The sequence below is a fragment of the Loxodonta africana genome, chromosome 9 (assembly GCF_030014295.1).
Source record: "Loxodonta africana isolate mLoxAfr1 chromosome 9, mLoxAfr1.hap2, whole genome shotgun sequence".
Classification (NCBI taxonomy): domain Eukaryota; kingdom Metazoa; phylum Chordata; class Mammalia; order Proboscidea; family Elephantidae; genus Loxodonta; species Loxodonta africana.
In genome coordinates this window covers 72,778,782-72,922,960 of record NC_087350.1, presented here as the reverse complement: position 1 = coordinate 72,922,960, position 144,179 = coordinate 72,778,782, and the positions used below count along the sequence as shown (strand labels likewise).

Below are 144,179 nucleotides of genomic sequence, written 5' to 3'. Positions count from 1 at the left end.
ATTGAAGTTGTCAGGGATTTCATTTTACTTGGATCCACAATCAACACCCATGGAAGCAGCAGTCGAGAAATCAAAAGACGCATTCCATTGGGTAAATCTGCTGCAAAGGACCTCTTTAAAGTGCTGAAGAGCAAAGATGTCACCTGGAAGACTAAGGTGCACCTGACCCAAGCCATGGTATTTTCAATCGCATCATATGCATGTGAAAGCTGGACAATGAATAAGGAAGACCAAAGAAGAACTGACGCCTTTGAATTGTGGTGTTGGCGAAGAATATTGAATATACCATGGACTGCCAAAAGAACGAACAAATCTGTCTTAAAAGAAGTACTAATGCTCCTTAGAGGCAAGGATGGCGAGACTGCGTCTTATATTCTTTGGACATATTGTCAGGAGGGATCAGTCCCTGGGGAAGAACATCATGTCTGGCAGAGTACAGGGTCAGCTGAAAAGAGGAAGAACCTCAACAAGGTGAATTGACACAGTGGCTGCAACAATGAGCTCAAGCTAATGATTGTAAGGATGGCTCAGGACCAGGCAGTGTTTCGTTCTGTTGTGCATGGGGTCGCCATGATTCGGAACCAACTTGACGGCATCTTACAACAACAACAACATACATTTTTGCCCCCTATAGTAAGTCCACAAGATATACTAAATGGATGCATTACAGAACTACATAATTTAAGAGACTTTCTGAAAACAGGTTCTGAATACATTTTAATAATAATATAGAATTAAATGGATACATCAACTCAAGATTATATGTAATTCAAGTTCTGTAAAGTATACAGTAAAATGAAAACTGAGTTAACAGCCATGAAAACTTTAACAATTTTTCTTTAAACTCCTAAGTTTCCTAATTTATATTTTTATGCTGTATAAAATGTGGGAATTTTAAAAGGAGGTTTTTGATCATGCTCAATATATAATTTGTGCAGGACCATTATTTTTGGCAATAGAGTTTCTTTTATGGGAGCAAAATAGAGTATATAAATTCAGCATTGCATGCTGGGAGAAAATCAGTATGGCTACACACTTCTCATGCTTCATGGGTTTTTACTGTAATAGAAATCTACAAGAACATAACACCTTCGAACTTCACTGCCTCAAGGTGTCTTAGACATGATGAGAATGCATTCCCATGAGTTTTACTTGCTGAAAGAAGGCACACCTAGTGTTTAGTAGCCAAACAAATGTGCCTACTTTATATACAACTTTAGAAGGTATCTTGTCAGAGAGCTTCAAAACAATAATCTTCATAAACCAGTATGCCCGTTTTAAAAATAAGAAAATTAGAGCAAGTTGAATATACCTGCGGCTATATATGCAGTAAAGCTCAGAGCTAGGATTTGAGTCATATAAGAATGTTTAAAATTTCTCTTATTCAATGTGAGAATATACTCTTCTATGACAATGTAACCCATAATTTCCCTAATTAATCCCTGAGGTGGTTCTTCAGTGTTTACAACATTTGACTGCTATTTTATTTTTTACATGTCACAAGCAATTTTTATTCATGTCAAAAGAAATTTTTATACATGTAAAGAAATACCCATGCTGAATGTGTTATGTATAATATTTAAACTTTTAAAATTACTGTTGTAAAATCTAAAATAGTTCAAAAACTCTGAGAACAATATGGAATAATATAATAAATATCATATATGCAGCACCTGGCTCTGTTGTATCCTCATATTATTCTATATTTGCTTTAGTCATGGTTTCTTTCTATAGAAAGTTCTAAAATCTTCTATACATCCATTACTTTTATCTTCTTAGAGGTAATCTGCTCTCATTAATTCAATGTTTATCATTTAAAGTTAGGTTTTCTAATGTTTCTATATATTTATTTATCAATGAAATAATTTAAAAAAACAACCCACAGCTGTCAAGTCAATTCCAACTCGTAGCAACTGTATAGGACAGAGGAGTCTTGGTTTCCAAGACTGTAAATCTTTACAGAAGCAGATTGCCGCATCTTCCTCCCGCAGAACAGCTGGTGGGTTCGAACCTCCAACCTTTTGGTTAGTAGATGAGTGCTTTAACCACTACACCACCAGGGCTCCTTATTTATCAATAAACATATATATGATTTTTCACTTTATATACATGATATCATATTACAGGTATTACTTTTCAAATTGCTTTGTTTTGTTTGACATTATATTAGTGTCATCCTTATACAATGTGTTGCTCTAGTTTATTTTCACTGCTTTACAGCAGTCTATTATACGACTATATCACATAATTTATTTTTTCTCCTATTGATGAAATTTTTTTTTCCAATTCTTCCTTTTTTCAAACAATGCTCCCATGAACAGTCTTGAACGTACCTACTTTAGTACATGTGGAAGACTTTCTCTACCAGAAAAAAGCTGCTGAGTGGTAAGGAATATACATCTTCAACTTTAGTAGCTATTATCAATTTCCAATTCATTAGCTGTATATGAGAATTCCTTTTCTCTGCAATTTTCTTTCTAAATGAAGTTATGTGCTTTTTTCCGATCATATAATGAAACCAACAATCTATTGTGTTTCCTTTTTCCTCGTGGCTCAGTATAGTACTCAACTGTGGTAACTGCCAGACTCCCTCTTTATCCACATCATGGATTAGTCTGTATATTAGGAAGGAATTGTATTAGCTCTTCCTTGATGGTTTGCAGCAAAGAAGAGGTTTGTTTTCTGGGAAGGTAGAAATCAGGAATGTTGAGAATGGGCACCTCTTTCTGCTCTCATAGTGAGGGAATGTTTGATTACTTAAAGGCCAATGATATCCAAGTAATTCCTCTGCAAATAGACATACAAATCTCACAGGGAAAGGCTCTTGGTATTTTGTAGTCTGGGAGTCACTAGTTAAACATAATCCAAACACAAATTCACTGGCATAGAGTTGATTCCAACTCATAGTAACCCTACAGGACAGGATAGAACTGCCCCATAGGGTTTTTAAGGCTGTACATCTTTAGGGAAGCAGACTGCCACACCTTTCTTCCACAGAGCAGCTGGTGGATTCAAACCACTGACCTTTTGATTAGGAGCTGAGTACTTAACCACTATACCACAGGGCTACTTATCCTCAAAGTTCTATATATTAAGAAGCTTGTCTTCTCTGGGAAGAGACACCTTTGGTCTTTAATGTGTTACGGTCCAGGAGCTAGCAAATTTTGTCCTCTGTTCCTGCACCCCAAAAGTGATACGCTTATTTGTCCCTCATTCTCTGATTTTAATCTTCCACATAGCATTAAGTTTGCCTGATACGGTAGCAAAACATTAACCTCTCCAGTTCCAAGTTGCCTTATTTTTACAGCTGAGGTGACTGGGAATCAGAGAGAGAAAGTATTTTCTCAAAACCAGGATCACACAGCCAGAAAGCAGCAAAGCATGGAATGAAACTCAATCCTCCTGCTTCTTTTTGCAAAATGCTCTTTCTACTATACCATTCTTCCAAAATGATTCTTTTTCGTTTCTCTAGATTTTCCTCTGAGATTGTATTGGTATTTGCTAGACAGAATTGGGTTTTGCAGTGCATTCCTATAATGTTATATAAACATGAACTTTAGCCCCATCATTGCATAGGTCCTCTGTATGTACTATTCTCTCCAGAGAAACACTGGCTTTCACCTGTCAGAAATTACAGCCACAGAATTTCAGGGACCCTCAAAGAGCTGGCTCAACACTCTCAATTTCCAGATGAGACAAAGGTGAAAAATAAAATCTAAAGAGGCTCAATTATTTCCCCAGTGTCACACTGCTAGTAAGTGGCAGAGCCACTATCATATTACTTTTTGTTTTGATTGTAACAGTGAAGAATAAAATAAAAATCAACTACAAAATCCTACCACACACAGATAGGCATAATTAAAATAAAATTCTGCCTGGTTTTGCAGTCTAAGTGCCCAGTAACAGTAGGATAGATCAGTTGTGGTATATTGCTACAATGGAATGCTGTACAACAGTGAAAATAAACAAACTAGAGCAATGCATTATTAATATTCACGAGGGTCACAAATAATGAATTATATTTAAGAATGTATTATGATTGAACAATATATTAGGTGCGTTTTCCAATGTTATCTAATGTTATGAGACATTATGCTTAATAAAGGCATAATATTTTATCATTCAAATGATGCACCTGGCATTAGATTGATTATATATTTATTTGTACACTGCCTGATCCCCCATAGAACGCTCTATGAAAGCATGAAATTTAACTCTTTCACATATAGTTAAGTGCTCAGTAAATATTTTTAAATGAAAATAGAGTGAATGTGGTGTAATTTATTTAACCATTTTTCTATCACTTGAAATTTAGATCGTTTCAAACATTTTGCTCTTAAAAAAATACTTTGAGGAGTATTTCATATGAATTTTTGTGGACATTTTTGCTTTTCCTAAAGTCTGAGAAATTAGTAGATTACAAATTAACATTTTAAGGCTTAGAAACATATTTCCAAAATGCCATCTAGAGACCGCTCAATGTATATCCCTACTAACAGTGAAAAGAGACCATTTCCCCATATCTGCAGTAGTTGTGTGATATGTTTGTGCTCTTAGGAAGAGATGCCCTCCTGCTACACTGCAGACAGGCGGTATGATGTGGAGGTCGAAAGCACAGGTTCTGCAGTCACTCCTCTTGGGTTTAAATTCAACTGGGGCATTGATCAGATGTGTGACCTTGGGCAAATTACTTCTCTTTGTGCCTCAGTTTCCCCATCTGTAAACAGGAAAAACAGTAGGGCTGTTTTGAGGATGAGACGTTATAATACATGAAGAATTGAGAACACTGCCTGCCAAAAGTCACATTATTCTGCCTAAATGAGTGAAAACACAGATTGTGCTTTATTATCACAGTAGATACGTATATTTATATGTATTCTATTCTACCACCTACATACAAAGAGCCCTGGTGGCACAGTGGTTAAGGAAGGGCTCGGCTGCTAACCAAAATGTCGTCAGTTTGAATTTGCAGCCATTCCTTGGAAACCTTATGGGGCAGTTCTACTCTGTCCTATAGGGTCACTATGAGTCGGGATGGACTTGATGGCAACAGGTTTGTTTTTTGTTTTTAATCTATATACATATACAGAAACATATACACATGTATATTCTATTTTATATTTTTAAAATGTGTGCTGTGTAGGAAGAATTTGGTGTTTCTCTCTTCTGGTTAAAAAAGGAATCTATTGAATTAATCAGAAACCCAAGCTATGTAATCAGCACATATAATTTTATATTAAAAAATAGCATCCTGCTGATGACACATAAAAAAAGTAATAATTTTCTGGAAGAGACAATCAGGTCAGTGGAAGCATTTGTTTTTTTAACTTTTTTATTGTACTTTAGATGAAGGTTTATAGAACAAACTAGTTTCTCATCGGTTAGTACACTCATTGTTCTATGACATTGGTTAACAATTCCATGACATGTCAACTCTCCCCTTCTCAACACTGAGTTTCCTATTACCAGCTTTCCTGTTCCTTCTTTGCCTTTTAGTCTCTGCCCCAGGGACTCCTTTAGCCTTCTTTTTTTCCATGGGCCTGTTCAATTTTTGGCTGAAGGGTGGTGAACCTCAGGAGTGACCTCGTTAATGAGCTGAAAGGGTGTTTGGGGGCCATACTCTCAGGGTTTCTCCAGCCTCTGTCAGGCCAGCAAGTCTGGTCTTTCTTTCTGAGTTAGAATTTTGTTCTACATTTTTCTCCAGCTCTGCCTGGGACCTTCTATTGTGATCCCTGTCAGAGCAGTCAGTGGTGGTAGCTGGGCACCATCTAGTTGTACTAGACTCAGTCTGGTAGAGGCTATGGTAGACGTGGTCCATTAGTCCTTTGGACTAATCTTTCCCTTGTGTCTTTAGTTTTCTTCATTCTTCCTTGCTCGTGAAGGGGTGAGACCAGTGGAGCATCGTAGATGGTTGCTCACAGGCTTTTAAAACCCCAGAGCTACTCACCAAAGTATACTGGTGAATATTGGTAAAGTATAAAAAAATTATATTGGTAAAATATGCAGAATATTTTCTTTATAAACTATGTTATGCCAGTTGAACTAGATGTTCCCCGAGACCATGGTACCCACAGCCCTCAGCCTAGCAATTCGGTCCCTCAGGGAGTTTGGATGTGTCTATGGAGCTTCCATGACCTTGCCTTGTACAGGTTGTGCTTGGCTTCCCCAGTATTGTGTACTGTCTTACTCTTCAACAAAGTTACCACTTATATGTTGTCTATTAAGTGTATTTCCATCCCCACCCTTCTCCTCCCTTGTAACCATAAAAGATTGTTTCTTTTTGTATGTAAATCTTTTCATGAGTTTTTACAGTAGTGGTCTCATACAATATTTTTCCTTTTGTGATTGACTTATTTCACTCAGCACAATGCCCTCCAGATTCCTTCATGTTATGAGATGCTTCACAGATTCATCGTTGTTCTTTATCATTGGTTATACTCCATTTGTGTGTACGTACCACAGTTTGTTTATCCATTCATCTGTTGATAGGCATCTACGTTTTGTTTCCATCTTTTTTCTATTGTGAACAATGCTGCGATAAACATGGGTGTGCATATGTCTATTCGTGTGAAGACTCATTTCTCTAGGATATAAACTAGGAGTGGGATTGCTGGATCATATGGTATTTCTATTTCTAGCTTTCTAAGGAAGCGCCATACCATTTTCCAAAATGGTTATATCATTTTGCATTCCCACCAGCAGTACATAAGAGTTCCAATCTCCCTGCAGCCTCTCTAACATTTGTTATTTCCTGTTTTATTGATTTGTGCCAGTAATGCTGGGGTGAGATGGTATCTGTGGTTTTGATGTCCATTTTTCTAATGGCTAGTGATCACGAGCATTTCCTCATATGTTTGTTGGCCACTTGAATGTCTCCTTTGGTAAAGTGTTCATTTCCTTTGCCCATTTTTTAACTGGATTATTTGTCTTTTTGTTGTAGAGGTGTTGGATTTTCTTGTACATTTCAGAGATTAGACCTTTGTCTGATTTGTAATAGCCAATTTTTTTTTTCCCAGTCTGTAGCTTCTCTTTTTACTCTTTTAGTGAAGTTTCGGTGAGCATTAGTGTTCAATTTTTAGAAGATCCCAGTTATCTAGCTTATCCTCTGGAGCTTATGTGTTGTTGGTTGTGTTTTGTATCCTGTTAATTCCATGTATGAGGGCCTCTAGTGTTGATTCTATTTTTTCTTCTATGATCTTTATGGTTTTTGGCTTTATATTTAGGTCTTTGATCCACTTTGAGTTAGTTTTTGTATATGGTGTGAGGTATGGGTCCTGTTTCATTTTTTTTATGGATGGACATCCAGTTTTGCCGGCACCATTTGTTAAAAAAACTGTCTTTTCCCCATTTGATGGACTTTGGGCCCTTGTCAAAGATCAGCTGACCATAGGTGGGTGGATTTAAATCTGGATTCTCAATTCTGTTCCATTGGTCAATGTATCTGTCATTGTACCAGTACCAGGCTTTTTTGACTACCGTAGCTGTATAGTAGGTTCTGAGTCCTCCTACTTTATTCTTCTTCAATATGCTTTACTTATCCCGGGCTCCTTCCCTTTCCATATAAAGTTAATGATAAATTTTTCCATCTCTTTAAAGAATGTTGTTGGTATTTGGATCAATATTGCAGTGTATTTGTAAATCGCTTTGGGTAGAATGGTCATTTTCACAATGTCGAGTCTACCTATCCATGAACATAGTATGTTTTTCCATTTATGTAGCTCTCTTTTGGTTTCTGGCAGTAGTGTTTTGTAGTTTTCTTTGTATAGACCTTTTACATCTCTGGTTACATTTATTCCTAAGTATTTTATTTTTTGTAGGGGCTATTATAAATGGTATTGTTTTCCTGATTTCCTTTTCATCGTTCTCTTTATCAGTGTATAGGGATTAAACTGATTTTTGTATGTTTATCTTGTATCCTGCTAATCTGCTGAATCTATTTAGTTCCAGTAGTTTTCTCATGGAGTCTTTTGAGTTGGATGTCCTTTATTTCTGTTTCTTGCCTTATCGTTCTAGCTAGGACATCCAACACGATGTTAAATAGGAGTGGTGATAAAGGGCATCCTTGTCTTGTTCCCGTTTTCAAGCAGAATGTTTTCAGCCTCTCTCCATTAAGAATGATGCTGGCCTTTAGTTTTGCATAGATGCCCTTTATTATGTTGAGAAATTTCCCTTCTATACCTATCTGATTGAGATTTTTTTTATCAGGAATGGGGTGTTGGACTTTGTCGAATACCTTTGCCGCATCTTTTGAGATGATCATGTGATTCTTTTCTTTCCTTTTTTTTTGTGTGGTGGATTGTGTGGATTGATTTTCTGATGTTGAACCATCCTTGCATACCTGGTATGAGTCCTACTTGGTCATGGTGTATTCTCTTTTTGATATGATGCTGAATTTTATTGGCTAGAATTTTGTTGAGAATTTTTGCATCTATATTCATGAGAGGTATTGGTCTGTAATTTTCTCTTTTTGTGGTGTCTTTGCCCAGTTTTGGTATCAGGATTATGCTGGCTTCACAGAATGAATTGGGAAGTATCACTTCCTTTTCTATGCTCTGAAATAGTTTGAGTAGTGCTGGCATAAGTCTTCTCTGAATGTTTGGTAGAATTCTCCAGGGAAGCCATCTGGGCAAGGCTTTTTTTTTTTTGCTGGGAGATTTTATTTATTTTATTACCTTTTCAATCTCTTTTGTTATGGGTCTGTTCAGATTTTCAACATCATTTTGTGTTAGTTTGGCTAAGTAGTGTGTTTCTAGAAATTTGCCCATTCCCTCTAGATTTTTGAATTTGTTGGAGGACAGTTTTTCATAATACTCTATTATGATCCTTTTTATTTCAGTTGGGTCTGTTGTAATGTCCCTCATTTTAATTCTTATTTGGGTTATTTGCACTCTTTCCTGTTACAGTCAGTTTGGAAAGTGGTTTGTTGATTTTGTTGATCCTTTGACAGAACCAACTTTTGGTTTTGTTGATTCTATTCTTTTTCTATTCTGTTTCATTTATTTCTGCTCTGATCTTTATTATTTCCTTTCTTTCAGTGCCTGTAGGCTTCTTTTGCTGTTGTCTTTCTATTCTAGTTGTGTAGCTAATGTTTTGATTTTGTCCCCTCTTTTTTTATGTGTGCATCTATTGCTATAAATTGACCTCTGAGGACTGCCTTTGCTGTGTCCCAAAGGTTTTGATATGATGTGTTTTCATTCTTGTTTGAGTCTAGGAAGTTTTTGATTCCATCTCTCATTTCTTCTATTATCCAGTGGTTTTTAAGCAGGGTGTTATTTGGTTTCCATGTAAACGATTTTTTTTTTTCCTTACCCTTCCTGTTTTCAATTTCTACTTTGATGGCACTGTGGTCAGAGAAGATAGTTTGCATTTTCTCAACATTTTGGATTTTGCTGAGGGTTGCTCTGTGGCCTAAGATGTGGTCTATTCTGGAGAACATTCCATGTGATTTAGAAAAGAAAGTGTACCTTGCAGGTGTTGGGTGAAGTGTTCGATATATGTCTATGCAGTAAAGTTGGCTGACTGTGTTTTAGCTCTTCTGTATCTTTTTGAGTTTCTAGATATTCTGTCCTTTACTGAAAGTGGTGTGTTGAAATCTCCTACTATTATTGTGGAACTGTCAATTTCTTTTTTCAGTTTTGTTAGAGTTTGTTTTATATATTTTGAAGCCCTGTCATTGGGTAAGTAGATACTTATTATGGTTAAGTCTTCATGATGGATCATGCCTTTAATCATTATATAGTGCCCTTCTTTGTCTTTTATGGTGGGTTTTCTTTTAAAGTCTATTTTATCTGAGATTAGTATTGCCACTCCTGCTCTTTTTTGGTAGTTATTTGCTTATTTTTTTCCATCCTTTGATTTTTAATAAATTTGTCTTTGTTTCCAAAGTGTCTTGTAAACAGCATATTGATGGATCCTATCTTTTTAATCCATTCTGTCATTCTGTGTCTCTTTATGGGTGCATTTAGGCCACTTACATTCAGTGTAATTATTGATAAAAGAAAAACAAACCCATTGGCATCAAGTCGATTCTGACTCACAGCAGCGCTATAGGACAGGGTAGAACTGCCCCATAGTTTCCGAGCACCTGGTGGATTCGAACTGCTCATCTTTTGGTTAGCAAGTATAGCACTTAACCACTACACCATAGGTGTGTTTATTGCTGTCATTTTGTAGTGTTTTTTGTGGTGCTAATCTTTGTCCCTCTTACTGTCCTGCGCTGAGTTCCTTTTGTTTGTGGATTTTTTTTCATTTCTTTTGTTTCTGTAGATTTTGTTTTTATCAGGACTTCATGTTTTTCTTTATTTTGATGAGTAGGTTTGTTTCCTTTCTTTGTGGTTACCTTGAAATTTACCCTTATCTTTCTAGGTTTGAACCAGTCTATTATTACTTGGTATTGCCTTGCCTTCCTCTTCATTAGAAAGTTCTATACCTACCCCGTTTATTCCCTCTTTTATTGTTCTGATGTTGTTGTCATTTACAGGTTAACCTCTCTGGTTCCCTGGTGCAATTCTTTTGGGTTTGGATAGTCCTTGAGAGTTCATTTCCTACATTGGTATCTGGCTGGTACAATCCTGCATACTAGATTCAGACTGTGGTCTGACGTTTGTTCTCAGACCGAAGGACTCCCTTTAATAATTCTTATAAGTTTGGTCTGGCTTTTACATATTCCCTTAATTTCTGCTTATCTGGAAATGTCCTAATTTCACCATCGTATTTGAACAAAAGTTTTACAGGATATATTATTCTTGGTTGGAAGTGTTTTTCTTTCAAGGTTTTATACATGTCATTCCATTGCCTTCTTGCCTGCATGGTTTCTGCTGAGTACTCAGAGCTTAGTCTTATTGCTTCTCCTCTGTATGTGACTTTTTATTTTCTTGAGCTGCTCTCAGGATTTTTTTCTTTGTCTTTGGTTTTAGCGAGTGTGATTATGATATGCCTTGGTGTTTTTCTTTTGGGGTCCATCCTATACGAGGTTCATTGAGCTTCTTGGATGCTCAGCTTTTCATCATTCATGATATTAGGAAAGTTTTCTGTCAGCAATTCTTCAATGATCCTTTCTGTGTTTTCCATTTTCCCTCCATTCTGGAACTCCGATTATTTGCAAATTTTTGCTTTTGATTGTATTCCACATAATTCTCAGGGTTTCTTCATATTTCTTCGTTCTGTTTTCTGATTTTTCCTGAAACAGAGTTGTATCCAAGTGTTTGTCTTCAATTTCACTGATCCTGTCTTCCATCATTTCAAACCTGCTCCTCAGCACTTCCATGACACTGTCCCTTTCTGAAATATTGTTGTTTATCTTTTGGATTTCTAACTGTTTTGTTTTTTTTTTTATGATTCCTAGTTGTGAATTTATTTTGGCACTTTGTTCCTGTATTATTTTTCTGAATTACTCCATTTTCTTGTCTGTATTTTCCATGAATTTGTCTGCTTTTCAATAAATTTGTCTATGTTTTCCTCATTTTTGTCTGCTTTTTGCTTCAACTCTTGGATATCTCTGAATATTAGAGACCTGAATTCCCTGTCAGGTAGTTCTAATGTCTTTTCTTCTACTGGAAAGTCATCTGGTATTTTATTTTGAATGTCTACTGGAACCATCCTCTCCTGTTTTTTATGTTTTGATATTGTCTACCATCTTTGGGAAATTCAGTAGTTATTTTGTTTCTTGATTGTATATTTGTTTTTTTTTCATCCTGTCCTTGCTTTATTTGGTTATGTCTGAGCAGACAGGCTGTGCGTTCTTTGTTGTTTGCTTGTCTGTAGTTGCAATACTTTTCAACTCCTTGTCCAATGGGCAGAGCCAGTCACTCAGCTGTGGTGCAGCAGGGCAGGTCCAGCAGGTGCTCTGTCTCCTGCTGAGAACTTTGTGAAGCTGCTTTCCCATACTTCCTGTCCGCTGATCTCCAATGTGGGCAGGGTGATTCCAAGTGGCATGGACGCTGCACTTCCCGGCCAGCCAAGCCACTGTAGCCACCCAGGAAGCTCAGAGGTAGAGCTGTGGGGAGAGGATGGGGGGTGGGAAAGCATGTATCACTGGTTACGAGGTGCTCTGCCTCCTGCTGGGAGCTCCATGAAGCTGCTTGCCTGTGCTCCCTGACTGCCAATCCCTGACAGGAATCCAAGATGGTGAATCTGTGCTGTGTTAGCTGATAGAGGCCCTCCGCACGTGTTGCTCCTTGCTGACCGTCCTTTGTCAGTTTCTTACTCCATTCAGTGTTTGGCTAAGTTCTTTATCTCTTCATTTGACACCCTGGGTTCCAGGAATGTTTGTCTCTGTTTTACTTAGTTTTTACGGTCTTTGCTGTGGAGGGATGGCATGGTGCTTCTGTCTATGGAGCCATGTTGGCTGGAAGTCTTAGTGGAAGCATCTGAAGAACATATTCAACTACAGCTTAGTCTTGATCACGTAGATTCATACATATATTAAAAAAAAAAACAAAACCTATTGCTGTTGAGTCCATCCTGACTCACAGCAACCCTACAGAACAGAGTAGAACTGCCCCATAGGGCTTCCCAGGAGTGGCTTGTGGATTTGAACTGCCAACCTTTTGGTAGCAGATGAGCACTTAACCACTGCACCACCAGGGCTCCACATATACATTACAGATCAGAAAAAGCATGGTATATAAAATATGATCAGGTATACAAAAGAAATTTGTGTATGAATGTAGAAATGTACACATAATACATAAAATACATTTTAAATTGGGGAAAATATGCTAAAATTTTGTTGCTGCTTTTCTCTGGGAATTTTTTTTTTATGCTCTTCTGTTTTCTGAATTCTCACTATGAATTTTAATATTTTTATAATCAGAAAGTTCATAAAAGAGAAATAAAGGAATGCATGCCTTTTCTCCAGTATAAGTTGTTTCTATCTAAACCTTAATACATTTTCTAATTGGTTACAAAGGCAAACCTTTGGGTGCCCAACTTAGGCAGTTAATATGCTACAATATGTCATAAATTAGGCCACACCTCTGTGCCTTTGCTAATGCTGCTCCAACTGACTGGTATTCCTTTTCTACTTTAATTTCCACCACTCCATTATCACGCTAAAGAAAAACCTAATCATCTTCACACACAACTTGTTTCTCCTCCTGTACTGACTGTATTGATTGAAAAAAGAATTTACCACTCCTACCTTTGTGTCCCTTTATAGCTTGGATATATATCTATCATAAACGCGAAACTTTTTTTTTTTTTGCACTTTTTCAAATATATGCCTGTATCTTGAGATTAGAGGCTCTGTCTAACCCATCTTTTACTTAGGAGAATAGGTGCTCTGTGAATATCTGTTGGAGATAGTTATGGAGTGAGAGGGAAGAAGGTAAGAAAGGAATGGAGGCAGGAGGGAAAGAAAGAAGGAGGGAAAGGAGGAGTAACTGTATTAGAGTTTTTTTTTTTATTGCTATAGGTAACTGCAACAATAATTAAATTATTTTCCTTTTCTTAGTCTCAATTTCCCTATCCCTAATATATGGATAATTTAATTAAAACCTCCTGTATTTATCTCCCAGATTGTTGTGGGAATAACATAATAGATGTAAATTTATTTATACTCTGTAAGAGGCTACAGAAATACAATTTATCATAATTTTCACCATAAATTACCATTACCTTGAAATCAGCTGCACAGAATACTAAAAATGCATGGTCCCTACTCTCAAGGAGCAATGATGTTAACTCTTGGTTCATAATTATTTAGCCTAGCTACATAAAAATTACTGACATTATCTATGAAGGAAAAAAAAAAACAAACAGAAGGGCCTAGAGTGGGAGGAGGGAATTAGAAATTCAAGAAGATTTTTTTTTAAAAATTGTAACATTCTTTTTTCCTTATCTAGCCCTTCTGAACAGTTCAGATCTGAAGGGCATTTCCAAGTAGGTATAATTATAGAAGGCACAACTGTGTCTCTTCAATTTCAAACATGGAAATATTCTCCCCTATTTTTTTTTTATTATATACTATGCTACCAGTCTCTCCAACTAGATATACATGTCTTTAAAGAAACAGTCCACTCTGAGAGTATGGCCCCTGGACACCCTTTTAGCTCAGTGCTGAAGTCACTCCTGAGGTTCGCTCTTCAGCCAAAGATTAGACAGGCAGGCCCACAGGGCCAACGAAAACACACAAGAGGGATGTGCTTCATACTTCAATCATTTATATGAGACTAATGAGCACATCAACCCAAAGCAAAATGAGAAGGCAGGAAAGGGCCAGGAAAACTGAACAAATGGAAATAGGCAACCTGGGGTAGAGAGAGTGTTGACACATTTTGGTGTTGGGAACCAATTTCACAAAACAATTTGTGTATTAACTGTTCAATGAGAAACTAATTTGCTCTGTAAGCTTTCACCTAAATCATAATTAAAAATGTATATATATGTATAACCCAGTGCCCTCAAGTCGATTCCAACTCATAGCGACCCTATAGGATGGAGTAGAACTGCCCCATAGAGTTTCCAAGGAGTTAATATGCTACAATATGTCATAAATTAGGCCATACCTCTGTGCCTTTGCTAATGCTGCTCCAACTGACTGGTATTCCTTTTCTACTTTAACTTCCACCACTCCATTATCACACTAAAGAAAAACCTAATCATCTTCACACACAACTTGTTTCTCCTCCTGTACTGACTGTATTGATTGAAAAAAGAATTTTTCAAAGGATTCGAACTGTCGACCCTTTGGTTATATATATATACATACTTATTTCTTTCTTCTTATATATATATAATATATATATAGAAAGAAAGATGATCAACCTATCATTACCTAGAAATAACAACTGTTTTGATGTATTTTCATCTACAAATGTAAATCTTTGTGCAGATTTCTGCTTATTTTCCTAGGATAGGTTCCTAAAAGAAGCATTAGTGGAATAAAGATATAAACATTTAAAAAAAAAAAAAATGATGGGGTCAATATGCATTCCCAGGAAATTAAAGGTCAGGATGTAAACCATTTGGGAAAAATATGTCAAGATGTAAACAATTTGTTCCTGTTCCCAGAAAAACATGTGTTCATGACTACAATCATGTATAACCAAACTAACTGGTGCCACTCACCTAGGTACTAACTCACTCCTTCCTCACCAAGTGGCCAACCTTTACATTTCAAAGGGCTTCAAGCTGAAGCTGATCTTATCTACAATCATTAACCCTCTACCTTTCCTTTGTTCTCTATGTATACAGACCTCTCTTCCTGCTTGAACTATGAAGGGCTTTGTATTTTCACCCACTGCTGCCCAGCCCAAGTTGTATTCTTCCTCAATAAAACTCCTTAAAAAAACAAAAGAAAGAAACAGTTCAGAGATTCTTCATATTAGTATCCCAAGAGCAACCAACATGGAACTTTGTAAATATAAGGTGCCAGATACATGTGTATAGAATAAATACAAAACCTGAACTATGCAAATGTTTTGAAAGATACTAAAGAGTCAGTGACTATATACCATTTCTTTGTTTTGTTTTGCTTTAATTGAAAATTGAACTGCCAGTTTAACCTGCCTTAAATTTTTTTTTGTTTCTGGGTTCAGAGATTTTTCTCCTACTCTTCATTTGTGCAGAGGAAACCCTGGTGGTGTAGTAGTTAAAAGCTACGGCTGCTAACCAAAAGGTCAACAGTTTGAATCTACCAGGCGCTCCTTGGAAACGCTATGGGGCAGTTCTACTCTGTTCTATAAGGTCACTATGAGTCAGAATCGACCCAACTGCAAGAGGCGCATGCGTGTGTGTGCCAAATATCCAGCCCCTCCCCGCCTCTTCCCGGCACATTTTGAGATATTACTTCCTGAGGCCCTGAGACAAAGCTATGTTGAACTGTGAACGTAGTGATGCATGTCACTTTGGGTAGAATATCTAAGTTATAGTTCTGGACATTCCTAGGGCTCTCCTTCCCTCTAATCTACAAGGTTCTAGGTAGTGGCTGCTCCATTAGCCTAGATTCCTTGGTGACTACGATCCACAGAAATACCCTCTCCCCCCTGTTGATTTATAATGGACTTGTAACATGAATAAATCTTTGTTGCTTTTTCAGCTCTTAAGATTTGGTTGTGTGTGTGTTTTCTTCCCCCACAGCACAACTTCCTGATATAGACTGATGGATAGAGCCCCTGACACTTAGTAACCAGAACCAATTTGAGTTTTTGTTTTCTTTTCTGTCTCCTTGTTCATTCTTGCCTACTCACCTTATGCTTTTTCCTTACGTAAATTAAGCATTGCCTACGTTTTACACTCTGCCGAACTCATGTTTCCAGTTTCTTCAAGGTATTTTATGAAGAGTTCACCCTTCTGATAGCTTTTACATCTTCTAACATATCATTCAGGTCAAAAATTAAACATACATTTCATCTCGTGATTCACAGGGAATGATATATTAATTAAAGCAAAATTGGTTAGGCTAAGGAGGAATTTGAGCTTGGCTCCTGCATTGTTTCCCAGTTCTTCTAACTTAACATTTTCCTTGGCCCACTTCCCAAGCCTCCATTCTAGGAATTCAGTCTGTAGTCTGTTTTCTTCTTAAGAACAGAACTCTACTCTCTTCTTGACAGCTTTTAGCATAATGTCTGGGCTTTGACACCTAACGACAAATTTAATGACAGCCATCTATCTCAACCTGACCCACTTTCAACATTGCTAAAATTTCACACCAGTTGGTCAACTTGTTTTTCTGTTGCCAGCCATGTGGACAGTGAATAGAGCTTACAGTGCATTGAATATGTTCATCATATATTGGATAAGATGCTGTCTACCAGACTGACACTCCTCTGCTAGTTCCCAAAGCTATAACCATTCTGACTCTTTTATGAGTTTGGCAAAACTTGAGAGCAGAAAAATCGCAGCCAGATACAATTTCTCTCCTTTCCAACTCTTTGTCAGTGGAGTATAAATTCAGTAATTCAACACTGAACTTGAGACACCAAATTGTTATCATAGACCACCACGAGCCACTTTCACTAATGACTGAATTATATGTACTCTTTAAGTTTTCCAAACACTGTGTTAAACTATTTTAAAATAGCCTACAATGAAACTTACTGCCATCGAGTCCATTTCAACTCATAGCAACCCTATAGGACACAGTAGAACTGGCCCGTGAGTTTCGAAGGAGTACCTAGTGGATTCGAACTGCAGACCTTTTCAGTTAGCAGCTGTAGCTCTTAGATACTATGCCACCAGGGCTTCCAAAATGTAGTGTCTCAAATTGTATCTGGGTTTGTCCTAGACAGGTTCCCCAGAAAATAGACTCTGAGACAGTGATTTGCATGCAGAAAGTTTACTGGAGAGTGCTATTCAGAATACCAGTGGGAGAGCAAAACATAGAATTGGCCTGAGGGAGAAGCTGAATTGTGTTGCAGTCACAACAACCCATTGCCGTTGAGTTGATTCCAACTCATAGCAACCCTACTGGATAGAGTAGAACTGCCTGATAGAGCTTCCAAGGAACAGCTAGTGGATTTGAACTGCTGACCTTTTGGTTAGCAGCCAAGCTCTTAATGCCACACCACCAGGGATCCAGTCACAACAAAGGCCTCAGCTAATGACATGTACAGCTATGTATACGACCTTTATAGTTGTCCTCGTTGAAAAAAAAAGGGCTGGGGCTTTTGTATTCCTGCATCAACTAGTGATTGGATATGGGTGGTCACAAAACTGTAACGTTCTTCAGCAAGGCAACTGTCCTCAGCAGAGGGGAATGCCTGGTAAAGGGGCTTAACTGTGAGCCCAGCCGTCAGCAGCCAACACTCTGTAAATAGAGGGACTTGTGCCTTTGTCCCGAAGGGGGCTTCTGGGTGGGACAACACAGTAACCACTACAAGAGTATTATAGTATTTTTCAATTAAAATTCTAACACAATCAATGGCAGCCTGCCACCAGTTTATCTCCTATTCAAACCATTACCTCTTAGTTTTTGTCCATAATGATCTGTCCACTTGGACTACTGCTTTCCTACCTCCAACAGTCTAAACCATACTCATCCTTAAGGATTCAGCTCAAATAGTATATAGAAAAATTCTCCTAGACTTTTTTTCTGTTGGTATTCCCTGCCATGATCTTTCCTTTTTGTGACTTTTATGGCACTTTGTACCAAATCCTGTGTTATAAATTTGCCTTGTGTGAGGAAAAGGAGCTCCTCCTCAAACCTGGAGCCTAGAGAAACTAAGATGGAAGACACTGTGTATGCGCACTGGAAAAAGAAGAGGAGTGGATAAGATGAGGGACTAAGACAGGGACGATCCAGTTGCCATTAGTTTTTTTGTTTCTCAAGGGTCGCACATACAACACTAAGCCCGTGAATCCCAGAATGCATGTCATATTGTGTAAACCAGATTCTCCATGCTCTCCTGATTGTTTCCCCATTATTATTCCTGAAACTTTAGCAAAGAATCTTTTAAAATGTTCCAGTCTTGGCTTGCCTTGTTTCAGAAAACAGATCATTTCAATTCCTTCTTAGGCCTTTTGTCCCCATTCCCCACCCAATTCCATCTCCATCCATGGCTGAAGCCTGCATGGTGGTTGTGGTGTTAATTATTGAGGGATTTCTCTAAGGGAGAAGGAAATGTCAGAGAATAAGAGTCTGACCTATCAGGCCAAACTGCTCCTTTCCAATTAGAAATCCTTCCTCTATAATCAACCTGTGATTATCTGTTTTAATTTTTATTTTACAAGGAAATAATTTCTTTATGGTTTCAATTAAAATTATTTGTGCACAAATCTTATTTCCTCATTAGACTTTAAATTACTTGAGATAAAGAGTAAATTTAGGAAAATCACCAGAAGCCTTAATTTTCCCATTTGCAAAATAAATGGCTGTGATTCTTCAAGGGCCCTTCCATTTGCAGAACTTGCTGATTTTATGTGAGTCAGCCTAAAATGATCGGATGCCACAATTCTAGAAATACTGAGAATACCTTATCTACAGTGCCCATATTAGTCTGCTGGCAAATATACTGCCTACGACTTTTTGTTACTGTCAAGTAAAATAACTCTGTGGAACAGAGGGAGAGAATAACACAAAGAAAGTATAACATGGAAATTGCACAACAGCTGTCATCAGGAACTCAGGGGCAATTTGACTTAGTTTGAAATTTTGAAAGAAAAACTTAAGATCTGTTTTCTTGTTTGCTCTCTGTTACCTCTTTGAACAAGCAAACCTATCTCCCCAAAGATTTTCCCCTAAAAAGAAACACATTGCGCAGCTTGAACTGTAATTTAAATCACAATTAGGCTTCCAGTTAGGATGTGTCTTTGTCATAAATCTGCTATAAATCTCTGTGTTCTGTTAAATACCCTTATCCTCTTAAACAGCATGAGCCCAGTTTTATTTTCTCTAAACATAAAATGTTGAATTATAGCTTATTTATGAGTTTCATGAATAAGACTAATTTGATTGCCATTTGCAGAGAAATCCTCACCAGGTTATTACACTCCTAGATCCCATTAACTAATAAAAAATACACAAAATGAAAATTACTCCAAATTAGTTTTCCATGTAGAATTGCTGGCAAGATTTCTATGCATAAGAAGATGTCACTGGTCAGCACTATTAAAGCCATTTCCTCCTGTTGTTCCACTTCTTCCATGTTAAATCTAATCGCCTTTTTACAAACATTTACAAATTTACCTTTCGGACTATTATAGCATTTATCCCTAATGGGGCATGGCTTCTTCGTTAAGAAGGAATGGATGGATTTCAGTCCCAGCTCTGCTCTATGACCAAAGTCTAGCTCCAAGTGCCACTTCTTCATCTATAAAACAGATAATAACAGAATTGTATTACCTGAAGTAATAAAAGCTTAAGTCCTTGAAGAGGAGAAATGTGAAAAACTGTTTTTTAAAAGTGGCAAGCTTTGTTTTTTCTCCTAACATGCGAAGGATTGAGTTAAACTTCTAGGCACAATATCTTTTGTTCTGTAAATTCATCTGAATGGGTATTGAAGTTTATAGAAACCCAGAACAATGACCTTCTGCTGGAATAGAAATTCCTCTTTAAAATCAATTCTTTTTCCTTTCTTTAATCAGAGAGCAGTAAATGAGCCCCCTAATTTTGTGGTTCAGCGGTAGAATTCTCCCCCTCCATGTTGGAGCCAAGGTTAGTTCCCAGCCAAGGCACCTCACGCACAGCTGTCACTCATCTGACCATGGAGGTCTGTGTGTTGCTATGATGTTGGACAGGTTTCAGTGAAGCTTTCAAAACTGAGATGCACTAGGAAGAAAGGCCTGGAATCTACTTCCCAAACCCTATGGATCACAATGATCCAATCAGCAAACCACCATGGGCATGGTGCAGGACTAGGCAGCATTTTGTTCTATCCTGCATCGGTTCACCACGTGCCCGGGGCTGGCTAGACTGCAGCTAACAACAATATTTATACATAGTCAACCAGTATTTATTAAGTGGCTACTTCGTGCTATGTGCTGATTGATGTACAGCACAAAGGTGTAATATAGGTCAGAAGAGATGTTTGGATTAAGGGTTAAGGGATTACAAGAGTGGATCTGATTTGGGTTTTGAAATATAAATAAAAATACAGGTGGGAGAATGTAAAGAGGGGATGAGCATTTTAGATAGAGTTGAGCATGCGCAAAGGCACAGACATGAAGAAAACGTCGCATTTCAGGATGGCACATAAAACACTACAAAATCTGGCATCTGTGCGTCTCTCACCTGAAATCTTGCTCCTTCTTGCCTCATATCCAACCAAATCCACTGTCGGGTTGATTTCGACTCATAGCGACCCCACAGGATTTCCAAAGTTATAAATCTTTCCGGAAGCAGACAGCCACATTTTTCTCCCAAGGGACAGCTGGTGGGTTTGAACTGCTGACCTTTTTAGTTAGCAGCCAAGCACTTTAACCACTGTACCACCAGGGCTCCTCCTCATACTCTTGCCTCATATATTATGCTTATCCTCTATGTACCTGTCTGTGAAATCTACCTTATTTAGACTTGGAAACCCTGGTGGTGTAGTGGTTAAGAGCTAGGGCTGCTAACTAAAAGTTTGGCAGTTTGAACCCATCTGGAATTCCTTGGAAACCCTATGGGGCACTTCTGCTCTGTCCTTAGGGTCACTATGAGTCAGAATAGACTTGAGGGTAATGGTTTTTTTTTTTTTTTTTTCTTTATTACTCTTTTCCTAATGTCTTTATATAGGTCTTCTCTAACTATGGATACCTTGGGGACAGTAGTGAATAAAATAGACATGGTAATTTAAGGAAGGAACAGCCGAAGATGAGTCTAGAAAAGTAGACTGAGAACCTACCAAAAGATTGGAAGTTTGAGTTTACCCAGAGGTGCATCAGAAGAAAGGCCGGGAAATTAACTTCCAGACAAAAAAAATCAGGCACTGAAAACTCTACAGAACAGTTCTATTCTGACACACATGGGGTCTCCATAACTCGGGGTTGAGTTGACAGCAACATTTTTTTTTTTTTTAACTTTGAATATGAAATGGAAAATCTGAAAGCAAGGCTTGGCAAAACAAAGATCACTGATGTTCTTTATGAAAAGTATATGAGGATGCCTCCTCCAACATGGTTGACTACAAAAACCCAAAAACAAAAGAAGGGGAAATTCCTAGTGCCCAGAAAAAAACTGAAGAGCAGAAAGCAGGAACTGACACCATGGGAGCACTGCAACAATTTATATTTGATTATAGGCCTCAGTGGGCCAGGAGCTGGTGTTTTAATGTTCAAGCACAAGGTCTTGAGCTTCTGTGAGGGAGAGAAGCTGAAACTAGGACTTTAAATAAAACCTGGAGCCAGCCACTGGGACTGGAAAAACTCCACCTACTAGTCTAAAGGAAGGGGCAAGGAAGTGTGCTCTTTGCCTGGGGCTTTAGGTGGTGGTGCGGAGGGGACAAAAAGGTACCAGTGAGAAATCAAAACCCCATGCCTGCAACAGACCTAAATTTATAACATCTGCATAATTCAGTAACCACCATCCGAGACATTATCATTTAAAAATGCTCCAGGATCTTTGAGAGCCAAAGAACCCCAGCAGAAGCAAATACATAAATGCTCTGGAGGAACTAGTTCACAACTCAGGGCCTGAGAGACTCCCGTAAACAAAACAACCTCAACGAAGAAGAGCACTATGTGAGGACATAATTCACTATGAGTGGAAGTCGGCAAATGCAGTAATCTGGAGAAGCAGGAACTCTAAAACTAGGAATAATAGAGCTATCTGAAAGAAAAGATAAAATAAAGGTAGCTAAGGTGATTAAAGAGCTAAAGTAACAGAAAGCATAATAAAGAAGGCAGATTTAACAAAGATCCAAGCGCAACATCTAGTATGGAAGATGACATTGTCATTGAATTTAAAATAGGTCTAATCAGATTCTACACATGAATAAATATATTCACCTACTTTTCTCTGCCCCATTTTAAATTATACTCAGCTGTGGTTTTTTCCCAAGTTTGTCAAGACAGATTATACTCAGTGCACCACATTTCAAATAATAAAAAAACAATAAACCAAACCTGTTGCCACTGAGTTGATTCTAACACACAGTGACCTTACAGGACACAGTAGAACTGCCCCATAAGGTTTCCAAGGCTGTAATCTTTATGGAAGTGGATTGCCACATCCTTCTCCCACAGAGCAGCTGGTGGGTTCAAACTGCAGACCTTCCTGTTAGCAGCAGAAAGCTTTACCATTGCACCACCAGGGCTCTTTGTGATCCAATAATACAGTGGTAAGAATATTCAAAATGTGCTGTTCCTCAATAAAATTTTACAAATCATGTCATTACCAATTCATCCCCTTGAACCCAAAATTATCCTCTCAACAAAATGAATCACCCTTTCCTTATTTCTGCAGTGAAGGTAAAGTCCTAGGGGATTCACTCAGATACCTTTCACCTAGGTTCTGCTTTATGGATTTACTTGTTCTCACTGGTGCTGCTGACACCTTCCACGCAAGGACTAAGACACCTCTAACCTGCCTGATTTCTGCTTGATTTAGCCACTGTCTGCCAGTGTCAAGCTTTCAAGAGCTTTTGATCCATGGTGATGAATAAGAACAGTGCTCTATTTACACTACATCTACCTTACCATCTTTGTTTCCAGCCTTCATCTCTCCAAATTAGGGGGTATTTGTGGCTTTAGCCTTGGTCTTTTCCACTTCCCTATGGAGTCTCAGTTTTAAGTCAGCCATTCGTGAACTCCTCAAGTCTATCTGCACTATCCCAGAAACCATATTTAACAGAAATTCCTTAGCGTTTGTGGCATGTACTAAAAATGATATAGGTCTCCCCCTTTATAAGCAATGTTTGTTTTAACAGATTTTAATAGGGAGTAATTAAATGTGTATATGCTTACAACCACCCAGAAGTGTATCCATTAAAGTTTTCATCCATTTGACTTAATTATATTGCTGGTTATTTACTGTTTAAAGTTAGTGTAGGGATAATAATGTCTGTCTTAACACTTATATTTTCAGTCCATGAAACAGTTTACTTCACAACTTGAGCTGTTGGCAAATTAACATGCTTTACTCACAAAGTGGTGAAAGGAGGGGGATATAGCTGAAAGTAAATATATAAGATTCAATAGAATCAATATACATGAATAACTGGAATGCAGGGGGTGCAGGAATCATGGTAGACACAAATGCTTAATTAAATTGATGTTAGGTTACCACCTATGACGAATCTCAAAGAAGGGGGTAGTATATGAGAGTAAATAAACGAATTCTTTCCTAAACAATCAAACCACAAAACTTATTTTACCCTATTAGACAAGTATTTCAAAACATGGGTCCATTCTTGGTAGTTTAAGATTAGTGTGGATGACTGCAAAGCCATTCTGAAATGAAAAAATCAACTTTAAATACATTCCCTAGAAGAACATGCTGGTCACTGAGGTCACCATAACCAATCTGGAGCTAAGCTCCACTCTACTAACCTCTACTAACTCATTGGTATTAACATGCTCAATTGTGAGTAAACTATACTTTTTTTTTTTAAAAAGAACAATACCCATTGAGGTGGAGTCAAGTCCAAGTCATAGTGACCCTACAGGACAGAGAACTGCCCCTACGGTTGCCAAGGCTGTAAATCTTTCTGCAAGCAGACTGACACATTTTTTCCAGGGAGAATCTGGTGGGTTCCAACCATCGACCTTTTTGGTTAGCAGCGCAGCGCTTAACCACTCCGCCGCCAGGGCTCCTTTAAAAAGCAATACTCAAACCAGCTACTGACAGTACTGAATTCTGTACATGTATGTACCCATAACCAAAATCCAGAAAAACATGTGGTCCCGGTCGAATCAATTCCGGCTCATAGAATATTTAAAAGTATGCGCTCAGGAGCCAGACACCCTGGGAAACCCTTTCTTCTCCACTCACTAGTTGGACAAGTTGCTTATACGTTCTGTGACTCAGTTTATCTATTTGTAAAAAGAAATCACTACGACGGATTTTATAAGGTTGCTACGAGAATTTTAAAAAGCATTTGGTATACAGCCTAGCACTCAGAGCTCAATATTTTCCATAGTAAGAGGTTTCCAATATAATTCCCTGAAATCCCCCAAGAAGGTTCTGCCACGGTACATTATAACATTACATACAGCTCTTCAACGCAAGACGAACACCTGCTTGTCAAGCACAGTCCTTTTCTTAACTACTAACGTCAAACACCTACTTGCCCGCCCCACCTTCTCCTCTGGGCCCCAGCACAGCTGTAGGCTGCGAGTATCATCACCTCTTCCGGACGTGAAAACAGAGAATTCACCCCCCCGCCCCGTCAGAAGCCGAGGAGAGGCGGAGCCAGAACGCGCGCGACCCAGAGTCCTCAGAATCCCCTCGCCCACACAGTCCCAACAAAGCGCCTCTTCTGTTTCTGTGGCATCTGGGCCAACCCGGAGATTCTCTGACGCTTCTAATACACAGCGAAGGCACCCAGAGGAAAACCTTCACACCTGCCGGCCTCCCCATCTCTGTGAGCCGACACAGCCGCAGCCCGCCCCACAGCCCGCCCGGTCCTCGAGGAGGCGGAGCTTCCAAGGCGAGGTCCGCGAAGAGGCGGGGCCTGGAGCGGGGCGGGGCTGACGAAGCTCGAGGCCCCAAGGCTGAGGCTTGGGTCTGCCCGAGGTGTGCCGGACGCCCATATCAACATATGCCGCTTACTTTTGGGGTAGCCAGGACGGCGCCGCCGCGTACCCGGAAATGTCATGGCCAGAACTTTCTTTCCCATCTCTCTGTCATTTAGATCCCTAGATTGTAGGGAAAACATGAAACGAGGAAATCAGGCAACTTTTAGGCGCCAACAGAGGAAATAGGCTGTGGAGGCGGGGTCCTTTGCTCGCGCCTAAATTCAAAGGAATAAATAGTTCCGGCACCGGTGCTGGCCGCGGGGCGAGTGTTGTAGCCGGTATGGTGGAGCACACATCCTAGCGCCCGAAGGCGGGCGGATTTCACCCGCACTCCACCCTTGTGGCCTCGCGGAGCCCTCGGGCGTCTCTAGCCCAGGCGGCCTGAGGCAGCGACGAGGTCGGTGCGTGAGCGCGGCTGGTTGGGCCTTGTATTCCCGGCGGTAGGTGGGGGGGGGGGGATGAGTAGCAAGGAGGGTCTCAGTTGGGAATTAAGGCAGGAAGGCTCATTTCTGTGCAGCTTTGGAGTGTGGTGGGGAAGTGTTGGCAGAAGGCTTGGTGAGGCGAGGTAACAAACAGCATGAGTAGAAGCAAGAGTCTGGAGAATATATGCGGTTCGTCTATTTACCGATCCCTCAGACTCAGTCACTATTAGGGGATAGAGCGGTGGATGTAAACGGAAATCTTAGGGGACCTTACATTATAATAGGTGGGGCAGACAAATACGGTCTAGTATCACCCTTAAGTGCAACGAAGGAAAAAGAAAGGGTGAGTAGATGAGCAGAAATGCAACTTTACATGGAGAGGTCAGGAAGAACCTTTGAGAAAAGATGTGAATGCAGTAGAGTGCCACGTGTTATTGTTTTTTTTTTTTTTTCGGGGGGGCGGGGGTTGGCAGTTTACAGGCAAAGGGTGTGAAATAATCAGTTTAGCTAGAATATGATAGAGGTAGAAGGCAGGTCTAGAAAAGTAAATCGGGAAAGTTCTAAGGACTTTGGGTTCCAGGCAGAAGTTTCATTAACTTCTAAATCGTGGTTAACTCTATCATGATTTTAAATAAGGGAAAGATATCTTTACATCAGAGTTAGCTTGGCAAGTGGCTGTTTTATTTCTTTTGGGCTGTCATGCCTATGTTTTAGTCTTTCACATTCAGTATGAGTCCAGTCTTGCCTTCCACTTACATTTTGTTATTTTTGTTTTGTACAGAACTAGTTTGTGACCTGTTTGATCGTAGCAGAGGTTTACCAGTCCAAGGCAATTGTGAAAATGCATATTAAGTCAATAATTCTGGAAGGATTCAAATCCTATGCTCAGAGGACTGAAGTCAATGGTTTTGACCCCCTCTTCAATGCTATCACTGGTTTAAATGGTAGTGGAAAATCCAACATATTGGACTCTATTTGCTTTTTGCTGGGCATCTCTAACCTGTCTCAGGTAAAGTGTAAACTTTCTAATTTGTATGAATTTAAGTTTGGCAAGGAAGTCTTCACTGAGCTTAGAAACTATTGCTACCATTCTTTTTTCCTTTGATATTTAAGTACTGTGTTTTGTACGTTATGTGAATTATCTTAAATCTCACTGCAACTGTTGAAGATGAGTACAATTATCACTCTATTTTTAAATGAGAAAATAGAAACTTTGCGGGTTAAGAAATTTGCCTGAGGTTCATCTTCTTAGGGTATGCTGGAGCAACACTCAAACTCAGACATCCTTACTTTAGGCAGCCTCATCCTGGAGTCTGTATTTTTTCTCCTGCACTGTAATGCCTGTAGAGGACCTACTACTAATGGGCGTGAATGAATAGCAGATTTCTTAGGCACTGTCTTCCCTTAAATCTTTCCGATGGACTTTTGCTAAGAAACAATAGAAAACCAGTTCGGGGTTGATGATGTCCTAGAGAGAAAGGTGCCGTTGTAGTTTGCCTGTTTTCCTTGCCAGTAGATGCCACTACTTATCCTTGGCTACTTAATGGATGCAGCATAGGTGGGCTTTCCAAAAGCAAGAAGTATATTTGCTACTTTGTGCACTATGGGGTTTTATAATTAATAATTTTTCTCCTTCTGTTTTAGGTTCGGGCTTCTAATTTACAAGATTTAGTTTACAAGAATGGGCAGGCAGGTATTACCAAAGCCTCAGTGTCAATCACCTTTGATAATTGTGATAAAAAGCAAAGTCCTTTAGGATTCGAGGTGCATGATGAAATCACAATAACAAGGCAGGTGAGTGACTACTCATATTTGATACCATTTTTAGTAATATGGCTTTACACAAAGTACAGGAGATAAAGAAAAGTCACGAGTAGAATTGACACCTCAAATACTGGCTCATTCTTCAAGAATACTTTTTTTGTGTCAGAATTTTGATCTTGCAAATTCCAGCATTAACTGAGAGAATCGAAAGGGGCCTGAAGTTATCCATTCAGTATAAGTACTCAGCCATACTTGAATCTTAAACCATACTGGAACCTTCTCTGTCTGTGCTAGAATACCTCCAGTACCTGGGATCTTACTGTCCTCTGAGGTAACCCATTCCATTTGGACAGGTGTAATTAAAATAGGGTTTCTATAAATTGGCCAGAGTCTGCTTTTTTGTAGCCTCATACGTTAATCTATATATTTGAGAGCTCCAAGAGCAAATCTTATTTATTCCATATTCCAGCATTTAATTCTTAGCTGTACTCTAAGCTAAAGCTCTCCAGTTCTTTTAATTGATGTTTAATTGTTTTCATTTTCTTCACTTGCGTGACCACTCTAAATATGTTCCAGTTCTTTATAATTTTTTCTGTTTTTAAATGAGTTGTGCCTCAAATCGAGCATATACCAGCATTGGTCTTGTTAGAACAGGATTAAGTCAAATTGTTAACTTCTTTCCTTTTAGGCTTTCTACCTCTGTATTACCCAGTGTGGCATTGGAGGGTTCATAATACCTTACAAATTCGTACTGAATTTACTTAAAACCACTTTTAATTTTTATATGTGCAGTATCACTAAGCTATGTTACTACCATGTTTGTATCTTTTAAGTTACTTTAAACCAACGCAGGACCATACATTTCTCTTTTTAAACTTTTTTCTTATACTCTAACCATGTTATCAGCTTGTCATGGTTTTCTTTTTAATTCTGTTAATGCCCATTTACTTTCTCCCATAGCATGATTTCACTTACAGTTTTTTCCCTCTATTTTAATCAAGGCCAATGTGTTTTTTTTCTTTTTGTGCTTTAAGTGAAAGTGTATAAATCAAGTCAGTCTCTCATACAAAAATTTATATATACCTTGCTATATACTCCCAGTTGCTCTCCCCATAATGAGACAGCATATTCCTCTCCACCCTCTATTTCCCTATCCATTCAGCCAGCTTCTGACCCCCTCTGCTTTCTCATCTACCATCCTAACAGGAGCTGCCCACATAGTCTCATGTGTCTACTCAATCCAAGGAGCTCACTCCTCAGCAGTATCATTTTCTATCCTATAATCCAGTCCAATCCTGTCTGAAAAGTTGGCTTTGGGAATGGTTCCTGTCTTGCGCAAACAGAAGGTCTGCGGACCATAACCTCCGGGGTCCTTCTAGTCTCAGTCCTTCTAGCCTCAGACCATTAAGTCTGGTCTTTTTGCAAGAATTTGAGGTCTGTATCTCATTGCTCTCCTGCTCCCTCAGGGGTTCTCTGTTGTGTTTCTTGTCAGGGAAGTCATCTGTTGTAGCTGGTTATCATCTAGTTCTTCTGGTCTCAGACTTACGTAGTGTCTGGTTTATGTAGCCCTTTGTATCTTTTAGGCTCATAATTATCTTGTATCTTTGGTGTTCTTCATTCTCCTTTGCTCCAGGTGGGTAGAGACCAATTGGCCGCTTGCTGGCATTTAAGACACCAGACGCCACCCTCTGATGTGGAATGCAGAATGTTTCCTTAATAGATTTTATTATGCCAGTTGACCTAGATGTCCCCTGAAACCGTGGTCCCCAGACCCCTCCCCTGCTATGCTCGCGTTGGAAGCATTCAGTTTATTCAGGAAACTTCTTTGCTTTTGGTTAAGTCCAGTTGTGTTGACCTCTCCTGTATTGTGTGTTGCCTTTCCCTTCACCTAAAAGTTTTTATCTACTGTCTAATTAGTGAATACCCCTCTCCCTCCCTCCCTGCTCTCTTAACCATCAAAGAATATTTTCCTCTCTGTTTAAACTATTTCTCAAGTTCTTATCATAGTGGTCTCATACAATATTTGTCCTTTTGCAGCTGACTGATTTCACTCAGCATAATGCCTTCCAGATTCCTCCATGTTGTGAAATGTTTCACGAATTCATCATTGTTATTGATGCATGGTATACCATAATTTATCCATTCATCTGTTGATGAGCACCTTGGTTGCTTCCATCTTTTTGCTGTTGTAAACAGTGCTGCAGTGAACATGGGTGTGCATATACCTGTTCTTCTAAAGGCTCTTATTTCTCTAGGATATATTCCAAGGAGTGGGATTGCTGGATCTTATGGCAGTTTTATTTCTAGCTTTCTAAGGAAGCGCCAAATTGATTTCCAAAGCGGTTGTACCATTTTACATTCCCACCAGCAGTGTATAAGTGTTGCAGTCTCTCCACAACCTCTCCAACATTTATTATTTTGTGTTTTTTGGATTAATGCCAGCCATCTTGGAGTGAGATGGAATCTCATTGTAGTTTTCATTTGCATTTCTCTAATGGCTAATGATCATGAGCATTTCCTCATGTATCTGTTAGCTACCTGAATGTCCTCTTTGGTGAAGTGCCTGTTCATATCCTTTCCCCATTTTTTAATTGGGTTATTTGCCTTTTTGTTGTTGAGTTTTTGCAGTGTCATGTAGATTTTAGATGTCAGTTGCTGATTGGAAATGTCAGAGCTAAAAACTTTTTCCCAGTCTGTAGGTAGTATTTTTACTGTTTTGGTGAAGTCTTTGGAAGACCATAGGTGTTTGATTTTTAGGAGCTCTCAGTTATCTAGTTTCTTTTCTGGTGTTTGTGCATTGTTTGTAATGTTTTGTATACTGTTTATGGCATGTATTAGGGCTCCTAGCTTTATCTCTATTTTTTCTTCCATTATCTTTATTGTTTTAGATTCTATATTTAGGTCTTTGATCCATTTTGAGTTAGTTTTTATGCACGGTATGAGGTATGGGTCTTGTTTCATTTTTTTGCAGATGAACATCCAGTTATGCCAGCACCATTTGTTAGAGACTGTCTTTTCCCCATTTAACAGACTTTGGGCCTTTGTCAAATATCAGCTGCCCATATATGGATGGGTTTATGTCTGGATTCTCAATTCTGTTCCATTGGTCCATCAATCTGTTGTCGTACCAGTACCAGGCTGTTTTGGCTACTGTGGCAGCATAATAGGTTCTAAAATCAGGTAATGTTAGGCCTCCCACTTTGTTCTTCTTATTCAGCAATGTTTTACTTATCCAGGGTCTCTTTCCCTTCCATATGAAGTTGAAATTTGGATTGGAATTGCATTGTATCTATAGATCGCTTTTGGTAGAATAGACATTTTCAAAATGTTAAGTCTTCCTGTCCATGAGCAAGGTATGTTTTTCCACTTATGTAGGTCTCTTTTGGTTTCTTGCAGTAGTGTCTTGTAGTTTTCTTTGTACAAGTCTTTTACCTCTTTGGTAAGATTTATTCCTAAGTAGGTTACATTCTTGGGGGCTACTGTAAATGGTATTGATTTGGTGATTTCCTCTTCGATGTTCTTTTTTGTGGGTGTAGAGGAATCCAACTGATTTTTGTCCGTTTATCTTGTATCCTGATGCTCTGTTGCACTATTAGTTTCAGTAGTTTTCTTGAGGATGCTATAGGGTTTTCTGTGTGTAAGATCATGTCATCTGCAAATAGAGATACTTTCACTTCTTCCTTATCAATCTGGATGCCTTTTATTTCTTCGTCTAGTCTAATTGCTCTGACTAGGACCTCCAGCACAATGTTGAGTAAGAGTGGTGATAGAGGACATCCTTGCCTGGTTCCCTATCTCAAGGAGAATGCTTTCAGACTCTCATTTAGGATTATGTTGGCTGTTGGCTTTATATAAATGCACTTTATTATGTTGAGGAATTTTCCTTCTGTTCTCATTTTGCTGAGAGTTTTTATCACGAATGCGTGTTGAACTTTGTCACATGCCTTTTCTGCATCAATTGGTAAGATCATGTGATTCTTGTCTTTTGTTTTATTTATATGATGGATTACGTTGATTGTTTTTCCAATGTTGAACCATCCCTGAATACCTGGTATGAATCCCACTTGGTCATGGCGAATTATTTTTTTGCTATGTTGTTGAATTATATTGGCTAGAATTTTGCTGAGGATTTTTGCATCTAAGTTCATGAGGGATGTAGGTCTGTAATTTTCTTTTTTTGTGGTGTTTTTACATGGTTTTCGTATCAGGAATATGCTGGTTTCATAGAATGTGTTTGGGAGTATTTCATATTTTTCTATGCTCTGAAATACCTTTGGTAGTAGCGCTGTTAACTCTTCTCTGAAAGTTTGGTAGAACTCTGCAGTGAAGCCCTCTGGGTCAGGCCTTTTTTTTTTTGTTGGGAATTTTTTGGTTACCTTCTCAATCTCTTCATTTTTTATGGGTTTATTTACTTGTTCTATCTCTGTTTGTGTTAGTTTACAGAGGTACTGTGTTTCTAGAAATTCATCCATTTCTGCTAGGTTTTCAAATTTTTTAGAGCACAATTTTTTGTAGTAATCTGATATGATTCTTTTAATTTCAGTTGGGTCTGTTGTGATATCACCCATCTCATTTCTTATTTGGGTTATTTGCTTCCTCTCTTTTTCTTTTGTCAGTTTGGCCAATGGTGTATCAATTTTGTTAATTTTTTCAGAGAACCAGCTTTTGGTCTTGTTAACGTTTTCAATTGTTTTTCTGTTCTCTATTTCATTTAATTCAGCTATAATTTTCGTTATTTGTTTTTTTCTGGTGCCTGAGGGTTTCTTTGTTACTCTCTTTGTATTTGTTCAAATCGTAGGGATAATTCTTTGATTTTGGCCCACTTTTCTTTTTGTATGTGTGCATTTATTGATATAAATTGACCTCTGAGCACTGCTTTCACTCTGTCCCAGAGGTTCTCATAGGAAGTGTTTTCATTCTCACTGGATTTTATGAAGTTCTTTATTCCATCCTTAACGTCTTCTGTAACCCAGTAATTTCTGAGCAGGGTAGTGTTCAGTTTCCAAGAGTTTGATTTCTTTTCCCTGCTTTTTCTGTTACTGATTTCTACTTTTATGGCCATATGATCAGAGAAGATGCTTTGTAATATTTCGATGCTTTGGATTCTTCTAAGGCTTGCTTTATGACCTAATATGTGGCCTATTGTAGAGAATGTTCCCTGTGCGCTAGAAAATAAAGTATACTTAGGTGCTGTTGGGTGGAGTGTTCAGTATATGTCTGTGAGGTCAAGTTGGTTGATTGTGGCATTTAGATCTTCCATGTCTTTATCGAGCTTCTTTCTAGATGTTCTGTCCTTCATTAAAAATGATGTATTGAAGTCTCATACTATAATTGTGGAGCTCTCTATCTCACTTTTCAATACTGTTACAGTTTGTTTTATGTATCTGTCAGCCCTATAATTGGGTGCAAAAATATTTAATATGGTTATATCCCCCTGGTATATTCTCACTTTAATCATTATATATTGTCCTTCCTTATCCTTTTTGCTGGATTTAACCTCAAAGTCTGTTTTGTCAGAGATTAATAATGCCACACTTGATGTTTTTTTTTTATTAACTTTTATTGAACTTCAAGTGAACGTTTACAAATCAAGTCAGACTGTCACATATAAGTTTATATATATCTTACTCCGTACTCCCCCGGCTCTCCCCCTAATGAGTCAGCCCTTCCAGTCTCTCCTTTTGCGACAATTTTGCCAGCTTCCAACTCTCTCTATCCTCCCATCCCTCCTCCAGACAGGAGATGCCTACACAGTCTCAAGTGTCTACCTGATATAATTAGCTCACTCTTCATCAGCATCTCTTTCCTACCCACTGTCCAGTCCCTTTCATGTCTGATGAGTTGTCTTTGGGGATGGTTCCCGTCCTGTGCCAACAGAAGGTTTGGGGACCATGACCGCCGGGATTCCTCTAGTCTCAGTCAGACAATTAAGTATGGTCTTTTTATGAGAATTTGGGGTCTGCATCCCACTGATCTCCTGCTCCCTCAGGGGTTCTCTGTTGTGCTCCCTGTCAGGGTAGTCATCGATTGTGGCCGGGTACCACCTAGTTCTTCTGGTCTCAGGATGATGTAGGTCTCTGGTTCATGTGGCCCTTTCTGTCTCTTGGGCTCTTAGTTGTCGTGTGACCTTGGTGTTCTTCATTCTCCTTTGCTCCAGGTGGGTTGAGACCAATTGATGCATCTTAGATGGCCGCTTGTTAACATTTAAGACCCCAGACGCCACATTTCAAAGTGGGATGCAGGATGTTTTCATAATAGAATTATTTTGCCAATTGACTTAGAAGTCCCCTTAAACCATGGTCCCCAAACCCCCGCCCTTGCTCTGCTGACCTTTGAAGCATTCATTTTATCCCGGAAACTTCTTTGCTTTTGGTCCAGTCCAATTGAGCTGACCTTCCATGTATTGAGTGTTGTCCTTCCCTTCACTTAAAGCAGTTCTTAGTTCTTATCTACTAATTAATCAGTAAAAAACTCTCTCTCTCCCTCCCTCCCTCCCTGCCTCGTAACCACAAAAGTATGTGTTCTTCTCAGTTTATACTATTTCTCAAGATCTTATACTAGTGGTCTTATACAATATTTGTCCTTTTGCCTCTGACTCATTTCGCTCAGCATAATGCCTTCCAGGTTCCTCCATGTTATGAAATGTTTCAGAGATTCGTCACTGTTCTTTATCGATGCGTAGTATTCCATTGTGTGAATATACCACAATTTATTTACCCATTCATCCATTGATGGACACCTTGGTTGCTTCCAGCTTTTTGCTATTGTAAACAGAGCTGCAATAAACATGGGCGTGCATGTATCTGTTTGTGTGAAGGCTGTTGTTTCTCTAGGGTATATTCCGAGGAGTGGGATTTCTGGGTTGTATGGTAGTTCTATTTCTAACTGTATAAGATAACGCCAGATAGATTTCCAAAGTGGTTGTACCATTTTACATTCCCACCAGCAGTGTATAAAAGTTCCAGTCTCTCTGCAGCCTCTCCAACATTTATTATTTTGTGTTTTTGGATTAATGCCAGCCTTGTTGGAGTGAGATGGAATCTCATCATAGTTTTAATTTGCATTTCTCTAATGGCTAATGATCGAGAGCATTTTCTCATGTATCTGTTAGCTGCCTGAATATCTTCTTTAGTGAAGTTTGTGTTCATATCCTTTGCCCACTTCTTGATTGGGTTGTTTATCTTTTTGTGGTTGAGTTTTGACAGAATCATATAGATTTTAGAGATCAGGCGCTGGTCGGAGATGTCATAGCTGAAAATTCTTTCCCAGTCTGTAGGTGGTCTTTTTACTCTTTTGGTGAAGTCTTCAGATGAGCATAGGTGTTTGATTTTTAGGAGCTCCCAGTTATCTGGTTTCTCTTCGTCATTATTGGTAATGTTTTGTATTCTGTTTATGCCTTGTATTAGGGCTCCTAAGGTTGTCCCTGTTTTTTCTTCCATGATCTTTATCGTTTTAGTCTTTATGTTTAGGTCTTTGATCCACTTGGAGTTAGTTTTTGTGCATGGTGTGAGGTATGGGTCCTGTTTCATTTTTTTGCAAATGGATATCCAGTTATGCCAGCACCATTTGTTAAAAAGGCTATCTTTTCCCCAGTTAATTGACACTGGTCCTTTGTCAAATATCAGCTGCTCATATGTGGATGGATTTATATCTGGGTTCTCAGTTCTGTTCCACTGGTCTATGTGCCTGTTGTTGTACCAATACCAGGCTGTTTTGACTACTGTGGCTGTATAATAGGTTCTGAAATCAGGTAGAGTGAGGCCTCCCACTTTCTTCTTCTTTTTCAGTAATGCTTTGCTTATCCGAGGCTTCTTTCCCTTCCATATGAAATTGGTGATTTGTTTCTCTATCCCCTTAAAAAATGACATTGGAATTTGGATCGGAAGTGCATTGTATGTATAGATGGCTTTTGGTAGAATAGACATTTTTACTATGTTAAGTCTTCCTATCCATGAGCAAGGTATGTTTTTCCACTTGAGTATGTCGTTTTTAATTTCTTGTAGTAGAGCTTTGTAGTTTTCTTTGTATAGGTCTTTTACACCCTTGGTAAGATTTATTCCTAAGTATTTCATCTTCTTGGGGGCTACTGTGAATGGTGTTGATTTGGTTATTTCCTCTTCGGTGTTCTTTTTGTTGATGTAGAGGAATCCAAGTGATTTTTGTATGTTTATCTTGTAACCTGAGACTCTGCCAAACTCTTCTATTAGTTTCAGTAGTTTTCTGAAGGATTCCTTAGGGTTTTCTGTGTATAAGATCATGTCATCTGCAAATAGAGATAATTTTACTTCCTCCTTGCCAATCCGGATACCCTTTATTTCTTTGTCTACCCTAATTGCTCTGGGTAGGACCTCTAGCACAATGTTGAATAAGAGCGGTGATAAAGGGCATCCTTGTCTGGTTCCCGTTGTCAAGGGAAATGCTTTCAGGTTCACTCCATTTAGAGTGATGTTGGCTGTTGGCTTTGCATAGATGCCCTTTATTATGTTGAGGAATTTTCCTTCAATTCCTATTTTGGTGAGAGTTTTTATCATAAATGAGTGTTGGACTTTGTCAAATGCCTTTTCTGCATCTATTGATAAGATCATGTGGTTTTTGTCTTTTGTTTTATTTATGTGGTGGATTACATTAATAGTTTTTCTAATATTAAACCAGCCTTGCATACCTGGTATAAATCCCACTTGGTCGTGGTGAATTATTTTTTTGATATGTTGTTGAATTCTGTTGGCTAGAATTTTGTTGAGGATTTTTACATCTATGTTCATGAGGGATATGGGTCTGTAATTTTGTTTCTTTGTAATGTCTTTACCTGGTTTTGGTATCAGGGAGATGGTAGCTTCGTAGAATGAGTTGGGTAGTATTCCGTCATTTTCTATGCTTTGAAATACCTTTAGTAGTAGTGGTATTAACTCTTCTCTGAAAGTTTGGTAGAACTCTGCAGTGAAGCCATCCGGGCCAGGGCTTTTTTTTGTTGGGAGTTTTTTGATTACCGTTTCAATCTCTTTTTTTGTTATGGGTCTATTTAGTTGTTCTACTTCTGAATGTGTTAGTTTAGGTAGGTTGTGTTTTTCCAGGAATTCATCCATTTCTTCTAGGTTTACAAATTTGTTAGAGTACAATTTTTCGTAATAATCTGATATGATTCTTTTAATTTCAGTTGGGTCTGTTGTGATGTGGCCCTTCTCGTTTCTTATTCTGGTTGTTTCCTTTCCTGTATTTCTTTAGTCAGTCTAGCCAATGGTTTATCAATTTTGTTAATTTTTTCAAAGAACCAGCTTTTGGCTTTGTTAATTCTTTCAATTGTTTTTCTGTTCTCTAATTCATTTAGTTCAGCTCTAATTTTTATTGTTTGTTTTCTTCTGGTGCCTGATGGATTCTTTTGTTGCTCACTTTCTATTTGTTCAACTTGTCGGGACAGTTCTCTGCTTTTGGCTCTTTCTCCTTTTTGTATGTGTGCATTTATCGATACAAATTGGGTCTGAGCACTGCTTTTGCTGTGTCCCAGAGGTTTTGATAGGAAGTATTTTCATTCTTGTTGCATTCTATGAATTTCCTTATTCCCTCCTTAATGTCTTCTATAACCCAGTCTTTTTTCAGGAGGGTATTGTTCAGTTTCCAAGTATTTGATTTGTTTTCCCTAGTTTTTCTGTTATTGATTTCTACTTTTATTGCCTTGTGGTCTGAGAAGATGCTTTGTAATATTTCGATGTTTTGGATTCTGCAAAGTTTGTTTTATGACCTAATATGTGGTCTATTCTAGAGAATGTTCCATGTGCTCTAGAAAAAAAAGTATACTTTGCAGCAGTTGGGTGGAGAGTTCTGTATAAATCAATGAGGTCAAGTTGGTTGATTGTTGTAATTAGGTCTTCTGTGTCTCTTTTGAGCTTCTCACTGGATGTCCTGTCCTTCTCCGAAAGTGGTGTGTTGAAGTCTCCTACTATAATTGTGGAGGTGTCTATCTCACTTTTCAGTTCTGTTAAAATTCGATTTATGTATCTTGCAGCCCTGTCATTGGGTGCATAAATATTTAATATGGTTATGTTTTCCTGATCAATTGTCCCTTTTATCATTATATAGTGTCCTTTATCCTTTGTGGTGGATTTAAGTCTAAAGTCTATTTTGTCAGAAATTAGTATTGCTACTCCTCTTCTTTTTTGCTTATTGTTTGCTTGATATATTTTTTTCCATCCTTTGAGTTTTAGTTTGTTTGTGTCTCTAAGTCTAAGGTGTGTCTCTTGTAGGCAGCATATAGACGGATCGTGTTTCTTTATCCAGTCTGTGACTCTCTGTCTCTTTATTGGTGCATTAAGTGCATTTACATTCAGCATAATTATAGATAAGTGTTTAGTGCTGTCATTTTGATGCCTTTTTATGTGTGTTGTTGACAATTTCATTTTTCCACTTACTATTTTGTGCTGAGACGTTTTTCTTAGTAAATTGTGAGATCCTCATTTTCGTAGTGTTTGACTTTATGTTTGTTGAGTCGTTATGTTTTTCTTGGCTTTTATCTTGAGTTATGGAGTTGTTATACCTTTTTGTGGTTACCTTAATATTTACCCGTATTTTTCTAAGTAAAAACCTAACTTGTATTGTTCTATATATCACCTTGTATCACTCTCTGTATGGCAGTTCTGTGCCACCTGTATTTAGTCCCTCTCTTTGATTATTGTGATCTTTTACGTATTGACTTCAATGATTCCCTGTTATGAGCATTTTTTTTTTTTTTTAATTAATCTTAATTTGTTTTTGTGATTTCCCTATTTGAGTTGATATCAGGATGTTCTGTTTTGTGACCTTGTGTTGTGCTGGTATCTGATATTATTGGTTTTCTGACCAAAGAGTATCCTTTAGTATTTCTTGTAGCTTTGGTTTGGTTTTTGCAAATTCTCTAAGCTTGTGTTTTCCTGTAAATATCTTAATTTCGCCTTCATATTTGAGAGAGAGTTTTGCTGGATATATGATCCTTGGCTGGCAGTTTTTCTCCTTCAGTGTTCTGTATATGTCGTCCCATTGCCTTCTTGCCTGCATGGTTTCTGCTGAGTGGTCTGAACTTACTCTTATTGATTCTCCCTTGAAGGAGACCTTTCTTTTCTCCCTGGCTGCTTTTAAAATTTTCTGTTTATCTTTGGTTTTGGCAAGTTTGATGATAATATGTCTTGGTGTTTTTCTTTTTGGATCAATCTTAAATGGGGTTCGATGAGCATCTTGGATAGATATCCTTTCGTCTTTCATGATGTCAGGGAAGTTTTCTGTCAGCAGATATTCAACTATTTTCTCTTTGTTTTCTGTCCTCCCTCCCTGTTCTGGGACTCCAATCACATGCAAGTTATGCTTCTTGATAGAGTCCCACATGATTCTTAGGGTTTCTTCATTTTTTTTAATTCTTTTATCTGATTTTTTTTCATCTATGTTGGTGTTAATTCCCTGGTCCTCCAGATGTCCCAGTCTGCATTCTAATTGCTCGAGTCTGCTCCTCTGACTTCCTATTGCGTTGTCTAATTCTGTAATTTTATTGTTAATCTTTTGGATTTCTACATGCTGTCTCTCCATGGATTCTTGCAACTTATTAATTTTTCCAGTATGTTCTTGAATAATCTTTTTGAGTTTTTCAACTGTTTTATCAGTGTGTTCCTTGGCTTTTTCTGCAGTTTGCCTTATTTTGTTTCTGATGTCTTGAAGCATTCTGTAAATTCGTTTTTTATATTCTGTATCTGATAATTCCAGGATTGTATCTTCATTTGGGAAAGATTTTGATTCTTTTGTTTGGGGGGTTGTAGAAGCTGTCATGGTCTGCTTCTTTATGTGGTTTGATTTCGACTGCTGTCTCTGAGCCATCACTGACTGGGACGCTGGCTCCAGGCTCCGAAAACAGTCGCTGCTTCCCTGTATTTGTTCGTTCTCTGTCTCTAAATCTTTGTTTGTTGTTCAGGGTTCGTAGATTGTTATGTATGTGGTCGATTCACTTGTTTTTCCGAGTCTTTGTTGCAAGAGGAATCTGAGGTAGCGTCTACCTAGTTTGCCATCTTGGCCCTGCCTCCCACACTTGATGTTTTTTGATTGTTGTTTGCTTGATATATGTTTTTCCATCCTTTGAGTTTTAGTTTGTTTGCATCTCTAAGTTTAAGGTGTGTCTCTTGTAGGCAGCTTATAAACGGATCATGTTTTTTTTTTTATCCATTCTGTCACTCTGTCTCTTTACTGGTGCATTTAGTCCACTTACATTCAGGGCGATTAAGGATAGGTATGAGTTCTGTGCAGTCATTTTGATGTCTTTTTTTGTGTGTTGTTGACTGTTTCTTTTCCCCACTTGATTTTTTTTACTGAGTAGTTTATATATTGTCTTTGCTTCTTATTCGTTGTTATTGATTTTATTTCTGTTGAGTCAGTTTTTTTCCTGTATTTTATTTTGATGAGTAGGATTGTTAGTCTCTTTTGTGGTTACCTTAATATTTACTCCTATTTTTCTAAGTTTAAACCTAACTTTTATTTCTTTATATTGCCTTGTCTTCCTTTCTGTATGAATGATCTCTGACTATATTTCTTAGCTCCTCTTTATTGTTTTAGTGTTGTCCTCTTTTACATAATTATATCGCTGTTTCCCAGTTTTGAGCATTTTTTTTGTCTTGATTTATTTTTGTGATTTCTCTATCTGGGTTGAGACCTGATTGTTCTGTCCTGTGTTCTAGTCTTGATATTAATGATTTTCTAACCAGAGAACTCTTTAGTATTTCTTGTAGTTTTGGTTTGTTTTTTACGAATTCCGTAAACTCATGTTTGTCTGGAATTGTCCTAATTTCGCCTTCATATTTGAGAGACAGTTTTGCTGGATATGTGATTCCTGGTTGGCAATTTTTTTCCCTCAGTGCTGTGTATAAGTCTTCCCATTGCTTTCTTCCTGCGTGGTTTCTGCCAAGTAGTCCGAGCTTGTTCTTATTGGCTCTCCTTTGTAGGTGACTTTTTGTTTACCCCTAGCTGCTCTTAAAATTCTCTCTTCATCTTTGGTTTTGGCAAGTTTGATTATAATACGTCTTGGTGACTTTGTTTTGTGATCTACCTTACGTAGAGCTCGATGAGCATCTTTGATAGATATCTTCTTATCTTTCACGATATTGGAAGTTTTCTGCAAACAAATCTTCAACAATTCTCTGTATTTTCTGTTATCCCTCCCTTTTCTGGTACTCCGGTCACTTGCCAGTTATTTCTCTTGATAGGGTCCCACAGGATTCTTAGGGTTTCTTCAGTTTTTTAAATTCTTTTATCTGATTTTTCTTTGAATGTATTCTTGCCCAGTGTTTTATCTTAAGTCTCACTAATTCTGCCTTCCACTTCCTTAATTCTACTCCTCTGACTTCCTGTTGCCTAATTCTGTAATTTTATTGTTAATCTTCTAAATTTCTGATTGGTATCTCTGTAAGGATTCTTGCAGGTTATTAAATTTTTCATTATGTTCTTGAATAACGTTTTTAATTTCTTCAACTGCTTTATCTGTGTGTTCCTTGGTTTGTTCTTTGCTTTGCTTGAGCTCGTTCCTGATGTCTTGAAGTTTTGTATATTAATCCTTTGTATTCTGTTTCTGGTAATTCCAGGAATGCACCTTCATCCAGAAGGTCCCTTGATTCTTGGTTTTGAGAGCTTGTTGAAATGATCATGGTCTGCCTCTTTATGTGATTTGATATTGACTGTTGTCTCCTAGCCATCTGTAAGTTATTGTATTAGTTTATTTTATGTTTCCTTACTGTATCCTAGCTTACTTTATTTTGTTTTGATATAAACCTAAATAGGCTGCGTGAGTATGCTAGCTTGATTATTTTCGCCTTTGTAGCTCTAACATCCTCTCACCAGATGGCTAGAACTGTTACTAGGTATATGAGCCTAAGAGTCCATTCACTTTTCTTGTATGGATTCCACTCAGTTGTCCAGAGAGTTGGTCACCAAGTGTGTGGTACAGGCTCTGTCTTACAGTCTTAGAGGGGTGGGGTGATTGGTGTAGGCATAGGTATCTGGTTGCAGCAGGGGTCACGTTCTGAACAAGGCAGGGGGCTCACAGCTGTTGCCCGAGCGTCTCTGAGGAAAGCGCGTTCCTGTTCCCTAGAGCACCCAGGTGGATGGGTTCTGCAGCTGGACCATGGGTACCCAATGCTTTTGGTTGGAAGGACTGGGAAGTACCACTTATGCTTGGACCCGTGTTGCAGGTGGCTGGGTGACCTGAGTGGAGCCACCAGTCCTTAGGCCCCTGATGTGGGTAGGTGAGGACCCTGTTTAATAGGCATAGCAATATCAAACATCAAACACGCATCTATCCTCAGCACAGCAGAAACAGTTGCTGTCTGCCAACAAGGGCCTATTCTCCTGAAGTAGGCCCAAACAGGTCCATGCAGTGGGGAATGGTATTCAAAGTCTATGTACCATTTATGCCTGGACAGGAGCCACTTTTGTCCTGAGCCCCCCACCTTAGTGGAGCTGGCAGATTATCCTTTCCCCCAATTGTGAATTTATTCTTTCTCCAAGGCTGGGAGAATGGCTCAGAATGCTCAGCAGGCCCTGTCTCAGGCCCAGGGAGATCGACAGCCTCTGAAGCTGGCTTGGGGGCCGGGGCCGTGGTAAAATAGATGCAAGTATTTATCTTTTGCTTAGAGTGCCATGGTTTTCTGGTTCCAGAGGTTTGAGTAGGGTGTGTGGGTGGCTGTCTCTCCCTGAGGAAACCACGGCTGGAATGTTACTGCCAATCCTGCCACGGTCGCTCCAGGAAATGATGCCAAAGGGTTCCCAGCGATTCAGGTCCGGCAACTCCTTGCCGCTTCTTAACTGTCTCCCTCCCTCTTGTCACTCAGGCCGTTTTCTAGCTTTACCTTTGATGTTCAGGGCGCCTAGCTCATTGTAAATATAATCATTTCACTTGTTTTTTTTGGGGGGGGGTCTTTGATGTAAGAGGGATCACCAGAAGAATCTAACTACTCCGCCATCTTGGCCTTGCCTCAAGGCCAATGATTTAAAAAAAAAAATGTTGACTAGGTTGGGACAAGATCCTGCTGTATGTTATCAGGCATCCAGCATTCTTTAGGAATTGTCACTGTGCCTGCTACTAATTTACTTAATTGTTCTTGTCCTCGTTTAGTCTGCATCTCCACCTATATCTTGGCCAAAATTGGATTATGAAGACCATACCAAATTATTTTGCATATACTACAGTCTTTTGTTCACATATGTTGGTACATGAACTACCAGCCTAGTAATCCAGTCAGAAAAAGAAATGAAACCAGGATTTTGCTGTGTATTGGGGATTCTTGAATGCATTGGGATATACAAATAGAAAGAATGAGTAACAGATTTTGCTTTAATAACCTCACAATGTGGTGGGTGAGACAATAATACCCAGTAAATGACAATGTAAGCTATGTAATAGAAGTATGAACAAGCTAGTGTGTGCCATGACTTGTTTTTAATGAATCGACGCTGAAGTTTGGGGATTACTCTTTTTTTGCCTAAGTGGCCACAAGTCATGTCTGTTAATTCCTTTTAGAATCTTGTCCAGGACTGCTATCAAGCCACTTGTCTTTAGTTTTTAATTATTCGATCTCTTTTCCTTTTAAAAATTGAAAAGTGGGGGAAGAAGAGTTAGCTGCAAGTATGGAAAAATTGCAGAAAGCTGGTTACCAGGGATGGAAAATACATTTCATACATACTTGGAAGCATAAAGCTAGAAATGACCTTATACACCAAGTTCAGTGCAGGAGGAGTTGCGGGCTTGTTGTATATGATTATACATCTACTTTGCAGAAATCCCTGGATTAGAAGCCACTAGTCTTGACTCAATGTAGCATTCTTTTTGACCATGCCACACTTCTCCCACTACTTACCTAGGATTGGTTTTCTTTACCATTAGTTAAATGAAAGATGATATACTTGTGAATTTATCACCTTGACACAAGATGTATGTATACATTTATATCTTTTAAAATACTTTTTTTTTAGGTGGTTATTGGTGGCAGAAATAAATATTTAATCAATGGAGTAAATGCAAACAACACCAGAGTACAAGATCTCTTCTGTTCTGTTGGCCTTAATGTTAACAACCCTCACTTCCTCATTATGCAGGTATTTTACCTCTGTTTTATAATGGTTTTGGCATCTTTTATTTTTAAGTCATTGCAGTTGGAGAGGTTATTTCTTTTTTGGACTTTCCCAGTATGCTGATGCCTAAGCCCGTATTAATAAATGTGGTTTATTTATTTGTATTGATGGAATTTTGAGAAATGTCTACAGCTAACTTTCCTTGACTTTTATTTTCTTATTATAAGAACCATAAATGATCCTATTAAAAAATTTTTTTGTAATATTCTCATTCTTTTAAAGTATTGTAAGCATCTTATATATTTCAAGTATGTATTCTTTAGAGACTTAAACATCTTACATTTATCTCACTTGACCCATCCAGCCACCCTTTGAAAAAGTCACCACCCAGTCAGTGGCAGGATGATGGAGAAAACAAAAATATTTTCACTGTATCACAGCTGTAAGGCTAAAATTGTATCTCACATGAATCTAAATTCTAAGTAATATGATTCTTTGAGAGCTCGATGTGCTTTTTTTAGGGGGGCGTGGATAATGAATGAGTTCAGTGCTTTTCTGGCATTGAAGTTAAACATTTTTCTTTTATTTGAGGCCTAGAGATATGTCATGTATTTCTTGGAGGACTATTATTCCAAAAAGTCAAATGTTCAGTAATTACACTTAAATTTATCTGTATGCGTATTTGTAGTTATTTGTATATCTGTTTTATTCTTGGATGCTTCTATGTCATTAATATTAACTGTCTTAAAAATCTGGTCTGAGTTAACTTCGTATTGTTTAATAAATTTATATTGTATTTAATAACTTTGTATCATTTGATTTGCATCACTGTCAGTGAAAAAGTGAATAACAATGCTAAAATTCTAAAATTGTAAGATCTCTTTGTTCTCAAATTCAATAAAATAAACGTCTTTTCATGTAGGTAAGAGAAAGAACTTCCAAAAGATTAGTGTATTAGGATATCGTTGCTATTGCTAGCTGCTGTCAGGTAGGCCCTTGACTCATGACAACCCCACGTACAACAGGATAGGACCCTTGTGGTCCATGTATTAGGATACATATAGCTTTATTGAAGAGAAACATGCAGGCCTGTGTGTTATATTTTATGTAATTTGCAGTCATTGTAATAAGTTCATCATTTTATTTTTAGGGCCGAATTACAAAAGTATTGAATATGAAACCTCCAGAGGTAAGAATCTTATTTATGAGTAGTAAAAATAGTAATTGTAAATATCATTTTAATCTTTTTGTAAATATCATTTTAATCTTTCAGGGAGTCAATTTTATTAACATAATTTCTTTCATTATTAAATTTTTTGGAAACATTATTTAAGAACGATTAATAAGTTTTTTTTATATTTGGCATTGTGCTGTATATTAAAATAAAAGAAACTTGACTGTATAAAGTAGCCATTCTCAACCAGTATTCCATGGGAGAATGAAACACTATAGAAGAAGATTTGAGTGGTTGTTTTAGCAATTTCATCAAAGACTGCACATAGATAGTACCATTCTATATGCATAGACGAGAAAGTATATTAGTTGGTGTAACTATTTCATACAAGAATGAAGGCTTTTTAGTTATTTGGTTCTATTGAAAGAAGTTAATAAAAAGACTAATTGATGATACCAGTTTGGTTTGAATACAGGTCATGCTTATTTTCTTTAGATAACATCTCAGGGGAAAACTTATAAGTTGAGACTTGCCTAATACATAAAAATCAAAGTGGTTTCCAAGATGAAATAATTCCTTTGAGACAGGGATTGATGGTGAGTAGCAGCTTCTGAAACAGGAGTACTGGCAAAATTCTTTCCTACAAAGTTATACAGTAAAATCTGTGAAAGGTGGAAACCTGTTAGAAAAGGAAAACTCAAGTATTTTCCACTAAAACAAGCAATAGAAAAGTTGCAAGACTGTACCGTGTCAAAGGCTGAAAACTTACAAGACACAGAAAAACAAGGCAGTCCCATGAAGTTCCAGCTCTCACAGGTTTCACTGTAGTTAATTAGTGCTTTTCATGTGCATTATTTTGTTTAATTCTCAATAATCCTATGAGATATTGTCAATTCTCTGGATAAGGATACTGAAGCACAGAGAAGATTAAGTTACCTGCCTAAGTTCTTAAAGGATGCACCACGGCTGGGGTGTAAATGCTATGCTGTGCTCCATCTTTATTGGCACAAAAGGGCTGAAACCTGACTTGGATGAATTTTAAGTAGACACTTCCAAAATAAAGCTGAATGGTGCTTACTTTTTTAAGAATCTTTTTATACTTGGAATTGAAGGAAAAGAGGAGAGAGGAATTGTACTTTAATTTTAAAAGAGATGTACTCGGGGAAACTGTAGCAGAAAGTGTGATTTTAGAATTTGGGCTAAGTCCAGAAATGTTTCTTGAATATAAGGGTTATGAGTAAAATGAATTTTTTCTAATTGTTGTGATTCATTTGGACCATTGTTTTGATAAGATGCTTACTAAGGTCAAGGCCATAAATGATGTATTTAGATAATTTAAAAGAGACACATTGTCTTGGATTCTTGAAACATTTATAAAATTGTCATTCCAGATTTTATCTATGATAGAAGAAGCAGCTGGAACCAGGATGTATGAATACAAAAAAATAGCTGCCCAGAAAACTATAGAAAAAAAGGAGGCTAAGCTGAAAGAAATTAAGACGGTAATTAAATTGATAGAAAATGTTTTTGGAGAAGAGTAAAATCTTCCATGCTGTGAAGTGGCAAGGCTTTTTTTTTTTCCTTCAGTTTTTCCATGATCTTCTATGCTACTTGTTATTTTTAATGGTACTTTACATACTGAAAATACTTATTTTTGTTTATTTTCCAGATACTTGAAGAAGAGATTACTCCAACTATTCAAAAATTAAAAGAGGTATGTACTATATATCTGAAGAGAGCCAATAGAATCTCTCTCTAAACTGGTGAAGTATCCTTAGATCATATTCATAGGGATGAAGGATGTACAAATTTGGAGGGATTTTTTTTCTGCAATGAGATAGGAAGTTAGAGTTGGTACTCCATAGCTCAGCCTTCTGCTTACAGAGGATATGTGCTTCATACCTACTAAGTTAAATTGGTTTTGGAGTCTGTTCTGTGTAATCCCACATAATCATATGCCAGATTTTAATACTTTGGTATGGAGAAAGAACTCTGGATTTTCCTGGGCAATAGAATTGACTGGAACAGCATTTCTAAGGACATGGCACTGTTAGTAACTCTGGTTGTTAGGGTGAGTAACTTCTAGTACAGTAAGTGCTGTTACATAATTGTTGCTATAAAAGCATTTTATAAGTGAAAGGGATTGAAACAAAGGCCTGGTTGTTCCCTTTTTTGCAGCTCCTCGACATCATTGAACTTGGCAGTGTTTCTTTAGTGTTTGTTACATAGTGAAAGAATGCATTTATAGTACATTGTTTTAAAAGATAGACATATAAAAATTTATTAAATGCTCATTAAAATTGGTCCTGCTGAGAAATGTTTTCTTAATCCTTAGTAGTAAAGTTGATGTGTTTGGAAAAACTGAAAAATTTTGATCTTAAAGGTATCCCCCTTTGTATGCATCATTTAGTAGAAAATAGGAGCCCTAGTGGTTAAGAGCTGGGCTGATAACCAAAAGATAGGCAGTTTGAATCCACCAACCCCTTTTTGGAAACCGTATGAGGGCAGTTCTGCTCTGTCCTATAGGGTTGCTAAGAGTCAGAATCAACTAGACGGCACGTAACAACAAATAGATCAAAGAGTTTAAACCTAAGTCTCAACCTGAGTTTTGCTGCATTTTTTCTAAATCTGACACCTTGTTCTGTGAAGTAGGGATCTTAATTGTTACTTTGCCACAGCAGGTCCTTATAGGAATCGAGTGTAGTAATGTGTGAAGGAGTACATAGAGTTACATGAATGAGTGTTGGATAGACATCTTGGTAATACTACTACTACAAATTACATTTAATAATGTGTTACTGGTGGGCGTGTAGTTTGGCTTTACAGGCATCGTACTACCAGCAGTCTGTGAACCTTATGTTCACATTTATTTGTTAATCTCAACTGCTTGATTTTATATTAGAAGAAATAGTCACATGGGATTCACTATAACCTGTTGCCGTGTGGTCAGTTCCAACTCATAGTGACCCCCATATGTTACGGGGTATAGAACTGCTCCATAGGATTTTCTTGACTATAATCTTTAGAGATGGAGTTAACCATACCTTTCTTCTGTGGAGCTTCTGGGAGGGTTGAACCACCAACCTTTTGATAACAAACTGTTCACTAGAGATGATTTTTAAGAAACCAGAGTTCTACTGATGTTCTTTAAAGTTTCCTAAAATTTTATAATTTTATGATTATTTAAGATAAAACCTGTTACATCATGGGATGGAAAATTTCATACATATTGTAGTTTGAGGCTTTCTAAATTTGTTAGGAAATTTGAATTTTTGAATAATCCTTTACTGGTGACTTCTCTTTCAGGAACGATCTTCCTACTTGGAGTATCAAAAAGTAATGAGAGAAATAGAACATTTGAGTCGTTTATATATTGCTTATCAGTTTTTGCTGGCTGAAGATACCAAAGAACGCTCAGCTGAGGAGTTAAAAGAAATGCAGGATAAAGTTGTAAAGCTTCAAGAAGAATTGTCTGAGAATGATAAAAAAATAAAAGTACTTAATCACGAAATAGAAGAGTTAGAAAAAAGAAAAGATAAGGTAGGAAACTTCTGTGTAAAAAAAAAAAACTATATTACATACGATAACTATTCAGGATTCACTCAGTGATGTCTTCCTTATTGATTTGTTAACCTAAAGTAGGATAAATAAATAGCTTTAAAAAGTGTAAATATTTCTTATAAAATTACGTAAGAAAATAACATCAACAAATTTTAAGTAATGTGATTGAATTGGGCACATTTGATTACAGGAAACTGGAGGTATACTCCGTTCTTTAGAAGATACTCTTGCAGAGGCTCAGCGAGTTAATACTAAATCTCAAAGTGCCTTTGATCTCAAGAAGAAAAACCTGGGAAGTGAAGTAAACAAACGCAAAGAGCTGGAAAAAAATATGGCAGAGGTAAGCAAACAAGCAGTCTAATTATCACTAGCATACATTTATCCATTCAGTTAATATTTATTGAGTGCCTAGTATGGACCAGGCACAGTTGTTTGTTCTAGGGATATATCAGTGAACAACAAATGGACTCTTACATGGGGAAATGATGACAAAATAAATTAGTAAAATGTATATTGTATAGTGTTAGCTGTTGTGGAGAAAAAAAAGTAGGAGAGGGGAACAGGAAGGGCAAAGGTTACAGTTTTAAACTGGGTCACCATCAAAGGCCTCAGTTGAGAAGGTGATATTTGAATAAGTCTGAAGGAGATCAGAGAATGAAGTGAGCCATATAGATAGATTGGGGGATGAGGGCAGTTTTCTAGACAGAGTAGCCTTTGCCCTGAGTGTCTATAGTGTTGGAGAGACAAGATCATCATGCATGATGAGGACTGAAAGAAGTGTACTAGGAATGCAGAGAGATATCAGAGTGCAGGATCATATAAGGCTTTGCAAGGCTTATGGAAGACTTTGACCTTTATTCTGCATGACATGGGAAGCCACTAGGGTTGGTTGAGCAAAGGAGTGACATGTCTTACGTCTTAATAAGATTATTCTAGTTGTTTTAAGGATAAACTGAAGGGTCAAGAAAAGCAGGGAATCCAGCGAGGAGGCTGTAGTTCAGGTGACAGCCCTTGGATAAAGGTGGCAGAGATGGTAGTAGTGAAATATTGTGGTATTTTATGTGTATTTTAAGGATAGCTCTAACAGGATAGGCTAACAGATGGGTTGTTGGATATGAGAGAAAGAAAAAGTCAAGAATAACTTCCAGATTTTTGTCTTTGACAATTAGGATGGAGTTGCCATTAGCTGAGATGGAGAGGAAGAGGAAGAACAGGTTGGGTGGGGGAAATGAGAAATATAGTGTGAACATAACAGTCTTGACGTGCCTGTTAAACATCTGAGTACAGATGTTGATTAAGTAATTGAATACATGAATATCAAATCCAAGTTAGACATACAAATTTGTGGGTCGTCGGTGTTTATCCATGTTTATGCAGGAGACTGTAGAAGATTATCAAATGTATGAGTGTATCTAAGAAGAGAAGAACCCAAAGGTTTGAACACTGGTATGCTTCAACATTTAGAGGTTAAGGGACTTGAGGATGAACCAGTAAAGAGATTGTGAAGGAGAAGTCAGTAAAATATGAAGAAAATACGTAAGGTGTCCTGGAGGTCAAGTGAAGAAAGTGTCTCAAGAAGTAGCCATGAGATCCTGATTAGAGTTTGTTCAAGGCAGAATGGGAGAAGAAAAATTTGAGAGTGAGTATAGAGAATTCTTTTGAGATGTTTGCTGAAAAGGAGGATATATAGGGAGCTAATTGGAGAAAACCAAAGCTGTTGCTGTCGAGTAGATTCCAACTCATAGTGATCCTGTGGGACAGAGTAGAACTGCCGCATAGGGTTTCCAAGGAGTGGCTGGTGGATTTGAGCTGGTGACCTTTTGCTTAGCAGCCATAGCTCTTAACCGTTATGCCACCAGGGCTGTGTAATTGGAAGGTAATTTAGAATTAAGAAAGGTTTTTTAATTTGTTATTAAGATGTGATAAATACCAGCATGTTTGTATATTGATGGGAATGATCCAGTGGAAATACTCATGGGAATGTTCCAGTGGAAAAGGCAACATTTACGGTTCAGGAGAGAGATGGGAGAACTGCTAGAGCTAGATCCTTCAGGTGAGAGTGTCATAGGATCCTAGTACACAATTAGAGGGGTGAGATTTTGCAGAGGAAAAGTCAACTGAGTAACTTCTCTAAAGTCAGTCACATACAGACAGATGTGTGACAGGAGCTTATGGAACTTTACTTGAGTGTGATTTTATTTTCCCAGTAAAAATATACAGGATTTGTTTTTCGTTGGAAAAGTAAATATTAACCTCATGAAAATAAAGTATTTCTTTATAAGTCCCATTAGTTATTTTTGCACAGAGATACAATTACTGACTTAAGAAACAGGTAAAAATCTAGACAAAATATTACCAAAGTGATATGGATGTGATAGAAAGCGGAGAATACCAGAAGGATGTTTACCTGTGTTTTATTGACGATGCAAAGGCATTCAACTGTGTGGATCATAACAAATTATGTATAACATTGCAAAGAATGGGAATTCCAGAGCACTTAATTGTGCTCATGAGGAACCTTTACCTAGATCAAGAGGCAGTTGTTCAGACAGAACAAGGGGATACTGATTGGTTTAAAGTCAGGAAAGGTGTGCGTCAGGGTTGTATTCTTTCACCATACCTATACAATCTCTATGCTGAGCAAATAATCTGAGAAGCTGGACTATATGAAGAAGAATGGGGCATCCGGATTGGAGGAAGACTCATTAACAACCTGTGTTATGCAGATGACACAACCTTGCTTGCTGAAAGTGAAGAGGACTTGAAGCACTTACTAATGAATATCAAAGACCACAGCCTTCAGTGTGGATTGCACCTCAACATAAAGAAAGCAAAAATCCTCACAACTGGACCGGTGAGCACCATCATGATAGAGAAAAGATTGAAGTTGTCAAGAATTTCATTTTACTTGGATCCACAATCAACGGCCATGGAAGCAATAGTCAAGAAATCTGAAGACGCATTCAGTTGGGTAAATCTGCTGCAAAGGACCTCTTTAAAATGTTGAAGAGCAAAGATGTCACCTTGGAGACTAAGGTGCGCCTGACCTAAGCCATGGTATTTTCAATCACATCATATGCATTTGAAAGCTGGACAATGAATAAGAAGACTGAAGAAGAATTGATGCCCTTGAATTGTGGTGTTGGTGAAGAATATTGAATATACCATGGACTTCCAAAAGGACGAACAAATCTGTCTTAGAAGAAGTACAACCAGAATGCTCCTTAGGAGCAAGGATGGCGAGACTGCATCTTACATACTTTGGACATGTAGTCAGGAGGGATGAGTCCCTGGAGAAGGATATCATGCTTGGCAGAGCTCAGGGTCAGCGGAAAAGAGGAAGACCCTCAGAGACACGAGCTGCAACAATGACCTCGAGCATAACAACGATTGTAAGGATGGCTCAGGACCGGGCAGTGTTCATTCTGTTGTGCATAGGGTTGCTATGAGTCAGAACCAACTCGATGGCACCTAACAACAACAACAACAACATGGATGTGATAGAGCAGTCTCTCTTGGAACACCCAGCACGTGAAACCATTTCCTCAAATGTATCAAGTTTTATAAAGCTCCAGACTTTATGGACCTACTTTGGTTTTGGTTCATTTTTCCTTAATCCTGTCAGGTCCATAAGCTTCACACAGCACATTTAATCTCCTTTTCTAGATTCGCTGACTGCTTAAATGTTGGCATGTCTAAGGGCTAGCCTTCAGACTTCTGTATACACTTAAGTAATCTCATCTAGCTCCATAGCTCTAAATACTCTCTGTATTGCATTAGGAGCTCCCCAAGACCCCCTTCAGGTTTGATGATTCACTAGGAGGACTCACAGCACTCAGCATGTGGTTGTACTCACATTTATTTATTACAGCAAAAAAATGCAGAAGAAAATCAGCAAAGGGAAAAAAGGTGCATGGGGTGAAGTCTGGCTAGGATTACATGGGCCTTCTCCCAGTGAAATCACATAAGATGTACTTAATTCCCCCAGCAATGAGTTATGACAGCAGTTGTGAAGTGTTACCAACCAGGGAAGCTCCATACTTAACTTTTTATTGAGAGGTGATCATCTAAGCACCCCCCACTTTGCACATACCCACATTCCAGACCCCCAGAAGGAAAACAGGCGTTCAGCATAAACCTTACTGTTCGTATAAACAGTTTAGGCACACTAAGCCGCTCTTACCAGTTCTGAGAATGGTAGGACCTTTCCTGAAATCCAAGTTAGCACATTCCAGCAAGGACCAACCTTGTAAGCAGGCCTTTCAAAGGATAGCTTCCAAGTCTGTTAACTGTTTTATATATGTTGATGCCTTTCAGGTGTATAACTTAGCCTGACCCCTTCCCTGAACTGTAGACTTACTTGTCCAGGCACTTAACATTTTTACCTGAATGACTTAACATACCCAAAACAGAACTTTTAAGTGCCCCTAACCCCTAAACCTACTTCTCCCTGAGTTACTGAGTTTTCTTCATCTCACCATTCACCTAATTGCACAGATCAGAAATCCTAGAATCTTCTCTCTTTCTCCACTTTCTGAAATACCACAATCCAATCTGTCAGCTGATTATATTAAAAGTATATCCAGGATACAACCATTTTTTATCACCTCTATCACAATCACCTTAGTGCAAAGACTAACTACTGTAATGGTATCCGTTTTGGTCACCTTGCTTTCATTCTCGCCTGTCTACAGTCTGTTCTCTATGTAGAATCTAAAACATAAGTTGGATAATGCCATTTCTCTGCTTAAAATCCTTCAGTGGCTTCAAAGGCACATCTATAATAAAATCCAGAGTCTTTACCATTGCCTAAAAGGCTTTGCATGATATAACTGCTGGTTCTCTCTTCCACCCTAGAATATAGGCTCCCCAAAGACAGCATCTTAGTTTCTTTAATGTCTAGAACAGTGCCTGGTACCTACTACGCTCCCAGTAAGTATTTGATGAATCATGAATCAACCAAGTGGGCCAAAATTTCTGGCCACTCTAATGCAAACAGGTAGCTAGATTGTTTTTTCACTGTGCTGGCATCTTGCGTACTGTCAGGTATCTGGTTAATATTACTTAAAAGATGTTAAGTAATTGCTGTTACCACAATTATTTAATATTTAAATCATATTGCCTGTAGTAGTTAACAAACTATTTTCATGAACATTTTCTTAATCCTAAAATTTCTACTTTTAAGATTGATTTAGTATGGCTGTTTTTTTTTTTTCAGTTTTCTAAGTTTAGAAACTGATAGTTTTTTTCAAATGGTTTGTTTAAATCTGCACTTATTTTTTGGCTCATTACCTCCTAGATTCAAGTATAGCATATGGAGTGAAACTGTTTCTAATGGGATAAGTGTCAGACTTATCCCCAGAACTGAGTTCAAAATGAGAATTCCATATTTAAAGTTATGAGAATTAAATTATTTTTCTTATTATCATGTCCCCCTCACATTGCTTTGAAATTTGATGACCTAGGGATGTATGTTTATAAGAAAATGGATGATTTTCCTAATAAGTAATGCTTTCCTACCTGAAACTTTTCCTAAAGGACTCTAAAACTTTAGCAGCAAAGGAAAAAGAAGTTAAAAAGATAGCAGATGGACTGAGTGCCCTTCAGGAAGCAAGTAAGAAGGACGCCGAAGCTCTGGCTGCTGCACAGCAGCACTTCAATGCTGTGTCTGCTGGCCTGTCCAGTAATGAAGACGGAGCAGAAGCCACTCTTGCTGGCCAGATGATGGCCTGTAAAAACGACATGAGTAAAGCTGAGACAGAGGCCAAGCAGGTAGGGATGGACATTAAGCTCTGTATGATTGCATTTGTTTTCAGAAGCTGCTTCCCATCATTTGCTGGCAATTGTTTTATGCCACCGTTGAAAATAATCAGTTCAACATGAAGGAACTTGTTTACTTTATTCTTCAGTGTACCTCAAAGAGCAAAATTCACATATGTCAGTTGCTAAATATTGATGATGTTAGTTTACCAGGATGCTATAAAACATAAAACACCTTCATGGGTTAACAGTTTTTAAAAGCAGTAAATACTTCGTTCTGTATGCAATGTGTGGATAATTGGAGTTTAGTCAATTTATTCTCATCTTTTTGACTTTGTTTGCTTTTATTGACATCGTAAAGTTGGAGTCTTAAGCTCTAACAGGAAAGAAAAACTTTCTCTTCTTTTCTATGCCTAGTTCTTGAAATCTTATTTTTGAAACTTTGTGATGCCTTCCTAGGAAGAGTTCCTCCTCCTCATTTGCCCAAGTTCCAGTGTCTCCCTACTCTCCCTTCATAATCTTTTGTGGTGTCTGATCTGTTATGGTAGTTTTCAAATTTGCTTAGGTTGTAGTGCAGCCAAAAATGCTGTGAACACAAGAGTTTTGTTGCAGGGGAAAAAAACTGTGTGTGTATATATATACATATATGCACATGCACACACACACCCTTACACATTTTTTTTTTCTTTTTGATAGACTCAGCTTTAAAAATGTGCACACACAAAGGTGCTTGTGTTTGTTTTTTAATCCTATTCAAGTTTTTCTGTTCATATGTATTTGCTACTTTTTCACTCAGATGATGATCACCAAAAAGTGTAAGAAATCAATAGTAGAAAATCATGAAAGTTTTGTTTTTCTATTACATTTTATGAGAACTAGGAAAAAAAAAAAAAAGCGTCCTAATTTTCAGTTTTAGAGGGAAGATACCCTGATCTAAGTCTTGTATTATTCATGGTTTTAAAAAGAAGCAGTGCTCAATTATATAAACTTCAAACACTGGAAGTTTCAGTAATCCTAGTATTTAAATTTCTCTGTCAGTTTAGCTTCTCTTTCTTGCACAACAGAGCCCTGGTGGCACAGTAGTTAAGAACTTGGCTGCTGACCAAAAAAAGGTCTGCAGTTTGAATCCACCAGCTACTCCTTGGAAACCCTATGAGCCAGTTCTATTCTGTCCTGTAGGGTCGCTGTGAGTCAGAATCGACTCAGTGGCAACTGGTTTGGTTTTTTGGTTTTCCTGTATAGTATTATTTCTCATTGCTCAGTGTACCTTCTCCACCATTGTCAAATAACTCTCTAAAGTATATACAAGTATATGTACCCAAGTAGAAAAGAAGGGAATTGGGGTTGTGATTTCCAACTTTTCATCCTATGTTTAATTTAACCAGTTAGTAACAGTTATTTTTTTTAATAATTTTTATTGTACTTTAAGTGAAAGTTTACAGATCAAGTCAGTCTCTCACACAAAAACCCATATACACCTTGCTAACAGTTATTTTTTAATATAATGTTTGAACTCTATTAATGAGATATTTTATAAATATTAGAAATATGGGCTTTAATTTGATTATTTTTAATGATTTGTTTTAAACCTATATTAGTTTATATTCTGAGTAGTATTTTAAGAAGGAAATCCTAGGAAATGATCTGTTGAAATACTAATCCGGGAGATGAAACAGTTACATTTTCAAGGCTGATGTCTCTTAATTAAATCAATCTGAATCTGTGGCCGTTTAATCGCTAATACTGTTTTATAGTTTGCTGTATTTTCTATTGCAGGCTCAGATGAAGTTGAAACATGCCCAACAAGAATTAAAGGCCAAACAGGCTGAAGTTAAAAAGATGGATGGTGGTTACAGGAAAGATCAAGAAGCTTTAGAGGCTGTGAAGAAACTTAAGGAAAAACTTGAAACTGAAATGAAAAAGCTAAATTATGAAGGTTTGCCTTTAAAGATAGGATATCACATCATTAGGAATTGATGATTCTTGATAGAAATTAAACAAGTAGGAAAAAAGTTAACTCTGTTAATGGGTATTAGTATAAGAAGTGTTTATAAATACATTTAAAAAATGTTATTACAGAATAGTCCTTTGAATTTTTGAGAACTCTATACTGAGAATTTCCTGCTTAAATCATTCTGAAGTGCACTGGAAAACTCAAAAATGTCATTTGTATATTTTAACATTAATAGGCATTCATTTGTATATCATTTCTTGGAATGAAAATTGTGTTATTTGTTGGAATCTATTTGACATATGATAGAAACTTGAATGTTAAACATTTTTATTTCGTACTTACCAGAAATTTGTATTTGCTCCTATGAATGCTTTGAAAATAGTTTATTAATATTTTCCTTAAAACATAATAATGTAAGTTCCTAAAACTTAGTTTCAACTTTTTATTTATTGTTCAGAAAGCAGGGAAGAAAGTCTTTTGGAAAGGCGTAGGCAGCTGTCTCGTGATATTAGTAGATTGAAAGAAACATATGAAGCTCTCTTGGCCAGATTTCCCAATCTTCAATTTGCATACAAGTAAGAGTTTTTGTTTTTGAATAATATTTCATTGTGTTTTCAGTGAAGGTTTACACAGCAGTTTAGGTTCCCATTCAACAATTTCTATACACAAGCTGTTAAGTAACACTTGTTACATTCATCACAGTGTGTGAACATTGTCATTATTTCTGTGCTGGTGGTTTCGTTACAATTAAGAGATTTAAACATTGAATTTTAACATAGTAATAACCAATGCATTTTTTTTTTTTTTTAAATTTGGAGTCCCCGGGTGACACAGTTAATGTGGTTGGCTGCTAACTAAAAGGTTGGAAGTTCAGGTCCGCCCATAGGCTCCTCTGCAGAAAGGCCTGACATCTACTTCCGAAAAATCAGCCATTAAAAACCCTGTGGAGCATGGTTCTCACGTGGGGCCACTGTGAGTCACAGTTGACTCGGTGGCAACTGGTTTTTTTTTTAAAGCTAGGAGACAATTTGTAAAAATTTGTTAACATCAAAATTTTTGCTTGAAAATTTTCCTTAATTGGTATTTTTCTTTAAACATTTTGATAAATGTTGGGAGGGGAAACTTGTGAAAAATGGCTTCTCATGCCATTCGTTTTAAATTAAGACCAAAATGAGGGGTATTTAAACTTAGTTCAAAGTTTCTTTAAATTTATTGTCATTAATGTTAATATCTGTATGTACATTTTACAAATTTGTTTTTCTCGTGGTTTTTTAACAGAACAATTACAGTAATCATATATATTATAAATATTAGAACATGAAAGTTGTTTTATTATATACATATTCTATACTTAAAGTTCTTTTGATTGGTTTAAAAATACATAGGTGACCATTCAGCTGAAGCATTTTTACATTTTCATTTAGTTGAAGCTATATATATATGAAAAAAAAAAATTTTTTTTTTTTTTTTATATACACGTTAAAGCTGTAACTTTTTCGGTTTGCTAATCAAGGATTAATTTTTGTCAACTTTTCTGTTTTAGGGATCCAGAGAAGAACTGGAATAGAAATTGTGTAAAAGGACTTGTAGCTTCTCTGATTAGTGTCAGAGATACTTCTGCAACCACAGCTTTAGAATTGGTGGCCGGGGAACGACTGTACAATGTTGTAGTAGACACAGAGGTAAGTTGATTTTAATTAAAGACAATTTAAAATTGCTCTTTAGCTTGAAAAATTATGTGCTGCTAGAGAATTAAATACTTCCTTGATGTTTTAAGTTTCTCCTAAGATCACTTACCTTTTCCAGGTAAAACTGTTCAGTCAGTAAGTTTTTGATAACTGTATTCCAGAGGAAGTCTCATGTTGACTCAGGAACCCAGAATGTGTATTATTAATCCTAGAAGTTTGATGGTTCATTGATCGTGCATTCTTAAATTAGAACTATTTCCATTTGAATGTTTTCCATTATCTTCAATAAATTTTTTTTTTTAAATTTTAAATGTATAATGTTTTAGGTTACTGGTAAAAAGCTACTAGAAAAGGGGGAATTGAAACGTCGATACACTATAATTCCACTCAATAAAATTTCAGCCAGATGTATTGCTCCAGAAACCCTGAAAGTCGCCCAGAATCTTGTAAGTCTTATTTGTATGTTTAATCTTTTTTTTTTTTTAATTAGAGGACATTAATGAGAACTTCTGGGAACATCACACAATTTTTAATTAGGTTATGATTTGTAAAAAAAAAAAAAATGAAGAAATAGGATTTGTTTTCGTGTGTTTAGATGGCAAGAGAATAGAAATCTATCAGACTGGAACTCCTCTGGTGCTTCAAAGTGTAGTAGTAAAATGTTTAAGCCTTAGGTCAAGTCACATGCCTGTCAGTTGAGAGTAAATACAAAATTTGTCATTTTTAAGTTAGTAGTTAGAATCGAGCTTATGGACAAATATCCAAAATCCTTCAGTAGTTTTCATGTCAGGCACACTTAAACTGCCCACAGTGACAGTCATTGTGATGATATTACAGAGAGGTTCTTCCCTATTAGAGTTTGGCTAGATTGCCGTCCAACATATGGGCATGTATAGCAGGTGACCAGGTACCCATTCAGCCATTGAGTTGGAGCACACGTGGTCATGCCTATGAGTAAGAATACAGATGAGTGCAGGAAGTGCATTTGAAATGTTACCATGGTTGTGTAGTACTAGGTAAAAACATGACAGTAATTATAACATTCAGCAGAGATTTCAGTTTGTTTTTGAGTAGGCAGTCCAAGTGCGTGAGTTATAAAGACAGTTCTACAAAATCTAGATGTACATTTGTAATTAATAACTGCCTATATAGTAAGGCAACATAACGTTATACTTATAGCCTAAAATAGTAAAAGTGGATATAGAATGTCTTCTCTGAAATTGAGAAGCCGTCAATGAGAATGACTCCATTATATAGTTATGTTGATACGTATACTATCGGGGGAAAGAGAGTGAATGCAGAGTAGTTGAAAAGTAGTGTTTTTGTTTGGTACTTGATGTACTTTGAAACAATTACTTTGAGTCTAAAAAGCTTAGAAAGTTACTTCAGCCTTAGGTCAAGCCTCAGTATTAGAAATAAATTGAGATTTCAAGCAACAGCAAAAGTACTTCCACTCATTGCCCTTTGCCAGACCTGTTCAATGGCAGCTTCTGTGTCAAAGGACAATGCTGAACATCTGTTACTTAGAGCTGTCTTTGCTGTGATTTCCGCTTTTACTAGTGAGCCCCGTAAGGGATGTTTAGTTGCTCAAAAAATGGGCATGGTTAGACACTATAAACAAAGGCTGAGGAAAAGAGGCAGGTAGCTCAAAGTAAAGGACTGAGGGATGTTTTTTATCTTTTTTTTTTTTTCTTATTTTTTCAATTATTGGTTGTGCTTTTATTTCTGTAAATGGCAAGTGGCTATGCTAGCATCTTTAAATGAAAAACTATTCACTGTGGAACAACCAAATTACTAATAATTGAAACAAAACATTTTATATAATTGTGTTGATCCAGAAATTGCTGTACTTGAATTAAGAAAGTTGTGTTTAAACAAGTTCATTTTGGATTTAGAAACTTGATATTGGCTCCTGCTTGGTAGAAACTCTCACACTGCCAGGTACTTTAGCTAAATATTTTACTTCACAAACAGATCTTTCAGTGTTTAAATCTGTATATTTTTTCCCAAAAACTTTTAAGTTTTTCATACCTTTTTTGAAAGTTTAAAAAGAATTGTAGTACTAGGTAAGTAATACTTAAATTTCTATTTAGCAGTTCTTACTGGAATGTAAAATAATAATTTGAAAGGAAAAGAAGAAGTACATACTATGGCATATCTGTTGTTTTTTCCACAGGTTGGCCCTAACAATGTTCATGTGGCTCTTTCCCTGGTTGAATACAAACCAGAACTTCAGAAAGCCATGGAATTTGTTTTTGGAACAACATTTGTTTGTGACAATATGGATAATGCCAAAAAAGTGGCCTTCGATAAAAGGATAATGACTAGAACTGTAACTCTAGGGGGTGATGTATTTGATCCCCATGGGACATTGAGTGGAGGTAAGTTTTATATTATTTTGTACTCACAGTTCTGTGTGGTAAAATATGCGATTTTTTTTTTTTTAAATAGGGCATATTGCGGTTGAAATGCATTAACACGGCTGTATTCCTAGCTTTTTGGTTAGAAGCAGAACCAGAATCTAGGTTTTGTGAATCACAGCCTAATTGTTTTTATAGTAGACCATATTATATTTACAGTACTTAAAAACCAAATTTTTAAAGCCTTTGTGTAAATCTGAGAATTGAGTTTAGCTTTTGAATATGCTTGTAATAATACTGAGAAATAATACAATGATTTAGCCCTCAAAGAGCTCAGAGCCCATCTCAAGCAAGTCCATTCCCGTTTGTTTATTCTCTTTTTACCTTATCAGGATATTCAAGTCACTGAGAAACAAAGTCTTTTTATTAAGTAAATTTTTAGCCTAACTACTCACTTCTCCTTCAGGAACCATTAACTTCTAATTTGTATACATTCCATTGCTGTTACTGTTCCTGTCAGAAGTAAAACAAAAATTAAATCTATCCTTGAGATGATGTCTCAAGAAACGAATTCTTAGATAATGACCATATTCTTCTTCTTTTAATATTTGCCACGCTGAGACTCTAGATACGTGTTAAGTGATAATATGATAACACTGAATAGTACTTAGTTTACACCAGGCAGTATTCTAAGATTATGCTATCCAATATTCTAGCCACTGCCCATGTGTGGCTCTTTACATTTAAAATAATTAAAATTAAATAAAAATTAAAAAATAATTTCTTCAGTGCACTGGCCATATTTCCGGTGCTTAATAACCACAAATGGTTAGTAACTGGGTAATGCATATATAGAATATTATCATTCTATGAAGCCCTGTTCTAGAGCCTTTACATAATTTACTCATTTAATCCTTATAACAGCTCTATGAGGTAGGCATATTACTATTTTCCTCAATATACAGTTACATAAACTAAGGTATACTATGGTTAAATAACTTGCTAGGAAGTGGACAAGCTCTGAATTTAAATTCAGGCAGTCTTGTTTGAGTTTATGCTCTTAATCAGTGTGTTTTATACTGCCTCTTAAGATATCAAATGACTTGATATCTTTCTAGATCAAGGAAACAATAGATGAATGAATTCCATGAGCAAGTATCAAGTTTCCCAGTATATAATAAGATTACTAGTATCTAGAATTAGAAGATAAGAAGAGACCAAATATTTTTAAATACCTGAATAGAAGAAACTTTCTAGATTTAATTGACTTGGATGCTGTTGAAGTTTTTACTTCAGGGATAGCAAATATGTAACCCCGTATCATATTAACCCAGCACTCATAATAGCATTGCTAATTGACCTCTGCACTGTTCTACCAAACCTACACAGAGTTTCCTTACCAACATAGTACCACAGGCTACCACTGCCAGATGATTATAGTTGTTTGTAAAATGAAACCGATTTACTCTCTTTGCTTTCTGTATCAGAGCTTAGGCCTCCAAATCTCAGTAACCTACAAGTGTATTCTATAACTGCTAGTCAGTTACCTCTGCTCCACATTATTCTCATTCTGTGACCCAGGTTGAAGATGAAATGCCTGTCTTGACTGTGTGTTTCTCATGGCAACCAAAAAACCAAACCCATTGTCATCATGTCAATTCTGATTCATAGTGACCCTATAGGGCAAAATAGAACTGTCCCATGGAGTTTCCAAGGAGCGGCTGGTGGGTTTGAACTGCAGATCTTTTGTTTAGCAGCCGTAGCTCTTAACCACTATGCCACCAGGGCTCCTCCTCAAGGCGAAGGGAAAGCAAATGGTCAATCATGTACTGCCTCTTAAAGCTTTATTTTCAGAAGAAATGCATTTCACATTTCATTGGCCAGGCCAAGTCACATGACCAAGTCTGATGTTACTGGAGAGGAAAATGAACCTGGGAGGCATGGACCCAGTAAGCAGGGAAATGAATACTTTGAATAAAAAATCATCCACATCTGCTTAGAAGTATTTCTTATCAGTTGTGTCATAAATTCTAAATGATGGGATGAATTCTGTAGTTCCGTAAGTTAATTGTAAAAGATTTTGCTGTTGAATATTTCAAGTATAGTTACCTTAGACAAATATTTTTATTGCTTGCTAAGTATGTAATAGTTTTAATACCCAAGGTCTGTTTCAACTTCCCTCTATCAGGTGCTCGATCCCAGGCAGCTTCTATTTTAACCAAATTTCAGGAACTCAAAGGTATTCAAGATGAACTGAAAATAAAGGAGCGTGAGCTACAGGCTCTAGAAGAGGAATTAGCAGGTCTTAAAAACGTTGCTGAAAAGTAAGAAGTCTGCTGGATTAAACCATATTTTTGTTGTTGTTGTCAATGATTTACATGGTAGAAAATAAAATTTACTTTTATTTAAAGAAATAAAACTTCTAATTAAAAAGAAAATCCTTGGTTTTATTTAAAATATTTAAATGAATTATGAGTTGATAACCTTTTTGTCAGTTATTTTTCTGTTTTTTGTGGTTATAAAAGTATTATCTGTTTTTTATAAGGAAGTACAGAAATCTAACTAAACAAAAATAGTAATGAAAAGATTCAGCCAGATATTCCATTGCCCCCCCCCCCCCCACCAGCTGAGATATGTACTGTTAAGAATTTGCTAAGATTGGTGGGGACTACCCTTAGATATTCTGGAGTCTGAGTTCTTGATTTGGAATAATATGATGCAATATAGCATTGGTGATTAGGTATCTGCATTAAGTTTAACAGCATTATGACTGTCCTTCAGATAATTGAAGGTCACCAAAAGAGGGGGTAAATTCATGTCAGAAAAATCACTGTTAAAATATTTTAACATTCGTCTATGCCAGGAAATTTGGAAGATAGTTCCTGGCCAGCCAACTGGAAGAGATGTGTATTTCTACCCATTCCAAAGAAAGGTGATCCAACAGAATGCAGGAATTACCGAACAATATCATTAATATCACACACAAGTAAAATTTTTCTGAAGGTCAGTGAAAGGTGGTTGTAGCAGAACATCAATAGGGAACTGCCAGAAATTCAAGCCAGATTTAGAAGAGGACATGGAAAAAGGAATTTCATTGCTAATGTCAGATGGATCCTGGCTAAAAGCAGAGAATACCATAAAGATGTTTACCTGTGTTTTATTGACTGTGCAAGGCATTGGACTTTGTAGATCATAACAAATTATGGATAACATTGCAAAGAATGGGAATTCCAGATCACTTAATTGTGCTCATGAGGAACCTGTACTTAGACCAAGTGGCTGTCATTCTAACTGGACAAGGGGATACTGTGTGGTTTAAAGTCAGGAAAGGTGTGCACCAGGGTTGTATTCTTTCACCGTACCTATTCAATCTGTATGCTGAGCAAATATTTGAGAAGCTGGACTATATGAAGAAGAACTCAGCGTCGGGATTGGAGGAAGACTCATTAACAGCCTGCATTATACAGATGACACAACCTTGCCTGCTGAAAGTGAAGAGGATTTGAAGCACTTACTGATGTGAAGGTCAAAGATTATAACCTTCAGTATAGATTACACTTGAACATAAAAACAAAAATCTTCACAACTGGACCAATAAGCAGCGTTGTGATAAATGGAGAAAATACTGAAGTTGTCAAAGATTTCATTTCACTTGGATCCACAATCACCACCCACGGAAGCAGCAGTCAAGAAATTTGGTATTGGGCAAATCTGCTGCAAAAGATGTCTAAATTTTTAAAAATCAAAGATGTCACTTGAAGGACTAAGGTGTGCCTGACCCATGCCATGGGGTTTTCTGCTGCCTCATATGCATGTGAAAGCTGGACAGTAAGTAAGGAAGACTGAAAAAGAATTGATGCCTTTGAATTATGATGTTGGTGGAGAATATTGAATATACCATGGACTGCCAGAAGAACAAACAAACCTGTTTTTGAAGAAGTACAGCCAGGATGCTCATTAGGAGTGAGCATGGCAAGACTTCATCTCACATATTTTGGACATGTTGTCAGAAGGGACCAGTTCCTGGAGAAAGACATCATTCTTGGTAGAGTAGAGGGTCAGTGAAAAAGAGGAAGACCTTCAATGAGATACACTGACACAGTAGCTGCAGCAATGGCGTGAACCATAGCATTGATCATGAAGATGGCACAGGACTGGGCAGTGTTTCATTCTCTTGTACATAGGGTTGCTATGAGTCAGAACTGACTTGACACCACCAAACAACAACATGCGAACGTTCCAGCATTTTTTCTCTTTGTGTATAATATAGGTATATGCAAATTTTTCATTTACTCAAAGTTGGGGTTGTGCTATTTAATGTAACTTTTTTTTTCTCTGTGTTAGTCACTCAGTAAATATTGAATGCCTCCCATGTGCCAAGTGCTCTTTTAGAGCTGTGGATACAGCAATGTATCGAACAGATAAATATCTTTGCCTTTATCAAATTTTCACATAGTTGAGGAAATAGGTAATGAAAAAGATAAGTTGATGAAACATGTTTTGTTAGATAGTGCTAAGAAATAAAACAATGATGGGGTATGAGCTGTGGTAAAGAGGTTTTGAAATTTTAGATTGGTGGCCAAAGAAATCCTCCCTGAGATTGACTGTTGAGTGGACACCTGAGAGATGTGTGTGAAATAAGTATAGAGTTATACAAGAGAAGAAATCTCACTTTCTTTAAAAACTTCGGAAGTATCTATGTTACAAACTTATAAAGAACATCATTTAAGAGTTTAATGAAACCTGTCTGTTGAAAGATTACTTTTAGCATTATTAAGACTTCTATAAATATTTATTAGGGATCTTGGTCATTTAGAGTTTAACTTTGATGACCAAATCAGACTTGAATTTGATTCTTCAGAAATTTGACAGAGTCATCATGACTGTATTTTTTTAACCATTGGCACCTTACCCAAAACCTTATAAGTGGTTAATTTTAGTTAAGAGCCTAGTTTGCATATCTCAAATACCAGAAAAATTATGATCAACTATTTATTACTTCTGTTTTTCTAAGGTATCGCCAACTAAAACAGCAGTGGGAGATGAAAACTGAGGAGGCAGATTTATTGCAAACCAAGCTCCAGCAAAGCTCATATCATAAGCAACAAGAAGAATTAGATGCCCTTAAGAAAATTATTGGTAAGATATAAACATTCTGTGCTTAGTCCTGTTTCCACTGATAGTCTTATCTTAATTTAGGTATTTAGAAGATGGCTGTGCTATCTTTAAGCGCATGTGGAAGTTTGTCTCCAATTTCATGGTTATGAAATGAGATATTGCATTAGCCTTTTAGTTTGCATTTCACTGTTGGTAAAGTGTGGCGTCTATTTTGTATGTTCATTGACTCTTTGGGTTTCCACTTCTGGCATTTCCTGTTCATTTTTTTTCCCATTTTTCTGTTGAGTTGCTTGTCGTTTTTATCCCATTGCTGTCGTACTTGAGTTCTTGTAGCTTATGTGCATTGCAAATGTCTTCTTTGCCTTGTGTGATTTTCTTTTAACTTTATACTATTTTTGTTATACAGACTTTTTTATTGTTTAATGTAATTAAACTTTAGAGCTATCCATTCCTAATATTATGAAACTATCACACTTTTTAATCAGAATTTAATTATACAGGGTAATTTTTATCTTTGCTCAGGACAACATCCACACACCCCTTTCCCCTTTACTGTTTTTATTCTACAGTGAAAAGTAGTATCGGAAGTTGTGCAGACATGGCTTACATGGCTTATGTGCACCTAGGTCATAGCACTAACAGTGTGTGTCACTCGTCATAGTCACATGTCCATTCTGTCTTGCTCTTTAAATTTTTTCTTCTGCAAATGTGGGGGCAAATTTTTCTTGTGATTTATCCTAGACATGTTCTTTCAGTATTTCTCTCCTTTAACAGCACATTTCCTGAATATGTATAAATGGACAAAGAACACAGAGTAAACTTGCTTTTGAAATTAATTGTAAGCTCTCTGACACTCAGAGAAAATACTGAGGTTATACTCACAGTTCTAGTTTTAGGAAGCATGCATGTTTGCTAGATAAAGAGCTATGATCTTTTTAATAAGTTGCTTCAAAACCTTTTTATAAATAGCTAAGTTATAGATAATGTTTATATTAATCAAATTCATACAATTAGAAATAATTTCCTTGCAGATCTTCAGATAATCTGGTCATGGCCTTTAGGTAGGATCTATGTTTCAACATACCATTTTTAGAGTAAGTTTGTGGTGGTGGTGGTAGGTGGTAGGTGGTATCAACTCGTAGCAACCCTGTGTATAATAGAAGAAAACACTGCCCAGTACTGTAGTTAGGAATGGTTATTTAAATTTTTTTTAAACTTCAGCGGCTAACTTTTCAGACCATTTCTTCTATTAAAAGTAGAATTAATAAGCTGTTACCTATAAATGTGTTAATAGGTAGAACACCTAATTTAACCACATTTGCCTACTTTATGATGCAGAGGAAAGTGAGGAAACATTAAAAAACACCAAAGAAATTCAAAAAAAAGCAGAAGAAAAATATGAAGTATTAGAGAATAAAATGAAAAATGCAGAAGCTGAAAGAGAGAGAGAACTGAAGGATGCTCAGAAAAAACTGGATTGTGCGAAAACAAAGGCAGATGCTTCTAACAAAAAGATGAAAGAAAAGCAACAGGTAATAAACGTTCTTGAAATGGAGACAATTTTTAAAGTCAGTGTAGAACTGAATGTGGTAGAACATCTCTGGTTGATCTTACTTGTTAGTATTCATTAGTAAATCCAGAAGCTAGGTTAGCTTTTTTGGGAAATACATTAATCACCTTAAAAGTCAAATATATTCTCATGCAAAACCTGTAATTTGATGTCACATAATTGTGATGGGTTGCACTGATTTGCTAATTTTAGGGAAAGTTCAGTTATCTTTTGGTAAATGCTTCTTTCATTAGTGGACCAAAGCCTAATATCATGAAATAGGGCTATGTCATATCAGACATTCAGTGAGTTGATATTCATATTAGGTAAGTATTTATGTGAAGTTTTACTGAGAAGGATGATATAACACAGAGTATATTATATTTACAAAGTACTCTTGAATTGTAGATTGATGCTACCTTATTATATTTGTCTGATAGCACCAAAGCTGGAATTTAAACCCAGACTTTTCTGTCTCCTAAGATTATTCTTAATCACTGTCCTATACAATTTCACTTAAACCTACTTTTCATCTTTTTTCTTTTTTTTATATTTTTTGTTTGAGAATATACGCAGCAGAACAGATACCAATTCAACAATTTCTACATGTACAATTCAAGGACATTGATTATATCCTTCAAGTTGTGTAATTCGATGGCATTGATTACATTCGCCTTTTCCAAGTTGTTTCTCTCCCCTTAACATAAACTCACTGCCCTCTAAGTTGCCTGTCTAATCTTTCGAGTTGCTGTTGTCAATCTGATCCCACATAGATAGATCTTAAAAGAGCACAATGATCAAGGCAGACATTCTCTACTAGTTAAGCAAACTTTTCGTTGGTTTTAAGAAGACTTAAGGGGATATTTTTTTATTAAGGTTTAAAGATTATCTCAGGGCAATAGTTTCAGGGCTTCAGCCAGCCTCCATGGGCCCAGAAAACCTGGATTCCATCAAAATTTGAAATTCTGTTCTGCATTTCCCCCTTTTGATCAGGATTCTTCTATAGAATGTTTGATCAAAATGTTCAGTAATAGTAGCCAGGCACCATCCAGGTCTTCTGGTCTCATGACAAAGGAAGCAATTGTTAATGGAGGCAATTAGCCACAAATTCCATTTCCTCCTCCTCTGCCTGACTCTCCTCCTTCCTCTGTTGCTTCAGGTGACTAGAGACCAATTGTTGTACCTTAAATGGTTGTTTGCAAGTTTTTAAGACCCCAAGTACTACAACAGCGAACTAGGAGGTAGAACAGAAGCACTGGCCACATTATTAAGCCAGTTAACTGGGATGTCCCATGAAACCATGACCCTAAACCTCCAAACCAAGGAACCAAATCCCATGAGGTATTTGGTTGTACATAAGCAGCCTCAGTATCTACTTTCTACCTTATGACTTTATCATTAAATAGCTGGACAAAATATTTTCTAATGGACTAACGGCTATAATGAGAAAGAAGAAAATTGAGAAACTAACTTTTTACACATTAAATAATTATGGTTAAAAAAAGAATACTTCGCCTCTACTAATTCAAAAGAGTGCTTTATCTTTTCTAATTCATCTGTAGAATTTTGTGTTCATTCTCTATAGGAATAAAAGGATAAAGGAAGTAACGTGTGCAAAGTGCTTTGAACCCATAAAAACATGTGTTTTTGGCAGCTGAATGGTAACAAGGCTGTGGGTCTTATCTGCATGAGAATTCTGTTAATCTTGGAGCATGTATGTATTTATTTTTTAGTAGTTAATAAACTGTATGAATACACAGGTACTGTGTTTCTTATAGGAAGTTGAAGCTATCACTCTGGAGCTGGAAGAGCTCAAGAGAGAGCAAGCATCCTCTAAACAACAGCTTGAAGCTGTGAATGAAGCTATCAAATCCTATGAAGATCAGATTGAAGTAATGGCAGCTGAAGTGGCTAAAAATAAGGCAAGATTTACTTATCAAATTGGAGAAATTATAAATGCTAATTTGTTTATGAAATGTTGGCTCGAAGAAGACATTTGACTTTAGTGTTCTAAATCTCTTCACTATTCTTGTGATAAGAGCTTAAAGCAAAAGTAGTGACTACTGGTTCAGAAAAAGTCCTGAAGTAATATTACTAATTGTTTTAGTTGGGGTCTACTCCACAGACAAACCATTCTGTAATTTGAACAGATGATATATAATGGAAACAATTTTTAACTATAATAGGAGTTTGGAATAATGGGGAATTCTGAGGAATATAGCAATTGCAGACAGGGAACAGCCATTACCCCTAGGGCTTAGGCAGTGCACCCAAGGAAGGAATATACCTGAAAGAGAGCCCTATTGTACCCAGTTGGTCCTGTCTACACTGTATCCAGCAGAAATTCTGTTATTTCCAGCATGGACACTACACCCATCCCTTTTTTGGTAACACAAGTTTTCTCGTTTGTAAATTCATTAAAAAAAAAAAACTTGATGCCATCAAGTCAATTCCAACTCATAGCAACCCTATAGGATGGAGTAGAATTGGCCCCTAGGGTTTCCAAGGAGTGGCTGGTGTATATGAACAGTTGACCTTTTGGTTAGTAGATGAACTCTTAACTGCTGCCACCAGGGCTCCAAAACTAAACTCATTGCTGCTGAGTCGATTTTGACTCATAGTGACCCTACAGGACAGAGTAGAACTGCCCCATAGGGTTTCCAAGGAGCAGCTTGTGGATTTGAACTGCCGACCTTTTGGTTAGCAGCCAAGCTCTTAACCACTGTGCCACCAGGGCTCCAGGTAAACTCATTAGTCATCTTAAATGGGGATATAAAGTGTAGAAGGTTAGGTGACCATCAGCCTGTAATATTGCCATCTATCTGGCAGAACTCTGCAAGGCTACATTTTAATAGACTATTTAAAGTTTTTTTTTTTTTATTTTTTTATCTAAAGTTACTTTACTGTTCTCTTCTAATTGTTTGTTTCAGGAGTCAGTAAATAAAGCTCAAGAAGAGGTGACCAGGCAAAAAGAAGTGATAACAGCCCAGGACAATGTCATTAAAGCAAAATATGCAGAAGTGACAAAACATAAAGAACACAACAATGATTCTCAGCTTAAAATTAAGGAATTAGAACACAACATCAGCAAACATAAGCGGGAAGCTGAAGATGCTGCTGCAAAGGCATGTTTGTGGTGTTCGTTTTTACTCTTAATAATCAAATTTTTGTATCCCAAGTCTTGAGATATTCCAGTAAACTGTTCAGTGAAGGACTCCATGTAAGTCGTGGGACTACTGCCTAACATAATTTTGAGGGTAGAAATGCTTTAAATGATCTTCACTGCTCTTTAGTACAGGTTTTAAATTATTCTTCAGATATTTGTACCCATCTACAAGATTTACCAAATAGCCATAGAAATGACTTTTTTTAATCTCCAGATACTCACAGAACTAATATATTCATCTAATTGTTTACTATTAGTAAAAATAACATGCATTCTTTACCTTATTTCAAATTGAATTTTCAGAACTCTCAGAAATATACTTCTAGTCACCTCCTAAAAGATTTAATTGGCTCCTCGTTATCCATACAGGCATCATAACTGTCAGTTTTTGCAACTTATCTTTTTATCCTACTATTTTTTTTTTAATAACTTTTATTAAGCTTCAAGTGAACGTTTACAAATCCAATCAGTCTGTCACATATAAGTTTACATACATCTCACTCCCTACTCCCACTTGCTCTCCCCCTCTTGAGTCAGCCCTTTCAGTCTCTCCTTTCTTGACAATTTTGCCAGCTTCCCTCTCTCTCTATCCTCCCATCCCCCCTCCAGACAACAGTTGCCAACACAATCTCAAGTGTCCACCTAATATAATTAGCTCACTCTTCATCAACGTCTCTCTCCCACCCGCTGACCAGTCCCTTTCATGTCTGATGAGTTGTCTTCGGGGATGGTTCCTGTCCTGTGTCAACTGAAGGTCTGGGGAGCATGGCCGCCAGGATTCCTCCAGTCTCAGTCAGACCATTAAGTTTGGTCTTTTTATGAGAATTTGGGGTCTGTATCCCACTGATCTCCTGCTCCCTCAGGGGTCCTCTGCTGTGCTCCCTGTCAGGGCAGTCATCAGTTGTGGCCGGGCACCAACTAGTTCTTCTGGTCTCAGGATGATGTAGGTCTCTGGTTCATGTGGCCCTTTCTGTCTCTTGGGCTCTTAGTTGTCGTGTGGCCTTGGTGTTCTTCATTTTCCTTTGCTCCAGGTGGGTTGAGACCAATTGATGCATCTTAGATGGCCGCTTGTTAGCATTTAAGACCCCAGACGCCACATTTCAAAGTGGGATGCAGAATGATTTCATAATAGAATTATTTTGCCAATTGACTTAGAAGTCCCTGCAAACCATGTTCCCCAGACCCCCGCGCTTGCTCCGCTGACCTCTGAAGCATTCATTTTATCCCGGAAACTTCTTTGCTTTTGGTCCAGTCCAATTGAGCTGACCTTCCATGTATTGAGTGTTGTCTTTCCCTTCACCTAAAGCAGTTCTTGTCTACTGATTAATCAATAAAAAACCCTCTCCCACCCTCTCTCCCTCCCCCCCTCGTAACCACAAAAGTATGTGTTCTTCTCAGGTTTACTATTACTCAAGATCTTATAATAGTGGTCTTATACAATATCTGTCCTTTTGCCTCTGACTCATTTCGCTCAGCATAATGCCTTCCAGGTTCCTCCATGTTATGAAATGTTTCAGAGATTCGTCACTGTTCTTTATCGATGCGTAGTATTCCATTGTGTGAATATACCACAATTTATTTACCCATTCATCCGTTGATGGACACCTTGGTTGCTTCCAACTTTTTGCTATTGTAAACAGAGCTGCAATAAACATGGGTGTGCATATATCTGTTTGTATGAAGGCTCTTGTATCTCTAGGGTATATTCCTAGGAGTGGGATTTCTGGGTTGTATGGTAGTTCTATTTCTAACTGTTTAAGATAACGCCAGATAGATTTCCAAAGTGGTTGTACCATTTTACATTCCCACCAGCAGTGTATGAGAGTTCCAATCTTTCCACAGCCTCTCCAACATTTATTATTTTGTGTTTTTTGGATTAATGCCAGCCTTGCTGGTGTGAGATGGAATCTCATCGTAGTTTTAATTTGCATTTCTCTGATGGCTAATGATCGAGAGCATTTTCTCATGTATCTGTTGGCTGCCTGAATCTCTTCTTTAGTGAAATGTGTGTTCATCTCCTTTGCCCACTTCTTGATTGGGTTGTTTGTCTTTTTGTGGTTGAGTTTTGACAGAATCGTGTAGATTTTAGAGATCAGGCGCTGGTCGGAGATGTCATAGCTGAAAATTCTTTCCCAGTCTGTAGGTGGTCTTTTTACTCTTTTGGAGAAGTCTTTAGATGAGCATAGGTGTTTGATTTTTAGGAGCTCCCAGTTATCTGGTTTCTCTTCATCATTTTTGGTAATGTTTTGTATTCTGTTTATACCTTGTATTAGGGCTCCTAGGGTTGTCCCAATTTTTTCTTCCATGATCTTTATCGTTTTAGTCTTTATGTTTAGGTCTTTGATCCACTTGGAGTTAGTTTTTGTGCTTGGTGTGAGGTATGGGTCCTGTTTCATTTTTTTGCAAATGGATATCCAGTTATGCCAGCACCATTTGTTAAAAAGGCTATCTTTTCCCCAGTTAATTGACACTGGTCCTTTGTCAAATATCAGCTGCTCATACGTGGATGGATCTATGTCTGGGTTCTCAATTCTGTTCCATTGGTCTATGTGTCTGTTGTTGTACCAATACCAGGCTGTTTTGACTACTGTGGCTGTATAATAGGTTCTGAAGTCAGGTAAGGTGAGGCCTCCCACTTTCTTCTTCTTTTTCAGTAATGCTTTGCTTATCCGGGGCTTCTTTCCCTTCCATATGAAATTGGTGATTTGTTTCTCTATGCCCTTAAAATATGACATTGGAATTTGGATCGGAAGTGTGTTAAATGTATAGATGGCTTTTGGTAGAATAGACATTTTTACTATGTTAAGTCTTCCTATCCATGAGCAGGGTATGTTTTTCCACTTAAGTATGTCCTTTTGAATTTCTTGTAGTAGAGCTTTGTAGTTTTCTTTGTATAGGTCTTTTACATCCTTGGTAAGATTTATTCCTAAGTATCTTATCTTCTTGGGGGCTACTGTGAATGGTATTGATTTGGTTATTTCCTCTTCGGTGTTCTTTTTGTTGATGTAGAGGAATCCAAGTGATTTTTGTATGTTTATTTTATAACCTGAGACTCTGCCAAACTCTTCTATTAGTTTCAGTAGTTTTCTGGAGGATTCCTTAGGATTTTCTGTGTATATAATCATGTCATCTGCAAATAGTGATAACTTTATTTCTTCCTTGCCAATCCGGATACCTTTTATTTCTTTGTCTAGCCTAATTGCCCTGGCTAAGACTTCCAACACGATGTTGAATAAGAGCGGTGATAAAGGGCATCCTTGTCTGGTTCCCGTTCTCAAGGGAAATGCTTTCAGGTTCTCTCCATTTAGAGTGATATTGGCTGTTGGCTTTGCAGATGCCCTTTATTATGTTGAGGAATTTTCCTTCAATTCCTATTTTGGTAAGAGTTTTTATCATGAATGGGTGTTGGACTTTGTCAAATGCCTTTTCTGCATCAATTGATAAGATCATGTGGTTTTTGTCTTTTGTTTTATTTATGTGATGGATTACATTAATGGTTTTTCTGATATTAAACCAGCCTTGCATACCTGGTATAAATCCCACTTGATCAGGGTGAATTATTTTTTTGATGTGTTGTTGGATTCTATTGGCTAGAATTTTGTTGAGGATTTTTGCATCAATGTTCATGAGGGATATAGGTCTATAATTTTCTTTTTTTGTAATGTCTTTACCTGGTTTTGGTATCAGGGAGATGGTGGCTTCATAGAATGAGTTGGGTAGTATTCCGTCATTTTCTATGCTTTGGAATACCTTTAGTAGTAGTGGTGTTAACTCTTCTCTGAAAGTTTGGTAGAACTCTGCAGTGAAGCCGTCCGGGCCAGGGCTTTTTTTTGTTGGGAGTTTTTTGATTACCGTTTCAATCTCTTTTTTTCTTATGGGTCTATTTAGTTGTTCTACTTCTGAATGTGTTAGTTTAGGTAGGTAGTGTTTTTCCAGGAATTCATCCATTTCCCCTAGGTTTTCAAATTTGTTAGAGTACAATTTTTCATAATAATCTGAAATGATTCTTTTAATTTCATTTGGTTCTGTTGTGATGTGGTCCTTCTCATTTCTTATTCGGGTTATTTGTTTCCTTTCCTGTATTTCTTTAGTCAGTCTAGCCAATGGTTTATCAATTTTGTTAATTTTTTCAAAGAACCAGCTTTTGGCTTTGTTAATTCTTTCAATTGTTTTTCTGTTCTCTAATTCATTTAGTTCAGCTCTAATTTTTATTATTTGTTTTCTTCTGGTGCCTGATGGATTCTTTTGTTGCTCACTTTCTATTTGTTCAAGTTGTAGGGACAGTTCTCTGATTTTGGCTCTTTCTTCTTTTTGTATGTGTGCATTTATTGATATAAATTGGCCTCTGAGCACTGCTTTTGCTGTGTCCCAGAGGTTTTGATAGGAAGTATTTTCATTCTCATTGCTTTCTATGAATTTCCTTATTCCCTCCTTAATGTCTTCTGTAACCCAGTCTTTTTTCAGAAGGGTGTTGTTCATTTTCCAAGTATTTGATTTCTTTTCCCTAGTTTTTCTGTTATTGATCTCTAGTTTCATTGCCCTGTAGTCTGAGAAGATGCTTTGTAATATTTCGATGTTTTGGACTCTGCAAAGGTTTGTTTTATGACCTAATATGTGGTCTATTCTAGAGAATGTTCCATGTGCGCTAGAAAAAAAAGTATATTTTGCAGCAGTCGGGTGGAGAGTTCTGTATAAGTCAATGAGGTCAAGTTGGTTGATTGTTGTAATTAGATCTTCCGTGTCTCTGTTGAGCTTCTTACTGGATGTCCCGTCCTTCTCCGAAAGTGGTGTGTTGAAGTCTCCTACTATAATTGTGGAGGTATCTATCTCGCTTTTCAATTCTGTTAAAATTTGATTTATGTATCTTGCAGCCCTGTCATTGGGTGCATAAATATTTAATATGGTTATGTCTTCCTGATCAATTGTCCCTTTTATCATTATATAGTGTCCTTCTTTATCCTTTGTGGTGGATTTCAGTCTAAAGTCTATTTTGTCAGAAATTAACATTGCTACTCCTCTTCTTTTTTGCTTATTGTTTGCTTGATATACTTTTTTCCATCCTTTGAGTTTTAGTTTGTTTGTGTCTCTAAGTCTAAGGTGTGTCTCTTGTAGGCAGCATATAGATGGATCGTGTTTCTTTATCCAGTCTGTGACTCTCTGTCTCTTTATTGGTGCATTTAGTCCATTTACATTCAGGGTAATTATAGATAAATAAGTTTTTAGTGCTGTCATTTTGATGCCTTTTTATGTGTGTTGTTGACAATTTGATTTTTCCACATACTTTTTTGTGCTGAGGCGTTTTTCTTAGTAAATTGTGAGATCCTCATTTTCATAGTGCTTGACTTTATGTTAGTTGAGTCGTTACGTTTTTCTTGGTTTTTATCTTGAGTTATACAGTTGTTATACCTTTTTGTGGTTACCTTATTGTTTACCCCTATTTTTCTAAGTAAAAACCTAACTTGTATTGTTCTATATCGCCTTGTATCACTCTCCATATGGCAGTTCAATGCCTGCTGTATTTAGTCCCTCTTTTTGATTATTGTGATCTTTTACCTATTGACTTCCATGATTCCCTGTTATGTGTATTTTTTTTTTTTTAATTAATCTTAATTTGTTTTTGTGATTTCCCTATTTGAGTTGATATCAGGACGTTCTGTTTTGTGACCTTGTGTTGTGCTGATATCTGATATTATTGGTTCTCTGACCAAACAATATCCTTTAGTATTTCTTGTAGCTTTGGTTTGGTTTTTGTAAATTCTCTAAACTTGTGTTTGTCTGTAAATATCTTAATTTCGCCTTCATATTTGAGAGAGAGTTTTGCTGGATATATGATCCTTGGCTGGCAGTTTTTCTCCTTCAGTGTTCTGTATATGTCGTCCCATTCCCTTCTTGCCTGCATGGTTTCTGCTGAGTAGTCAGAACATATTCTTATTGATTCTCCCTTGAAGGAAACCTTTCTTTTCTCCCTGGCTGCTTTTAAAATTTTCTGTTTATCTTTGGTTTTGGTGAGTTTGATGATAATATGTCTTGGTGTTTTTCTTTTTGTATCAATCTTAAATGGGGTTCGATGAGCATCTTGGATAGATATCCTTTCGTCTTTCATGATGTCAGGGAAGTTTTGTGTCAGGAGTTCTTCAACTATTTTCTCTGTGTTTTCTGTCCCCCCTCCCTGTTCTGGGACTCCAATCACCCGCAGGTTATCCTTCTTGATAGAGTCCCACATAATTCTTGGGGTTTCTTCATTTTTTTTTAATTCTTTTATCTGATTTTTTTTCAGCTATGTTGGTGTTGATTCCCTGGTCCTCCAGATGTCCCAGTCTGCATTCTAATTGCTCGAGTCTGCTCCTCTGACTTCCTAGTGCGTTGCCTAATTCTGTTATTTTATTGTTAATCTTTTGGATTTCTACATGTTGTCTCTCTGTGGATTCTTGCAACTTATTAATTTTTCCAGTATGTTCTTGAATAATCTTTTTGAGTTCTTCAACAGTTTTATCAGTGTGTTCCTTGGCTTTTTCTGCAGTTATCCTAATTTCATTTGTGATATCATTAAGCATTCTGTAAATTAGTTTTTTATATTCTGTATCTGATAATTCCAAGATTGTATCTTCATTTGGGAAAGATTTTGATTCTTTTGTTTGGGGAGTTGGAGAAGCTGTCATGGTCTGCTTCTTTAAGTGGTTTGATATGGATTGTTGTCTCCGAGCCATCACTGGGAAACTAGTTTTTCCAGAAAATCCGCTAAAAAAAAATGCAGTCAGATCCCTATCAGAGTTCTCCCTCTGGCTCAGGCTATTCAGATGTTAATGAAGCCGCCTGCGTCCAGTCCAAATCCCTGCGGGACGGTTCCTCGGCTCGGACGCTGCTCTTTGTGCTCCAAGACCAGTCACTGCCTCCCAGGGACTTCTCCTACCGGCTGCGTCCCATGCTGCCCGTGGAACCGGCTGGTCCCCCTCCCGGGGTTAGTTCAGGGGGGTGGAGCCGCTTTCTGTGCTTGTGCCGTACGTGACTGGTACGCTGGCTCCAGGCTCTGGAAACAATCGCTGCTTCCCTGTATTAGTTCGTTCTCCGTCTCTAAATCTGTGTTTGTTGTTCAGGGTTCGTAGATTGTTATGTATGTGATCGATTCACTTGTTTTTCCGTGTCTTTGTTGTAAGAGGGATCCGAGGTAGCATCTGCCTAGTCCGCCATCTTGGCTCCGCCCCTTTATCCTACTATTTTTTGGTCAATCTTAAAATTTCTTCCTTTCATATATCACAGTGTCTTGTCTTAAGTTTTTATAGAGAACACAGGCTTTTGCAGAAATTTATTTCTTGGTTGAGAGACTGTATTCATGGGGTCTTAATAATTTTCTTGTCCTACTTTTTCATGGATGTGCGACAGTACTTCTCTGCATTTGTAACGCCTAAGATCTTTTTTTAACACCCTAAAATCATATTTAACTTAAAAAAAAAATTATCAATAACAAAAAGCAATCTCTCTACCCTCTGAAAGAACCATGCATGTCTATTGGAGTTCATTACTTGGTTTAAAAAATAATTTTATGGATAGAAAAAACATTATAATATCTCATTTTACTTGCTACCGTTGGTTCCCCATTAGTGGATTCATTGAGATCTTAAAATGTCAGTAGCACTGCTAACAATTTTTTGGTAATTGAAAATGTAAGTATTGGTGATTGCTAGGAGATTTTACTTACAATTAAAGAGATTTTAAAAAGGGACTTTCAAGTAGAGCTGCTAAAAAGTCAACGATTATTTGAAATTCATAGTTTATCAAATATTTATCGCACACATACTAGGATCAGATAATATGTTAGTACTGAAGATAAGAATGAGTAATACATACATAGAATGCCATTATAGAGCTTACAGATAAAATTGGCAGGGAATATAGACCATTAACAATAATTTTATTTTGGAGCCTAGAGGTGAGACCATACCCATGCAGTCATTAAGGGTAAACATATTGGCAAAGATTGGAATCTACCAGTCTAAACCTTAAACAGTCTTTCTTAACCACTATACTTTGAAATTTTCAATCAGGTGTATTATATAAAGTATTACATTGTGCCTTGCCAAAACAACAGTAGAGATGGTGTTAATGTTTAGGGCAGTTTTTTTTTCCCCCTTATATTGTAGTTCCAAAAGGGAGAATTACTAGATATCAACCAAGATTAAGCTTTCATGATTTTACCAGACCTATAAGAATTTATAACTTTTCACAATAAGTTTTTTGAAGCAATAGATCGAAGTTGGTAAAATCTGAAGGAGGCTCATCTGACTTGTATTTCATTCTGTCAGAGGTGTTTTTTGTATACTTTGTAAAAATTTCTGTGTTGGCGTCTCTTTTAATGCTTAGTAGGAATATCTTATCCTATACAATTTGTTTTTCTAAATGAATTTTACTTTTGGTGCAAATACATAGCTCCCATTCCACAGTTTCTAGGCATAATGATCAGTGACATTGGTTACATTCTTCACATTATGTCAACATTCTCGTTATTTCTGTTTTAGTTGTTTCACCTCCATTTACTTACTTTCCCTGCCTCAGTCTTCTCCTGTATGATTTAAAAATAGCTGTTGACACTTTGGAAACCCTGGTGGCATAGTCGTTAAATGCTATGGCTGCTAACCAAAAGGTCAGCAGTTCGAATCCACCATGCAGTCCTTGGAAACTATGGCACGGTTCTACTCTGTCCTCTAGGGTCTCTGAGTCAGAATCAACTCGACAGCAATGGGTTTGGTGGTGGTTTTATTTTCTTGGTTGACCCTTTGATTGTGTGTGTGTGTGAATACAGATGTTTTTAAACACAGTTCACAAGAGTGACCATCTTTATACTCTTTGGGCTAAACTGTTGCTTAGTTTAAAGGTGACTTCTGGGAATGGTTTCAATTCAAGGTTTGAAGAGCAACTCAGAACCATAGTCTCAGGCACTCCTCCAGCTGCAATAGGTCCAGTAAGTCTCGATTCTTAAATAATTTGAAGTTCTCTTCTACGTATTTCTCCCTTTTTATCAGGATTCATCTATTGTGTTCCTGATCAGAATATTCAGTAGTGGTGGCAGGATACCATCTTGTTCTGGTCTCAAGGTGGAAGAGGCAGTGGTACATGTAAGGCCATCCTTTAGTCCATTTCCTTCTCTGATTCTTGGGTTTTCTTCTTTCTTTTTTGTTCCAAATGAGTAAAGACCAGTAGTTGTATCTTAGATGACCACTCATAAGCTTTTAAGACCCCAGCCACTACTCACCATACCAGGAGGTAAAACATAAAGAACTATATTATGGCAATTGACTGGATTGTCTCGTGAGACCACGGCCCTAAGCCCAAACAAGAGAACTAATCTCATGAGATGATTATGTCTAATTAGCATGACCATTTGTAGCCACCCCCCGCCTTTTTCTTGTTGTTTTTGTTGTTTGTTGCAAACCCATACACAACCTGGCCTTTGTCTATTCATCCCTTTTCCCCATGTACAGCTTATTGATGTCAGTTTATTTCAGTCATGCTGTGCAAACTTCACCCATATTCAGTTCCACCTTTCCCATTTCTATAAAAAAGTGACTACTGCCTAGAGAGTGCTTTCCCCTCTTCCCACACCCCCCATCCCTGGTAACCACTAATGAACATTAGTTTCTGTATAATTACCTATTCACTTTATTTCATAAAAACATACAATGTTTGGGGTTTTTTTTTTTGTGATTGACTTATTTTGCTCAACATAACGATCTCCAGGTTCATCCACGTTGTAAGATGTTGTGGGAACTCATTTTTCATCATTTCTTAGTATTCCATTGTATGTATGCACCACATTTTACTTACTCCTTTGTGTACTGGTTGGTACTTAAGTTGTTTTCATCTTTTTGCTATTTTGTATAGTGCTGCAATGAACATAGGTGTGAAAATATCTGTTCATATCACTTCTATTAGATCCCTAGGATATATACCTAGGAGTGGAATTGCTGGGTCACATGGAAACCCTGGTGGCATAGTGCTTAAGAGCTAAAGCTGCTAACCAAAAGGTTGGCAGTTCAAATCTGCCAGGTGCTCTTTGGAAACAGTATGGGGCAGTTCTACTCTGTCCTGTATGATCACTGTGAGTTCGAATCAACGCGACAGCAGTGGGCATGGCAGCTCTGCCTCTGTTTGCTTAAGGCACTCCCAGATTGTTTTACACAATGGCTGTACCACTTTGCATTCCCACTAGCAATGGATGAGGATTCAGTTTCTCCACATCCCCTCCAACACTAGTTATTTTCCCTTTTTTTATTTTAGCCATTCTAGTGGGAGTGAAGTATCTCATTTTGGTTTTGATTTGCATTTCTCTGATGCCTGGTGATGTTGAGCATGTTTTCATGTGTCTGTTTGCCATTTGAATATCCTCTTTGGTGAAGAGTCTGTTCATGTCTTTTGCCCAGTTTTTGATTGGTTATTTTTTCGTTGTTAGTTGTGGAAGTTTTTTGTTTATTTTAGATATTAGACCCTTGTTGATTACATCATTCTTGAATATTTTTTTCCCAGTCTGTAGGTTATCTCTTTACTTTTTTGATAAAGTCTTTTGATGAACATATCCAGTTATCTATTTGTTTTCTGTTCCTCATGCATACATTATTGTGTTTGGTAATCTATCACTGAAAAAAATGAGATCCCAAAACTTTGCTCCTGTATTTTCTTCCACGAACTTTGTGGTTTTAGATTTAATATTTAAGTTCTTGATCCGTTTTGAATTAGTTTTTGTGTATGTCACAAGGTATGGACCTTTAAGTGTGGAAATTGAGTTTTGTCAGTACAATTTGTTGAAGAGGCTGTTCCTTCCACATTGAATGGATTTGGCTCTTTTGTCAAAAATCAGTTGACCATAGATGTTTGGATTTATTTCTGGATTTTGAGTTCTATTCCCTCCAGGCTGTTGCAATAACAGTAGCTGGGTAATATGTTTTGAAGTCAGGAAGTGTGAGGCCTCCTACTTTGTTCTTAAGAATTGCTTTGGCTATTCAGGTCTCTTGTCTTTCCATGTAATATTGAAAATTAGTTTTTCCATTTCTGTAAACAATGTTGTTGGAATTTTGATCAGGATTGTATCATACGTATAGATAACCTTGCATAGTATTGACATCTTGACTATATTAAGTCTTTCCATCTATTTAGGTTTTCTTTAGACTTTTTCAGCAGTGCTTTATAATTTTTATCATATAGATCTTTTACATCCCTGGGTAAATTTATTCCTAGACATTTTTTTCTCTTAGATACTATTATAGAGTTGTTTTGTTAATCTCCTTTTCAAAATTTTCATTGCTCATGTATAGAAACCCAACTGATTTTTGGGTGTTGACCTTGTATCCTGCAACTTTGCTGAATGTCTCTATTAGTTCTAGAAGCTTTTTGTAGATTCTTTTGTGTATATATATACACACACACATATATGTAGGATCATATACAGTTGGTTGTTTTTGAGCTTTGCTACAGATAAAAAAATACTCATACTTGTTAACAGTAAACCTCATTTTTTGAAATGAGTAACCGTGAAATTTCTCTTCAAGTATTTGATTTTAAATTGACAAATATTTAAGAAACTGGCTTATAAATGCAGATTTGAAGCAGTCATAAATCCTGCTATTTTCATATGTGTTTAGGTATCCAAAATGTTGAAAGATTATGACTGGATTAACTCAGAGAAACACCTCTTTGGCCAACCCAATAGCGCATATGATTTCAAAACTAACAACCCAAAAGAAGCTGGCCAGAGACTTCAGAAGTTACAAGAAATGAAGGAGAAGCTAGGAAGAAATGTCAATATGAGAGCCATGAATGTACTGACAGAAGCTGAAGAACGGGTAAGTCAGTTTCCTAATGATACCTGGCCACTTTGGGACATGACTGGCATTAATGTCTCTATGTGACTCCTGAGGCAGTTACAACAGTCAACTTTTCCTTAATGTCCTTAGTGCCTGTTTTGCTTTCTGTTTTCCTTTTCTTAATTTCTTGATTTTCTTATTCCTTTTTTTTTTCCCCTATCATCAGTTGTTTAGATATTCTGTTTTACCTTGAATGACTATAACTAACTGCTGTCTTCCTTTGACTCTAGTGTATACTAGAACCATTTTGTAAGTGATGACTACAACTATTTTATAAGTAATCATTGTTTTACTAATCTGTAAACCTAGCAGCATCTTCGCAGTTTTAGTGTTCTAACTTAATAATGTTATCCATTGCCCCTGACAAAACTCATAATCTAAGAAGAAAATTTTAATGTCATCTAATGTTGAACTTTGGAGACCATGTTACTACAAAAACCTAGAGAAAAAAGCAGTCCCTACCTTTGAGGGCCACATAGGAAATAGTGGCCTTAGCAATTATATTATGTCCCAACTTTTCTTTAATTCTGCAATGTTATGCCCCATGTATCTTTTTTAATTCTGCAAAATTCTGTTTGAATTTACATATTAGAATAGAGCTAATGAGGGAGCTGCAAAACTGGTAGTACTTAGAAGCTCAATTACTTTTAAGAAATTTTCCTACTGTGGGTTGTTTTTTTTTTGTTTTGTTTTTTTTTTTTTTACTGTCATTGATAGTAGTATACAAAGGATCTGAATTATAGTAGGTACCAAACAGGCTAATAATGCAGGCATTGTGGTCTCTATAAAATCCTATCTCTCGTTTTCGTTTCTATATTAAAGCTTTGCAATATATGACATATTCATGGAAAAAAATCTTTGGTCTGATTTTGAGATGCATGATATTATGAAACTTGTTTGCTTTTACTTGTTTACTTTTATTAGATAATGATAACAGTCTAATTTTTTTTTTTTGATGGAATTTACCAACTCCCCTCTTCTTACCAGCGAGAAAGGATCTATTGTTCATTAGCAAATGGCCTTTTGTTTTCATTGTTTTGTGTCTCTGTCCACATAAGAAACTGTATTTGAGTTATACAAGGAATAAGATAAAACAGCATCTGGGAGGAGTTTTTGGGAGCTTGTCTATAAAGCACAGGGACAGCAAGGAAGAGAGCAGAACTGGCTGAAGTTTTTAAGGAAAAATATCCCTGCTCTTCATGGTATAATATCCCTCTGTGAGTTAAACAACACCACTCTGAACAGATGATGTCTGGGCTAAGACTTGAGTGATGAAGCACCAGTTGTGTTGTACAGAGGAAGAGCATTCCAGGAAGAGAGCACAGTGCATAACAGGCTCATAAGAGAATGAACCTATTATATCAAGGAAAAGAAAAAAGCCCATATGGCAGGAGCATAGGAGGAATCTGATACGATAAAGTCAGAGAGATAAATAAAGGTCAAATTATGTAGGACCTCGTATATCAGGGTGAAGAATTAGAATTTTATTTGTCAGTGCTAAGAGTCCAGAAGACAGCAGGGCTGCTTTTATATGGGTTTACATATGACACATTTACCTTTTTGTTTTGGCTGCTAGGAAGATAAGAGAATGATAGTGGGGTCAAAATATTTCAGAGAGTTGCCTTATTCTCAGTTATAGATGGACATATACAGATGGATGATCTTATTTTCCTCAGAATTTTGGTTTGCATTGTAACACGGCTTTATATCTTTTTGGTAACTAGGAGGGTATGTATTATTTATAAAAATACATGAGAACTCTATTTCTGACTGAATATAAAGAAAATTTAATGTTTTCCTAATTAGATTTTTTTTTTATCTTACTAGTATAATGACTTGATGAAGAAAAAGAGAATTGTAGAAAATGACAAATCTAAAATCCTTGCAACTATAGAAGACCTTGACCAGAAGAAAAACCAAGCCCTAAATATTGCTTGGCAAAAGGTATTTGAACCCCCAAATTTTATTATTTACTCTGTCTGAGATATCTGTTACAGTTACTCAAGTCAACCACTGTAGTGCTAGCAGCCACAGACAATATGTAAATGACTGGAAATGGCCAGATTTGTCCCATTTGCCATAGCTTGTCAACCATTTGCAGTCACCTGAGTTAGAGTACTGTAATAGATAACAAAATGGCACGAGCTGAGCTGCATATTCACTTATCAACATTGGATTCTTCTGGGAACATTTTATGATGTTTATGTCTTTTATCCAGGTGAACAAGGACTTTGGGTCTATTTTTTCTACTCTTCTGCCTGGCGCTAATGCTATGCTTGCACCACCAGAGGGGCAAACTGTTTTGGATGGTCTAGAGTTCAAGGTTGCCTTAGGAAATACCTGGAAAGAAAACCTAACTGAACTTAGTGGTGGTCAGAGGTGAGTAATCCCTTTTTAGTATTATAGATCCTCATTCATCTTTATTATAAGCCATGATCTTACTACCTCCCAATTTTATCTCAGCTTTGCTGTGTTTAACTTTGTTTGCATGTAGAATTTGAGGAGCCTAATTTTTTTTTTTTTTAATACATTTTGGGGCCCTGGTGGCATAGTGATTAAGAACTTGGCTGTTAACCAGTAGATTGGCAGTTCGAATCCACCAGCCACTCCTTGGAAACCTATGGAGCAGTTCTGCTCTGTCCTTTTGGGTTGATATGAGTCAGAATCGACTCAATGGCAACAGGTTTGATTTGATTTTTTTTTTTAGTATACATTTTTTGGTAGAAACGTTTGGTTGAAATGGTAGGCAACAAAGGAGAAACAAAAATAAGCAACTAGAAAATTAGACAAAATACATGAAAAACAACTGTTTTCAGACATTGAAAAATGAGTATCCTAGGACTTTGAGACTCAAGAGGAAGGAACCAAAAAGTGAGCCTTGTGTTCACCTCGTCTGTCTGCCTGGGGTCAATTTCTGGACTGCACAGGCAGGAAATAAACCTAAACAGAACCCAGTAGTGTCACTAAATTAAAGAGACAGAGATTAGAATTTTGGGAGGCTCCAGAGTTGAATCTTGCATTAAGCATGTACTGTTTCCTGAAGTGAAAGCTATTCTAGGCACACCCTAGCAAAGTCGGTAAGCCTTGAAGGGATCAAGATGACCTGCATTTAATTTGTCAGATAAAAGCCCAACACAATAACATAATCATGGTCTCCAGCACATATAAAAATTACTGGATAAAAATCAAGAAAATGTGACTTAAAACCGAAGAAAAAAAAAAGCAGTCAGTAGAAGCAGACCCAGAAATGACAGATGATGAAATTAACAAACAAGATGTTAGAGTTACTGTAACTATTTTCAAGTACTTACTGGAAAACGTGAACATAATGAGAGAAATGAAGCCTGTTAAAAAAAAAATCAAGTGGAACTTCTAGAGAGAAATATACCTGAAATGAGAAGTTCACTGCATGAGATTAACAGCAGATTAGACACTGCCAAAGAAAGATGAGCGAACTTGAAGACATAGTTGTAGAATCTATTCAAGCTAAACTAAGAAATAAAAAAATGAAGAGATTCAGCGGCCTCTGGGACAATATCAAGCAGTCTAACATACTTGTAATTGGAGTTACGGAAGAAAGGATAGTACAGAAAAATACCTAAAGAAATAATGGCCCCAGAATTTCCCAGTTTGATGAGTGCTGCTCTAGCCACAGACCTAAGAGTTCTGTGCACCCCAATCAGGATAAACAAATACACAGTAACACAATAGGACATGTCATGTAAAATTGCTAAAAATCAGTGATTAAGAGAAAATTTTAAAAGCAACCGGAAGAGAAAAGACATATGCAGAACAAAAATAGAAATAAAAGACTTCTCATCAAAAAACTATGCGAGCCAGAGGTCTGGAATAATATTTGTGAAGCACTGAAAGAAAAACGTAACAACCTAATAGACCTCTTTATCTAATAAATATTCTTCAAAGTGAAAGCAATATAAATATTTTTTTAGACAAACAAAAGCTGGAAGAATTTGGTCCCAGTAGAGTTACACTATAAGTTAAAGGAAGTTCTTCAAATGAAAATGATACCAAATGGAAACTTGGATCTACACAAGGGAATGAAGAATGCTAGAGATGGCTTGGTATAGAATTTAGGGATGTCTTTCTTAGCCATTACACGTTGATTCCAAAAGGCCGTATACTGATAGAAACTTAGAATGTCATATTGCCAGACATTCTATCTGTAGACAGCCAAATAATTAAAGCCTCCTGGGAAAATTATAAACATTCATGTAATGAAGAGAGTAATTAACTTAGTGGTGATTTTTTTTTCTAGGATGACAATCAATAGTTCTTGAATTTTTTTCAAATGCCCTATAGAACCCTCATGTAACTCCTCTTATGTAGAGAATACTGAGACCTATTAATTTTTTTTTTATGAAATCCTTTGTCATTTTTTGAGTAGAAGCAGTCCCGTCTGTATTTTTCACAATTAATAAAATGCCTAAATATTTTAAGAGTCTAAAGATGGCTTCTGCCTTACAGAGATGTTAACCAAAATTGAACCCTACAACTTTTTTGCCAGTCTTTAGAAAATGTTTTTGAGGAAACTAGAAAATATATGCTTTTCTTCTTAGTGGAACCTATAAGTTATTTCCATAATGAAGATGAACAGCAGTTTAACTCTTGGCGAAATATCTTCTTAAGTTTAAAGCTCAGTGCCTTAGACGTTTGGCATAGCGGAGGCCAATGGAAAATAATTTTAGGTTGCTTAAATGACCTCAGCTCCCTTCTGTAGAGGTGAGTGTCAGACTCTCTGTGCTTTATTTTTCATTGCACTGTTTCATTCATTTCCTTTTCTAGAGATCTTGGTTTCACATTCTTATACCTCTCCACATGTGCACACATTTCCTTACTGTTTATATTTATGTGCTTCTTAATACCCTGTTGGAATGCTATGAGCATTAGCTTGACCAGTTATTCTAGTGTCGCATATCAGGAGGTATTTGATGTTACAGAATAAATATGTTGCAAATATTGTATTTTTTCCTTAATACTAAGTAACTATAAATATTCTGTATTAAAATAAGCAAGGCTTTTTTATGAAATATACATTTCTTAAGAATTACAACTCCTCATTCCAGATTCAAATGAAAAAAAAAAAGCCGTAATTAAAGATGGTGGTAAGGTAGAAGAGAACTAAAAACAGAGCTATGAAATCTGTGAGTAGGAGTAAATACACATTTTAGATGATTGTTTGAGCTTCCAGCCAACACGTTGAAGTACTTAGGGTAATGGGCCATAATCTATGCAAATTACTCTCAAATACTGCAAAAAAAAAGTATGTGTATATATACATAATAAAAGTTTGAAAGAGTGCACCTAGGCCAGCTATACTATTACAGGAAAACAGCTATTGTCTTAATAAGTTACCATTTAGCCTGGGCATCTAATAAGCAGTTGAGGGAGGAAAGAGAAAAAAATGCTATTAAAACTAAAACAGTCTTTATTTTGGGCAGGTGTTGAAGATAATAAGGCAAAATTAAAATTGCCTTTTGAAAATAGTATGCTTATGCGACACTTAAAGTTTTTATCTTCAACATTACTGGTTTTTCAAAGATTTTCAGATTGAAAAACAATCTAATGAGGTAAAATTGAAGAATTTTTCTTTAGGAATGGGCTTAAGATTCCTGATTATTTGAATGCAAAGAAGAATATAAACCTGTCTTATTCAAAATGGAACTCATTGAAGAGAGGAAAAAACGGAAAGCTAAAATAAAAATCGTATCAATACAACAAAAGAAGTACTGAACTTTGGGTCTTAAGATTCTTTTTATGACATTCAGATTAATCTGCACTATTCACAATAATAACAAGATGGCAGAATTGCTTCACTGTTTTGGTAAAAATGGCTTTTCTTCCACTGGCCTTTTTTTCTTAGGTCTTTAGTGGCACTGTCATTAATATTGTCCATGCTCCTCTTCAAACCTGCTCCAATTTATATCCTGGATGAGGTAGATGCAGCCTTAGATCTTTCTCATACCCAGAACATCGGACAGATGCTACGTACTCATTTCACACATTCTCAGGTAAGAACCAGGAAATACGTTTCAGTAGTAGTTTATTATTTATGGTATTTTTTTTCTTAAAACTATACTTTAGCAGTAGTCAGTATTTTAAGATTTAAGGTTGAGGTATACTAAAGTTATTGTATTTCTATTAAGTATATACTTATTTCAAGTGAGTATAGAATGAAAGAGTTTGGTCTCCTTTTAAAGAAAGAACCTAGCATTAGAATTATTGATTGTAGCATGAGAGAGAATCCAATTTTGTCATAATTTGTCATTGATTTTGAGTTAATGCAGTTACTTTTTCCAGCTAGCTGCCAGAAAGATGTACAATAAACACAAGACTATTTCAGGAATATGCCTAGATGACAGAAAGTCATATGAGGCATAAGGGAAGTCGCATTTCTCCTGCCTAAAAAGTGGAGAAAAGTCCCTTGAAACTAGAACAGTTTGTTTTTATTGCACTGCTGCTGTAGGAATTGAGGTTGCCAAATATGTTTGTGTAGATTATGCATGGTACAGCGCAGGGGTCTTCATTTCTTATATTTGTCATATATTGTGTGTTTATGATGGCAGTTCTTGGGGCAGATAGCAGTAAAGCAGCACCTTTTCTCAACCATACAAAGGAAGGGTCCCCTTTTCTTAATCATGTAACGGTTCCACTTGGGCTGGTGGTGGTGCTCCAGGACTTTGAAGCAAAATATTTCACTTTGGCAGTAAGAGAGCTAACAACAAAACATTTAGTGCCAGCAGCAGAAGATAGCAATAAGCAGCCAACCACCAGACAATAGTCAGCTTGGATAATGAAGCACCGAAGGTAAAATTTAACAGACTCCTAAAACCTAATATGGAAAGGTAGAATGCCTCGTATCATAAGCGGAACCACTGAGTAGTACAAATGGTTTACACTAAAGCTCAGCTGCTAACTGAAAGCTTGGAGGTTCAAGTCCACCCTGAGGTGTCTCATAAGAAAGGCCTCGTGATCAACTTCCAAAAAATTGGCCAGTGAAAGCCCTGTGCAGTACATTGGGGTGGAGGGTGCCATGATTCAGAAATACCATGGCTATTTGTTATTTTCATTTGAGGATGTGCAGTTGCTTGGAGTCAAGCATTTAAAGAAATAACAAAATCAAAATGACCCTTGAATAATTCTTAACCCTAATATATATTAAAAAAAAAAAAAAGCAGTGAACTTCTTCAAAAATACTACAAAAAATATTTTCTAATGCCTTTTTTTCTTTTTTCTTTAAGTTCATTGTGGTGTCCCTAAAAGAAGGTATGTTCAACAATGCAAACGTTCTTTTCAAAACCAAGTTTGTGGATGGTGTTTCTACAGTATCCAGATTTACTCAATGTCAAAATGGAAAGATTCCAAAAGAATTGAAATCCAAGGCAAAAGGACCCAAATGATCACGTGTAGAAGTTTGAAATACAAATTTACTCCTACGTCTTGACCTGTTTTTAAATGTAAACTTTTAAGAACTTAGGATTTATCTAATTTGTTAATATAACGATTGAATGTTATTTTGTCACTTAACACATATTTTCAAGGTCCATATTTTCTTCCCTTATATAATCACTTATAAATGAGCATAGATTCCTAATTAGTGTAACTATGGTACAATTACTGTGATTGTGATTTTATGCATATTATTAAATGTTTTTTCTTATATACGTTTTTTATATATTAGAGAGCCTGAAATAGTGGTAAATCCTGTATGTAAAAGCAAGAACACAAAGAAACAGATGAAATTATAGGATAAATATAATTAATTGATAGTCAGCTTTTAAATAGTTTAACTCCTAAAGCAATATTAATGTGTTTTCTGTTGCTAATAAAGTCATTCAGATAAGAGAATTTCAAAGCACTTAGTTGCTGGACCAACAAAGGGAACACAAAGAAAGCTCTTATGCATGCACTGTGCTAGCTGAGGCTAGTTCCTTGAAGACACAGTGCCAGCTCCCTGGCTAGACTCAGCCTGGGAAGCAGGTCTTGAAAGATTCCTCTTATTTTAATGGTGTTTGAATATCATGTTTATATGCTTAATAATTGGTCTCTGCACCTTGTTTTTTTTTTTTTAAATTATTCTCATGAGTGTTTTAAGAAAAACTTGGGAGAAGGTATGTTGCATGCTGCTGTCTACTGCAAAATTAATCTGAAGTCTCCTGATAATTTCAAAATAGATTTTTGTCAGCCTTTGCATATATCCAACCAAAACAATCTATTGGTGAATGAGAATTTAGGAGCCAGCAGACTAAATCAAATCTTATCTATGCTTCGTTTAGTGTGATATGTGTATAAATCCATAAATTGATTCATCAGTTCTACCAAAAGACCTCAGAGGTAACAATTATTACAGTTTTTAGTGTCTTCTGCTACTTTCCATTTCAAAGGGGTAAAGTTTCTTTAAGATCTAGAAAATGGAGCCTAAACAATATAAGAATACTATGTATACTTCTTAGCATTTCAAGGTACATCACCAGAATAGTGTCCTCAGACTGAATTCTGAAAGCTGTGACCTGACTTAATTTAATCTGATCTTGGGTATGTTATTTTTTTCTCCACTATCCCTTCTTGATCCTTGAGTCCTAGTTACTTAATGTTATTGTTATCCTCTCCCTGATAAATGCTCATACTTTCTGGCCCTGGGTTTGTCACTTCTTACCATTCATTCTCCATGCATATCTTAAGATGTCAGATAACACCTGGGTAACTGAATGTCATGGTGCACATTGGAAAGTGTTGAATCTTGATTTGCTTCTATCTACTATGCGGAAGAGAGGGAGGCATAGCTGTAAATATAGTTACAGGGAACCCAGTATTACAGATAATGGATATATGAAAATACTCGTTTCCTTTTGAATGTATCACAAATTATTTTCCAAAAGAGTTGTATCAGTGCACACTGTCACCAATAAAGAGTAGCAAAGCAGTTTGACCACAACCTTGACAGCACTGGCTGTTAATTTTTCTCATGTAATAGCTATAACCAGCATTCTAAAAAACAATTCATGGGTTGAACATTAGGCAAAGTGTACTAATTTACCTTCCTCTGCTACAAATTTTCTGTTTGTGTACTTTCCCAGTTTTTGTCTTACATATAATCTTGCTATGATAAAAAATTCTCAAACATGTTAAAGTTTTGTGAGTAATGCTATTTGATTAGACAGAAGGCGTGACAGGCACATTTATTTCATACATCTACATAGTCTCATTCATAGCCATACTAGTTTCAATTTTTTAAAAATTGTTAGAAATGGATAAATTTAAATGCTTATGTTAGGCAACAAAGAAGATAAATTGAATAGCTTAAGGTTCTACATTATATTCTAAAGAGCAAAGTAAACTCATAGTAAGTAGAAGGATGAAAATAATGAAGGGTGGAAATCAACAATGTATAAAACAAAACCATGGAGAAAATAAAACCAAAAGCTGGGAGCTGGAGCCAACGTGGCACCCTAATGGATGTTTCATGCTGTACCTCTGCAGCAAAGACCTGAAAAATTAAGTAAAACAGATACAAACATCAATCCCTGGAACCCTAAGTCTCCAGTGAAGGGGTAACTAGATCAAACACCTAATGGAAGAAGAAACTGAACAAAAACAGAACAAGGAGAGATACAGAGTTTCTGATCGCCTGCCAGCTAACATGGCAAAGCTTCACCATCTTGGAGCACAGCCAGAAATTACCCTGTACAGGGAGTATGGGAAGGCAACTTCACAGAGCTCCCAACAGTAGATAGTACCCAGTAAAGCAAGAAATATGTATTCCCACTCCTTACCCTTCTGCCCTGTGCTCACCTGGAGAGCTACTGGCTTGGCATCACCCCAGGTCTGCCCCACCCCCACCCACTGGCTCCTGTCATGCCATTTTTCCCCGTTCCTCTTCTCCCTTCTACCTAGCCCCATATGCCACCCCTCCAGATGGATGATGGTATGCGACTTGGCTAGAGAACTACCACCCATTGTCAAACCGGATCTGCTCCACCTCCACCCACCGGCTCCTGCAGTGCCATTTTTCCCCCATCTTTTCTTTATCCCATGTAGCCCTATATGCCACCTCTACCCCATCCACCAGGCCACACCACACCACCATGGGTAGAGAGCCACTGGCAGGTCACCAGCCTAGGTCTGCCCTGCCCCACCCGCTGGCTACCTTTGTGCCATTTTTTTTTTTAATCTTACCTTTTCTTTCTCCCTCCCACCTAGCCCTGTATGCCGCGTCTACCTCTTCCCGCTGGGCCACACTATACCACCGTTGCTAGAGAGCCCCTGGTGAGGTGCCACCCCAGGTTGACTCTGCTTCCATCCACTGGATCCTGTAGCACCATTTTTTTCTGTTTTTTTTTTTTTCTTCCTCCCTCCCTCCCACCTAGGCCGTTACAACACTCACCCCCTCTTCCACTGGCCTACCAGCTACCTTTTTTTCCTCTTTGTTCCCCCTACCTAGTCCTGTACATCACTCCTTCCTGCCAGCCCTCACTGTGCTGCTTCAACTACAGCATCCTTGGCTCAGGCCCACCACTGCAGTGGGCTTGCCTGCCCTTCCTCCTGCCACTCAACCAGCCACTGAATGGGGGGAAGTGAGCCTCTACCACTCCCTATCCAACTCCCCTGTTTCTCAGGCGATGGGCTGTGAATGCTTCCACACTGCTGGACCAGCACCAGGAGACAAACAGTGCCTGCCCAGTCCACCCTCAGCCACCATGCCAAACCAGTGTAAGATAAAGTAGGCTTGCTCTGCCTGCTGCTGCCTTGCCCACCCAGACAAGGTGGTAAGAGCTGTTGTGCCCACAGATAAGCAAGCAGCAAAGCACAGCCAGCCCACCCACCCTGGCAAAACAAAAGAAGCAGGATGAAATAAATGAACATACAATAAATCCAACAGATTAGGAAATAAATCAAGGAAAAAATAGACAAAATCATGGGAAACAAGACCAACGAAAACAGCCAAAATCAATAACACAGGCAAGGCAATAGAAGAATTCAGGAAAGTAACACAGGAACAAAATGTCAAAATAAATAGGAATCATAAAAAAACAGCAACTAGAAATTCAAAGGATAAAATTGCAGAAATGGGCAACTCAATAGAAGATTTTAGGAGCAAATTTGGAACAATGAAAGAAATAGCGATACTGAAGACAAATCCATGGACACCACTTTGAAGAAAAATTGAGAAAAGAATGAAGAAAAAGAAAACCTAAGAATTAAATGGGATACAATCAAGAGCAAAAATTTGCATGTGATTGGAGTTTCAGAACAGGGTGAAAATGGAAAACAGAGTATTGAAGATTTGCTGGCAGAAAACTTACCAAGTGTCATAGAAGAGAAGCTGACCATCCATGAAGTTCAATGACCCTTTATAAGATAGAGCCCCAAGAAAGTCACCAAGACATATAATCACACTTGCCAACATCAAAAACAATCCTGAGGGCAGCTGGAGAAAAACAAAAAGTCACTTACAAAAGGGAAACAATAAGACTAAGCTCTGATTACTCGCCAGAAATTATGCAGGCAAGAAGGGAATGGGATGACATATATAAAATCTTGAGAGAAACTGTCAGCCAAGAAGAATATGTACTGCAAAATTCTCTCAAATATGATGGTGAAATTAGGCTATTTCTAGATAAAAATTAAGAGAAAAACCAAACCAAGCTTACAAGAAATATTAAAAGGGAGTCCTTTGGTTAGAGAACCAACAACATCAGACAACAACTGTAGTCTTGGACACAAGACAGCATCAGCCAGATACTATCCTAGGTAAAGAACTCAATAATGAAACAAAGTTAAAAGACTTATAACAGAGAAACAGAAATATCAGTCTGTAAATGACACTTGTCAAAACAATAAAAGGGGAAATAAATGGTGTAGATATAGAACTTTCAAACGGAGAGGAAGTCAGTGTGGTATCAGGTAATAAAAGATTGGTTCAAACTCAGGACAATAAGGGTAAATTTCAAGATAACCACAAAGAAAGCTAATAAACCTACTCATCAGGATAAAAATATGAAGTCTCAGTAAACACAAAATCTATAAAAATGAAAGAAAATCCACAAACAGAAGGCAATCAGCCCAAGAGAGTAAGAAGAACAAATGTCAGCATCACAAAAAAAGCACAGCAATATGAGCAGTAAACTCATACTTATTAATAATCACACTGAATGTAAATGGCTTAAATGTGCCTGTAAAGAGACAAGGTGGCAGAATGGATTAAAAAAAAAGACCCTTCAATATGCTGTCTACGAGAGACACACTATACCAAGACACATATATAGTAAAAGCCAAAAGTTGGAAAATAATATATCCAGCAAACAGTAACCCAAAAAGGAAAGGAGTGGCAATACTAACCTTTGATAAAATAGTTTTTACGGCAAAATTAACCATAAAAGGCAAGGGAAGACATTATATAATGATTAAAGAGACAATCCACCAAGAAGATATAACCTTGATAAATATCTGCACACCCAACATCAGGGCCCCAAAATACATAAAACTCTCAACAGCACTGAAAAGAGAAATAGTTCTATGATAATGGTAGGTGACTTCAACACGCCACTCTTGGTATAGACAGAACATCTAGAAAGAAACTCAACAAAGATAGAGAAGATTTGAAGGCCAAAAGTCAACCAAATTGACCTCATAAATAGAGAACACTACACCCAACAGCAGCAAAGTACACATTCTTTGTCCAATGCACATGAACATTCTTCAAAATAGACCACATTTTAAGCCACAAAGCAACCCTAAATAAAATCCAAAACATTGAAATAATACAAAGCATCTTCTCTGATCACAACGCCATAAAAGTAGAAATCAATAATAAGAAGAGCAAGGAGAAAAAAAATCAGATACATGGAAACTGAATAACACCTTGCTTAAAAACAACTGGGTAATAGAAGAAATCAAAGGTGGAATAAAAAACTTCCTAGAATCAAATGAGAATACAAACACATCATACCAAAAACTTTGGGACACAGCAAAGGCAGTACTCAAAGGTCAATTTATAGCAATAAATGCACATATCAAAAAAGAAAAAAGGGCCAAAATGTTAGCCCTACAACTCGAACAAATAGAGAACAGCAAAAGAAGCCCACGGTCACCAAAAGAAAAGAAATAATGGAGCAGAGATAAATGGAAAACAGAAAGCAATAGAAAGCATCGACAAAACCAAAAGTTCTTTGAAAAGATCAACAAAATCGACAAACCATTGGCCAAACTGACAAAAGTAAAACGGGAGAGGAAGCAAATAATACAAATAAAAAATGAGATGGGGACATTACAACAGACCCAACTAAAATAAAAGGGGTCGTTATGGAATACTGTGAAAAATTATACTCCAACAAATTTGAAAACCTGCAGGAAATAGACAAATTTCTAGAAACACTACCTACCTAAACTAACACAAAGTGAGATAGAAAATCTAAACAGACACAGAAGAGAAGGGATTGAAAAGTAAATTAAAAAAAAAAAAAAAAAAAAAACCCCAGCCCAGATGGCTTCACTGGAGAATTCTACCAAACATTCAGAGAAGAGTTCACACCAGTACTACTCTTAACTAATTCAGAGCACAGTAAAAGAAGGAATACTCCCGAATTCATTCTATGAAGCCAGCATAGCCGTGATACCAAAGCCAGGCAAAGACATTACAAAAAATTACAGACCAACATCTCATAAATACAGATGCAAAATTCTCAACAAAATTCTAGCCAATAGAATTCAGCATCCTATTCAAACAAACAAACAAAAATAGACCATGAACAAGTGGAACTCATACCGGGTGTGTAAGGACAGTTCAACATTAGAAAATCAACCAATGTAATCCACCACACCACATAAATAGAACAAAAGAAAAAAATCTCAGGATCATCTTAACACAGAAAAGTCTTTTGATAAAGTGCACCACCCATTCCTGATAAAAACTCTCAGCAAAATAAGAATAGAAGGGAAATTGCTTAACATAATACAAGGCATCTCTACAAAACCATCAGCCAGCATCATCCTCAATGGAGAGAGACTGAAAGCATTTCCCCTGAGAACAGGAAAAAAACAAAGATACCCTTTATCACTCCTCATATTTAACATTGTGCTGGAAGTCCTAGCTAGAACAATAAGGCAAGAAAAACAAAGATCATCCAAATTGGAAAGGAATCAATAAAACTATCCCTATTTGCAGATGATATAATCCTATTCTTAGAGAACCTCGAAGATTCCAGAAGAATACTACTAGAACTAATAGAAAGATTCAGCAGAGTAGCAGGATATAAAATCAACATACAAAAATCAGTTGGATTCCTATACACCAACAAAGAGAGCTTCAAAAAGGAAATTAGGAAAACAATACCCTTTATAATAGCTTCTAAAAAAATAAAATTCTTTACACAGGACATAAAAGACCTATACAAAGAAAACTGCAAAATGCTATTGCAAGCAACCAAAAGAGACCTACATAAGTGGAAAAACATACTATGCTTGTGCATAGGAAGCCTCAACATTCTGAAAATGTCAATCCTACCCAAAGTGATCTAGAGATATAGTGCAATTCTGATCCAAATACCAATAGCATTCTTTATCAGGATGGAAAAAGTCATCAGCTTTATAGAAAGGAAAGAGGTCGTGGATAAGCAAAGCATTATTGAAGAAAAAGAACAAAGTAGGAGGCCTTATATTACCTGATCTCAGAACCTACTATCTAGCCACGGTAGTCAAAATATCCTGGTACTGGTACAACCGATACATAGACTAATAGAACGGAATTGAGAACCTAGATGTAAATCCATCTACCTATGGTCAGGTGATCTATGACAAAGGACCAAATTTCATTAAATGGAGGAAAGACAGTCTTTTTAACAAATCGTGCTAGCAAAATTGGATGTTCACCTGAAACAAAATGAAACAGAACCCATACCTCAACACCATACACAAAAACTAACTCAAAATGGATCAAAGATGTAAATGTAAAACCTAAAACAATAAAGATTATGGAAGAAAAATTAGGAACAATGCTAGGGGCCCTAATAAATGGCACAAATTCAATGCAAACCATAGCTAACAATGTACAAACACCAGAAGATAAACTAGAAAACTGGGATATCCTGAAAAGTAAACACTTAGGTTCTTCAAAAGACTTCACCAAAAGAGTAAAAAGAGAACCTACGGTCTGGGAAGAAAGTTTGGCTACAACATATCAGACAAGGATCTAATCTCTAAAATCCATAGCATAATTCACCACCTCAATAACAAAAACACAAATAATCCAATTAAAAAATGGGCAAAGGATATGAACAGACACTTCATAAAAAAGACATTCAAGCAGCTAATAGATATGAGGAAATACTTCTGATCATTAGCCATTAGAGAAATGAGAATAAAAAACTACAATAAAGTATCATCTTGCCCTGACATTATTGGTACAAATAAAAAATTTGTATAACAAATGTTGGAGAAGTTGCAGGGAAGATTGAAACTCTTATGCAGTGCTGGTGAGGATGTAAAATGATGTAACCACTATGTAAAATGATATGGTGCCTCCTTTAAAAGCTAGAAATAGGAATACCATATGACCCAGCAATCCTACTCCTAGGAATATAGCCTAGAGAAATAAGAGCTGTCACACAAATAGACATATGCACACCCATGTTCACCGCAGCACTATTCATAATAGCAAAAAATGGAAACAACCAGAGTGCCCATCTACAAGTGAATATGTAAACAAGATATGGTACATTCACATAATGGAATACTATGCAACGATAAAAAACAATGGTGAATCCATGAAACATCTCATAACATGGATGAATCTGGAGGGTATTATGCAAAGTGTAAAAAGTCAATCACAAAAGGACACATATACAAGACCAGTATTATAAAAGCTCAAGAAAATGTTTACAGACAGAAAAGGAAAAAAACAAAACAAAACATTCTTTGATGGTTACAAAGGAGGGGAGTGTTGGGGAAGGGAAGTCACTAACTCGATAGTAGACAAGTGTTAACTTGGGTGAAAGGAAAGATAACACAATGTAGGGAACGTCTACACAACTTGACCAAGGCAAAGCCATAGAATTTCCTAGACACATCCAGTACCTTGAGGGAGAGTTACTGGGGCTGAGGGTTGGAGATCAGGGTCTTGGGGACATCTAGGTCAATTGGGATAACATAATTCATAAAGAAAACGTACATACTACTTTGGTGAGTACGGCACAGGATCTTAAAAGCTTGTGAGCAACCGTCTAAGATACATATATTGGTCATATCACATTTGGAGCATTGGATAATGAAGAAAACTAAAGAAGCAAGGAAAGTATCAGTCCAAAGAACTAATGGAGCAAATGAATCACAGCCTTCACCAGTCTGAGCCCAGAAGAAATAGATGCTGCCTGTCTACCTTTACTGACCACTCTGACAGGGATCACAATAGAAGGCTCCAGACAGAGTGTGAGAAAAATATAGAACAAATTTCAGATTGACAAAAAGCAGAACAGACGTACTGGTTTGACAGAGACTGGAGGGACCCGTGAAACTATGGCCCCCTGAATACCCTGCTAACTCGGAACTGAAGCCTCTCCCGAGGTCCACCTTCAGCCAAAGACCAGACAGGTGTATAAAACTAACACACGTGTGGAACATGTTCCTTAGTTCAATCAAGTATAGGAGACTGAATGGGTAACATCTGCCCAAAAGCAGACGAGAAGGCAGAAAGGGACAGGAAACCTGGACGAATGCACAGAGGGAACATAGGATGTGAAGGGAAAGGGGGAGCATACTGACATGTTGCAGGGATTGCAACCAATGTCACAAAACAATTTGTGTACAGATTTTTGAATGAGAAACTAATTTGCATTGTAAACTTCCACCTAAAACAATTTAAAGAAATGAAAAATAAATAAAACCAAGAAAGCTGGTTCTTGGAAAGATAAAATTGGTGTAGTCCAAGCTGGATCAATCAGGTAAACCAGAGAAATTACAAATGACCAATATCAGGAAAGTCACTCTGAAGCTTACCTAGACTTAAAAAAATAAGACCATATTTTATGGCAATAAATTTGACAACTTAGACCAAGTGGGAAAATTCTTTGAAAAATAAAACTCACCAAAACTGACACAAGAATAAAATCTGAATTGTTGTTGTTAGGTGCCATTGAGTCGGTTCTGGCTCATAGGGACCCTATGCACGACAGAAGGAAACACTGCCGGGTTCTGCGCCATCCTCCCAATTGTTGCTATGCTTGAGCCCATTGTTGCAGCCACTGTGTCAATCCATCTCATTAAGGGTCTTCCTCTTTTTCGCTGACCCTCTAATTTACCAACCGTAAAAAAAAAAAAAATTTTTTTTTTTTTTCTAATGTCCTCCAGGGACTGATCCCTCCTGATAACATGTCCGAAGTATGTGAGACATAGTCTCGCCATCCTTGCTTCTAAGGAGCACCCCGAATAGCCCCACATTTATTAATGAAGTTATGATTACTATTCAATATCCTCGCACAAAGAACACTAATCTCACGTGGTTTCTTTTTCACTTTGTAAGTTTTGCCAGCCAAGAAAGAGAACACCAATCTTAAAGTCTGAAAACAGGGAGAGAACACTTTGTAATTTGAGGCTAGTGTTATCCTAATACTAAAACTTGACAAAGACATTACAAAATAAGAAAGTTACAGGACAAAAGTCCTTATGAATGTAGGAACAATAGTCCTTAAAAGAAGCAAATTGAATCTACCAACATAGAGAAAAGACAAGTCATTACCAACTTGCCCTTTCAACAAATGGTACTGATGCAGCTGGATAAAATAATTTTTTTTTTTTACCTATATGGAAAACCACAAACATTGACCCTGATTTCACACCATACCCAAAAAACTGAATATGAATCATAGACCAAAAAGTAAAAGTTATAACTAAAACTGTTCTAGAAGAAAACAGAAGGAAATCTTGTAACCTTAGATTAGGCAAAGATTTCTTAGAACACAAGACAAAAAGAAAAAAAAAAAAAAATGATGTATTGAACTTTGTCAAAACTAAATTAAAAAAAAAAACTTGTAAAGACTCTTCAGAAAATGAAAAGACAAACCACAGAATAGGAGAAGGTATTTGCTGTGTATATAGCTGACAAAAGAATTGTATCCAAATGTATGAAGAAATTCCTATAACTGATTATTGACATGTGCATGAATGGTGCAAAAGCTATAGTGGGTAAAACTGGGGACACTTCAGCGAATAATAATGACCTGTACCAGTCGGGTCAGTTCCAGCTTACGGAGTCCCTGTGTGTGTCAGTAGAACTACATTCCACAGGGCTTCCAGTGGCTGTAGTCTTACAGAGGTAAATGACCAGAGTTTTCTTCTGTGGTGCTGCTGGGTGGATTTGAAGATGAACCTTTTGGTTAGTAAACAAAAACAAATCTAACCAGGTGCAAACCGTTTGCACCACACAAGGACCTTAATGATAGTTTCTGTTACTATCTTTGGTGAAGCTGTAAAAATTATTTTTGTGTCTGAACTCCTTGAGTACTTGTCTTTAGGAATCTGAGTGATAAAATTATGTATAAAGCACTTCTGCTATGTACCAAAGCACAGTGATTACTTTGTGGAAAAGCGGTTGTGCAGTTGTTTGAGTTAGGAGCTTAAGTAACTGCTTTTTTCATGGAATACCATTTTTACTTCAACAGGTGACTGCCAGACAAGCTGTCGTTATTAAGTCTTGGATATTTGGTACATATTTCTCGAAAATGAACAAAGTGATCTTGCCATTTGAACCTGACATATTTTCTGCCAGTAATAAAATTGTAGCTTTCAAATAAATATTAGAATTTTGGAAAACTTGTATCTGTCCTGGTGAGCTTGACAAGAGCTTCACAGTACATAAAGATTTTTCTGATAAAGTCGATGGCAGTATTAACAAGAGATTTTTTGATATCATACTATGAAATATTAACATGGGGAAGATCTGTACAACTCAGTGAATGGTATTTTCTAAACGACTAATGTGTGATGTTATGAAATCATGCATGGGTAAAATAGCCGTTCAAAGTGAAAGAAAGATCAATGCATTTCAATGTTACACAATGCCAAAAGTTTATATGGTTTCAGATTCCACATTACAACTAAATTTTAAGAAGCTACCACTTAACACATTTTGTTGTAGTATTAAAGAAGAATATCAACATTATCTGAAAAGGCTCTTAAAAAATACTCTTTTCCAACTATATACATTTTCTCAACTCTAAGTAGGGAACTTGAATAACTTGCCCCAAATTAGATAACTAATAAGTAGAAAAGCCAGAATTTACTACTCAATCTGTTTGGCTGCAGAGCCCAAGCTCTTAGCCATTATAATATAACATCACCATGAATTAGTTATACTCCTGGGTTTGTGCCTGGAAGTGAGAACATTCCTCTTTGCATAGAAATTTGGGATCCTCCTGTTAAATGTCATGTGTGGCGGGAATCAAAGAGAGATATTTAACTACATTCTGGAAAACAAAGGTTGCAGTTTAGTTTTAAGGCTTATGATTATGAATTTAATGGCACTTTAATGAGATAATACAGCTACTAATGCCCAAATGTATGACAGAATGGTAGACATAAACTGCCCTTTCTCTTGCCACCAATTAAAGACTGAGTTTTCTTTTATCCTTTACAAGACAGCTTTTCTTATATAGTTTGTAGGAAGAGCTGTATTACTTGACGATCACTAAGCATCTTCTTTTCAACCTCAAAGCTCATTCTTGCTTTATTCTGCACATAGGTCTTAGTGCACATTACCCTGTTTAAACAGTTTGGCATGCTTAAACCCTCCAATTGGCCATTTCTAGAGTCCTAGCCTGTCTCAAACTACCTGCCTTTTTGAACCCCTTTATTCCAGCTAGTCTGCAGTAGATAACCAGCTTCCTCCTTTGTTTGTCTTTGCTCATGCTCTTCTCTCATTGTAAGGCAGTCAGTCTATACCCTTCCTATCAAAAATGTACCTTCAAGGCTCTGCTGAACTGTCATCATCTCTATGGATCCATCGCTACTCTTCCTCCTTTCATAAAGCATTTATCAAAAAATATTCCATAGAGTAGTAACAATGCATATCATTTTTCTAGTAGATTTTAAACTCCACTTAGTGTATTTCTTTAATCCTCCCATAACCTATTTAATGCTTTGATCTCAAAGGTTATTTGTTTAAAAAATTAGTATAAGGAATCATAAACATTAAAGATGGAATTGACTACAGTCATTATTTAGCTCATATACCGTATATTAGGAAACTAATATGTGATTGTTTGACCCATATTCACTCTCTATGAAGAATTATTACTAGGATTTTTGTCATATAGCCATGCTTATAATGACGTCTCACAGTGAAATTTTTATGAGTAAATATCTCACTTTGGAGACTTTTTCCCCCAAGGAACTTTAAAAGTGATAGTATCATCCCTTTTACATATTGTATTTACGGTATACATCTTATTCTATTTTTGCCTGTGCAAAAAACTAAGCTATTGTGCCGCAGAGTTAAAAGGGTTTTATTTTCACATCTTTCAACTTTAAGCAAAGAAAAACTTTAAATCCCTTAGTAATTTAGGTATAAAAATCTACTACATTGCTAATTAGGAATGAAAATTCAAGGCAGATATCAACTTGAAAAAAGAAAACAACTAATAGGAAAATAAAAGTTTTTTGTTTTTTGTTTTTTTTTTATTCTGAGATTGCTTCTAGCCCAACATAAGGGAAGCAGGTGTTAAAACACATCTTGATTACCTCTGCTCTTTGAGACTAGAACGAGCATGGGTAATTTATAAATAATTCCGATACTTTAAGAAATATCTTCCACATCCTCTCTCATGTAATTTCCATCAGGGCTAAATGGACCAAAAATGCACTGTGCTGCTACTCAAATGGCTCATGTTATCCTATGGTGGGTTGCTAGTGAAAAATTCAGGATGGCAAAATGTGGACCCAGGGTAAAAAGAGAAAGGAAAAGAAGACAAGGATGCATCAACTGCACATAGTTTCATCTATTATCTCATTTTAACAGCTCAACAGAGTTGCTATTATTCTTATTTTATAGATGAGAAAACACAGGCTCAGAGAAGTTCATTTACTTCCTCAGCTAAGATGCAGCAGAATCAGAATTTTAATGCCTTTTAAAGTTTCATGATCTTTCAACTACACAAGTACTTCTAAAACATTACTTAATAATGTAAAAACTATTTAAAGGAAATAAAAACTTTCACACAGGATTTACTTAAATGTGTCTGAGCATAAACTTAAAAATGAGCTCCTTTTGCCTTACATTCTTATAAAACAACAAAAGACGCTAAGTACAAACAACAACGAAATCAAGGTGTACCTCAATAACATTTATTTAATTATCCAGACAATGGAACGAAATGAAGTTGTTGCTTAGAGTTAAGACTGTGATATTGTGTGCTACAGAGCAGGGTCTTTTGACTTTAGCGTGGTAATGTGAGGTATGTAATGATTCATCTTCCCCACTGCTTTTCTCAACATAAACTGCAGTAAGACCTTCTACCGCATGCTCTAATGTCATTCGGTCATCGCCTACTAGGAGCATACCATGTACATATTAAGAACACCTCTGTTCTTTTATTTCATTGCCCATTGCATTAAAATGCCCCTATTTCATGCTAAAGAAATTATTATGCAATTATGAATGTAAGCATTGAAATCACCATCAGTACAGTACTTAAGATACAACTTGTGAGCCTTTGATAAGCCAAAAATCAAAACAAAACCTATTGCTGTCGAGTTGACTCCGACTCATAGCAACCTTATACGACAGAATAAAACTGCCCCATTTTTTTATAGTGTTTCCAAGGAGCAGCTGCTGGATTCAAACTGTCGACCTTTTGGTTAACAGCCAAACTCTTAAGCACTGCGCTGCCAGGGCTCTAAGCCTCCAATATGCATTTATCAACTTTTAAACTTATCACAATAAAAGCTCAAGACTTAAAATATTGAGAAGAACCTACAGATTCCTGAAGATAAATCCTAAGACTCCTCCTTAGGGCTTCTCCAACTACAGTTTGAGAAAGACTGCACTATATCATGTAGAGATAAGCTTTGCATAATTTTCGTAGAGGATGATCATTCTCTGACAAAAGCAAGATTGCTTCTGCGGGGAAATTTTCTTCAGTGGGGTTTTACTAGTGTTTCTTAACTATGTTCTTCTGTACTTTGTGCACAGTAAAGTTTCCCCACCTCCCTGAAAAATGACAGCTTCAGAATAATCTTCTGGACTGTTATTTGAGACTAAGGAAACCTAGTTGAAATGTCGTTGTTAGGTGCTGTTGAGTTGGTTCCAACTGGTACTGATCCTGTGTACAACAGAACGAAATACTGCCCCGTCCTGCACCATCCTCACAATCACTATTATCATTGAACCTATTGTTGCAGCCACTGTGTTAATCTGTCTCATTGAAGATCTTCCTCTCTTTTGCTGACCTTCTACTCCACCAAGCATGATGTCTTTCTCCAGGGACTGACCCCTCTTTGTAACATGTCCAAAATATGTGAGACATAGTCTCACCATCCTTGCTTCTAAAAAGCATTCTGGCTGTACTTCTTCCAAGACAGATTTGTTCATTTTTTTGGCAGCCCATGGTATGTTCAATATTCTTCGCAAACACCATAATTTGAAGGCGTCAGTTCTTCTTCCATTTTCCTTATTCATTGTCCAGCTTTTGCATGCATATGAGGTGATTGAAAACACCATGGCTTGAGTCAGGCACACCTTAGTCTTCAAGGTGAAATCTTTGTTTTTTTTTAACACTTTAAAGAGGTCTTTTGCAGAAGATTTGCCCAATGCAATGTATCGTTTGATTTCTTGACTGCTGTTTTTTACAATCCATTGATCGTGGATCTAAGTAAAATGAAATTCTTGACAACTTCAATATTTTCTCCGTTTATCTTGATATTGCTTATTGGTACAGTTGTGAGAATTTTTGTTTTACTTTTGTTGAGGCGTAATCCAGACTGAAGGAAGTCCAAGTTGCACTGAAGGCATTGTCAAAAAACAAGCCTTCAGGAATTGACAGAATATCAACTGAGATGTTTCAACAAACAGATACAGTGCTAGAAGGGCTCACTTGTCTATGCCAGGAGATTTCGGAGACAGCTACCTGGAAGAGATTCATATTTATGCCTATTCCCAAGAAAGATCATCCAGCCAAATGTGGAAATTATCAAACAATATCATTAATACCAGATGCAAATAAAATTTTGCTGAAGATCATTCAATAGCGGCTGCAGCAGTATATCAACAAGGAACTGCCAGAAATTCAGGCCAGATTCAGAAGAGCATGTGGAACCAGAGATATCATTGCTGATGTCAGATGGATCATGGCTGAAAGCAGAGAATACCAGAAAGATGTTGTCTTAGTTATCTAGTGCTGCTGTGACAGAAATACCACAAGTGAATGGCTTTAGCAAAGAGAAATTTATTCTTTCACAGTCCAGTAGGCTAGAATTCCAAAGTCAGGATTTGGAAAGCTCCAGAGAAAGGCTTTCTCTGTCAGCTCTGGTGGAAGGTCCTTGTCATCAGTCTTCCCTTGGCCTGGGAACATCTTAATGCAGGAACTTCAGGTCTAAAGGATACGCTCTACTCCTGGCACTGCTTTCTTGGTGATTTGAGGTCCCCATGTCTCTCTGCTCGCTTCTCTCTTTATATCTCAAAAGAGATTGGCTTAAGACACTATTTAATTTTGTAGATCTCATTACTATAACTGCCACTAATCCATCTCATTACATCACAGTGATAGGATTTACAACACGTAGGGAAGTCACATCAGATAACAAAATGGTAGACAATCATACAATACTGGGAATCATGACCTAGCCAAGTTGACAGATATTTTTGAGGGATACAGTTCAGTCCATGAAAGACGTTTACCTGTGTTTTATTGACTATGCAAAGGCATTCAACTGTGTGGATCGTGACAAATTATGGATAACATTGTGAAGAATGGCAGTTGTTCAAACAGAACAAGGGGATACTGCATGGTTTAAAGTCAGGAAAGGTGTGAGTCAGGGTTGTATCCTTTTACTATATCTGTTCAATCTGTATGCTGAGCAATAATCTGAGAAACTGGACTGTATGAAGAAGAATGGGGCATCGGGATTGGAGGAAGGCTCATCAACAACCTGCATTATGCAGATAACACAACCTTGCTTCCTGAAAGTGAAGAGGTCTTGAAGCACTTACTGATGAAGATCAAAGACCACAGCCTTCAGTATGGATTTCACATAAAGAAAACAAAAATCCTCACAACTGGACCAATAAACAACATCATCATAAACAGAGAAAAGACTGAAGTTGTCAAGTGTTTTATTTTACTTCAGTCCACAATCAACACCCATGGAAGCAGCAGTCAAGAAATCAAGAGATGCATTACATTGGGCAAATCTGCCATGAAAGATCTCTTTAAAGTGTTGAAAAGCAAAGATGTCACCTTGAAGACTAAGGTCCACCTCACCTAAGCCATGATATTTTCAATCACATCATGTGCATGCAAAATCTGAACAGTTAATAAGGAAGACTGAAGAATTTACGCCTTTGAATTGTGGTGTTGGTGAAGAATATTGAACGTACCATGGACTCCCAAAAGAATGAACAAACTTGTCCTGGAAGAAATTCAACCAGAATGTTCCTTAGAAGCAAGGATGGCAAGACTATGCCTTAACATTTTTTGGACATGTTATCAGAAGAGATCAGTCCCCAGAGAAGGACATCGTGCTTGGTAAAGTAGAGGGTCAGTGAAAAAGAGGAAGACCCTCGATGAGATGGATTGACACAGTGCCTTCAACAATGGGTTCAAACATAACAACGATTGTGAGCGTGGTGCAGGACTGAGTGGTGTTTCATTCTGTAGTACATAGGGTCACTGTGAGTCAGAACCGATTCAATGGCACGTAACAACAACAATCCACGCTGAATGCTGTAGTCTTTGATCTTCATCAGTAAGTGCTTTAAGCCCTCTTCACTTTCGGCAAGGAAGGTTGTGTCATCTGCATAACGTTAATATGTCGTTAATAAGGTTGTTAATGAGTCTTCTTCTAATGCTGCTACCATATTCTTCTTCGTATAGTCCAGCTTCTGAGAATATTCGCTTAGCATACAGATTGAATAAGTATGGTGAAAAGATACAGTCCTAATGCACACCTTTCCTGATTTTAAACCACGCAGAATCCTCTTGTTCTGTTTGAATGACTGCCTCTTGGTCAGTGTACAGGCTCCTCATGAGCACAATTAAGTGTTCTGGAATTCCCATTCTTTGCATTCCCACTCAACGCAATACTTTGTTGTGATCCACCTAGTGCTCAGCACTTAGTAATTGTTCAGTCAATGATGAATTGCTCAATCAGTAAATTCTAGTGCAAGCCACTTCACATTTGCTGTACAATGCCTTGGTATGAAATACTGTTATACTTAAAATTTTATTTTAGATATCTTTTTCCTATGTTCTATATCCTACTTTGGTGAGTGGCATCTGGGGTCTTAAGAGCTAGCAAGCGCCCATCTAAGATGCATCAATTGGTCCCAACCCACCTGGAGCAAAGGAGAATGAAGAACACCAAAGATACAGGGAAAATATGAGCCCAAGAGGCACAAAGGGCCAAGAGACTCTATCAGCCTGAGACCAGAAGAACTAAACGGTGCCTGGCTACCACCAATGACTGCCCTGACAGGGGACACAACAGACAGTCCTTGATGGAGCAAGAGAAAAATGGGGCGCACAACTGAAATTCTGGTAAAAAGACCAGACTTAATGGTCTGACTGAGACTAGAGGAACCCCAGAAGACATGGCTGTGGGCTCTCTGTTAGCCCAAAACTAAAACCATTCCTGAAACCAACTCTTCAGACAAAGATTAGACTGACTATAAGTCATAAAATGATACTTGTGAAGAGTGTGCTTCTTGGCTCAAATAAATAAATAAATAAATACATACATACATACATGAGACTAAATGGGCAGCTCCTGTTTGGAGGTGAGATGAGAAGGCAGAAAGGGACATGAGCTGGTTGAATGGAAGTGGGAAATACAGGGAGGAAAGGAGGAGTGTGCTGTCACATTGTAGGGAGAGCAACTAGGGTCACATAGCAATGTATATAAATTTTTTTTTATGAGAAAAGAACTTGAATTGTAAACTTTCACTTAAAGCACAATAAAAAATAAAATTTCCTTTTCCTACCCTTTTGAAAATTCCTTTCCTTCTACCTAACATAATTTTTGCAAGATAATAGGAAATTATTGTATAAATTAAATCTCCCCCATACCTCCTAAAGAGCTCATCTCTTCCATTCCCATTATTTTCCCTATGAGACAACTCAGGCCTAGAGAGGTTAAGGGACATCTTCAACTTGCTTCTGAATGCCCAGCCTAATGCTTTCTCCCTTTTGTGTGCTGCCTGGCTACTCCCCCTGTGTCCATTACTCCAATTTGTTTGCCAGTACTTAACTTTTCCATGCTATTTCATTTCTCTGTTTCTTCTGCATGGGAGCCCTTTATTCAAATCTGTGTGTAGAAATTGTCTCTATGTCTTTCAAGTCTCAGACTTAACAGAATGTCTGTTGAAGACTTGCCCATCTCACTCAGGTGCACTGAATTATTGCCTCTTCTCTGTTCCCTCAAAACTGTCAAGACCTTTCCTGGAGCACTTATTCTGTTTTTTGGTTGTTTTTTTTTTTTTTTTTTCTATCTATGTTCTCCCTCTGTAGAGTAAGAGAACAAGACATTGTTTAATGTATCTCTATTCTTAGTAACTGACACAGTGCCTGACACAAACGTTTCTTAAATAGAAAGTGTTCCACTTGTTAAAAAGTTTTTCATGTCTAAGAGAAAGAGAAAGATTAATGAGTTTATAACTGAGAAAATCTCAAACAATTGGACAAGAGATAAATGCTTTTGTAGGAAGTCAATTATGGTATCTGTAACCAAACCACCAGACAATCTTCCTCTATGTGGCCTATTTATAAGATACAGGTATGGAGGGTCTGATTACTTCTATGTAACAAGTAAATAATAGAATTTTATATACTTTTAATATTTTATATTATTTTAATTTAAAAAATTAAAATACATGTTTTATATTTTATATATACACAAGGAAATGAAATCTACTGGAAACAAAAGGCAATGTCATTTCAGGGAAAAGGGAAGAACATACACAAGACATGAAAACATTAAATGACATTGTTGGGGGACTGAAATACTTCTATATGCCTGGATTATAGATTGTATAAATGAAACGCCAAGAAATAAAGGTGGAAAGGCAGCCCGGAAATGGATTGAGAAAAGTCTATTTGACGTTAAACTGTTCTCCTAGCCATTACAAATGTAATTTGACTTAGAAAATTGGTGCTGGAAAATCAAATCAGAAATCTAAAGAATAAAATTGAAAATCCTAAAACAGGAGAAAAACACTTTGACTTCTTTTTTTTTTTTTTAAATGTGGAGGTGGACTTAAGATCCACTTAAGAATTTAACAGAATTATGACAAGAACAATAACCGGAGACAATCCAAATTTTCCTGAACTGGGGAAAATATAGCGCAAAGGCAGATCAAAGTGTCCCCTGCATTTTTAGGCAAAATCAGTGAAAGGAAACCAAAAGCTGTCCAGGCCTTCAGATTTGCTTATTGTTAGAAAGGCGCTATCCATAGCTAAATTTGAAACTTTGATATTTAGGTAAAAATTCAAGGCCCGAAAGTTGTCCGTTAACTAATTTTTTAACTCCAGGCACCTATGAAAATCTACTACTATTTTTGCTGCTTCTTGCTATGTTCAACCTACAGATACCACCAACCTACAGACTTAACTCAGTAAATCAAAACCGAACAAGATTTTGTCCTATATTAAGTGCTTGACTTGCAACAACACCTTGGCGCTCCTTGGCACTTACGGGCAGTCTGGCTGATGGGGCATCAGAATCAACAAGTCCCCTTAAGGCTCCTCTCATTCCTTTACCCATGCCTCAGGTACTCTCCTCTTTCCCCTTCTGTCTTCCCCCTTGAATCTACCCCCACAGTCTTGCTGTCTCCAAAACTAATTTTCTCATGGCCTCTTTTTGGTCTTCAATCATTGATACGCTCTTGTAGGTCTTTTGACAGTATTTCTCTGGGGCATTTTTTCCCCCAAAATACATTTTTCCCCAAAACCCTTTTCCCATCCTAGCCTTAGTTTCCAGAACTAGTCTAGGCTAAGCCTTGGGTTTCATTAAGTTATTTTCAGCAAAAATATTCTTATGAGTAATTTGAGCCATAAAATTTTTCTTTCTCTGAAAGAAAATAAAAAACTTGGAGGAGTAATGCCAAACTAATCCAAGTAAACATAGTTACTGTGAAGCCCCTTAAATCAATGATGCTCTCCAACACATCACAGGAAACATTATCAAATCATCCAGATAAAAGGTCATACTGCACGTTAAGTTTATGAATATAGCAATTGCCACAAATGGAAGAATTTCTTAACACTGAATCTTTCAGGATGAAACACAAGAGATTAATGTGTTGGTACAAAGGCATGTTTTAGCCTTGTGCAATGTGTGACACATTCCCCTGAAACTGCAGTTAGCAGCCTTGGTGCTTTCACTTTTTTTGTTTTCTTTTTCCTGAGAACACATGCTCGTAGATTTTTAGTTCTATTTTTTTAACTTCTTGACCAAATTGTCGTTCTTAATCCAAATGCCTGTTGAAACTGAAAGTACTCCATTTCAACTGGTATTTTCTTACAGCATGTATATATTATTCAACATTAAAAGATTTCAAAATGAGCTTTTCTTATCAAACCCACAACTTCCTTTTGATCAGTATGATTCACAATACAAAATAAGCAAGCATCCAATTATTTGGAGGGGAAGTGGCATCAGTTTGTAGGTTACTTTTATTGGAAAAAATGGGGCCAAACTATATGTTGAATACTTCTGCTCTCTGCCACGTCCTAAGGAGGAAAAATGCCTCAAAGGACGTTTAACTTTTATGTTCTATATGCATCTAAAACAAAATAAAAGAACCTACTAATAGCAGTATTAGGATTTTATGAGTATTGCTTTTCTTTTCAAACTTTCAACTACATTGTTAAAATTATCTATTTTATTTATTCTAAATTATCAGAAAAATGCATGCATGTGATAAAATAAATTCAAAGTTTACATTTTAAATCTGTATATTACAAAGAAAATTCTCCTTTTCCCTCTCAGTTCACAGTCCTATTTCTAGAGCAAACCCTTCAGACCATTTCTGTTTTCATCCTTCTAGTGGCTACTTACAGGAGTTTAAATAACATGCCTACACCTCTGTTTCTCGATAATCAACTTGAAGGGAATGATAATAATGATAACTGCTTTATATTATCTGTGTAAGAATGAAATGTTATTAGATGCTGCGTGTTTAAAACAGTGTCTAGCATACAGTGAACGCTATGTAAGTTCTAGGGTTTGGTTAACTATTAGCGATAGCAATTACCAATTTTAGAAAGACTATTTTAAACAACCCAAATATTAAAATAACTATACATAAATTAAAGAAAATAATGATGAACACAGTGAACAGGGTAACAGTACCTCCAGTGGAGGGAGGCACGGGAATATAGAATATGCATGAGGGGAACCAGATGTAGATTATTGCTAAAGTCCTAAATTTCATTTTTGGTGGAGTGGTGCTTATTATATTATTAACAACAACTAAATAAATAAGCAATTATCTGAGTAAGACTTGAGGTCATGCATGGACCAATAATGATACTGTATTGAAATTATGATTAATGCGAATCTTTTCTTAGACCAAAAAAAAGAAAAAAGTATTAATGGCATGCTACAAAAGATCGGATCATTTGGGTTTGCTACAACCTCCAGTAAACTGGAACTAGAATTTAGGTCTTTTGGTTTGAGCACCAACATGTTCAACCCTGGAGTAGCAAGATTTTTGTTTCTTTATATGTGACCCACATTTTGTAGGATTTGTATTTCCTTCTACCTTAAAATCTTTCACCGATATGTATCTAAGTCCAGGTCCTTTTTTTTTTTTTTTCTTTTAATAATAACATTTTTCTGGAACTTGGAGAATGCTTATTCAAAGGTTGAGACTATAGCATCTCACGCTTACATAGCACTTACTGCATGCCAGGTACTCCTATAAACACTAATTCACGTAGGATTATATGGATTACGTGAATTAGTGTTTATAGGAGTACCTGGCATGTGCTGGCACCACATAGGATCATATGAACTATGTGAATTAGTGTTTATAAGAGTACCTGGCAGGCAGTAAGTGCTATGTAAGTGTTAGATGTTACCATTGGTAATATTGAGATTAGTAATAGTAGTAGTAGAAGTAGTTGTCATAGTAGGCAGCTCATAGCTTTTTTCAGCTCAGAAAATTTTTCTTATTGTATATTTAATTATGTGCATTCTTATGTTGAGAACACCTTTAGTTTTTATTTCTTTATTTGATCTTTTTTTTGCATCTCATGAAATTTCTCAAGTTTTTTTTTTGTTTTTACACAGTATCAGTTCTTCCCCTACTGCAAATTTTAATTTTGATATTATATTTTCTGTTTCTTTTTGTTGTTTCCTTTTTTCATCTCTTCCCTGTGCATTGTTGTCTTCATCTCAGACTGTTCTGAACTTTTTGTTTCTTTATTTTTTGTACTTGGAATGCATTGCTTTAGGTTTGAAAAAGGAAAACACCTGCTCCCAAGTGGATATGGCCGGGAGGGGGGCACATAATAACATCTTCCCAATAACCCTGTATGATGGCATACAAAACCTGCCCTATACTGGCTCTCTTATTGATTCTTGACCTACTCAAATTTCTGTAGGTTTCATTTTAACTATGCTAAAGAATCACATGGATTTTGTAGATTCTTCTATGAAAAGTGTAATGATTGAAATATTACACAATCTACAGTATGCATTGCATTTAGTGTACTTCCTGTCTCTATCCATATTTACAATGACTTTCCACTGAAAGTAGATATTCCAAAAATTATCCACCTTCTTCTATATACTTCTATTTTAGTGCTGTGGGTGAGAAATTCTTTCTGAATCAGGTCAGAGTAGGGCATTAGTTTAGTACTGGCTTGCTTAGAATACAGTTCCTGTTTATTAAACAGGTACAGTGTCTAAGTTTCAAAATTTAGTGCAAATAATCAAGTTGAGTTCAAAATTTTCCCCTGAAACCATCTGAATTTTATTTCAAAGAGTGGAGCATGGGGCATAAACTTCAATAATATTCTAAAACTCATCACACTGATGTTCACTTACAGGAAAAGACATCCAGATTATTTTTATCTTATCCTTATTTTTCTCCTGCTCTTTCTGCTTTAATTTTCTTTTAGCATGTCTTATCCCCAAAATGGGAATTTGATAGGTGCCATATGGCTTGGTAGTCTGCTTTTGAAAGGTCACACAGCCTTGAAAGCCCTGTGGAATAATTCTACTCTGCACACATGGGGTAACCACCACCACCACCAACATACCTTATCTGTTGTCATGTTAATGTATAAATTCAGGCTTACATTTATAGAAATTACTCTGAATCACTGAATGATGTGTGGAATATAAACTGAAAAACATGCATCTTTTTTTTTATATGTAATTTTCATTGTGCTTTAAGTGAAAGTTTACAAATCAAGTCAGTCTCTCACACAAAAACCCATCTACACCTTGCTACACACTCCCAATTACCCCCCCCAATGAGACAGCCTGCTCTTTTCCTCCACTCTCTCTTTTCATGTCCATTTCACCAGCTTCTAACCCCCTCTACCCTCTCATCTCCCCTCCAGGCAGGAGATGCCAACATAGTCTCAAGTGTCTACCTGATCCAAGAAGCTCACTCCTCACCAGCATCCCTCTCCAACCCATTGTCCAGTCCAATCCATGTCTGAAGAATTGGCTTCGGGAATGGTTCCTGTTCTGGGCCAACAGAAGGTCTGGGGGCCATGACCACCGGGGTCCTTCTAGTCTCAGTCAGACCATTAAGTCTGGTCTTTTTTTATGAGAATTTGGGGTCTGCATCCCACTGCTCTCCTGCTCCCTCAGGGGTTCACTGTTGTGTTCCCTGTCAGGGCAGTCATCATTTGTAGCCAGGCACCATCTAGTTCTTCTGGTCTCAGGATGACGGCGTCTCTGGTTCATGTGGCCCTTTCTCTCTCTTGGGCTCGTAATCCTCTTGTATCCTTGGTGTTCTTCATTCTCCTTTGATCCAGATGGGTTGAGACCAATTGATGCATCTTAGATGGCTGCTTGCTAGCATTTAAGACCCCAGATGCCACTCTTCAAAGTGGGATGCAGAATGTCAAAAACATACATCTTATTGGCAAGGCCATATAGTGCTTTGTCTTTATTTGAGGTACTTATTTTTTTCCCACGTCACTTCACCTTTTCTTTGTTAGAACTTGTTAAAGTTCCCTAATTAATATTACCAATTCCTTGTTTACATTGTTGTGCCAGTATCAAAGTTTTAAGGCTTTCTTTGAGCAAGTTTCTTTTTGATCTAGGAGATATGGAAGAAACCTTCCTATTTAATTGGCTTTGAGCCAAAATTCCATCATGAACTCTACAAATTTGCATTCTCAGTTAAATACTGTAATTGTCCTATTCCTTGTTTTGTAGTGGACTTCTCACAAGCTACACATGGCAAAGAGCTTTTAGCCTAAGATAAGATTCAGATTTGGATAACACGACTTCAGTTCACATTAACTTTTCTCTCATTGATGATATTCTGTCAACCACTCTTACTGTAAACACAGAACATTAATTTGTCTCAGTGCTATTCTATTATTCTTACAAAATAATTCAAGGCAACATTTTGCAAGTGTCAGGTTCTCTGCTGTTTCTCATATGTCTAGCTATTTATGTTCCAACAATGAAGGGCAAACTAAGAACTGAATAGTTTCCAGAGAATTTCAAAAGTAGATGGAACTCATTTTAAAGATGTTGAAGCAACTTGGCCATGGTCCACTGACTTGCCACGTACATCTCTAAACAGAAAGAGAATTATATGCTGAGGGGAGAAGAACTCTTTAGTTCCTAGCTGTCTTATAAAGATTTTCTTGGTTAAAACAGAAACCTGCATTTATGATCTGTGATAACTTTTAGGAAAATTCCATAGATGTTTATATTTTTTACTATGTAAAATTTTGAAAGAATTGTAAAAGGCTTGGGAGACAGTGTGCAAAAAAGTGAAATTATCAATAGGTTAGTGGCATAATAACTGTTTTTATGTTCACATAATTGATCCATATTATTGTTATAGTATATTTCATTTATAAAATCATGTTTATGAACACAACGCCATTAAAAATCTGGGAAAAACCACAATTTGTATCTGAACTGGATGCTGGGACAAAAAGGGGGTTAGGTAAAGAAAGCTGACTCAACAGAAGAAGCCCAGTGAATATTTATAAAATCCCTCTGCTTAAACTACTCTGTTTTATTTCCAAATCAGTCCAGTCAGAGCTGGTCATATACACTCATTTCAATCTATTAGCCATTCATGTGATGATAAGAGAGGACAATTCTACCAAAGGAAGTAGATAGGGAGTAGGTCCAAGTACTAAACACCTACCTACATATGGGTAAACACTGGACTTCCCGATGAGAGTAAACAAACTTAGCCATCGGAGAGGTGTAAATCAAAACCACAGTGTGATACTATTTCACTCCCACTAGGAGCCCTGCTGGTGCAGTGGTTAAGAGTTGGGCTGATAACCAAAAGACCGGCAGTTCGAATCCACCAGGCACTTCTTGGAAACCCTAGGGGGCAGTTTTACTCTGTGCTACTGGGTTATAGGGTCACTATGTGTCAGAATCGACTTGATGGCAACGGGTTTAGAATGACTAAGATAAAAAAAAAAACAAAAAACAGAAAATAACAGATGTTGGGAAGGACATGGTGGAATTGATACCCTTACCCATTGCTGGTAGGAAAGAAAAATGGTAAACTAAAAATAGAACTACCATATGACCCAGTAATTCCACTTCTAGGAATATACCCAAAAGACATGAAAGCAGAGACTTGTACACCAATGTTCATTGCAGCAATATTCACAGTAGCCAAAAGGTGAAAACAACATAAATGCTCATCAATTGATAAATGGATAAACAAAATGTGGTACGTACATACAATGGAATACAGACTGCTCAGCCAGTACAAGAAACGAAGTCTTGATACATGCCACAATATGGATGGAGCTTAAAGACATTATGCAGCTTGAAATAAGTCAGTCACAAAAGGACAACTATTGTATGACCTCACTTACATAAAAAGATTAGAAAATGCAAACATATAGAGACCAACATTTATTAGTGGTTGCCAGGGGTAGCAGGGAGGGTGAAAGGGCAGGTTAACGGTGATGGAAAAAAATCACATTAAGGGTAGGGTTGCACAGCCAATTATTGCAGTTGCTGTCAATAAGTTGTACACCTATAAGAAAGATGAACTGGCTAAAGTTGAGTGATAGATATATTTACAACAATGACAAAAAAAAAAAAAAAGATAAGCTGCTGAGGGTGCTTATGTACAACCAAAAACCTCACGGCATTAGGCTCCTTGTTTTGGAGGTTTAGTGTTATGGTTTCATGGGACGCCCCAGTTAATTGGTCTAATGATGCGTTTAGTGCTCCTGTTCTACCTCCTAGTTCATTGTATAGAGCCTGAGTTCTTAAAATCTTGCAAGCAGCCATCCAAATCAAGACAAATGGTCTATTTGCCTGGAGGAAGAAGGAGAGTCAGGAATAGGAGAAGAATATGGAATGTGTGGCTATCTCCTTGAACAACTGCTTCCTTTGTCTTGAGACCAGCAGAACTGGATAATGACTGGCTATCATTACATAACATTTTGATGAAAAATTCTATAAAGAGTACTGACCAAAGTGGGAAAAAGGCAGAACAGTTTCAAATTCTTATGGACTTCAGACTTTCTGAAGCCAAAGGGACTAGACGAACCCCTGAAGCTATTGCCCTGAGATAATCTTTAACTTAAACCAAAAAGATCCCCTGAAGTTTTCTTAAAACCAAACAACAGTTTAGCTTACCTAGTAAAAATATCTGCCTTAAGCATTATGCTCTTTTAAGAACTATATGGGATCAAAGTGACAACAGCAACTCAAAAGATTAGGCAGGAAGCTTAGGGGGAAGTAAGTTTATGTTAATGGGGAACAATTCAGAAAAGGAGGGTGAAAATGGTTGCACAACTCAAAGAGTGTAATCAATGTCACTGAATTATACACGTAGAAATGGTTGGATTTGTGTAGGTTTTGCTGTGTATATTTTCAACAACAGCAAAATGAAATTAAAAAAAAAAAGAAGAGTAACCAAGGAAAACATCAGTAACAGAATATCATACATAAAATGATTCTGCAGTATAAAATACAAAGAATAAAGTACTTTAAATGCAAAGGAAAATATACAAATAAAAACTTCTCAAAATAGCAAATGCATAAAAATTAGGAATTAGGCTTTTCTTCTTCTCTCAATTTTTATGAAACAAGATCAACTTTATGAAATAAGAAAGATATAATGAAATGAAACAACGGCCTGAGATAAAATAGTGCTGATTGAGAGACAGACAAATGAAAAGGAAGCTACATGAGATAAGAACATATCTAGATGCTAAAAAGCAAATAGAATTAAAATTTGTATTAGAAGAAGTTAAGGTCAGGCTGAAAAAAAATCAGATCAACATTGTGGAAAACAAATGTAAAGTACTCTTCAGTTACAGAGGAAATGGAAAAAGAGAGAAAAAGAAATAAGAGAATTAAAATGATTATATGGAAGTCAACCAGAAGAGACCTAACACCCAATAACTGGTTCCTGAAGAGTCTGGGACAAATGGACCAGAAGCAATAAAGATGTCAGAGAAGAATATTCTCCTGATGTAAAGAAAGGCTTGAGCTCGTAAGGTCTCACTGCGTATCTCATGCACAATTAAAAGAGAATATCTAGATAAATCCTTGTGCCATTTTAAAATTTAAAGTATAAATAAAGAATCTCATAAGAATTTTAGCTAAAATGCCTTACGAAGAACAAAAATTCTGTCTGGTCTCTGCTGCTGTCTCCACAACAGAAAAAGATGTTTAAATAGAATATACATGGGAAAAAGGGTTAACAGATGAATTCTATACTCAGCCAAAGAGTTAAATCACGTGAGAAAGCAATACAATGTCATTTTCAGTTATGCAAACTTTCAAAAAAAAATCAACCTCATAGTCTTCCTGAAAAACAAAACAAAAAAACCCAAGAAATAGTCCAGCCACTTGAAAGAAGAACAAATTATAGAACCAAATAGGAAAGTTGCAGTTTAAAAGGTTTGATGGTGATCACTGAAATGAATGTTGTTAAGGTAAGATTACAAAACAATGCAAATGTAAAAAAATAATTACTGAAATAAAAAAGAACCAATAGACCTTGAGATATCTGGCCAAAAAATTGTAGCATCATGGGCAGACCCAATCTTTGGGGTGTACCAAACTGTCACGTACTTTAATCAAGGAATAACTTTGCAAGAATGTAAGTTGAATGTTGTAGGGACAAAGGTTTAAATCCTGACTCCCAGGTATACACTGACAAATGAGCGCAGATGTCCTACTTGTCCATAGGAAATGGGGTAACATTTGGTTTTTTGATTCACATTTGTGCAATTACCTCTAGTCAAAGCTTTTAAGGTTTTTGCTTATTTAATTCTTACAACAGCCTCCTGAGGTAGGTCTTATCAGCTCCATTGTACAGATAGAGACAATTAGAATCAGACTAGCTAAGTAAGATGCCCAGGGACATGCAAATAATAAATGATAGAGCTCAGATTTCCATACAGGTCTGTGTCATTCCAAAACCTGGCTGTTCTCTATCCACATCACACTGCCTCCTATTGGTGCCCATTTAAGTGGCTCTCCCAATCACTTTAATTAAGGAGCAACATTTTTATTCTCTTCTCATCGTATATTAAACATAGCAATTTGACACTGAGGGTCACCCTTCTGTTTTTCATTATGTAATGTGTAATGTATAAATTATTCAAAGAATACACCTGCCTCCCCAGTTTTAAAATCCTTTTTTTTTTTTTTTTGTCTACAGACATCATCACAGAGAACCATATACCATATATAAATCCAAACCAAACCTGTTGCTGTCCAGTGATTCTGACTCATAGCAACTCCATAGGACAGAGTAGAACTGCCCCGTAGGGTTTTCAAGAAGCACCTGGTGGATTCAAACTGCCTATCTTTTGGTTAGTAACCATAGCTCTTAACCACTATGCCACCAGGGTTTCCATACCAAATAAATCACCTCTGAAAACAGAGTAAAAAAGATCCCACGATAAAAAAAAAAAATTTTCCCATGATAACCACTTATAAATTCTATATTTGCAGTATCACACAGCAAATGAATTTCAAAGAAAAGGCAAGTTTTCAAATTGCACATAGTCCAAATTATATCCCAGCGGTGCTTAACATAAATGCTTTTCCTCTGATTTTTTATTTGATGAACAGTTTCTGTAAAGAATTCAAATAGGTTTGATTTACAATACACAATTGAGTTCCACATAATAATGAAGCTACACAGCATGGTAAAGTTTACCGAATTTCATTAAAAGTCTATATTTTCATTAAAAGTCTATATTTTAATTATTAAGTAGTCACAAATCTGTACTTTATGAAAAATAAATTTCTTTATAGTCATGTTATTGGTGGTAGGTGCTGTCAAGTCAGTTCTAACACATAACAACCCTGTGTGCAACGGAACGAAACACCTCACGTACAACAGAATGAAATACTGCCCAATCCCACGCCATCTTCACAATCATTGCTATGTTTGAGCCCATTGTTGCAGCCACTGTGTCAATCCATCTGATTAAGGGTCTCCCTTTTTTTTTGTTGACCCTCTAATCCACCATCTACTTTGTAATCATAATTTATTGTAATTTCACTACCTTAAATTTATTGGTGCTCTAATTTTTATTAGAAGTATTAAAATGGAATTTGAAACAATTTAGCTCCTAATTTACAGACATGCCGTTAAAGAAAAAATATACTTCAGAAGTTAAATTAGCTCTATGGGTGCATGTTCAGTTTGGTCCCTTATGCGTATGGACGTTGGATGAGGACTTCTAATACTGAAAATCTGCTAAATATGATAGTAAATTTTGTTATTTGGATTTTTGCCATGGCCTTCTAACATGTCTCTTTCATTTATTCCCCATGAGTCCATTGCCCACACTGCTTCCACTCTCCTTCTAAAATATAGATATGACCACCTCATTATTTTAAAATTACACTTATTTCCTATTATCCACGAAATAAGAATATAAGGACAGTTGCATTTTTACCATGTTTTATAGTTTCAGGCTCTGTCTCCACACCACTACTCCCTCACTCCCACTTACTTTGCTCCAGCCACAAGGTGATATACACCATCACTATACCTCACCCCTCATACCCCTTATAAAAGCTTACTCATTCTCTAAAACCCAGCTTACACATTACTTACTTTGTGTCTATTCCTTCATTCTCTTAGAATTTTAAACATTCTTTTATTATAGCCCTCATGACTCCGAACTATATTTCTTTATACATCTGTATCACAGGTTAGACCATGAAATACTTGAGCTCAGGAAAAATATTTTCATTTGTTTTCCTAGCACCTTAGTTACAATTAGGGTATAGTCCATTTTCTTTAGTATGGATTTAGAATGAGAGCAATTACAGTGCTTCGCACACTTCTTACCATTTTTAGAATCTAACTTTCAGTAATCAAAGTGGTCAAGTGCCATTATACTTTAAAGATGAAAACTGGTTATCATAAGAATTTGTCATTTAAGAAGTCCTTTTTTGGACAAAGATAATTAGGATGACACAAATGAATTCTTTCATTCACCTATTTCTAGTTTCAAACAAAATGAATTCAAAATGTAGCTTCGATAATAAGGTTTTAATTTTTCTTTGCTCAAGCTCGGTATTCCTCTTTGTGTGGTTAGCAGGTAAGTCTACACACACACACACACAATATTTACGAAACTATAGCTCATAATAACTCAGAGTATCCTAAAAGAAAAAGAATAAAGTTTGGCCAAGGGTAGAATAGTTTAGAGAGACTAAGGTTATTCAGTGAATTGTCTTGGCAAAATATAACTTATCTATATACCCTGTCCTATAGGGTCGCTATGAGTCAGAATCAACTCGATGGCACTGGGTTATAGACAATTATTACACTTTTCCTCCAGATTTATCACTTAAATGAGCTTTCCTTATCCATGTTAAGTGCTAATAACATTTTCATGCTCTGAATTTCCTCACCCCTGCCTAGCAGGGAGTCAGGCCAAGAGGAACTTTAAATAACAGCACTGAATATGTTTTACGGTCTGCCTCAAAGAGAATGGAAACATTTATATTATATGTGAAAACGCTTGACATGGCTATAGGTGCTCAGTAGGACACAAGAGGGGCCATGAGGAGCAAAACCTAGAAAAGCTTACCCTGAAACAGGCTGCTTCATGATAAGGCCCTGAGGTGAACCAGTCCTTCTGTCCGCTTACAATGCCAACTAGGCAGCTATGGACATAGCAAGAGAAATCCAGGCATGACAGATCATCTACAGTGGCCAGAGTAAGAAGGTAGCTCCTCATCAGAAAAGCACTGGGCAGCCATTTATAAAAATCATTGCTGGGTTTAACTAAAAGGCAAGTCTCATCATCTTGGGGTTTTTTTCGAGCTATCCATTTTCTTTTTTTTTTAATTATGCTTTAAGTGAAAGTTTACAGTTCAAGTCAGTTTCTCATACAAAAACTTATACATACATTGTTATGTAACCCTAGTTGTTCTCCCTACAATGTGACATCACACTCCTTCTCTCCACCCTATATTTCCCGTGTCCATTCAACCAGCTCCAGTCCTCCTTTACCTTCTCATCTTGCCTCCACACAGGAACTACCCACACAGTCTCATGTGTCTACTTGAACTGAGAAGCACGCTCCTCACCAGTATCATTTTATGTCTTATAGTCCAGTCTAATCTTTGTCTGAAGTGTTAGGTTTGAGAATGGTTTTAGTTTTTGGCTAACAGAGAGCCTAGGGCCCCTCCAGTTTCAGCATGCCATTAAATCTGGTCTTTTTATTAAATTTGAGGTATGCATCCCACTTTTCTTGTGCTTCATCAGGGATTCTATGTTGTGTTCCTTGTCAGGGCAGTTATTGGTGGTAGCCGGGCACCATCTAGTTCTTCTGATCTCAGGTCCATTTTCTTTTTAAACACACATGCACACACACTGCCCCATACCAAAGCAGAATACAAATCTATCCAACTACTCTGAGAGGGTCTATCAGTTCTCTTAGTAATGTTTGCTTTCCCCTCCCACATCTTTTCTGTAAGAAAACATGGACCAATGTGGAGTCAAGAGAAAAAAGGAGTTGATTCCGATTCATAGCTACCCTATAGGACAGAGTAGAACTGCCTCATAGAGTTCCCAAGGAGCACCTGGCAGATTTGAACTGCCGACCCTTTGTCTAGCAGCTGTAGCACTTAACCACTACACCACCAGGGTTTGCGTGGAGTCAAGGAGTGAGTAAATAGGAATGTTGAGATTCAGAGGCTAAGGGACCTCCAGAGTTTATCACTGATCTACTAGGTATTCTGGCTACCATTGAAGCTTAAGGATAAAAACCAAAGAAGGACCAATCCTAGCTATTGTGCCAAAGTAGGAGGCTCTGGGTATGAGGGCAAAGGAAGAAACAGGGAAGGAAGTGATCATAAATGAATTATGAACTCCAGAAAGCATTAATACACCAGCTTTTTCTACTTCTTTGCTGGTTCCGTAGGCAGTCTTGTACAGAGATATTTTTAAAAAGCAAACACTTTTTAAAATATGCAATATATTTTAATCCATAGTCTTATTCCAAAGCCACTTATTTCTCACCACCCCCTTAGACAAAGGAGCTTAACTTGTCCCCACTCTGTATTTATATTTTTTTCTATAGAGCACTTAGAGGGGAGAACTCTGAGCTATACGGTTTGCAGTGAGGAATTGGAGAGAGAATAGATTTGACTAGGATTTACAATATCTCACTGAAACATACTTACAGAAGTCACTGAAAAGCATAGAGCTTAAGCAAATCTTCCACAGAAGTATGTCCCTCCCTGAGATTCATGAGACTTTGTAGGAGCTGCCAGGAGTACATCTGCTTTCAGGACAGATACAATCATTAATTCCTTTCTCATTATATGGCAGGCCTCTGACTCAGTATTACTATTTTAAGCTGCTTAATACCAAAATGCCCTATGGGGCAGTTCTACTCTCTCCTATAGGGTTACTATGAGTTGGAACTGACTCACCAGCAATGGGTTTTTTTAATACCAAAATGAAACAAAGAATAGAATTTATGATTTCTGTTCAATGTAATGATAGTATGCTGTTCTGAAGGCATTTTTATATTAGAGAAAATGGGAGCCACTGAAGAAAAGACAGACTGTCCAGACATCATTAATGGCACATTCTTCCCAGCGGATGCCAAGCAGTGGTAATTCTTTAGAATGGTATTTTTGAAATTGTGTCCCATAGGGCTCCATAGATATCCTGGCATGGGGCTGAGGGGTGCCAAGTGGCTTCAAGTTCCTCTTCCAAATTCTACCAGAGAGCTTCTACTTTTAACTATTGGGGTTATATTGTAGTTGTAGAAAATACAAATAAATTTTAATAAAGTTAAAACCACTTTGGAATAGACTGGTATAGTATTTAGCCCTTTGTATATGTTTATTTAGGAGCACTGGTGGCACAGTGGTTAAGTTCTTGGCTGCTAACCGAAAGGTTTGCAGTTCAAGCCTACCAGCTGCTCTGTGGGAGAAAGATGTGGTAGTCTTCTTCAAAAAAGATTTACAGCCTTGGAAACTCTATGGGGCAGTTCTACTCTGTCCTGAAGGGTCGCTGTGAGTTGGAATTCACTCGACAGAAATGTGTTTGGTTTTCCTTTTTTGTGTGTATTTATTTGTCCCCTCTCTTAGGGTGCAAAGAAGCTGAGGCATTATGAATTAAAGAAATAGAAATGGGAGAGAAAAAATTTTGACTGTTATTCCTACCCTGTCAGAAAGTTGTGATTCGAATGCATGGGACTCTTGGCCTCTCAACTTAAATCAGAAGTGTGGTCCAGGGAGTTCTAAAGATGTTACTACCTGGAAACAAGTTAACCAGGAAAATTAACTTAAAAATCTTAATTCACTCAATATCTATGAAGTTTCTGTGAAGTGCCACTTATTCTGATAGTTGTTAGAAACAGAGAGGAGATGTGGTTCAATCCTTGCCCTGTTGAGGGGTGGGAAGTGGGAGTGTGGAATATTGGGAGGGTGCATGTTGAGCAGAGAGCAACAGACACACAACAAAATACAATGCAGTGATTGTCCAAAATGTTTTTGTCAAATGGATACTTGAATTAATGCACAAAATGCTACAAGAGCACAAAGGTGGAGTAATTTTGCCTATATGGGTTATAGTAGGCTTCTCTGAGGCAACCATATGTGAACTCAAACAGGTCAGAGCTCAGTGATTGGTGATTAAAGTTTACATATTTCTATGATAGCACTATTGGAACTGTATCCCAGTTGTTGATTTATGCATTCATTGGCTAAGAAGTACTTACTACAACATCGTATTTCAGAAAGTCTGCTAAGTGCTAAGAACACTAAGACGGGTAAAACAAAGTCCCCATTCTCAAAGAACTTAGAATCTAGATCAGGGATTCCTGACTTCCCACAATTCTATGGCGGGGCATAATTTTTTCCCTTTTGATTTCTATCGCTTAGCCCAGCTCTTGGCATACAGTTGGGGTGTTATATATAGAATGCATGAATTCCCTCTGCAAAATTACTCCAAAGTCATTTGTTCCTTTGGTTCATTTTAGTCTTGTAAAGTCATCAATACAAATGTTGTGATAGCCTTCTTAAAAACAACTGACCACTACAAACTGACACAACAGGTCAGTAACATTGCATATCCAATAAATTTTAAAGGAAGAACACATAGGATTCTTAGAAGAGCACCTAGATATAAGACCACAGAGGCAGAGGAGTGGGAGGGGGCTCAGATGGGGGCAATTGCCCCCAGGTCCAAGTACAGGGTGGTGCCAGACAAGGCACAGAATGACATTCGGAGAAGCCACAGATATGAAAGGCCCCTGACTAAGGCAGCAGAGAAAGGGAGGGGAAGGCACTAGTGGCTGCTATCAATGTCTATTCTTCTTCAAATTGGTTGGGTAGGGTGTGCAATTTAGAGATTGCCCCTGGGCACTCAAATTGGGGAGGGGGACACAATTTAGGATTGCCCCTGTGATGTCATTACCTTCCCTGTGCCTCTCCACATGGGCCATACTTAGCCCATCCCTGGATACCAAAAGTAGTACAAATGTCATCCTATTGACAATCGGTAAATTTGATAATGGGAAGATAGAGTTATAGTATGATGAAAAGAGAATATATTTTAGGCACTCATAATTATCTGCCGATTACAATACCTAGCAGCTTTACAGATATTTGATCTTCATTTAATCCTAGTAACAACCCTGTGAAATTGTTGATGCTATTCCAATTTTACAGCAAAAAAGCTGCAGTGCACACAGGTGAAGTAATTTGCTCAGAATGACTGTAAGAGACTGAATAGAGAGAGGCATACTTTTGTAATTTAATTTCATTCTCTCAAGACAAAAATATTTATGGGAGTTTGAAAAGGAAGAATTTATAGGAAATATTACAATTATTAGAAACAAACTGTTCCCTTTTTAATGAAAGCTATTTAATTTAGTACATCACTGAGGGATAGCATTATGGTCAATGTTCTTGCTGATTATAATGCATTTTAAGTTATATTAGTTGTGCATAGACCATGTAGATGCTGTTGTATAATTTATTATATATGGATGTTAAAAACCATTTTTGCCAAGAGCAATTTACTTTCAAACAAGACAAAAATCCTTAACATTTAAGGAGTCATTCACTTAGGGTGAAAAACAATACAGAAAAAATTAAGAGAACTTTACACTTTGTAGGAGAAATGTCAAAACAATTACACTTATTCATAAATAGGTCAAATGAACCATTTGTCAAACAAAACACTTAAAGCCCTTGCTATATCAAAAAAAAGGAGTGGTGAAATCATTTGATACATGAGAAGAACTGAAAGTACAGAAAAGTTCAAAACTAAGTAATAAATGATCTATTAAGAGAAAAGTTTTGAATGTTTCTTGCTGTTATTTTTTAGTTTTCTTAGATGTACCCAGATGTACTGATTTTAATTTATCTAAACAGTATGATTTAGTTATACTCAAAATTCACCTGTGAAATCACAAAAATTTAATCTTAAATTTTCCACTCTTTAATTTTTGAGATTTCAGTTCCAATTAAAATGGAGTAAGTACACTCTACCCTATCTCTCCCACAGATTACAACTAAAAAATCTGGGTGAAATATGTAAAGCCACCAACTGAGAACTCCACGTAGACAATAGGAAGCAGAATTCGGAGGGAAATAAAAACTCCAAGAACAACCAATACAACCCTGGTTCCCTGTTATTGTTTTTTCCCGTGGCTCCTGTCTTAGGTTTTAAGACACCTCAAATCAGTGCATGTGGGTGGAAAAATCTCCAAGACAAAGAGGAACATTATATGCTGATAAAGGGTCATTTCAACAAGAAGACATAACAGACTAAATACGTGTATGTACCTAACAATATAGCTTCAAGATACATAAGCAAAGACTTAAAAGTGAAAGAATTTTATCCTTTTTCTCCTCCTTCTGAAACCCTAGTGGTATAGTGGTTAAGAGCTATGGCTGCTAACCAATAGTTTGGCAGTTCAAATCCACCAGGCGCTCCTTGGAAACTGTATGGGGCAGTTCTACTCTGTCCTACAGGGTCACTCTGAGTCAGAATCAACTCACCAGCAATGGGTATGGGTCTCCTCCTCCTCCTCTTCAAATACAATGGCTCAACCATAAATGTTATGATGGGAATTCTGGTCCTTCTGTAGGACTAACATGATTTTTTAATGGTATCATTACTCTGTGAAATCATTGGATAAATCCAAAGTAATTCCATTTTCCATTCTTTTAGTTGAAAGTGACTGACTGACTGGCATCACTAATAACAGTGAGATTCAACATCCTGTGCTCTGCTTCAAGGACAGCAAAAGGGTGAATTGCTGCCAATTTGACTGACAGTTTATGCAAATGACATGAATCAATACATCTCTTGTTCATGGCTCATTGAAAATTATAATTGAATATTTAAAAAATGTGTACAAGCCGTATTTTATATTGGCAGCATGTGTTTTGTGGAGCAGGTAACACATGATAAGAAATAAATACCCTTAAGTTGCTAAGAAAACGAGGTGGCTGGCTGTGTTTACACATTTATTTATTTATTTGAGAATAAAAAGTGTCCATTTGAATGAGAAATTTTAATTATTAAATTCTGTATTTAACTCTGAGTTCCACAGAGGGCTGCAATTCACATCCGTTGATAACTTAAATGGTAATTTGGTTTGGAAACTACAATGATATGAGGCTTATGTCATTAGGAAGAAAAACTCATTAAATTAATTCCCAGTTTCTAATTTACTTTAGGAAATTATTAATGTTGAAAAGATTAGTTGGGAAGAAGATTGATGAGTCCAGTTTCTCGTGGAACATTGAGGTTATAAAAAAAGTCAGTAATTTATCATTTTTATATTGTGTGTACTTCCTATCTTAATGAACATGTTGACATTTGGTTCACTTGGTTTTTATTATTTTATGGTTTGTTAAGAGAATAAACTTTCTTAGAGTTTCCATCTTTGACAAGGAGGCTGTTTGGCATAGTGGACATGAGCACAGGCTTTAGAATCAGACAGAAACTTAAAGCCCAACTCTGCTACATGTTAGCTATGTGACCTTATCTAGTTTTATTTTACCTTTACTAGCCACAGTTTTCTCATGCATAAAATGAGAATGGTAGTAAGAATGACTTCATAAAGTTATGGGGATTAAATGAGATAGTACACTTGGTCTGAAATGGCAGCCATTCTCATTCCGTTTTGGAAGGAGTAAGGTTCAGGAGCCTTGGTTTAATTTATGTTCTTTGGATACAAGAGAAAAATGACTGTAACATAGATATTCATTAAAATTTGGAGAAAAGCGAGAGAGGGGAAAAAAATCAGATAGGCTGACTCTGAAGGTGATTTTCCCCCCCCATGTCTTAGCACATAATATGATAGCGTATCTTGTGGAGAGAAGTTTTTTGAAACTCTTGAAGAGAAAGGTGCAATATATTTTTCCTCTGGGCTTCGGGGAGAAAAACTACAGGTAGACTACACTATAAATAAATATTTGATATGATGTTTTTTTAATCTCAAATTGAGAAGGGGAGGAAACAAACATTGAGTTCTTACCATGCGTCAAAGGCTGTGCTAAGTATTGGTTCAAAAATCAGTGTCATCATCATCATCGTTTTTATCATCTTCCTAATAAAGTAATGGAACCTACCATTTATTAAGCACCTACTATAAACCCTGGTGGCATAGCAGTTAAGTGCTATGGCTGTTAACCAAAAGGTCAGTAGTTTGAATCTACCAGGAACTCCTTGGAAACTCTATGGGGCAGTTCTACTATGTCCTATAGTGTTGCTATGAGTCAGTTTTTGTTGTTGTTTTTTTTTTTTTTTAATATACCAAGTACTTTACATATGCTGTTGAATTTAATACCTACAATAATTTTGGGATACATCTTATTTTGCCCAGTCTATTGACGAGGAAAGCAAGGATTACAGAGTTGAAGGAACTTGTCCCAAATCACATTGCTGGTGAATCTTGGCACTGGAGTTGGAATGTACTTCTAGCCAACAAGATCAAAAAAAGAAGGTTCTTCTAGAGAAAAGGATGTTTATGCTAAATAATATGACATATATAATTTGGCAAAAACATCAACCAAAAAATTGAGTGTATGGTCACATATGTATGTGTATAGGTATATATGTGTGCTGGTAGGTACATGTGTGTATATATATGTGTACACAGAAAGAAGTATCTGTATGTACATGTATGGATATGTGTATGCACAAATATATATTCATAGAGGACTTAATTATGGATATTTTTGAGACATAACCAAATATATCGTGAGATTGGTTTTCTGGGCTTGAAGGCATAAGACCTTAGTCTCATAGGACAACTCAGTTAATCGGCATAATATAGTTCACAAAGTTCATGTTCTGCATTCTAGTGAGATGAGTAGCGTCTAGGAACTTAAAAGCTTGTAAGCAGCCATCTAAGACGTAACTATTGGTCTCTCATCAGGAGCAAAAGAGAAAAAAGGAAATCAAAGACTCAAAGAAGAAACCAGTCTACAGGACAGTCTACATGAACCACAGCCTCATCTACCCTGAGACCAGAAGAATTACATGATATTCAGCTCTCACTACCAACTGTTCTGATCACGGCCACAATGGATGGACCCTGATAGAATATGAGAAAAATGTGGAACAGAACTCAAATTCTTAAAAAGTTCATACTTACTGGACTAGTTGAGACTGGAGAACTCCCTGAGACTATTGCCCTGAGATACTATTTAAATCTTGCATGGAAGCTACCTTCTGAGGTCATCTTTTAGTGAAATAACAGGCTGGCACACAAAAATAAAGGCTATTACCCATGAGTACAGTGCTCCATTAAAAAACCATTTACATGAGACCAACAAATCAACAATTACTCTAAAGCAAAGATGAGTAGAGAAGGGGGCAGGGAAGCCAGAGTACCAAAAACAGAACACCCCAGAAAGCAATTGAAGAGAATGTTGACACATTGTGAAAAATGTAACTAATGTTACTGAACAATTTGTGTAGAAATTGTCAAATGGGAACCTAATTTGCTGTGTACATTTTCACTGAAAACACAATAAAATACTAAAAAAAAAAAAACACCAAGATTATTCTGTTTCAGATTGCTTTATTTGATTTACAGCAACACAAGGTACTACCATACATTTTGTGTTGTATCCTGAAGATTTGGCTTTTGGATAGGACTAAAGAGGTCATAATCCATAATGAGGTGTGAGGAGGGCCCCTGATTAAATTCCTACAGATGCCAGAAGCACCCCAAGATTTTAAAGCCTCATTAAACCTTGTTCAGTGTCTGTTGGCCATCATTCAACAACCACACGAATATCCTTGAAGATCTGCACTTAATCCCTCTGTTTGTTGCTGTAGCCTTATGATGGCATCAAGGCTGTCCTATACAGTGTTGCAACCTCAGCTGCTTCCAGGGAACCCACAGGCTGTGCTGAGTACTCTGAAATTCAGTAGGAGCTTTGTTAGCTAGCAAGGGCTTTGCCTACTAAGAGTGGGTGGTGAGAACTTACATCTGTAATACAATTAAGTCATGCCTTATGTGTGTTCCTCAAGTGGTGCTTCTGCACCTGCCTTGGAATTTATCTGTTAATATACACATCATGCAAGCTTTCCCAACAATGGGGAGCATCAAGTTGTCACATTTCACATGGGGGCTTCTCCAGTGGTGTCTCTCTTTTTAGAACCCATAGGCCCAGGCCCCAGCCATATAACTCAGAAGCTCAATAGGCCCTTTCCTTTATACTGTGTTGCTTCTTAAGTGAATCATAGAATCATTGCTTTGAAATAAATATTAAAAGTAAAATACTGGCCTCATAACTACAGGGCAACGTTTTATGAAATTTAAGGTACAGGTTAAATTTACAAACATGGTCTCCAAAACAACTTGGCATGGATTATCAGTTTATATCTATTATATTAAATCTAGAATGTTTCTATTAATAATCAGGAATAATCAGAGGCACCAAGAGATACACAGGAATCTCACAAGGGAAATTCCATTGAAAGAAATATATTATGGCAACAATATCTTTCCAAGGTACAGAAAAATGGCCTAAAGTACCTTAACTGGTTTCTAATTTGAAACTCTGAGATATCAACTATGAAAAATACTTTATTGTGAGGGTTAAAAAGAAAACATCCCCGAAGCTCTAGCAAATTAAAGGAAAGGTTAGTGACTGAGGGAATAAAGGTGAATGACGCTTACATGATGCCCAAGGCCCAGACCGAGGACCAGAGGGACCCAAGGTTACTGACTTCAAGGCAAACCTAATAGCTTAACCAGTGAGCTGGAAGGTCAGGTGAGACATGTAGTAAATCAAATCCAGTTTGTTCCCAGTGCATGATTGTGAAATTGAGGAAGGGAAAGATCCGTTTGCCGATAGCTTCCTTGGAAGCAATTTAAGCTGAAGTTTGTATCACAACATTCTCAGAGATTGCTTTCTTTACACTATTACATTCTCCTTGTTGAGCTGTCCCTAGGAGTCAGAATCCACAGGAAGGCAATGGGTTTTTGAGCTATAACTGGAATAGCTGTGACTGCTCTAGGCTACTTGGGAAGGGATGCTGTTCCATGATAAAAGAGGAAGTTACAGAGGTTCAAGCTAGATTCACAATGGAAGCTTTTATGAGAAAAATTGAAAAGACAAGATTGCAGAATTTTGTAGTTTAAAGTGACCCTAAATTAAATAGCCATACAGCCTTGTTGTGCAGTTAAGGTCATTATAATCCAGAAAGGGAAGTGTCTTTGGTAAAAACTATTCCATATTATAGGTTTAGAGCTTGGATTGAAACTTAAGTCTTTTCATTTCTACTGCAATATTCTTTTCTAGTACGTGGCCTTGCCAGCTGCGAGATGTAGAACCCCTTTCCGGTAAACAATTTGGCCTTTGGTCTTGATTCTGGAGAACAAGAACACACCTGAGGCCAATGATTCGGGGCTAACCAGTCCAAGAGGAGCTGATGCTGACTAAGCCTCAGGAGGCATAATGTAACCCATCATGGCTTCATGGTGGGGCCAATAAAAGACCTTCAAAGACAAAAGCTCAAAGGAGCTTCCCGAGGGAAAAAGCAAACATCTGCTCTCAGGATTTAGGAGGCACATAAACTCTGTGGGAGACTCCTTCCTGAATTTGTCCTATGTGTTATATTCTTTTTTCTGCTAGATTAAAGATAGCCTTTTCTCTGCAGTTTGTAGTTTCAGCTGATTATCAGACCTTAGAAACAGAGAAGAGGCCGTTGGTCGCTGGCCTAGATCTGGGTGAGTAGGAATGAGAGAGAAATGATACCCTGGCAGCTGGGGCCTAGACTGGCCAGGAAGGGAAGCTGAGATTTCCCTGGACTAGCTTGATACCCTACCAGCCAAGGAAATGCCAAAGAAAGAGAAACAACACATTGAAAACAAAGACAGCCAAGGCCCACTGAACATCCTGGAAAAATGTTCTGTGTATTCTTCCTTTTTTAATAATTTATTTTGTTGTTGTTGAGAATATATACAGCAAAAGCATACACCAATTCAAGTTTCTGCATGTACAATTCAGTGGTATTGTTTACATTCTTTGATTTGTACAACTATTCTTACCCTCTTTTTCTGAGTTGTTCTTCCCTCATTAATATAAACTCACTGCCCCCCTAAGGCTCCTATCTATTCTTTTGAGTTGCTGTTGTCAATTTGATCCCATATAAAAAACCAAAAACCCAAACCCAGTGCCGCCGAGTTGATTCCAACTCATAGCGACCCTCTAGGACAGAGTGGAACTGCCCCATATGGTTTCCAACGAGCAGCTGGTAGAGTCGAACTGCTGACCTTTTGATTAGCAGCCAAGCTCTTAACTATAAAAAAAAAAAAGCATAATTCTTTACTTTTGAAGTGAAACTATTGTTTGGTTTTAAGAAGACTTCAGGAAATATTTTTGTTTAAGGTTTAAAAATTATCTTACACCAAAAAAACCAAACCACTGCCATGGAGTCAATTCTGATTCATAGCGACACCATAGCAGGGAGTAGAACTAACCCACAGGGTTTTCAAGTCTGTAATCTTTACAGAAGCAGACTGTCACATCCTTCTCCCACAGAAAAGGTGGTGGGCTTGATTTCAGTTAGCAGCCGAGCACTTAGCCGCTGTGCTACCAGGGCTCCTAAAGATTATCTTAAACCCTCCCTCCCCATTGCCGTCAAGTGGATTCTGGCTCATAGCGACCCTATAGTACAGAGTAGAACTGCCCCATAAGGTTTCCAAGGAGTGCCTTGTGGATTCAAACTGCCAACCTTTTGGTTAGCAGCCGTAGTTCTTAATCACTATGCCACCAGGGTTTATCTTAGGACCTGTGTATTCTTATTTTAACAAATACTTACTGTGAACCACGCATTTTATTATTTAATCTTTACAATATTCTTGTGAGGTGGAATTATTCCATATTCGAATAGTCAAACTGAGTCTCCAAAAGTTTAAATAACTTTGTTCAAGAGGGCAAGGTAATTACAGAGCCAGATTCCAGCCTATGTCTCTTGAAAACCAAGTCCAGTGTGCTTTTCCTGAATATTTAAAAATTGGATTGTGCAAAAAGGTACAACTTGGCTCCAGCACGCCACTGCCCCAGCCAGTTTCACAGGGAGCTCTTAAGTTGAAATATTGCTTCAGATATTCTTATAAATTGAGCCAAGGGTTTCAGGCCTTTGTACCCTGGTATGAACAAGCCATTGGGTGCCGGCCACTCTTAAAGCAAAACCTCGTTGCCGGCAAGTCTATTCCTTCGGCCAAGGACAATTCCAAGAAGCATTAACAACTTGTAAAAAACATGTCTATATTTACACTGCTGTTGAGATATTTTCAGTAATTAAAACTAAACTAAGGCAGGAGTAACAAGAGAAAATAATTAATTAGACTTAATCAAAATTAAAAATTTTTCCCCAGATGCTCTGTTAACCCAGAACCAAAACCACTCCAGAAGCCCATGCTTCAGTCAAAGATTAGAAAGGACCCTAAAACATAAAATAATAATCATGAAGAGTCCTTCTTAGTTCCAGAAGATACACAAGGCCAAATGAGTGGTTCCTGTCTGGAGGTACACTCCCGCTTTCCACCCCAGGTTTCTTGTGTCCATTCAACAAGTTCTGTACCTTCTTGCATTCCCATCCTGCCTCCAGACAACTAATGTCACACAACAATAGGTGTATAAATTTTTGTATGAGAAATTAACTTCAGCTATAAACTTCCACCTAAAACACACACACACACACAAATTAAAAACTTCTGGGCATCAAAGGACATTATCATGAAAGTGAAGACAACCTACAGAATGGGAGAAAATATTTGCAAATCTTATATTTGACAAAGGTTTAATACTCAGAATACATAAAGAACTCTTACAACTCAACAACAAAAAGACAAACAACCCAATTAATAAATGGGTGAAGGACTCAGACATTTCTACAAAGAATACAAACGGTCAGTAAGCACATGAAAACATGTTCAATATCATTTGACGTCAAGAAAATGCAAATCAAAATCACAATGAGATACCAATTCATTCCCAAGAGGATGGCTATTGTCAAAAACACAGAAAATAAGTGTTAGCAAGAGTATGGAGAAATTAAAACCTTGATGCATTGCTGGCAGGAATGTAAAATGGTGCAGCCGCTGTGGAAAACAGTTTGGCAGTTCCTCAAAAAGTTAAACAGAATTACCACATAACCCAGCAATTAAACCCCTAAGTATACACCTAAAAGATTGAAAGCAGGGGCTCAAACAGATACTTGTACACCAATGTTGATAGCAGCATTATTTACAACAGTCAAAAGGTAGAAACAACATAAGTGTCCAACAACAGATGAATGAATAAACAAAATGTGGTGTATATATACAATGGAACGTTATCCAGCCGTGAAAATGAAGTTCTGACACGTACTACCCACATGGATGAACCTTGAAAACATTATGCTAAATGAAGGAAACCAGTCACAAAAGGACAAATATTGTATGATCCTACTTCTGTGAAATATCTAGAATTCACAAATTCATAGAGACATAAAGTAGATTGGCGGTACCAGGTGCTGGGGAGAGGGGGAAATGAGGAATTATTGCTTAATTTGTACAATTTTCTGTTTGGGATAATGAGAAGTATTGTAAATAGTGGTTAAGGTTGTACAGCATTGTGAATGCAATTAATACCACTGAATTATACACTTAAAAATGGTTAAAATGGAAAATTTTATGTGCGTGTGTGTGTGTGTATATATGAACACATTGCTTTCGAGTCTATTCCAACTCATATCGACCCTACAGAACAGAGTAGAACTGCCCTATAGAATTTCCAAGGAGCGCCTGGTAGATTTGAACCGCCAAACTTTTGGTTAACAGCTGCAGCCCTTAACCACTATACTACCAAGGCGCGTGTATATATATAAACTACAGGGCCCTGGTGGCGTAGTGAGTAAGAGCTTAGCTGCTAACCAAAAAGTCAGCAGTTTGAATGAAACAACTGCTCCTTGGAAACCCTGTGGGACAGTTCTACCCTGTCCTACAGGGTCCCTATGAGTTGGAATCAAGTCAACGGCAATGGGTTTACTACTACGAAAAAAATTTTTTTAACCCAGGGAGCTAATAATTTAGAAGCAAGTGAGGAAACATGGACAATTAAACTGAATGGTTAAAGGAAGGCTTCAGCAAAATTTGCTTCAGGTAACTCAAATGGGAAATGACTTTTTAAAAAGCCTGCTTGTTATAGCAGCAACCATATCTGAAAAATAAACACTCCTTAAATGGATGTTAGCTTTCACACCACGTTGTTCTAACTCTGGAGGAAGAAGTCTTATAGGAAAGGAAATTATCCATGTCAGTCATCCCAGTCCTGCCAACTGTGGACAAGGCCTATCCTTAGATTGGAAACTGTAATCCTTATGTCTGATTATGTTTTTATTATAGAAAAATTAAAATATATATAAAATATAAAAAAGAAGGAAATAAGCATGGTTATATTAGCATGAAACAGAAGTTGTTAACAGTTTATAATAATAAATATAATTTATTGTTATAATGTAATAATAAATATTTCTACAATAAACATTCTTCTAGAGCTAACTCTGCACACATCCTTATTATTTCCCTAGAATAAATTACTAGAAGTGAAATTTTTGGGTCAAAGTTTTCACAGAAATTTAATGCTTTGGACCTATAGTACAAAACTACCCTCCAGAAGTTAGTACCAACTAAATGTTGCTACCAGCTATGTACATCATAGTACTAAGAATGTAGTCTTTTGCATCTGTTAAGGAAAAGTATAGGAGGTAAAAAGGCTTACTGAAAGAATGGAAACAAAGAGGCCAGAACTTTGAGAGTATAAGGAGTATAAAGACTTTATTTTGGACTAAAGACAATTACTTGTGAAAATGATATTTAAGGAGACCCGAGACTGCAGATTTGGGAGACCAAAACGAAGATTGTTTGGTGAGCCACTCAGTCCTACTTAGAGGATTTTTTCAGTTTAGTTTCGTGGAGGGTTTTGGCAAAATTTGGTCTGCTCAAAACATGGAGAGTCTATGTCTGGTTGGTTTTAACAGAGGAATCATTCCTTTCATTTTCATAGGCTTCCTTGGTTTTGGTTAAAGGAAGAGATTATTGCAATATACTGTAATTTTATTTATTACTTGAACACCAAGAAGAAAGATTGGTGTTCCAAATTTTAGACCAACTAATATAGGGCACTGGGTTTTTTTGGGTAATATGAAAAAAGACCTCACGTTCTTCCTTCATTCTACTTTGTTAAAGCAATGCATGAAAAGTTAATCTACCGTGCAGAATGTCATGTGCTCTGATTATGGAAAAAGAACAAGAGGCGCGTTTCTGTGAATGAGTAGTATAGCTTCAGTGAAGGAAAAAAAAAAAAAAAAAGAAGAAAATTTTTGAACAATTTTGTCTTTAAGAGACAAAAAAACAGATCCAATATCATATTAAGCGAACAAGACATTGCAGCACTGGAGTTGAGATCTTGGTGCACATTAGTAGAAGAAGGATTACTGGAAATAAACTAGAAGTGGGCTTCTCTATGGATTTTGCTGGTGGGAGGGCAGAAATTTTTTAATTTTGTGGGAATTTCTGTCCTTAAAAGGAGCTTTAAATGATACACGAAGTAAAGAGTAAATGCTAAGTATAATATGATCTCTGACTTCAAAGAAACCTCAAATGGCACTCATGTTCATAAATTGTTCAAGACTGAATGAGGATGAAGGATGGTTTGACAGTACTGAGAACAGACTGAGTCAAAAAACAAAGTGTTTGAATTTATACATGTTAAAAAAATACATTTCTCTGATTATAAAGACATACTTTATTACTAAATTTTGTGGAAAAAAGCAGAGGGAGGTATAAAGAAGATAATAAAAATGATTCACAATCTCACAAGTTTTTCTATTTAAATGCTTACACACACATATGTAATATACATGTATGGTAGTTTTACCACTATATGTTAATGTGGGAATATGTAACTAGAAAGATAACAGCTCAAATAATTAGTTTCACCAAAAGTTTGGAGAATAAAGTTATTAATCTTATTGTTAATCTGTATGTCCTCTGATTCTCAGAAAATTAATGGAGGTGTTATTCTTACCTCTCAGCTAAGGATATATTAATACGAAATCATTTCTGGTAGATTTGTTAATAAGCAGTTAAATGTTATCTAAAATAATTTTTATTAAAAAGGCTTATTAAAGATTCATGAACAAAGCAAACAATTTACCTCCACATCAGCCCCCTTTTGTTTAGAATTATCTACTAGATGGATATTTGAGGAAAATATCTCTGGAGATAGAAAAGTAATTCATTTAGAGTTAGACCAGGGCCTACACATTTGAGAGACTTCTCTGATCTATTCAATATTTCCAGAGCTAATATTTTTATTCTGTACTTTTCCTATAAAGTATACACATAAACAACACTGATAGAAAAAGTTCATTCATTCAACATATTCTGAGCATTTCTATAAGGTAGTTTTTATTTTATGGAGGCTTTAAACTTTGCAACAGATTGTGTTTATTTTCTTTTCTTGAACACAAGAAACCTCAGAATCAAATATATTTCATATTTATAGTACAGGACATAATGGCTTGCATTGTGGGTTTAATCTTTTCCTGTATTTATTTTTCTATTTTATTTTCCTTTACCTCATTTCCTACTCTACTTATTTCATCTAGATGTATGTAAGAATTAGCCATAAATTAAAGCTGAAATCCCAGTGGCTTAACACAATAGTTTATTTCTTCCTCATGTCCACTATGGGTTGCTGTAGGGTTCTGTTCTGTGTCAGTTAGTATAATGAATTGAACTGTGTCCCCCAAAATGTGTCAACTTGGTTAGGCCATGTGTGGTTGTCCTCCATTTTGTGATTTCCTATGTGTTATAAACTATAATCTCTGCCTGTGGTTAAAAGAATTAAAGTGGCATGTAACATTCTTGCTCAGGTCACCTCTCTAATCCAATGTAAAGGAGTTTCCCGGCCTGCCCCACCTTTTATCTTACAAGAGATAAAAGGAAAGGGAAACAAGCAGAGAGTTGGGGACCTCATACTACCAAGAAAGCAGGACCAGGAGCAGAGCATGTCCTTTGGACCTGCAGTTCCTGCATTGAGATGCTCCCAGACCAAGGGAAGACTGAGGACAAGGGCCTTCCTCCAGAGCTGACAGAGGAAGAAAGCCTTGTGCTGGAGCCAGTGCCCTGAATTTGGACTTCTAGCCTACTGGACTGTGAAAGAATAAACTTTCTTTGTTAAACCCATCCACTTGTATTTCCGTTATAGCAGTACTAGTCAGGGACCCACGTTAAGGTTTTACCATATGTAGTTGTACCATCTCCAACATGCAACCTCTTTGGTCATTGAAGGAAGAGAAGAGAATGGGGTGAAAGTGCCCTTTTCACTGTTTCAGCCTGGAAGTGACTTGATTCTATTTGTTTTTGTTGTTTCATTGACCAGAATTGGCTGCAAGGTCCCACCCTATAGCAAGGGATTCAGGAAATGTAAAGGTTCAAATGGAATACTTGGTGAACATTACTGCCTTTGTCTCTGTGTTTTTGACAGGATCTTGACAAGTATTTTCAGAAAGAGGTAGACTATAAATATAAATATTGCAACTTTTCTAGGTCAAAGGTGGTCAGATTATCAGCAGTTTCATAGATTTCAGCCAAATAAATGCATAATGTAATAATCAATTTGCTGGGTTAATATTATCCTTATTCAAGGACTGACCTGCATAAAATAATTGAGATCAATGGAAGCAGTGCAAGGAGCCTTGGTGGTGCAGTGGTTTAAATGCTTAGTTGAACCCACCAGCCGTTCTGAGGGAGAAAAGTGTGGTAGTCTGCTTCAGTAAATATTTATAGCCTTGGAAACCCTATGGGGCAGTTCTACTCTATCCTACAGTGTCACTATGAGTCCGATTGACTCAACAGCAGTAGGTTTGGTTTAGGGTTTGGGAGTAGTGCTATAACAGAGATATGTGCAAAACATAGTAGTACTAGAGAACAAAGTGAAACTAGTTATGAAAGAGCTTTTTAAGGAAAAGTGTGAACTGTCAATTGTTAATGGTCATCAGCAGGAGAAAGGGGAAAATACCTTTTAGGCAGAGGGAATGGTATACAAGGAGGCAGATAAATTAAAGAAAATACCATGTTTAGAAAAGCCCAGTAGCCTAGTACAAGTAAGAAAAAGGTCATAGAGTTAAATAGGATCAGACTGGAGTTGACTTTGCATGTCAGTGCTAAAAAAAAATTTGACTTTTTGCTGAAGTTAACTTAAAAATGCTGAAGGCCTGGTGTAATGAGATCAGATCTGTCTTTTAGGAATGTAGAAGAAATTACCAGACACCAGTTGCCTTCAAGCCAATTTCAACTCATAGTGACTCCATGTGTGTCAGAGTTGAACTGTGCTCCACAGGGTTTTCAACCGCTGATTTGCAACTTGAAGATACTGAAGGTCTGGTGTGATGGGATCAGATCTGTCTTTTAGGGATGAGGAAGGAATTGTTCTTAGGTGCTGTCAAGTCAATGAGGAAGGAATTACAGTGTAGAAAATACTAGATGCTCAAAAGAGAGAGTTTCTTAAGTACTTTCATATACCTTTTCCAATGTGGAAAGAGCCTTTAAATTTGATGCAGTAAAATCTCCAAATCCTATACTAATCTAATATAAAAATTCAGGCAAGAAAGGAGACTGTTGGGTCTGGTATAGTTCAGGTTTCTGGCCAAAATACAGGGGGAAAATGGCTGCAGTGAAAATATTCATCGAGGTTCTAGCTTATCTCTTGAAACTGGTATATCGACATCTTCCAAGGTTCTTGCTGTTTTCAAAAAGAAATACCGTCTTTAGAATCTTAAGAGTTAGATGGGATCTTAGAGATCACAAGGTCTAAACTCATTTCCTATGCGAGTTTTTTTTTTTTTTTTTACATTTAATAAATTTGAAAGTGGTCATTTAGGCTTGTGCTTGAATAGGCCCTTGAGGATCTAATTTATTCTCAAGGCAGATCATTCTATTTAAAAAAAGGGAAAGTGTTGTGCTATTGTTTGTCATTACAAAAAACAGTACTTGAAAAGTAGGAGGAAAAAAAAAGTCTGGGTAGACACTTCAAATAAAGCTTTTTCAATTTTAAACCGAAATACCTATAAACACACATAATTCATCATAACGGGGAAAATGTTATTTAAAACTACAATGAACAATAACCAGTTCTACCTTCTAATATCTGAGTGTGTTTGGGAGACAATATCAGGATGAAAATCAGTATCTATACCGACCTCTTCTATGGATAAAGTTTACCAGGAAGAGTGAAAATGAAAGAATGACATTTCAAAGCCTTTGCCAACTCCTCAGTTGTACGTTTCATTAGTGACACTAATAAATCTCTGGACACATAGGTGGAGCTGCAGACTCAAGAAGAGCCAAGCAGAGAATGGAGAGCTAAACTGCTGTCCATAATAAAGTGAGGGGGATTGTAATGAGTGGGGAAGTCTGACGACGAACAGTCTGTCCTTCATAGAAGCCTGTTTCGCACATAAATGCCTTGTATGAGTGATGATTTAGAGCTTTTCAGTCAAGTTCAATTAGCCTTGTAAAAACGTTGACATTCCACTCAACATCTGACTATAGTCTTTGTTAATATTCATGATGTAACTTAGATGTCAACTTAAGTAACCTAGCATTTGAGATTGAGATTAAAATGGTTCAAAATCACACTTCCGTGCTATAGGATAAATTAGTAAAAAGTTACACACAAACCAACAAATGACAGTAACAGAAATAACTTGACGTTTATGAAATAAGTGCAGAATTAGAATGAATTAGAAACAAGAGCCAGGAGAATAGCGCATTCTTTGGACCCGGGGCCCCTGCACTGAGAAGCTCCTTGACCAGGAAAGACTGACGACAAGGATCTTCCCCCAGAACTGACACAGACAGAAAGCTTCCCTTGGAGCTGGCACCCTCAATTCAGACTTCTAATCCCCTAGACTGGGAGTGATTTCACTGTCATACTGACTCAGAGAAAAAGCCAGATTAGATAATTTTCTCTACAAACAGAAAAAGTATGTAATAAGTTCATAATAAAATGCAAAAAGATGTCATTGCATCTATAAAGTAAGTTCAGAAAACCATAAGGAGAGAAAAAGCTGAGATGTAAAGAAAACGGTCATTTATAGCAAAGAGACAGATAAAAGAAGGGAAGGTTATAAAGTGATTAAAGATAAAGCAGTGTCATTAAAGTTTAATTTGCAGGCAATAAATGACAGAATTGTGTAAAAATATTTGAAATATTTGAAAGAAATATCTAATAAATTCTCCCCAAATTAAGGGAAATGCAAAGGACCTAGGATAACTTAGGCTGTAAATAAAGTTAGAAAAGGTATACTACCAAGTTTGAAAAACATACTATAAAGTTATAGTAATTAAAAAAGTATGGTGTTGATTGAAGCATAAGCAAATAGATCACTGGAACAGAATAGATAGCCCAGAACAGACATACATATGGTCAACTGATTTTCAGTAAATGTGCCCATGAAATTTTAATGGTGAAAGGACAGTATTTTCATCAAATTATGCTGGAACAACTGAATTATCTGTGAAGAAAAAAAAGTGAATATTGACTCATTTCATCCCAAACACAATTAATTAGAGATGAATCATAGATCTAAATGTGAATGCTAAAACTACAAATTCTCAAGAAGAAAAAATAGAATATATTTATGAACTTGAGATACAAGCATATTTATTAGATATGTAAAAAATCACACTAATCATAGAATCAATGATAAAACAGGCTTCACCAATATTAAAAATTTTTGTTTATCAAAACTTACCTCTAAGAAAGTAAACACAGAGAGAAAATATTCACGATGCATGATATATGGAAGACATATGTTGTTGTTGTTGGTTGCCATTGAGCCGATTCCAATTCATGGTGGCCCCAAGTGTGCAAAGTAGAACCACTCCATAGGGTTTTCAAGGCTTTGATCTTTCGGAAGCAGAAGTCTGTTTTCCAAGGCACCTCTGCATAGGTTTGAATCACCAGCTTTTTGGCTAGTAATTGAGTTCTTAGCCATTTGTGCCACCAAGGGACTCCTTGCAAGACATATAAAGAACTATAAATCAGTAATTAAATAAAAACAAATTTAAAAAATAGGCAACAAAAAATGAACAGAAATATCACAAAGGAAACATCTGAATGGCCAATAAGCATACGAAAGGTGATCAGTGTCATTTGTCATTACCCTTTGCTGTTGAGTCAATTCTGTTAGGGTTTCCAAGAGCAGCTGGTGGATTTGAACTGGTGACATTTTGGTTAGCAGCCGGGTTCTTAACCATTGCACCACCAGGACTAGCATTTGGGAAATGCACATTAAATTCAGTAAGATATCACTGGAGACCAAAAGGTTAGCAGTTCAATCCAACAGCCACTCTTTGAAAACCCTATGGGGCAGTTCTGCCACGAACTATAGGGTTGCTGAGTCAGAATCTACTCATAGCAATGGTCTTTTTTTTTTTTTTTTCAGGGTACCATTACGTACATATCAGATTGGCTAAGTTAGAGAAGATTTAACAATACCAGTTTTTGGAGAGGATATGGATTGATAGGAACTCCTATCTTGCTGGTAGCAGTGTAAAATCGTATGGCCTTTAGGAAAATGATTTGGTAGTTTCACTAAAAATGATATATACTTAACTCTATCACCCAGCAAATCTACTTCTAGGCATAAAACTAAGAGAAATACATATCTCCACAAAATGCTTTGAAGTAAATACTCATTGCAACTTTATTCATAAGAGCCGCAACCAAAATTTTCACCAAGAGGTTGAATAAATCGTAGTATCTCCCTACAATGAAGTAGAATTCAACAACAATAACAAAAAGGCCAAAAGGGGAAAAAAGACACATCTACCGAGAAGGGATTGGTCAGTTGGTGGCCTTGGTGGGAGTGCCATGCCTTGAAATTGTCAAGGAGTTTGTGTGTTTAAGCAACCAGCCCCACAGAGGTTTTTCAGACAGAAAGAAGCAGGAAGGGACGCAGTAGAAAGAAGCAGGTGTTGATACACACAACGACATGGATGAATCTCAAAAAAAAATATTGTGGAAGGGAAGCCAGATGCAAAAGAGTAAATACTGCATGATTCTATTGATTATAGTTTCTAGAAGAGGCACAACTAATCTATAGTGATAGAAATCAGAATATTGGAAGGGTATTGATTTTTTTTTTTTTTTAATTGATTAGCAAGGGGTAAAAGGGATCATTCTGGGGTGATAAAATATTCTTTATCTTGATCTGGGTGATTGTGTGGTGGAATGGGTTCCTTTATATGGCCTTTTGCCTTGATCCTTTGGAAAACACAGCTTGAAATTCTCCCCCTAAACCCTGAGGAGTAACCTTTGCCCTAGTTTCCTATCCCAGAGGGTTTGTTACTTTAGTCCAGGTTGATTGACATTTTCTGGGTAAACTGTAAACAACATGGTTTTGATATTTTTTATCTGGTCCTGGGCTGCAGTCCGCCCTGTGATTGATATGCACCTTGCTGGGACTGGTCAATAGGCTACGCAAACGAGTTAAGCTGTAGCCTGCTGTGCAAATGAAGTATCTTGGCCTCCTGACAGGGGACCTGTCAGTTCGTGGCCCTGGTGGGAGCACCATACCTTGAAATTGACAAGGAGTTTGTGTATTTAAACAGCCAGCCTCCAGAGGTTTTTCAGACAAAAAGATGCAGGAAGAGAAGCAACAGGAAGAAGCTGAAAGAAGAGAGAAGCAGCAGAGAGAGAAGAGGCAAAAAAAAAAGGAACCTCCCAAAAGAGCTGTAATGCCAATCAAGGGCTGTAACAGTGAAGACAGTGACAGGCCAGTTTGAACCCCTACTGAGAATTGCATTTTCACCACAGATGTACTGAATCAGAATCTACAGTTTAATAAGATCCCCAGGTGATTCTTACGTGTAATAAATTGAGAACCACTGTTCTATTAGTGGTTATCAGAATCACATTAGCATTCCCTGGGAACTTATTAGAAATGTGAATTCTCAGCAGGGCTTTGAACCAGAATGAACTGGTTTGAAACCCTGCAGACAGCAGGGCCAAGAGGAGCCTGTCCTCAAGGGGGCGAGAGAAGGCCTGCATGGTTGAGAGGAGCTGAGAGAGCTGTCCTGCACTGAAGAAGGGTGACTTTGCCTAAATGCTTCCTGATATTGAGTTGTAGCCTATTGATTCAGATCCCAAGTTGTACCCTATTCCTTAATAAACCACTTAACTGTAAATATGATCTG

At 37.1% G+C, this 144,179-nt stretch overlaps 1 protein-coding gene across 3 annotated transcripts; it reads left to right on the top strand.

Annotated features, from left to right (window-relative positions):
* Positions 1 to 25,188: 25,188 nt before the first annotated feature.
* Positions 25,189 to 90,487, top strand: SMC2 (structural maintenance of chromosomes 2). Of its 3 annotated transcripts, none has more exons than XM_003407826.4 (25): positions 25,189 to 25,499; positions 26,302 to 26,529; positions 27,165 to 27,314; positions 43,254 to 43,376; positions 44,503 to 44,541; positions 45,918 to 46,028; positions 46,196 to 46,240; positions 47,833 to 48,066; positions 48,278 to 48,427; positions 53,626 to 53,859; positions 55,624 to 55,783; positions 56,259 to 56,376; positions 57,345 to 57,483; positions 57,816 to 57,935; positions 59,666 to 59,870; positions 62,038 to 62,173; positions 64,864 to 64,988; positions 66,306 to 66,499; positions 68,295 to 68,438; positions 69,447 to 69,641; positions 81,313 to 81,513; positions 83,362 to 83,478; positions 83,753 to 83,913; positions 87,416 to 87,563; positions 88,794 to 90,487. In XM_003407826.4, the coding sequence occupies exons 2-25, from the start codon at positions 26,362 to 26,364 to the stop codon at positions 88,950 to 88,952; spliced, it is 3,576 nt and encodes a 1,191-aa protein (XP_003407874.3). In that variant the 5' UTR covers positions 25,189 to 25,499; positions 26,302 to 26,361; the 3' UTR covers positions 88,953 to 90,487. The 3 variants fall into 3 exon arrangements, with proteins under 3 accessions (XP_003407874.3, XP_010586094.2, XP_023400851.2); XM_010587792.3 differs by having other exon boundaries at positions 25,189 to 25,538; XM_023545083.2 differs by having other exon boundaries at positions 25,190 to 25,495.
* Positions 90,488 to 144,179: the final 53,692 nt, after the last annotated feature.

Coding starts and splice junctions, on each gene's coding strand:
- SMC2 (XM_003407826.4), top strand. CDS start 26,362: ATGCATATTAAGTCAATAATTCTGGAAGGATTCAAATCCTATGCTCAG. Junction 43,377..44,502: donor CTCACTTCCTCATTATGCAG/GTATTTTACCTC, acceptor TTTTATTTTTAG/GGCCGAATTACAAAAGTATT. Junction 66,500..68,294: donor AGATGAAAGAAAAGCAACAG/GTAATAAACGTT, acceptor TGTTTCTTATAG/GAAGTTGAAGCTATCACTCT.